Below are 144179 nucleotides of genomic sequence, written 5' to 3' on the forward strand. Positions count from 1 at the left end.
AGCTGAAATAATTAACTTACAATCATCATCTTTAGTGCCAGGTACGGCTCCAACCAGCAGAGGTTTCCCTGATTCTCACTGACTCCAATTTTGCTAGGGCTCCTTGATGCCATACTGTCAAGTGTTGCCTTGATGTCAAAGGCAGTCACTTTCACCTTCCCTATTTAGTTCTTTTGTCCATGTTTGGACCAAGGCTAAATGTCAGATGCAAATGACCCTGGTGGGCCGAAGCTAAGCAGGTTATTGCTAAGTGCTGCTTGATAGGAGTCATCATCAGCGCTATCATTTTACCAATGATCAAGAGTAGACTACTGGGGCAGTAATTGGCCAAGTTGGATTTGTTCTGTGTGGGTTCAAGACATAGCTGGGCAAATTTACACATTGACAAGTAGATGTCAGTGTTGTAGCTGCACTAGAACAGTTTGGTTAGTAGCATGGCAAGTTCTGGAGCCCCAGTCTTCAGTACTATTGTTTAAAATGTGGTCAGGGCCCATAATCTTTACAGTATCCAGTGTCTGCAGATGTAGCTTGATATCAGGTGAAGGTGAATCAAATTGGCTAAAGCCTGACATCCATGATGCTGGCAATATCTGGCAGAGGCCAAGATGGATCATTTTTTGACTGAAGATTGTGCAAATGCTTCCTTCTCTTTTGTGCTGGGCTCCCACTAATTGAGGATGGGGATATGTGTGAAGTCTGCTCCTCCAGTGAGTTGTTTAGCAGTCCACCAGTCAAGGCTAGATGTGCCACTACCGCAGAGTTAAGATCTCATCCGTTGGTTGTGAGATTGTTTAGTTCTGTCTGTTACTTGCTGCTTATGCAATTTGGCACTCAAGTAGTCCTGTTCTGTAGCTTTACCAGATTGACACCTCATTTTCTGGCATGCCTGGAAAATCCTCTGCACTCTACATTGAGCCAGGATTGATCCCCTGGCTTTGTGGTAATGGTAGAGAAGGGAATGTGCTACACCATAAGGTTACACATTGTAGTTGAGTGCAATTCTGCTGCTAGTGGCCCACAGCATCTTATGAATGCCCAGTTTTGAGCTGCCAGATCCATTCGAAGTTTAGCCCATTTAGCATAGCAGTAGGGCCACACAACTCGATGGAGGAACTTTGTCTTTACAAGGGCTGTGCGGTGGTCACTTTTACTGATACTATCATGGATAGATTCATCTGTGACCAGCAGGTTAGTGAAGATGAGGCCAAGTATGTTTTCTCTCTTTTGCATCACCTGCTGTGTGCCCAGTTTACAGCAATGTTCTTTAGGACCTGGCCACTTCAGTCTGTGGTGGCACAACCGAACCAGTCCTGATGATGGACAGAGAAAGCCTCCGCCCAGAGCACATTTTACTCCCTCAGTACTTCCTCCAAGCAGTATTAAACATGGAGTACTGATTCAGCAGCTGAGCGAGGTGAGGGGAAAAAGTAGGTTCTCTTCCTAAGTTTGAGATGGTGCTATGCGATTTCATGGGGCCCAAAGTCATGATCAGGACTCCCAGGGCAATCCCTTCTGACTGTAGCCACTGTGCCACCCACCAATTCTGCAGGGTCCGTCATTATCTTTGAGTAAGGCTTGATTATGTTAAGCTGTTGCTTGACTAGTCTGAGAGACAGCTCTCAATTTGGGCACAAGCCTCCAGGTGCTAAGGAGGCCTTTGCAGGGGCAGAGTTGGGTTTACTATTGTCACTTTTGTGCTTAGGTCAATGTTGGGTGGTCTGTCTAGTTTCTTTCCTTATTGTTCCATTTTTAGTGGTTGAATACAGAGTGGCTTGCTATACCATTCCTGTGGGTCTGGAGTCACATGTATGCCACGGCAGGTTTCCTTGCACCACCCCAAAAAAACCAGACGCTTAAGAAAAGCCCAACTAGTTCACAAGAGAAACGACAATCAACAATAACTGTGTTAGACTAAATTCCACTATCTGTCTTGACAGGATTCAAATCCAGGCCCCCTGAGCATTACCCTGGGCTTTTGAATTACTAGCAATGATACCACTGTGCCACGATCGTCCCGTTGCCAACAAGGAGACCAAGCAATGGTATGACAAAACCTTGGTTCAAACAAAGCACTTGTCATTGAAAATCTCCTGGTCTTCAACAAGCAGCTGGTTATCTTCATTTCCTTTTGGCCAGAGATCCTCCAAAAAGTACACCTGGACATCAAGTGCAGGGCATGGCACGTCATCTGGTGATAATCATTTTCTCAGGCAATTGAGAAAATGATTAACTGTCAGGTGTACAAGTTGGCCAAACAGAACTGAAGGCAGACCCTTATCCCCACAGTTCCCTGCCAGACCCATTAGACATCAATTTATTTAACAAAGCATTCCTCATTTGTGGTGGATCACTTTTCCAGATAGGCTGAAGTGAATCAATTGCACACCAAACAGATGCAGTAGTTAAATGACTGAAAGATGCTCCAGGGTGGATGAGATTGGTAACAGCCCACAATTTCCAAGTGAGTACTTGGCTCAGTTTGCCATTATATTCAGCTTCCACCACCATACCAGCTCCCCAAGATACCTCAGACAGATAGCTAGAGGAAGACACCCTCCAATTCAACAAAGTTCACCTGCAGCAGCACAGCTACTGTTCACTCGCCAACATCAGTGAGAACAAGATCTGGAAGGGCAACAAAACCTTTCAATACCTATGAACTCAACTGGTGGAAGAAGGAGCCATGATGATGCAAATACATGGGGATAACTGGGATTAGTTGCAAGTATTTTAGATAAACAGGGGTCTGGAATAAAGATCTAGCATATTACATGTTAACATGGGACTGAGTACAGTGCTGCCCAGAGTGAAGCAACAGAACACATGACCACACCTTAAGATCAGCGCAGCATTGGAACTACCCAAGACTACTAATCCCGCGAGACCCACTGAACTACACCCAAAAGGAGTTTTTCCCCCATCCCCCATAATTGTTCTGGATTTTTACCCCTCAGGCAATTACATGGCCTTTAGACATGATCGGACACAAATGGGTTTTTGGCTGTTCATCACTATAAATCTTTGTTTATATTATTTGATCTTGGGTAGCTGCATCTTATTTTGAATGTACAATGAAATATTCAATTCCATAAAAGGAGTCTATTTATCCTGTTATGGGATCAAAGAAATTTAACAATTCATGTGCATATTGAATGTCTGGAAACTAACTAACCAGAGTTGCTAGATGTTTTGATGTCTTAGCTTGAGGGTCAGGTAGAAAATTTAGTAGAACTTTCCTTTAAGTGTATCCATGATGATGCCAGTTGCACTTGGGCAGTGAAGAAAGATGAAAATGAAATGAGTATTCGTGGAATTAAGGATTTGGAATGAGGCATGTTGAAAATAGAAAGCTGAACTTCTGAAACAATGGACAGCTTTGAAACTCATCGTGAAAGTACTTCCTGATGAAAAGTGCTTTTGTTAGTATTTTGAAAATTACTTCCAGAAATTAGAGGAAGTGGCAAAATCCGTAAAACGATTTTAAGTACGTCCAATCTGTTTCAGCATTCTCCAGTATTCTTCTCTACCACAATTAAAACATTATAACTCACTGCAGATTGAGAGAGTGGTCATCCTAATACCTTTTCTGTAAGGCCAAGAATTTGCAGCATATTTCATTGACATTAGCTGGAATATTAATTTCAACTCTTGAATTTATCAAAATCAATTCAGTGTTCCAATCATATGGACGAGGCCTTCAGGTAGAAATCTCAGGATCTGGTGATACAGCAGTAACCATTTTCACCAAGACCAAATGTAGAATACAAAAGTTGTACAAAAAGGAAATTATATTCCATTAGTTTAAAATTTTCATTGTACCTGTTGAAAACATGCATCAAGTGAGCTTAATAGGCCACAAAGTATGTTATTCCATATTTGATGGAGGTTTTGGTTCTGCTGGAGTAAGGCAAGCAGAAAAGAGGCATGCCAGAAGTATTTTCGTTTTCCTAAAACTTTCATCTATTTTATAGGAGGCACCTTTTCTTCCGAAGGCAAACCCTAGTCAGTTTCTCGGCCTTACTTCCCTGTCCAAGGCTCGCAGCACCAGGTCACAATCCAATAGGTTTATTTGGAATCATGAGCTTTCGCAGCACTGCTCCTTCACCAGGTGAATCACCAATGAGCAAAAATAATAATGGGCATTAAAGGAGAATCATCAATATTAGATTGTTGGCAACTAGCCAGTCTCTGGCAATTCTTTGTTTGAACAATTTTTCTAACAAATTTCTATGCTAAACAGCCACCTTACATCAACACTTAATTCCAAAATTCATAGCCGTCAAGTTTGATTCCCTGCATAAAAAGAGAAAAAAATGACGCTTGCAATCAAAAAAACAATTTCTAAACATTATGCTCAAACCTGGGAATACTTGTAAAGAAATCTATTCCTTTGCCTTTGAATACTCCGTAACGTACACAGGTTTCTTTTGCAATCTAGAGCTTGCATCGTCTTGGGACAGTCAAATACATACTGGCAAGAAAATTGGTGGTGTTGGCTTGGGAGTAGTTAAAATGGAATACTTGAGTCAGAAGTGTAGGATCTGAATTAGACGATAAAAGAATGAAATCAAAGATTTTGTTCTATGGTACAAGGAACCAAAGCTTTCAAAGTTTAAGATAATTACTGTCAAATTCTTCCATGCAAGTGAACAATATTGCACTGAAGGTCTGGGGCAGATCATAGTTATATAACAGTTCGTACCACTTATATTACCTGAGAGACAAATCTCCAAGAGGAGATGGTATCCATGATTACATCTCAAGTCTTATATTGTTCACATTTCACCCAAATCCTGCACAAAACATCTTCAAAATCAATTCTAAAAACTGATGGCATTTTATTCTTCCAGGCCTTTACAAAAGCAATTAATTCAATGTGCAATGCTGCAAGCAGTCGAAGCAAGCCAGTACAAAATAGATGGATGAAATGATTTTGAATCCAGCGTGTAGGCATAGCCACAACTAAACTGCCTCTTTACCTCCTGAACTGCAGCTTTACCATGTCTTTAGACCAACCCAATATTAAATCTGACATGAAAAATCAGAAAAGGAGGATAATGCATTCTAGAAATAGGATTTTAAAAGTGTACTGCCAAATGTTTGAGGATAAGAAGTTTTCAAAAGTACTTCAGACGGGCTGTAGACTTCTCACCGGGTTGTTAATGTTCACTGTCATCACGACACAATGGCAAGTTCCTTCAACATACAAAAAACCTTATTCCATTAGTGCCTTCAATATAACATTCAGACAGAATAGTGGGAAGTTGGAGTTGTTCCCCAAGAAAGATTGAAAGGGGAGTTCAAAGAGGGAGCGGACAACTGAAGCAGAATAGGGCTATGGATTAGAGGTTTTAGCAAGAGCCAAGGTGGTGTTGGTCTTATGGTCCAAGATGTTATGAAAAATCTCAATTTTGCCCATTTATCCTGTCATGTTACATCGAAGCAGCCTGTCCACTGGTTAAATATGTACAAAACAAATAATGTGAGTTTAGTGTAGCACAATCCCAATTATATTGGAGACAGAATTTTAAGATGTGTCAATTCATCCCTGCCGCAATTAAATTGGAACCCTGCTTACTGGGATATTACCCACTGACAAGATACTCCATTCTCAGTTTCCCCAATCCCACATTCCTGGCAAATAAAAGTTGGGTTCAAAGCCAATAATCAGGTGTACTGAACCTTAAAACAAGTTTTCATTCCCTTCAACTTTTGTTTATTGATGTACTGAACATGAAAAAGTACAAATGATCCAAACACAATATAAGGAAATAAACATGTACAGCCTCTTAAATACTCAAAAGAACATACATTCTATTCAACCAATGTAAATTTAGTCATACTTTACAACTTCAAATAAATACAGACTTACATTTTATTAAGTGCTATGATAAACATCGTAAAGTGAAGACCAATTCACATGCTTTCCCACTAAATTTGCTGCATTTGACTAGGCTACAAATAGGCTATAGGCTAGAACATTCATGTTAACTATCGGCCTTTATACCTAACCGAAAGTCTGTTTTTAAAGCTACACATGGGTTCTTTTGCAACTTTTTTGTGCAAGGCCCGAAAATTAGTTCTAGGTGACAGCAACGAGTGGGTTAGCATGAAAACATGGGTGCACACTTTCACGTGCTTCACAGTATATGTACTTCAACTAGGCTGAGAATTTATAACTACAGTATTCAAAAGCAATAGCAAAGATAAATGTACAACTGTTATGCATAGCACATTGCTTGTTCTAAGGGGAAGAGCACATGAGCATTTCAGTTTACACAAAGCAGGACATTTAACTACAGTTATCAGTGCACCTGGTTGAGGACTGCAATTCCACAACCAATTTGTTCTTAGAAGAATAAGTTAAGCTAGATGCTTCTCTGAAAATAGAGTTTTTCAAATTTATTCCTGTTATGATAAAGAACTGCTATATCTCCCCATAGTGATTTAAGCATTAATTGCAAATTTACTTCAACGTTTCAACAGGATATCTTCCTTTTTAGTATGAAAATGTAAGCATATTTGTTCAAACTGTGGCTTTACCCATTGTACCACAAATGCATATATAACAAAAGCAGTGTCACTATAGTTTTAAAGAGCTGCAACAAGACTATCTACAGACCAACAACAAACAAATCTGATGCACTGCAATTCTGGTCATTAGGACAACAAAACAAGTAAACTTCAAGTAATGTTAATGCAGTCTACAAGAAACAAAAAACATACAAAGCATTCAGGTTCTTTTAACAGCACTTGGCATGTAGTCAAAAACAAAAAGCAGAAAAGGTCCATAACACAAGGACTTATTTACATTACACAATGCTCAGGTGCAGTCTATTATATTTTTGCATTTTCTAAATTTATTCCGACTGCTTTGAAATCCGTATCGCAAAGCAAATCCAATCATTTTTCCACCCAATTCCAGCACAGACAATACAGCAGGAGAGTGTACATCACTAAACACCTTGAGCTTTAACAGAAGGGAATACTTTCAGGAAGAACATATTTCCCCCAATTTTCAATAATTGATATATTTGCATGCACTGTCTCAATGTTAAGCCTCTTTTTAATTCTTGAAATCACAATTAAACGTGAGCCATTTTGCCACAAATAACCAGGATGATCCACTGATTATACAAATGAAACCCACAGTGCCCATTGGTTCTACATCTTGGTAATACAAAGGTCTTCAAGGTAATCTCTACATCACAAGTCTTTCCAATAAATGCCAGCCACTGGAAATTTCCTGGTTTTAATTTTTCAAAAGCTCACTAGATGTCGTATGAAGAGATTCTTAAAGTAACCAAGTCAAAATATTTGTTCCAGGTCCTGTAAAAAGTTTCTCCAAATTTCTTTTATAAAAATAGATGCTTTTTTTTAAACCCACTTCAGCAAAGAGGCTCTCTCTCTTTGGCAAGGTACTGTGTTACGAAAAGAAAGTTTTTTTCCAAGAACCTTACAATAAGGTATAATTGCAGCCCACCCTTTCCCAATCCAAAATCTTATCAAAATAAAACTTCACTTAACATGTAAATAAAGAAAACAAAATGTAAACCAACATCTCTTTGAAACTGATCACTTAAATGCAATGAATTTAAAGGCAAATCAAATACTTGACCAAAATATATTTTCTTCTAAAAAAAAAGAAATAAAGCCTCACAAATTCACTTTATGTACTGTTTCAAGGCAGTTGTGTAAAAATCTAGGAGTCTTTCTTCCTTCAGCTGAAACAGTTTCTTTTTAAAAGGTTCACCTCCTTCAAAAGGAGGTACTAGAATGTTTTGTGACAGGTAAAAAAACCCTGCACCTCTTGTCTATTTTCAAAACATAAAAGCTATGAAAGAAGATTTAATGCAAAGTTACCAGCAATATAAAACCCTCTCAATATTCTTAGGATGCTAAATAGTCATACATCTGTCTTAACACTGACTTACAAAGTCTTTGCACTAGTATATAAAGTTTTGCTTTAACATGTCTTTTTGAATAGCTATATAACAGTTATGTTACATATTAGGCTTTGTGCGTTTTGTTGGTTTTGAAGGAGACCTGCAGTACTCTGTCCCCTAGACGGTATCCATTTAAACTGGCTATTGCCATGGCTGCTTCATCATAGTTGGTCATAGTCACAAATCCAAAGCCTTTACACTTATTTGTGTTAAAGTCACGGATAACTTTCACATTGGTCACTGCACCAAATGGTCCAAACATTTGCCAAAGAATACTCTCATCTGCATCAGGTGCTAAATTGTAAACAAAGATACACCAGCCTGTTCCAGCATGCCCAGGGATATTGATGCCTGCCAGGCTGGTCATTCCATCAATGGTCATTGGCGAAAACCTGCCAAAAATTAAAAAGCTACAATGGATCCTCGTACAAGATTGGAAAGTTGAATTTAAAAATACAAAAAAGTGTGACACTTTACATTGGGACACAAGATCAATAAAATTTAGATTGAATTCACAAGAAAATTTGCACAGAATGAAAAGCATTCATTTAAACAAGTTGTATTCCAAACTGGTAAATCTGATTTTCACACAATGGAATTGAGAAAAGCGAGTTTACGAAATAGCATTCTGACCTTAGCTTCGAATAATTTAACCTGTTTAACCAAAATGGATTTACTCTCAAAACTTGAGGATTACAATTTTTAAATATAGAGAAGACAGGAAAAATTCATCTCAATTTAACAAACAGCACGACTAGAAAATAGACAATTACCTCTTCACACCGTAAGCCATATTTAGAAGATTGTCCAACCTGCAAGAAATATTTTGCAATTCAGATGTGCATAAATCAAAGCCACCCCTCTCCCTGGCACCCACACCCACCATCCCCAAAAAGTTCCACATTCATTGCAGAAGGCAGGGGGCCAGAATTCTCTGGTCTCATGCTCTGCTGCCAGCAAAACACAGATATTGGCACTCAAGTCAAATCTCCATTCATAGTAGCAGGACCAAAGAATCCCAGCTGCAGACAAGGTCAGAGAATCCCAGCTAGAATCTCAACTTAAATACATATGGTAATCAAAACATTTTGGTGCTTTGCATTGTTGAATCAATATTAAAAACTGAAGATATTACAGGTTCTTTTCAAAAAGTTTCCCAACACCCACCTTCAAATAAGGCTCATCATTGTGCTCAACAAAATAGGGTTGGGAGCAAAATGTGAAAATAGGAGAGAAAAGAAAAAGGAGAAACCATGACATATTACAAAATTGGCACTTTTGTATGCCCAGTGATCTCATTCAGTGTTACAAAAAGCCTCCTTTTTAGTTAATTCTTTGATTAGGTTTAGCTCAACTGAATAAGTGACAAGTAAATCTAGTTATTGCTCCAAGCTGATATGGAGTGGAACATATACAAATGGGATTTATCACTATTGCAACAATATTTAGCTGATCAAGATTTACACAGGCCAGCTGGCAAACCAGTAAGAACAAATTTAGTTCACCAACATGGAGATCTAAAAGTGTCAAGATCCGTTGATCTCCAGAGGTCAAAGTTTAAAACCTAGATTGATGTAGATTAGCATAGTCAGTCAGCACTCTTTAAATGGGGACTAGCCAATAATTTCACATTTTGTATTTGTACAGTGTTTAACTAAATTACTGATTACAGATAATTTATTACTATCAGTGGCTACAAACTTGAAATCCCTAAGCATAGCACCAGTCAGTAAATTGCTGATGTTGCAAGTAATATTAAATATTCTTATACCACATCTAGATGGTCATGCCACAGTTGGAGACTTATGCATGTTGGTGAATGATTGGGGGGGGGGGGGGGGGGGGGGGTCGGTCCTCCGGAGGTTGGGTCCCAATTTGTCTGAAGCAGTTTCAGAATCAAATTTTTCAGTTTGCACTTCCAGCAAACTCCAATAACTCGTGCAAATCTAGTCATGATTTGCTCTACTAAATTAAGGCAACTTGTTTGGACTCCAGGACTTGAATGCAATATTGTCGACAAGGCATATTAAAACCAAGTGGGAGAAAATTTCATTTTTAGTTCAGGTGAAGTGCTCAAGACCTACACTAAAATTTTACCCTTCAGGTACGAAACTCTACACATGCACAAAGCTACTTTCTGAAAAGATGTTTGATCTAAATATTTACTCCAAGGAACATGGTTATTTGCACTTCAACCCCAAAATGCATTTTTCCTATTTTAACAAGCTTCAAGGCATCAGGTCCAAAGAATAATTCGCTCAATTTTGTTAGAAGTGAAATTGCCAAGTAAAGAACAGACTTCACGACCAGTGTCCCTCTAACTATTTTATGCACCATTTAACGGAAGACTTATTCTTCACTGGATTTTCTAGTTAAGATCAGCGGTGAGTCACACTGAAGGTGTTAGAAACAAAGACAACAGTGACTTTCGGAACCACAGATTAATCAAAGCTCTCAGCTTGAAAACAAGTATGTTTGCTTCAGGTTACAGCAAGGCAATCCATGCCAAATTGGAGTCAGAATCTGTAGTATTACAGTACAACTGTCTTAAATGATACAAGTCATCCAGCATAGCTTAGAGCAAAACCTTCAGGAAACTCCTTCACTTACAACTACATCTCTTGCAAATGCTTGCTTTGGGTGCTTGCAGGGAACCTGAAATTATACATCCTTGCTTTGTGTAAAAACTTAGGGACTTCAAAACAATTTTGAAATGGCGAAGACTGCGCCATTTACTATTCTTAGATCCAGAGAAACCAGTTTTAAAAACCTGTCTTCCGTTACATCAACATAAGGAGCTCACAAATCACTTACATCTTGATCAACCAAAAAATGTTCCTCTTCCCCCTCAACTACTGACTTGAATTTTTCCCCTTGTGTTTGATTTTCAGCATCCAGAGTTATTGCTGTTGTGTTTCCAAAATCTACTGGTTCACATCAATATGATCCAATAATCCAATCTACAAATAGAAAGGATTAACTGGGCCAATGCAAACTGGATCACGTGTGCGTTTAGACAAATAAGATTGGTGAGCTGCAGACACAAGTCACAACGTGGTACGATGATATGGTGACAGCAGTCCTGGTTCAAAGACAGGCGGATTATAAACCTCATTCCTTGTGAAGATATTCAGGACATTAAAAATAAAAAAGGGTGGCAAAAGCTATTTAGTATTTGCATAGCCAAAGGGTCAAACTATATGGTTAGAATCAACAGAGAAGATATTATACTTCTGAAAGTATAACTTAAGGAGCAGCATTTGCAGGCAGATTGCTAGAGGAGACATTGGGTGGAGACTTCAATTAACCAAAAATACAGCACCAAATTAAAAGATGTGTGGGTTACATTGATTGGCCATGCTAAAGTTGCCCCTTAGTGTCCCAAGATGCTTAGGTTAGAGAGATTAGTGGATAATACGTAGGGAGATAGGGGTAGGGTCTGGGTGGCATTGTGGTCACTGCAGAATTGATGGGCTGAAGGGTCTCTTTCTGCACTGCAGGGTTTTTATGATGCTAAAAGGACAGTGCTATTCTGAGACATGTACAAGAAACTTAATGATTAGTGTTTCCAATTCCACAAGAGAAGCAGCACTGGATCTTGCTCTGGGGAATGAAGTGTGTGTGTCGGGGAGGATATTTCAGGTGGGGAAGCATTTGGGAATAGTGATCTTAACACCTGGTTTTGCAACTGTTCTAGAAAAGGGGGACAATCAGGAGTAAAAACGGAACTGGAGGGTGGTTAATCTCAGTCAATTGAAAAGAACGCAGGTGGATTGAAATCAAAAGTCAGAAAGCAGGAATGGAACAATAAAGTTTAGTTCAGGTAGAGTGGACATTGCCATGAGGGGAAAAAGGGTAGACATGGGCATCTGAAGTGGTAGGTTGTTGGATGACTAGTAAAGTAAAATAAATAAAGGAAGGAAAAAGATGGCACTGACAAGCCCTTAATACGGAATCAAGATGAATAAAGGACAGGCATCTGAAAAAAGGAATAAAAAGTATATACAAAGATATTAGAAGCTATAAAAGATTTTTTGAAATACACAAATAGAGGTAGACCAAAGCTAGAGATAAAAAAAATCAAATCTTAAGGAGGCAAAGGACATGGTTGAACTAGATATAGTGACATTCTAGGGGCAACAGTACAAACATCAATAGTACTGGTACCAAAGGGATGAGGTTAAGTACACATACAAATTCAAGACCACAATGAATGCAGACTGACGAGGTGGTTTGTTGAACCAGACTTGTAACCTCTGGTTTGCAATTCCAGACATTTTCCTTCACAACCCAGTGGGAGTCAAAAATAGCCTCCAAGTGCAAACACAGAGCTACAACTCTATTTTATAGCTGAATCTGCAAAATAATAGGACCAGTAGGAAGCGAAGCGAAGCATAATCATAAATACATGGAATCTCCGATTATCTGATATGTATTTGCATAAAAGTGCTGGATCACAATCACTCATACTTTTACACAATTCAGCCTTACACATTGCTGCACAAATGTATTTGAAAATGAACACTGATGCATTGGCCCTACCAAAGTCATTGCTCACAATCTTCCTACCAGCTGTCACCTTTAGAAATCACCTTTCACAGACACCAAGTTCATGATAGATAGCAAATACAAAAGCACACCTTTGAAGGCATCAAGTTAGAAGAGGAATATGTAGAGAATCAGCTACAAGTTTTTTTTAAAAACATTATTCAAGATACTCATGAGAAATCAGATAAAGCAAGAAATAAAGCTCTAATTTTTAAAAAACAAACTTGTCAGGAAAATAAAAGGTGAAGAAATTAAGCCAAGTCTGAAAGTTCAGGCTCAGATACACCATCAGTCTTGAACATATTGTTTTTGGTCAAACTATTGGCCTGATCTGGCTAAGATTAAGTGTAGTATCTGTTCTACAGGCTATCGCTTCTCAGCCATTTGGCTAAGATCAAGTGTAGTATGGACATGCTGCACTTGGTTGAAGTCATTAGATTACATTCCAGCTTCACTTGAAGCAGTTTTTTAAAGCGGCATCTCAGCCTTTTGGCTAAGATGCAAATTAGATCAAGCCTTGGAGGAGGAGCTACACCTACTCCAATCAGCTTGGATCATGTAGGTCAAGCCCATGACAGAGGTGAGAGCCCTGTCTTGTCAGCTTGGATCAGGAATGTCCCAACTTGTTGGGACTCCGAATTGGACTTTAATTTGACTTGATTGGATTGGAATAAAGTTAAAAAAAATTGGCCTGATGCAAGTACTATGACTATAACTTGTGAATATTAACTCTTACTGTCAAGCACTAAAATTTGATGGCCTAATGAAACTGAATTCAGGCCAAGGAGGCTATTCTTAGATTTGATCCTCTGCTTATGAGTGTAACATTTCTGCAGTAGTAGTCAAATGTAAAAGGGATAGACAGGGCCAGAAACAAGCATTAAGCCATTCAATGGCATCAGTATAAAACTGTCAGCATTACAAAGTACAGTGACACCAGATCATGCCCAGCAGGAACGTAAATTAAAGTCTGGATTGGCAACTAGGACCAACACTATCAACTATTTAGTTTGAGCAAACACTCAATGAATAGTATTACTTAGCTGCAGCAGCAGGAACTCAAATCCTGCCTACGGTTGTTAGTTTCCACCAAGGATCTTGGGGCTGGGCTTAAAGCACTGACAAAAGGTGGAATTACAGTAAAAAGTCTTACAACACCAGGTTAAAGTCCAACAGGTTTATTTGGTAGTAAACACCACTAGCTTTCAGAGCACTGCTCCTTTGTCAGGTGAGTGGGGAGTTCTGATCACAGTGATCAGAACTCCACACTCACCTGATGAAGCACCAGCACTCCGAAAGCTAGTGGCATTTGTTACCAAATAAACCTGTTGGACTTTAACCCGGTGTTGTAAGACTTTTTACTGAGTTTATCCCAATCCAACACCAGCATCTCCACATCAGAAGTGGAATTAACCAGACACCCACTAGTTAACTTAAGAATACTATAAATCAAAAACACTTCAGACTGAAGTTAGACAATGTCTCAACAGCAATCAAGATTTTACAAAAGAAAATTAGTAATACAGGAGGATCAATTGAGTAAAAAACATTTCCTGTTGTGAATTACAGGCAGAAGCTGAAGGTACACTGGGCTTGCTAGGTAAAGACCATGAGTAGTGTCAAATAGATAGCATCAAGTTGCATACTTCTCTGGTGTCTTTTCCTGGGTGATACTTGAAGACTAAACAAAAAGAATGATAGTTAAGAGTTGAGATTATATTCTCTACTCAGAACTGGTAGGAAATAAGGCATTAAAATCGGAGGCAATAGCATTAGAGCACAAAATTGGGCCACATTTAAACTACTGTCAGTAACAAAATGGCTGTAAGCCACCATAAAATTAGTGCACTTCAACATAAGTTAGCAGGGTATCAAGACTACATCTTTATCCATTTTTCACTTTCAACATTTGATACACCTGTATTTGCATTACTGTAGCAACTAACATCCAGGTCACAGTCAATTTTGAACAAGTGTTATTTAGCAGTTTTACTTAATTCTGCCTCTTGGCAAATTCCATGAAGCATTTGCTCTTAATTGGTATTAAACAAGTGCTTTAAATTGCAACAGGGCCTAATGGCAGTATTTACATACCTTAGTCTTTGTGCCTGATGATGAAGGGGCCCTGGGTATCGTCTATTTGGGGATTGGTACAGCTGAGATAGGATTGCCTGGTTGGTTTTCTGACTTGGATTGTTGGCAAACTTAACCGTGATTGGTTCTGTGGCACCTGGAGGCTTTTGCCCATTCAAACCTTTGATTGCTTCCTCAGCTTCCACTCTCTTGTCAAACCGAATGAAGCCAACGCCCCTGGACACCCCTTTTAAAAAAAAAACAGGGCCAATTAATAATCCATCACCCTTTTCCTCAATTATAGTTCAATGATCTGAACAATTAGAATTGGCAAACTATTTGTTAACCATCCAGGTCTTCTGCTGAAATGGCACTGAAAGCAAAACAATTAGAAAAGATACAATTAGGGTTCAGGAAAAACAGTAGAGAGCAGCTGGAATCTATAGATTCCTAACTTCACAAACCAAATTAATATACTTCATTGAGCCCTACCATTGAGATTTCTGCAGTAGCTCAAAATCTAACTTTTTTCCTGTTGCAATCAGTACACAACCACTTTTAAAATGTGCTTGCAAGTAATGTCTCAAACAGATCAAAAGGTGGTCAATTTAGCAGCAGTAAAATATTTTATAACATGATCAATTGTCATTTTAGCTGAACAAATTAATGTTTTTCTTTACTTTGACATATTAAACTTCTACTCACAATATTACTGCATAAAAAAGTTTCTTTAAATCTCTTTCCCCCTTAGTCAGGCAGCCTACACTGAAACCCAATATGTTGCACCAGGTCCTAGTCAAATCTCTCAAATTCATTCATCTGATTTGGACAAAGCAAGCTAGAAAAATGTCACCTTGATTGCGGAGCCAAAAACAGAAAAAAATTCACAGGTGATCATGTTGTACAAAAGAAGCATTATATGAATTCAACATTCAAGTCACAGTCTCTCTCTGGACTGAGCAGTGCAGAATTTCATGGAGCCAAGACTTCAAAAACACATGGAGACTCTGCTGCACATTAAGATTTGAAACAGTTCATCATGCTTCCCCTTTTTCCTACAAGTTGGCTTCCAAACTAACTGCATGGTTAGAAAAGTCCACTGAAAGTGTTGTGATCTACTCCCTTTATCATGGGCTTTGCCCATTCATACAAGAACACAATGCACAGCTAAACCCTAAGGCTGGCAAAATTTACAGTTCAAAAATGGAGTTGAGCCACACAAAGGTGCAACTTTCATACCTGCCAAAACATGTAGAATGTATGTTCTACAGGTCAGAAGCATCTCCAAAGATTCATGCTCTAAACCCAATATTTTGGTGTTCTGCACTGGAATTAAAATTTAGTGTCCTACCTACTCATTTCTGCCACCCATGTACTTTAGTGTGACACAGTCTGACATGTTCACATCAACGTTATGCTTTGACAGATCCCTCATTACAGGAGCAAAGGCAGGGAAGCATGATATATATAATGCCCAAGAGATCAAAACCACCTAGAATGTTTTCAAGCATAGAGTGATCACCTAAAACCATGCAATTGAAGTATGAATAAATATGTGCAAATACAGAAACAAACAGTACTTCAACAGGATTTTGCTTATTTATACCAAAGCATGACAAGTTGGTCAAGTTGTGTGCATGACCAATGAAGTGCTAATATCTGAAGACGGCATGATGGAAAGTTCCCCATTTATCCAAGCAACATTGCAATGGTTCTAGAATGCACTTGAGATTAGTTTTGCAATGTTCACCAGGCATTCTGCAGGTTTTGGAATACCAGGCAAAGAGATTGTGGATATTAGGCTGCAAGTAAAAATTGTTAGAACACAAATGATGAAGGCAAGGAAAAATGTCAGGCGATCAAGAAACAAAATTGCATTTATATAGCATCTTTAATGCAGTAAAACAAAGTGATACAAGGAATACTAGATTACCTTTGGATTTTTAAAAAATCTATTACTCTGCAACTTCAGGCACCAACTCAATGACAACCTAGATTAGTCAGATGAGCTGTATGAAAATTATTGCATGTTAAAAAATTGAAATTCCAAATAAATGTCCATCCATAAAAATACCACAACTGCAGAGGCTGTTAACATTCAGGCATCATTCAATGAGAAGCAGCTACATTCAAACAAGCTCTAAACTGTTGGCTTACAGTACAGATTGTCTATTTACCATGCACAAGGTACCTCAAGGGTTTAACAAATTTTGCCTGTTTAAGAAAGAGCTCATTTAAACTAATGAATGTGCCCTTATAATGGTGAAACCTCGAGGGCTCCAAAAAGCTATAATACTGTAGACATTGATGAACAAAATCACCTGTCTTGAATAAAGCAATCTGAGTTCTGAGCCACATCTGTTCAAGAGGCAGGTGAGAACCAAAACAAGTTTAATCCAAGGTACAAGGGAAATAGTTCATATATGGAAATGTCACGAGTAACAAGTTTCATTTCCCATTTGTTCAGATCCTGTAAACTTCAACTGCCCAGAACAACAAAATCAAGAGATGAGTAACTAGCTCAAAAGTCAGCTGCAAAGCAGGAAATTGAGAATGCATTAATACATATTACTCAATATAGTGACATGCAGACACTGTTGAAACATGGACTGAGTAGACAAAGTGGGGTGGGGTGGCCAGGCCAAAAGATTGTTTGGCAAACAACTGGTCATAAATAGGCCAAGAATTTCTACAAAAACATAGCACTGCAGTCAATACCATAAAGATGATTGGTATGGTATTGTCATTTTAGCCACCTGCCATATTCCTCCACTGTCCACCAAGTCAAATTGCCCCACTTCTTAGCCTTTAACTTCATTTATTTTCTCTCCCTATTGTCCCCCTCCTCTTCCAAAAAGCCACTCACTTCTCACGTTCCTCCCCCATCTGCAAACTCCATGAATGTGCACTTATGACCAAAGCTCTGGAATTTACTTGCTAAACTTCATCATCCCTCTCTCCAAGTTCTTCACCTTTGAGAATGCTGTCATCTGTCCAAATATCCTGTAATCAATCATCTTTGTTAAAATAATGCAAGTTGGTGTTTGTTGGCAACTTTATTTTAATGGAGCTTTGGGGAAACATTAAAATTATAGCCAGGTAGTATACACTTTGGCATGGCAACTTCACTCGATTCACTGGTCATGGCCATATCTTCTCTATTATGCGTTATAAAGATCAATTGTCATTTTTAGCTACAACTTCCCCAAAAATCAATCCACTTTGTAGCAACTTTTCATTTATAAGTGACAATTCTTTTCCTGAAAGCTGAAACAAAATTACTTCAACTTCACCACGATACACAAATCATTCAATTTAGATTCTTTCCCCTGCAATCTCCTGATTTAATCAAACACCCGTATAATACAAAAATTCACTTTGCTGGCTCTACCACTCACGAGTTTTATGGCTTTAAACCCTTCACTTACAAGTTAAAGACTATAGTTGCTACAACTGGTTTCTCAAATGCAACGGATCAGACTGCACCTGGGTTGTATACTTTAGAGATGCAAAGCATGGTGGCATCTATATTGCCAAGACCTCCAGGACAACCAAGTTAAGATGAACTGCAACTTGTTACAGATCTACTCCATCACCTTTGTTGTAACTGGACTTGATATTCACCTGAAACACTGTTTGCCTCTGTACTATCTTCAACTCACTTAAGCTTGCATGACAAAGAAACAAAAACTTTCCAACCCCATCTCTTCCCATGTGATCAAGAATCATCCATTTCAAATTACACAATATCTTCCAGGCTGCTTCTTCATAGTTGCCTGGTCAAAGGCTTTGCATTCTCTATCCAATGGTTGCTGGAACAATCAAAGATCACCAGCAATCTGGGGCAGTGGTACACCTTCTCAAATTAGTAATGGACAATAAATTCAGCCATACTAGCCCAACCCACAGATCAAGGAGACAACCGTGCAAGGGGGTGGTGGGGGGGGAAGGGAATGATGACCTAGTGGTATTATTGCTAGACTATTAATCCAAAAACTCAGCTAATGCTCTGGGGACTCTGGTTCAAATCCCAACACAGATAGTGAAATTTGAATTCAATTAAAAAAAAAAATCTGGAATTAAGAGAGAACTGATGATCATTGTCAGAAAAAACACCTGGTTCACTGATGTCGTTTCAGGAAGGAAATCTGTGCTCCTCACCTGGTCTGGCCTACTTGTGACTCCAGGGCCACAATGTGGTTGACTCTCAACTGCCCAAGGACAACTAGGAATGGGCAATAAATGCTGGCCAGTCAGCCATGCCCATATCCCTCAAATGAAGATTGTTCTGTGGAAAGAATCTAACGTTTAAGATTGCTAAACAGCCAAAATATGAATCAGATGACATAATTTAAAGAGACAGCATTTCAAAAGAGGAACTCCCAGGGTTAATCCCCACAACCAAGTTTTTTTCTGACATTCCTACCTCTGACTTGGGGGTTTCCTATTTTATTCCCAAATGCAGGTGCCACATTTCATACTGAGTTAGCTTTTACCCCCTCATTAGCCATTTCTGTAAAAGTTGTGGAACGTTTGAACTTTGTACTTGGGGATTCTGTATCTGAAGCTTTAATGAAGCATTTCAAAGCCACTGTCTGGTTAGATTCTCACTCTATCATTCACTGACACTATTTTAAGCGACTTGCTACTTTTTGCCCTCAAAAGCTTTTATTTCCTAAGCTTTTAATAAATGCAAAATGAAAACATCTCCACTGCACTCAGTAACATCTAGAAGCCTCCAAAATCTCGAGCACCACCCTCCAACCTTTGCTAGTTTTCAGTTTTTGCAGCTTCATCCTACGTTGAGTCACAAGTAAGGCTTACATTAACACTTCAATGAAGTTATTGTGACTGTTACCTCACTTCTTCCCACAACTGCAATCGTGAGAGCTGATTCACCCCCTCAGTCAGTCAATCTATCATAACAACGGAGAGCAAAGTTGCTTTAAGTCAAAAGATTCCAGAAAGCTTTCTGGAACAATACATTCTAGAACCAAGGTAGTAAACCATACCTGATTTAGAATGTATAAGTTGTCAAATTTGGCAAATAACATAAAAAAGGAACATTTTTAATGATCGCATCATAACCAAATGGCAATGTTTAACCTGATCAAACTTTGAGTTAAGAGTCTAGATTTTAGAAACAAAAACAACAACTAAAGGAATATGAAGGAAATTGCTAAGGATATCAAGCTTATTAGTTCTTAATTATGCAGAGAAAAGGTGGACAAGAACAGTTGGCTTGGTTAGTCTTTTTTGCTACCCAATTCTAACTGCCCTTAAGGTGGTGGTGGTGAGATGTCTTCTTGAACATCTGCAGCCCATATGGTGTAGGTATACCCACAAGAATTCCAGGCTCTTAGAACATAGAACACTACAGCACAAACAGGCCCTTCGGCCCACAAGTTGCGCCGATCACATCACCTACCAACCTACAGACCTATCTATAACCCTCAATCTCATTAAACCCCATATACTCATCCAGAAGTCTTTTAAAAGACCCCAGCGAGTTCGCCTCCACCACCACTGACGGCAGCCGATTCCATTCACTCACCACCCTGAGTGAAAAACTTACCCCTAACATCACTTCTGAACCTCCCTCCCCGCACCTTAAATCTGTGTCCTCTCGTAGCGACCATTTCAAACCGGGGAAATAGCCTCTGAGAGTCCACCCTATCTATTCCTCTCAACATTTTGTAAACTTCTATCAGGTCGCCTCTCAACCTTCGTCTCTCCAGGGAAAAGAGTCCCAGCTCCCTCAACCTTACTTCATAAGGCATGCCTCCCAGTCCAGGCAACATCCTTGTAAATCTCCTCTGCACCCTTTCAATAGCTTCTACATCTTTCCTATAGTGAGGCGACCAGAACTGCGCACAATACTCCAAATGAGGCCTGACAAGGGTCTTATAAAGTTCCAGCATTACCTCCCGACTCCTAAACTCAATCCCTCGATTAATGAAGGCCAGTACACCATACGCCTTCTTGACCACCTCCTCCACCTGAGAGGCCGATTTAAGAGTCCTGTGGACCCGGACCCCAAGATCCTTCTGCTCCTCAACACTACTCAGACTTCTGCCCTTGATAGTGTACTCGTTCATCCCATTGGTTCTGCCAAAATGGACGACTACACATTTATCCGCGTTGAAGTCCATCTGCCACTTCTCCGCCCAGTCCTGCTGCAACTTTTGCCATCCTTCCAGATCATCCACAACACCACCGACCTTCGTGTCATCAGCAAACTTACTTACCCATCCCTCCACTTCCTCATCCAGGTCATTTATGAAAATGACAAACAACAAGGGTCCCAGAACAGATCCTTGAGGCACTCTGCTGGTGACTGACCTCCATTCAGAAAAAGCCCCATCCACAACCATTCTCTGCCTTCTGCAGGCAAGCCAGTTCTGGATCCACAAGGCCAAAGGCCCTTGGATCCCATGCCCTCTCACCTTCTCAAGAAGTCTTGCATGGGGGACCTTATCAAACGCCTTGCTGAAGTCCATGTACACTACGTCCACGGCACTTCCTTCGTCAATGTGTTCAGTCACATTATCGAAGAACTCAACTAGGCTTGTAAGGCACGACCTGCCCTTGACAAATCCATGCTGACTATTCCTGATCATGTCAAACCTCTCCAAATGTTCGTAAATCTTGTCCCTCAGAAGCCTCTCCATCAGCTTACCAACCACTGAGGTCAGACTCACCGGTCGGTAATTTCCCAGGCTATCTCTGTTCCCTTTCTTAAAAATAGGAACTACATCTGCAATCCTCCAATCCTCTGGAACCTCTCCCGTCTCCATTGACGACGCAAAGATCATCGCCAGGGGCTCTGCAATCTCTTCCCTCGCCTCCCACAGTATCCTGGGGTACATCCCATCTGGTCCCGGCGACTTATCTACCTTGATAGAATTCAAAAGTTCCAACACATCCTCCTCCTTAATATTCACGTACTCAATCCTTTCCATCTGCTGCAAATCCATAACAAAATCTCCCAGATCGGCTTCCACCGTGAATACTGAGGCGAAGTACTCGTTAAGCACCTCCGCCATTTCTTCTGGTTCCACACAAACCTTTCCCCCCTCACCTCTTATAGGTCCTATCCCTTCTCTTCTTATCCTTTTACCTTTCACATATTTATAGAAGGCCTTGGGATTCTCCTTAATCTTACCCGCCAAGGTCTTCTCATGACCCCTTCTGGCTCTCCTAATTTCCCTTTTAAGTTCCCTCCTACAGTCCTTATACTCCTCAAGATCTTTAACCCCATAACCCCTTTTGACCCCATAACAGTGAAGGAATGGTGATAGTTCCAGCAATGTATTTCCAAGTCGGGATGGTATATGGCTTGGAGTCAAAGTTCCAGTTGGTGGCACACTCATGGATCTGCTACCCTTGTTTTTGCAAGTGTTATAAAGGTCATAAGTTAGGAAGGTACAATCAAAAGGAGTCCTATTGAGTAGGTGGTACACACAGATGCCACTATACATCAAATGGTAGTGGAACTGCCAATCACGCAGACTGCTTGTCCTAGATGGTGTCAAGTTTGAGGATCATTGCAGCTGCACTCATCCAATTCCATCACACACAATTTCGGCTTTGCGGATGGTGGCCAGGCACTGGGGGATGCATGAGATCAATTACTCTCAGCAGGCTTCCGAGCTTCTGACCTGCTCTTGCAGCCACAGTATCTTCACTTGCTGGAGATAGTCATGTCAAACGAGTGTCAGGCAGTGACCATTACTTGTTAGTTATCAATCCAAGCTGAATATGGACACAGAATATGCTTCCACAATGTGGGTCTTATAGAGAGATTGTAAACAGGTTTGAATAGTTACTTCTGTCAGCTTTCACACAGGAGAGGAAAGGGACAACAGATTTAACATTTCCAAAAAGGAAACAAATAATGGAACAAGGACTGGAGCTCACTAAAAAAGAAACAGTATTAGAGGAGAACATGCAGTGAAGACTGAGGTCCTAGGAACTAAAAAAGCTCCCACCCCAAGAAAATGGTGAGGGAAATGCATGGAGAGATCAAGTTACAAAAGGTGACAAGGAAATGGCTTTATGAACTTTTGAGCATTTGAATGCCTTCTAGAAGGCAAATGCTGACAAAGAGAATCTGGATTATGGTCTATCCAGAAACTAAGTAGTAATTAATGGAGAAATTATGATTTAATTAATGAACTAGAGCACCATATATATAGGTTTGCTAATAAATATTGGTGTAGATATCATAAAATTAAACATGGATAAATTTGATTAAGCAAAATTATGGCAATAGATTTCAAAGCAGCCAAATACGACATCATTGGATGGAAAGATGGACCAGAAGTTTTAAAAATCATGAATACCCAGAACAGGAAAGGGGAGAAATACATCCCGTAGAAGGTACCAACATTCATTGGTACCAACACAGGTAGGAAAAGGGATGAGGTCCTGAAATGTGGAGAGAGTTAGGCAGAAGGCTAAAGTGCAGGACCCTGAAAGTAGTACTTACTGGACTAGTACCAGTGCCATGTGGTAGACAGTAGTAATAGGAGGGAGGATTAGGCAGATGAATGCCTGGCATAAGTGCTGGTGCAGGGGGCAGAGATTTAGATTTTTGGATCATTGGGTTTTTTTTTTGGGGAAGGGGTGACCTGTTCAAGAGGGATGAGTTACATTTGAACTGGAGAGGGACTAACATCCTGGCAGGGAGGAGATTTGCTAGAGCTACTTGGGAGGGTTTAAAACTAGTTTGGTGGCAGGGGGAGGGGAGGGGTGTGTGGTGTGTGTGTGGATGGAAAGGGAAGGGAGGGAGGTATATATCCAAGGGTTCAGCCATGGAGTCTATATGGGTAAAACTGAGAAATAAGGGAAAAAAAAAAATCACTGATAGGGTTGTACTATAAAGCCCTCCATATAGTCAGCAGGAAAATGAAGAGCAAGTAAGGAGATCACAGATAACTCCAAGAAAAATAGGATGGTAATATCGGAGATTTTAACTTTCCCAATGTTGGCTGGGACAGCCATAGTATTAGAGGGCTGGATGGAGAGAAATTTGTTGAGTGTATTCAGGAGGAATTTCTCATTCAGTATGTGGATTGCCCAACTGGAGACAGGGCAAAACTTGACCTCCTCTTGGGAAATAAGGAAGGGTAGGTGACAAAAGTGTTATGAGGGATCACTTGGGGACCAGTGACCATAATTCTATTAGTTTTAAGATAGCTATGGAGAATGATAGGTCTGTCCCAAAAATTAAAATTCTAAATTGGGGCAAGGCCAATTTTGATGGTATCAGGCAGGAACTTTCAAAAGTTAATTGGGGGAGTCTGTGGGAAGGCAGAGGGTTTGTCTGGTAAGCAACATGCTTTCAAGTGTGTTAACCAGGATTCAAGGTAAACATATGCCTCAGTGAAAGGCAAGGCTGGCAGAAGTCAGGAACCCTGGATGACTCAGGATATTAGACCCTCGTCAAGGAGAGAGAGAGGCACATGACATGCATAGGTAGCTGGGATCAAGTGAATCCCTTGAAAGTATGGGGATGTAGCAGTAGAAATCAGGAGGGCAAAAAAAAGGGACATAAAATTGTTTTGGCAGATACTGCAAAGGAGAATCCAAAGAGCTTCTACAAATACATAAAAAAGGGCAAAAAAAAGTAGCGAGGAAACAGGTAGGGCCTCTTAAGGATCAACAAGGTCATCTATGTGCGGATCCACAAGAGTTGAGCGAGATCCTAAATGATTATTTCTCATCAGTCTTTATTGTTGAGAAAAGCATGGATGTTAGGGAAGTTGGGGAAATAAATAGTGATGTCTTGAGGAGTGTACATATTAGAGAGGTGCTGAAAGTCTTAAAGTGCATCAAGGTAGATAAATCCCCAAGACCTGATGAAGTATATCCCAGGACGTTGTGGAAGGCTAAGGAGGAAATTGCGGGTCCCCTTGCAGAGATTTGAATCAACGATAGTAATGGATGAAGCGCCCGAAGATTGGGCAAATGTTGTGCCTTGTTTAAAAATGAGCTACCAGGAAAATCCTGGGAACTACAGGCCAGTGAGCCTCACATCTGTGGTAGGTAAACTGTTGGAAGACAGTTTTGAGAGACAGGATCTACAAGCATTTAGAGACTCAAGGACTGATTACGGACAGTCAGCAGCATGGCTTTGAGTGGAAAATCATGTCTCACAAATTTAATTGAGTTTTTTGAAGAAGTAACCAAGATAGGCAGGCAAGGGCAACGCAGTTGATGTTGTCTGCATGGACTTTAGCAAGGCCTTTGACAAGGTACCACATGGTAGGTTATTGCGTAAAATTAAATCTCACGGGAATCCAGGGTGAGGTATGTAAATAGATACAAAATTAGCTTCTTGACAAACCAGAGGGCTGTTGTAGAATTGTTTTTCAAACTGGAGGCTTGTGACCAGTGGTGTGCCTCAGGGAATCACTGCTGGTACCACTGTTGTGTCATTTATATTAATGATTTGGATGAGAATATAGGAGGCATGATTAGTAAGTTTGCACGTGACACCAAGGTTGGTGGCATAGTGGACAGTGAAGAAAGTTATCTCCAACTGCAACAGGATCTTGATCAATTGGACCAGTGGGCTGACAAATGGCAGATGGCATTAATTAGACAAATGCGAGGTGATGCACTTTGGTAGATTGAACCAGGGCAGGACTTACTCACTTAATGGCAAGGTGCTGGGGACAGTTACGAACAAAAAGATCTATGGATACACGTTCTTAGCTCCTTGAAAGTGGAGTCACAGGTGGAAGGATGAAGGCAGCGGCATTTGGCATGCTTGGTTTCATCGGTCAGAGTATTGAATACAGGAGTTGGAATGGTCTTGAAGTTATACAAGACATTGGTAAGGCCACATTTGGAATACTCTGCAGTTCTGGTCACCCTATTATAAAAGGACATTATTAAACAAGAAAGTGCAGAAAAGATTTACTAGGATGCTACAGGGACTCGATGGATTGAGACATAAGGAGAGGTTGAATAGACTAGGACTTTTTCCTCTGGAGCATAGGAGGCTGAAGGGTGACCTTATAGAAGAAGTCTATAAAATAATGGAGGGGCACAGACAAAAGTAGATAGTCAAAATATTTTCCCTAAAGGCAGGGGAGTCTAAAACTAAAGGGCATATGTTTAAGGTGAGAGGGGAGAGATACAGAAGTGTCCAAAGGGGCGATTTTTTTTCCAGAGGGTGGTGAGTGCATGGAACAAGTGTCAGAGGTAGTAGTCGAGGTAGGTACAATTTTATCTTTTAAAAAGCATTTAGATAGTTACATGAGTATGATGGATCTGGTGGGATATGGGCCAAATGCAGTCAATTGGGATTAGCTTAAGGCATTCAAAAAAAGCAACATGGACAAGATGGACCGAAGGGCCTGTTTCCATGCTGTAAACCTTTATGACTCAAAAGGTGGGAGTGCATAGAACCTTACCAAAAGCAATAGGTACTAGCTCAATTCATATTTAAAATCAGAAATTTGCATCTTTTGCAATGCCAGGACAGAAGAAATATGCAACCAAGGTAGGTAGATGGAGTCACTGAAGGCTCAAGGGGACACAATAGTCTACTCCTGCATACAAAAGCCTTTTAATTGTTCCAAAACAAGCAATACCAAAATTAAAGTGCTTTAATTTTTGTATTTTAAAAAGAACTGGTTTATTAGGACAGAGAACAATCCATTAAAAAACAGCAGTTAAGTGACAAAGGTTAGACAATATTTTCCATTAATCAGAATCCCAGGGCTGGAAACCACACAATCAGACCAGATTACACCCACTGAAGATTGCCTTTTTCTTAATCCATTTGTGGAACATGGGCATCATGGCTGGCCAGGATTTATTGCACACGAGTTGCCTAGCTGCCTTTGTGTAACTGAGTAGTTTGCTAGGTTATTTCAGAGGGTAGTCGAGAGTCACTATGTTGCTGTGGCTCTGGAGTCACACAGGCCAGAGCAAGCAAGGGCAGCAGATTTCCTTCCCTACAGGATCAGATGTGCTTTTTCCAGCAATAGTTTCATGGTCATCAGTAGATTCTTAATTCTGATATATTTATTGAATTCAAACGCCAACTACTGCGGCGAGATTTGAACCCAGGTCTTCAGAACATTAGGAGAGTTTCTGGATTAACAGTAGTGATAGTATCACTAGGCCATCATCTCCCCTTACAGGAGAGGAGAGACACACAAGACCACATTTTCAAAGTTATTTGATGTCAAGCAAGGCCAGTCACGATAAAGTGAATGTGAGTACAACTTGTTCACGTCAATAAAAACACCTGGCCAACAGTATAAAACACACAAAGATTTAGTCTAGAAAATTTATAGCTCAAATCTATCTTTCACCTATAATTAAAGATTGTAGCACCCAAGTGTGACAACTTGAACATTCCTCTCCATTTACACTGCAGCGTAACAAATTTTGTTTGCCAATCATATCCGAGTTCTGGAGACCTCACATAGTGCCTATCTGCACAGTCCAGACAAGCTACTACTGCATAAGCTACCTTGAAAACACATTTGTTGTTAAAGAGTACAAGTCCCATTTCTCAGCTTTAAGTCTTGCTTTACATTTCTGCTAAATTTAAAATAACACATTAGCAACACAATAAGGATTAGAACTCTATCCTCTATAGTAGGTTTGAAATAAAGATTATAACCGCTTTAAATTTATTACTGCACCAGCTGTGAAAGCACAGTTCAAACCTGCACCTTCAGGGTGGGAAATGACTGAAGTCAGTGTGAGCTCTTAAATCTATTTTTGTCCATGCATATTTATGAACAGTTCCAGCAGAAAATTACATTTTCTAGCCCACATATCTCAACCTTTGACAAGTCCTGGAGGCAAGATAGTAGGAACTGAAGAATTTCACAACTGCAAGTCTTAAAGAAAAAACATACAAACAGTGGCCACATACTTACCAGTGACCTGGTCCACAAGAATCCTTGAGGTAATTATGCGTCCATATTGGGTGAAAAGTTGTTCCAGTTCTTTTTGAGACATAGTTTTTGGGAGCCCGCTGACATACAAATTTGCATCTCTGATGGAAGCAGAACTGGGACGGGCATAAGAAACCTGAAGAAAACAATTTTGTTCATAAGCTTAAAAAGAATATCTTTTTGCATGAAAGAGGCGACAGATTTGCACAAGGAAAATTAACATTAAAGTGATCTTGGAAATGAATTATTGCATTCAAAACAACACTAGCATCCCAGGGTGACCTTGTACAAGACTGGTTAGTTCTATTCAGAGCAAATCAAAACCCTGATTTTTTTTTCCCCCCAGTTTATTCAGATTTTAACCAGACTTCAGACGATTGGTGCAAGACCAAAATATTGCAGTCGTTGAAAACACTCAGCAGCATCTATAGAGAGAAACAGACTGTTGTTTTGACCCCTGCTGAAAGTTTGGCTGAAACAAACTATTTCTTTGCACAGATGCAACTAGACCCTTACAGCATTGTTTTCAAACCATTCACACAAATTACCTTCCAAATGATGCAATAAATATTTAAGGCCAACATTTTTACTGATGTGACAGAATATTTGTTCAAGGTCAAGATAGAAAAAAAATCCTACAGGTTCAGACGGCTTTAGGATAGGGATAGTTGGTGCAACAAGAGTTTTCGTCTGAGACAATTTACAAACAAATGCAATATCTAGTTAAATTTGTGCAGATAATACAATGTCTACTTAAAAATAGATCAGTTTGATGTATCACACAACAAATGCAACTTCTGCATTTAGATCCAAGCCAATGCTGTGATTAATGGGCATGGCATATGTTGCGAAGCCATGTATTCCTGTTACATGTCACTGAAATTTACTCATCTAGCCACAATCTGGTTGTGCGAGCTGCCAAAATTTTGTTCATCCCATCAACAGCCTCTCCAATTTTATGCAAGGCTAATACAGATTTTGACTGCTTCCCATCACCAGTTCAGTTCCAAGATACTGAACAGATGTCAGATGACTATTTGAAGTGATATTTAAGACCTGGTAAAAGAAGATTTTGTTCAGTTTTCAACATGTTTGGATTTTTCAACCAAACGCAACTGAGTCAACTATGTAATTGAAAAAAAAAGACAAAGTTTTAACAGTGACATTTTGTGGCAGCACTGAAGATTCCAACTATAATTGCCCTTGAAGAGTTTAACACACCCCAAGTCGTCAGCCATCCCAACGTTTAACAAAGATCTCTGAGCATCTTGCTGCCAGATAAGTGGAATTAAGCACAGTGACACCAAGGGTCAGGCATTTAACAGAACAGCTGAGTAATTTTTTGTACATGTCTAATTTCCAAATTTGGTCCATTCAAATTTACAAAACTGGTCCAAAAATTGGGACAAATGTTGCTCTACACAAAATAAATATTGGTTTTAGATCTTAACAGAACATGTCAATTTAAAAACTGAAGAACAATCCTGGTCACGTATTCCTGCAGGCAACACAAAAATGTTGGTTAGAAAGGGAACAATGTTTGACAGTCGCCATCCCTTATTTGGTTGAGCTGAAAATTGAGATTCTGGATCTCAAATCATAAGCCATCCGTGTGATAATGGTGTCCCTATAATTGAGGCACAGGCAAGTCAGATGGCAAGCTGGTTACTACATAGTGTACAGCCTCTGGTCTTACTGTCACACGTGCATCTAATCCAGTTGAACTCATGATCAAGGATGACTTTGCAGGATGTTAGTGGAAAGTGACAGAAAATTCACAGGGCCTTTGCTGGCAAGCACTTGTGGTACAGTCGTTATCTCCCATGTTTCAGCCCAAGGCTGACCACATGTTGCTTTGTCAGAAAAAAGTGGTTAATGGGGTTTACCCTTCCCTCTCCAAGTAATCAATACATAGTCCAATTCCATACCTTTAAATCATGGTGGCCTATATAGGACAGCTGCATTTTAAATGGGTTTAAGAACTTAAATGAAAAGATTTTAAAAAACTATTTGAACACAATTTAAAAATCAGAGGATGAAGCTACAAGCCTAAACAGGTTAGAAGATTAGACAATGCAACTTGCACTCCACACAAAGCAAAACAGGAGGAGAAAACACAGAACAAATGAGAACTTCTCAAGAGGGTGGAAAAAAAAAGACAAGCCAACTTGCATAACATTTTATAGCATCAGGCCATCCAAGCATTTCACAGCCAACAAATCATTTCTGCAGTTTAGGTAGCGATCTCCATTCAGAAAGTTCTCAAACAGCTGACAGAATGATCAATTGCAGCCTCTCAGTTGAGGGATAAATGTTGACCAAGACACCCAAAAGAACTCCTCAGACTCCTAACAAAAATTGTAAGGTTCTACCAGAATCTTTTGCAACTTCAGCTAGTAGTCAGAAGTGTGCACTGAGCGTTAGCATCCTGTGCAACACAGCTCTTGCAGAGATTTGACTGTGCACCTTTTGAAACAAACCCAACATGCCTAAAGGACTTTTAAAAAGGTAGCAATTTTGGGATTTTTCTACTTGGCCATGGAAGAGCACATTATGCTGACAAAAAAAAACTTAATAGTCACATGCTAGAAAGAACAACCAGAGGTTTTTAAAAAAAAAATCAAACACAGTAAGACCATTTGGCCTAGTCAGCATTTATCCTCCACTTAAGCAACACATTTCTTCCTCTTGTTCCCAAATACCTTCACTCATCTAGCCAATCATAATATTCAGCTTAATATTTCCTTAAATTACTAATAGCAAACTGCATAGCTGACTAAAGGTAACATCTTACAACCAGTTTAAATTTCTAGCATTTTATGTTCAATTACATGGGTCTTTGTAGACCTATGTAATTTCTGTTATCTGCATGGTTTTGTCAACCTCATGTCAGAGAGCATCCTCGTGAATCTGTTTATGTTAATACCATTACTATAGTTTGAATCTTAATGCTGCACTATGCTTAGGTTTTAATATATTCTCATATCGCACCATATTTATTGACAGCTTAGAAAGAGGCCAATATGCCCACACAAGTCCCCTCCAAGCCATCTAATCCCAATAACATCCTCATATTCATTCCTTCCTCGCATTTATCCAGTTTAGCCTTATAAATGCATCTATACTAATTATTATTTGTGGTGGCATGTTCCATATTTTAAAAAAAATCAAATAAGAGTTCCAAATTCCTCATCAAAGGGCTACCATCCCAATATTGTTCCTCTACCTCAACCCTATTGGACTAATGGAATCATCTCAATATCTACCCCAAACCCTTCCACAATCTTAAGCCTCTCTCAAACATTCTCTTTTCAAAATAGAGTTTCCAGCCTTTCAGTTAGCATAAGCCCTCAGTTCTTGTCTCATTCATCTTTTTTGGCTCTGTGGTGCCTCCTATATCATTTTATAGTATGGGAGAAGCAGTCACAAGGCAGAAAGTTTAGTCTAATCAGGAATCTGCAAGTTTAACAAATTCTGCTTCCCATTCTATCCCTAGTGATAAAACAAAATTTCATGGAGATTGCTCTTCAGAAATAAAACTAATTAACCTGCCTTTTGTGTCCTCTGAACCTGGATCCTTGAATGCTTCTGCGCTTCCACAATATAAGCCTGCTTTTCAAACAATTTGAATCAACCATTCAAGCACTTGACAGTGGAATGCTTATTTTGTACAGCCAAAAGGTAAAAGCAAAAGAGCAGGCAGCCAGTTTATTTTGCAACTCAATCCAGAAGAGGTGGAAGGGTTGGCCATCCTCAAAGAGACAGTTGGGAATATTTAGCAATTGAATGATCCAACATGTCCTCAATACAGAGTTGGTCAGGATCAGAAATTGTTAGTGGAAAGTTTACCAGCCTTTTAACAGTGATTGTTTTTAAATTTACTAGGCATGCAGCTGAATTAAATTCACAACTAATAAAACAATTGATGCATGAATGGGTTGTAAACAAGCTAGCCCAATGATTTATATTTGGCCTTCTCATGACAAAAATCAGCCTACCTTTCAGAAGATTGGTAAACTACATAGGGTAGTGCAAGATCACAGTATCCAATTCATTTATCAAAGGATGTCTCCAAATGATTGTATCTCACAGAATGGTGCAGCAATTGAAAAGATAGTAAAAATGTCTGCTTTTGGCTTTAGGTCAGCTGGTCTCCCAAGAGGCTATGGACTACAGTTGTAACTAGGGAAATGTCAACAATTAGAACATTCTAACCACAAAATATAATTTATAAAAGGAAAATAACCTATTACAATTAACTGGACCAGGTACCAGCATCAGCTGCTTGCCATGTCTCAGGTGCAGATTTACATTTCAGTTACTGAGTTCCGTCAACTGGATTCGAGTTCAGATGAGCTGCATATCATGCTGAGATTTCTAGCACACCCCCCTGCCCCCCACAAAGACTGGTAGCAATGAGAAGATAGTTTTTGCAAGCATCTCCTCTTTGGGCAAAAAAAAAACCACATGGTTCACCTCTATTGTAGAATAATTCTCAATTGTGTTGGAAACCAAATGAAGAACAGGCTCATCAAGATTAAGTCAGACTTCTCAACCAAAACGTTTTAAAACAAGAACATGTTTGAGACAGCATGACTTTACAACCTTTGATATACAACTAAAAGTGAAATCTTTAAATCAGAACTGCCTACAGCGGAGAAAAAGTAGGTTCACGTAACCCAGATTAAAAGTACAAACCAAGATTACTAAATGGGTACTTTCTGATAGAGATGTGTCATACAAAATAGGGTGGTCCAAAAAGGTGCTGTACAAAAAGAACCCTAGGAAAGCTTTTGTAGGAACAGTGAAATGAGTAATAGCTCCTCTCTTCCCCATCTAAAAATTGTCTTGGCTATTGACAAGTTTCACAAATACTGACCACCTCTTTCGGCTAGACCCAGTTTGAAAAACTACATCCCAAAAACAATTCTATTCAACCAAGATTGGTTTCCACTAGGACATTTTTGAAATTGTATTTGGAAATACAAAATATAAAATCATTTGTTTTTTTTTGGGGGGGGGGGGCGCGCGGAGAAAGAAATCAGGCTATTGAGCCGATCAGCCACGATCATAAAAAGAATGGCAGAGCAGGTTCAAAAGGACTTAATGGCCTACTCCTGCTCCATTTGCAACATTTCCAAGTTACTAAGGCAAGTTTAGAAAATATTTATGGTGAAAAATGAAGAAGTTGCATTTCTATACTAAAACAGGCAATTTAAGACAATTGAATATTAAGTTTGTTTTTCCTTCAAATTTTACAGAAGCTGAACTAAGCCCCTATTAATTCATCATAGCACCCAGGGACAGCTGAACCTGCTCATGAGTCAATGCAGCAGCTTGCATCCAGGCCTTAACCAGCAATACTCCAACATGGTCACATTTCAGGACATCATTTCATTTGGACCACGACTTGCTGTATGAAAAAGGATAGGACATTTCAATGTCCTACTGGCACTTGGGCAGCACAGTGGTTAGGACTGCTGCCTCAGCATCTTCTTTCCACAGTCTAAAAGATGTGCTGATTAGGAGCATTGACTTGAACAGGCAATGGAGTGTGGTGACTAGGAGAATTTCACAGTAACTTCACTGCAGTGTTAATATAAGTCAGTCCTACTTGTGACTAAATAAACTAACTTAATTCCAATAATACATCCTTCATTTAAGTCAAGATTTTTATGGCACAAGTGCATGGCATGCTGAAAAGGCACCAAAGACAATAAGCCAAGAAGTTGAGAACAGCAAATCAAAAAGTGTTACTACAGCTGGTGTTCCCCATCGTGTACACACAAAAACAAAATCACTAAATCCTCTGGCAATGAGGTTCTTTTTTAAAAACAACATCTGTAAAACAAAGTAGCTGTTTTGCCCAAAGCAAAATTTCACAGGACAGTAACAGGAACAATCTACAACTTCCATCACAGCTATGTCCCACCCCACCTCTGGTGGGAATAAAGGCCAAAATCAGCATTGAACCGATTGTTCAATTAAGCTTTTACTTTAGAAAGTTCATAACAGAAGGCACCATTCAGCCTACTGATCCCACGTGGCTTTCTACAGCAATCTAGTTTATATTCCTCAAGTACCCATCCAATTTCCTTTGCAGATCACTGATCACCTTTGTTGGCAGCAAACTCCAGGTCATTACTATTCCCTGTTTAAGTTCAAATCTGCATCTCACTCAAAACTTTTTAAAACATGTTCCTAGTTCTTCTACAGTCATCTTTCTTCATCTACCTTGTCCAAACTTGCCAACACACCCATTGTATTGCCTCTCAATATCCTTTGCGCTAAGAATGACTTCAGTTTCTCCAACTAAACTGTTACCAAATTACTTAATCCCTTTGAATCATTAACTCACACCTTGCATCCTCTCAAGGGCATTCTTCCTAAAGTGTGGTGCCCAGCACTGGACAAAATCACTGACAGCTTCAGCACAACTTCCTTTTTAATGAAACCCAAAAGCCTATATGCTTTGCCAATTACTTTCAACATGTGATGCCATCTTCACTGGCCCCACATGAGCAGCTCTCCAGGGCAGCGAATCCTTTGTCCCTCCCTCAAGCTAAAAAGGGACAACGCTGCACACGAGAACCCTCCAGATTTCCTCCTCGGTCCCTGCACAAGTGGCTTTCCCAGACCCTATCACCACACACTTTAGAACCGTACTGTAAGTCCATATTGTCCCAAGCCCTTGCACCAAAATGCATCACCTAATACTTGTATTATATTCTGCTACTTTTGTGCATTCTGCTAGCCTGCGCACTTCTAGTCAATTGGTATCATCCTCACTATTTACCACATCATCATCTGCTTGTTATCTAGAACAATTTCCTAATCTCTACCAAGGAGATAATTTGTAATATAATTGGGACATTTTCTCTATGGCATTATTACAATGCTGTTCCATTTGTTACTTAAAATAAGTAATGTGTTTGGTAATTGAAAACATCCAGACACCAGTAAAAATAGAAAAAGAGTACATGCAACTACAAGAATAAGTGATGAAGCAAACAATAGCCCTTTCACAACACATGAATTACTTGTCGGGTGAAACCCGTCTTTTAAAAAGGTGTTGGTGGGGAAGAAATTGAAGTCCTGCTTGGAGGAAAAGCCAGTATTGTGAAATTTGAGGTCTGTAAGACACACTTTGCCAAGCTCCAGTGCTTACTGTTCATAATCATCAGTAGAGGGCGAGAGGAGAAACTTACTCTGAAAAGCTATTGACATGTGCCTGTGCTCAGGTGGAGAGTATCAATGGGAGAACACACTGGGTTTTGCACTGAGGGGCAGATTAGGCCTTCCAAGCACAAAACAATAAGTAAAAAAGGAAGAATTACTTGCAGAGGGGCCATCTGAAAGATCAAGATCAGAGTACTGAATGCCATTATTGTACAGAATACCATGTTAAAAAGCACATCCAGTGAGGGGATAGTCAAGTGCTAACTGCAGGAAGCTTAATCACTGTGGAAAGTGAAATAATACGATTGCTGGAAAAATGGCAGATGACCAACACAACAAATTGAACACACTGGCATTCCCAAGTCTCAGAAATGGTTTCTGGCTACTGGAATGACAGCTGTAGGAGATCAAATGTTAGATATGCATGTACAACATCAAAACAGTGACCCAAAATGAAGCCCAAGGTAAAGTTAAGGCTGTATGATGGAACACTGCTCACCCCCAAGAGGGCAAACAGAACAGGGCTCAGTGGGAAGAATGAAGATAAGCAGTTGCAAATCAAACACTAAGCCAAATCCACTCAATTAAGCTGAAACGAATCCAGACCAAAAACCCCCCATTGTACCAGAGCTTTACACTACTCTGTACGACAAAGCAACTGACCGCTTAACAAATCTTAAATTACAAAGATGTTTTCATTAATCTTGGATGTCTTCCTGGTGATTATCACCTTGAAATAGATGAGAGCATGAAACCAAGTCAGCATCTTGAAGTTTCAGCTGCCTTAGTTCTGCCTGAAAGACAAGGTAAACAAGATGGAGGAATAGGAAAGTGACAACTCCTACAGATTGGATTAGCAGCATGATAAAGTGAAACAATCAGGAAAGCTGAATGTATGCACAGATCCAAAGGGCCTCTATAAAGCTTTGACGAGATCTCCTGATCTTGTGTCACTGAAGGCACTTACTATAAAACTTACCAGAAAAAGGTCCAGTACTCTGACCCTGATCTTTCAGATGGCCCCTCTGCAAGTAATTCTTCCTTTACTTATTGTTTTGTGCTTGGAAGGCCTAACCTGCTTCAGTGCAAAACCTAGATATGAAGGATGGAAACTGGCAAAAATAGTTGGATGAAAGCAGCAGTTTCCAGATTAGGTGCTGATTTTTTTTTTAAACTGCTCCAGAAAACTGCACCAACAACATGGAAATAGTCAATGTTCTCCAGGAGTGGAGGTGACCATGGATAATCTGCTAGACTATGGGTGTGGAGAAACAATTGAAAGTGTTGCAGGCCATGATCAGAATCTAGTGCGACTGCTGGAAAGAGCTCACCTGATTAACCTGAAGTAGAAGAAACTGCAACAGGTCACGTAATGATTGCGAGTGTGGCCTGATCCTGATGAGTGTCGTAGCAGAGATGCAGCAACCAGACTTGAAGGCACTGCAACAATTTGTTGCATCTGTGAACTACCTAGAAAGCTTTTTGTCCACTGGTCAAGGAGTATGAACCTCCATACAAGCTCACAAAGATGTTCAATTGTTTTGAGGAATAGAACAAGCAGCTTTCATTCTCAAACTAATGATATGACGCCAGTGCTGAGGTAGCAGAGTCACTCTGAAGTGAGATGCCAATGAGGGGACTTGGAGCAACCCTTATGCAGCAAGAATAACCAGTTGAATTTGCATCCAGAGTGCAAACTCGTACTGAACAACTGCACACCTGATATTGTCTTTGCCTGTGAACATTTGCATCAGAATTGTTTGGGAAACAAAATGATAAAAAAATTGGACTACGTCCCTTCAAAGCATCTTTTTTTGTATCTATCTGCTCCATAACATCTGAAAAAGGATGTTGCTACATTTGGGGAGAAGATATCATTTGAAATTAAAGCAGGGGAAACAAATGTACATTGCATGGCACTTCCTTTGAAGGAAATGGTACACCTTTTGGAGTGTGAAATCTTCTAGATTCAATAAAAAGCAACACAGCATGCTTGAGGCATCAACGCAGAGACACTGAATCTGACAAGTATTTTGCTCGGATCAAGAAAATTTTGCAAGAGATGCAACTCTAAAAGACAGCCAGAAACCATCAAGGACATATCTAGCGCTGTAGGAATGTGCCCTGAACACAAGTGACTGCCCAAGATGGCATCTTGCACAAAAGGAACTTGAATCATCATCCCAAAGGAGATGAGGGAAGAGATGTTCAAGAGCTATCAAGGAATCAAGTCTAGTCTTGGGAAGGCATGAGAAGTGCTCCATTGGTCAAACAGGAACAGGGAGATAGAGATCCATATTAGTCAATGCAGCACTTGTAGTGAACATCAATGAGCCACTCCTGACTCATGACATCCCAGGCAGATTAAAGACTTGGCTTGGAATAAACCTTTACAGTTTCTCTACAACTATTTCATCACCAATGACTGCTACCCAGACCACTGGGTATTAAATAAGCCAACATTAATGACCAGAGAGATTGTAGAATGCCTACAAGCACACTTCAGTCACAATGGTATTCCTGATATTGTGGCAAGTAACAATGGCCCTCAGTTCAGGAGTGAAGAATTCAGCACATATCGCTACACTATCTAGCCACAGCCAAAAGCAGAGGCTGAGAGAGTGGTGAAGAAAGCTGAAGAGATTTTAAAAAGTCAAGTAGATCCAGCACAGATCTATACAAAGCAACCTTTATGGAGAAGCGAGGACACGGAAAGCAGTCCAGTTCAACAACTGTCATGCTGCACCAAAACTGCTCTTCCACTAGCCAAGACACTGAAGCCAGAAGTAATCACAGACTTAGGTGACAATAATCAAACTGGAATGATAAGAAAACCAAAACTTTGATAAAGCTGCCAAGTTATTGCCAGAGTGCAAACGTTCAATCCACTCAGTGTCAGCCTATTTGGCAATTTGGGACCCCTGTATGAAGCTGTTACCTTGATCATACAACATGCAAGTGAACGACCAGACATATTGCAACAAGAAATATACGTACAACTGGAGAAGCTACTCCTTCACAGCTGAAGGCACAGATGTAAATTCACCAACTACAAAAGGAGCTGAATGATCAGAGGTCAACTATTCCCCAACTCAGCCGATTAGCAACAATTACTATGGCAATATCTCTCTTGGCACAGCAGTGATATTTCCTAGAGAGGCAGCATAACCTCAGGAATGAACAGATACTAAACAGCTCACCCACATACCATTAAAAAGATTAGAGTGCTCAAAAGCAGGTGAAAATGGGTTAGACTAGAATGACCAGTTTCCTGTACATAGGTGATTTTAATTGTAGACCATGCAACCTCAGGCATCATCTTTGATGTATAAAGGATTCAGCAGGAGCCATTTGATCCACCACTTGAGACCTTGTGTCAGGCTTGTACGCCTGAATGTCATACCCTTAATGGCAGTTTAGATTTGACAAGTAGTCAGGGAACAGGAGAATACAATTGAGTCAAGGTCAACCAGGTAAGGAGACTTCCAATGTCACAGCCTTTTGCCCTTGCATGGAATCACAAATAGCTGGAACAATATCCACCTTCATGGCCATCAGTACCCTGAGGTTAAAACAGCTTTGATCTTCATCTTTGTAATGAGGTCCTGAACATATGAATTGCATACATGAATTGCAATCCATTAAGAGTTACAGACGAGTTGATTTCCTCATTATCATACAGCATATGACAAACATGTGATTTACCCATGTCCAGCAGCTACGAAGTACTTGATACAGCAGTGAGAACAAAGGCTCCCCAAGAACGATGGGCAAATTAACATGGTTCAGTGGTGTGAAAAGGCATATGGTAATGTTAAGGATGGGCAACAAATACTGGCCTGATCAATAGCACATTGTATAAATGAATTAGTAGTAAAGCAAATGTACAGATTTCCGCAGCTCCCAAAGGCAGTGCTCCTTGTCCAGTGTCAGAGGTAAGGACATTTCCTCATGGATGAAGAATTTGCAACAGGAACAGAATGATCCAGTGGTCATGGTTCATATAGAACCAATGGCTAGATAAGAATAGGAATGAGATTCTGCTGAGCAAATGTGAAGCTAGGGTCCAAATTCTTTTAAAATCTCAAAGTTAATATCAAAGCCATGTGCCAAATGACTGAAGGGACAAAATGTCTAGTCAAAAACCAGAACGCGAGACAGAAGTTTCAATTCACGGAGGTCTCAGCACCACTAGTAAGGAAAGTGGTTGCGGTTCCATTGGATGGAACTCACTTGAGCATGACCAGCGTGCAGGTGAAATTAAGTAAGTTGGGCGGCTGACAAGACTATAAGGGGAGGAAAGGTTAACACTAAAAAAAAGGTTGTAGAGCAGAGGAACAAGTTTTTTTTTTAAAATCAAGCATTGTCTCAGGCAGAGACAAGCTTCAATAAAAGGTAACAATCATGTCTGAAACAGAATGCAAACATTTCTAATAAAAATAGATCACAGATTAATTAAGTTTGATCTTGGAGGGACACAATTGCAAAATGAAGATCCAAATATTTCAGGGTATTTCACTTTCAAAAAAAGATCAGAATGGAAAAGGTGATAAAAACGAGAAAGGATATAGCCCCTCGAAGGGGCCAAAAATCAGGTTGTAGAAATATTTTTGATGAAGCCAAAAAAAAACAGAAAACATTGGCCTTACCAAGAATTATAGAATACAAAAATTGGCAAATTAGAGGTGCCATTAATGAGGGTTAGATAAAAAGGGGGTTGGTGGGGGTTTTAATCTTCGTACAGACTGGATGAAGAAAACTAGCAGAAGTAACCTGGAGATCAAGTTCATAAAATGTATCTAGAGCTTTCTAGAACAAAAGAACCAACTGGGGAACAAAATGTTTTAAATCTATTATTCAATGTGATGGATATTATAATTAACAATTGTGGTTTACCTATTAATCAAACTTACTATCTCAGCCTCAAAAACAACATTTGTTTTGGACAAACAGATTCTCCCACCCTGCCCCACTTTCCAGTCATTTTACATCAGCCTCAATTTCTCATCCCGCAAATGGATGTTTCACTTACTGGTACCTTAACTGGGTGCAAGGAATCAAATGGATAATCTGAGCTGTGTTTAAGAGATGCTCTTTAAGCCAAGATGACAAATCACTCATTCTGAAGTGGTTCACTTGCTTTTCTATTCCGTGTAGAAGTCAGCCCCCATTTTGGGGGGTTTTGAGGCTTCAAAAGGACAGTCTAGAAGCAGATATCTAGAGTAGTAATCTTTCAGAGGGGTTATCTGGGAAGAGCAATAATGAAGAATTTCCCATCACTGAGCTCGACATCAGAAATTGGTCTTCAATTTAAACAAAAGCTAATTACATGGCAACTTCTCCCTCGTGCCTTAATGGGAAATAAGATTAAAAGATGTGATGCTTATAAGCAATGACAACCTTTCCAGAAATTACTCTTAAATATTCACTTTTGAGGAATTAAAGGAAAAAAGTAGTATTAGTTAAGAACATGAAAGGAAATGGCTTGCAATGTCACCAAAACATAGCAAATATGACTGGGACAGTTTTTTAGAATTAGCAAGTGATCAAGTTAATGGGAGAAAAACAATAAATAAACAAGCAGAAAATATAAAAATGGATCAGAAGCATTTCAAAGTATCAAAAAAAAGGATTGAACGCAAACTGGTCCCTCAAGCAGAGAGAAGAGAAATTATAATAGGGAATTAGGAAATGGCAGACGTGTTATATTTGTATCCATCCTCAAAGTAGGCAGAAGGCATACTGGAAATAGTAAGGGAAAAGGATCTAATGAGAGCAATGATCTTAAAAGAAAAATGAACTAAAAGCCAAGTCATCTGTTCCAGATATCCTACATCTAGTTTTAAAAGGAGATAGCTGTAGAGATAGTACATGCATTGGCTTTGATCTGCAGTTTCTTGAGATTCTAGATTGGTTCCATCGGATTAAAAAGGCAGATACTTCCATCTAGAACAGTGAGGTAGAGAGAAAACAATTGATCAGATAACCCCCAGTTTACCATTGTGCCACTGTGCTGACAGGGACCACGAGTTTTGAAAACAGTAGGAATAAAAGGTAATTTTCAGGTTACAATATGGAACGATGCGGCAAAGATCAGGAGTTTGGGTCTCAGCTATTTATAAAACACATCAATGAAAGGACCATGTGCCTGTTGCCGACAATACAAAACTAGGCTGAAAAGTAGGCAGAAGACAAGAACATAAAGCTACAAATGCTGCTTTGCCCACTCAAATAATGAGGGGAGAAGTATTATTTTGGTAGTAGTTCTTCTAAAAATAGTATTGGCACTCTCAGGGATTTGAGTGCCTTTATATATGAATCAAAATCAATGTAGTGAAGGGTAGCAATATAATGGTCATAGATTAGTCCCAAAGATGATGAAGTTGAGTGTTCCCTGAAGGGGGAGGGAAGAGAGAGAGGGAGAGGAGGAGGCAAGTGAAGCATAGAACATGCTTCACAATGTAGTCACTGTTGTCATTATAGTATTGTAACTGTCAAAAATATACAAAGTCTGAAGAACAAATGTAATTGTAAAAAAAAAAGGCATAGTTGCCAGAAACTACATTGCACTTCCAAGTGAAGGAAGCTGAACCCAAATTTAGTAGTGGATGCAGTAATGTGACTCAAAAATCTATGACTGCAAAAGTAAACAAGTGCTTGAAAATGGAATTCTGGAGATGCAGGAAATAATATTAGAGAGAGCAAAGTATTGATAAGCCTAATTGCATGATAGATCATAAAACAGAACCTAAAAGAACCAAAAATTATTCTTGTAACAAATCAGTGGGGGGGGGTATGGGCAATGAACCTGTCTCAATATCAAGAATTACAAGGTCTGTAATAATAAACTACCAATATGTTGAATAATGGAAACAAGCAGTAGAATAATACACCACCCAAGCAATGTGGAATTTGAATGAAAAAACAAGGGGCATTTTGGTTGCATACAAGATTAAAAGGATAAGGATAGAGAGGCCATAATCTTGAGAAACAAAATGGCACGTAGGCCTTCTACAAAAATTACAAAGCAGTCAATTGGTCAGAGATCTGCACCTGCACAAGTAAAGGTCAAGTTCTCTCTATTGACAGATGCTGACAAAAGCATTCAAAAAGTTGTGATGAAATGCAATGCAGGGCACATGTAACTGGGTGATGCAGGTGTCATTTAGATGGATGGATGTTAGTGATGCAGAGTAATCAAAAGCATGGGTTCAGTTCCCCAACCGGCTGAGGTCATTTACAAAGTCTGTGCTTCTCACCCGAGGTGTGGTGATCCTCAGGTTAAATCACCACCAGTCCACTCTCCCCCTTAAAAAGGGGAGAGCTGCCTACGGTCATCTGGTACTATGGCAACTTGATCTTTACACTTCTGTTCATAAGGCTGACTGGGAAACTGCTTGTACCACTGATCAGTCTCCATTTTAAAACATTAAAATTGGAAAATTGAGCCACTTGAGGTCAGAGCCCACAACAGGAGTGGTAACAAACTGATTAGAAAACTTCACATAATATTTGCCCAATGCAGCTGCAATAAGTCTATAAATCAAACATTGCAGGAAATGGGAAACAAAATTTGATGTCTGAAATAAATGCCTTCCTTTAAAAAATGTACAAATATCTGGTAGTAATACTTGACTAGCAATTTAGCAGGTTATTTCCATGAGCTGTTATGAAAAGTTTGAATCTTCAAATTTACATTTCTGGATTGTCAGTATACTTATGTAGAATGCTTGTTTGTGCACAGGCCTTTTAAATGTTTGGAACTCATTTGGTAAGGGGCAGGCTTATGCACAGCCTGCATAGGAACTATCAACTGAAGAAATAATGGTTGGAATAAAGGTCTGACAAGCAATATTTTACTTCTCATTTTGGTGGTTGTGATTACAGGGGTGATCTTGAGCCTGTGCTTGCCACTCTGATCTCAGTGGAGCTGGGCTTTGCCCCCCACCACATCACAGCATGAAACACAACACTATCATTTTTTGGTCAGATTTCCCCCCCACATTTTTAGTGACTACTATATACAAATAGACATAAAAATTAAAAAACCAGGAAGAACTATACTTAAAAAGGGAGCTTTGGAATTAAAGTTTAGAATATTCATATATTAGGATCCTCACTCCAAATCCATACATTGGCCCAACATCTTGCTCATCTTTGGGCAAGTTTACAGTACTCTGCCTTTTAAGCTTTGAAAAAATATTAAATCCTTAGCACATGGTATTTTGTACCACAAAAATGTGAAGCAAGCCTAGAAGGAATTGTAAATCAGATTACGTGAAAAGGTTGCATCTAAAAACAGAAAAAAAAACTTGGATAAAGCAGGTATCCATAATCTAGTTACTTTTTTTTTTAAATGTTGTGCAAGGGATCGGTTAAATGCAATTTCTGACCTTTAATTTGTGCCAAACTGCTCGTCTGACATCTGGTCTTGGATGAGCTGCAATTTTCTCCATCTAAACAGTAAAAAGTTCAAAGCCATCATTTCCAGCCCTTGGCTGAAACACTGTCCCCTCAGCACCAACTCCATTCCTCCCACTTCACCACATCACCCTTCCCTCCATACATCTCCAACTTAGACTTGTTGGAGCCTCAAGCTGAACTCAGATCCAATATTTTCGCCATCACAGAACGGTCTACTTTCAGCTCAACGATGACACATCTCACCCCATGGACTTCCCTTCCATCAGTCTCCAAGCCTCCTTCAGTAAAGATCAGCTTATGCTAAACTATGCCGGCATGCTATGGAAAAAAAATCCCACCACTGCATTCATACTTCTTGCCGATTTATATCTGTTCCCTGTTCATTACCTCAAATTTATTGTGCATTTCAATCACGGTTTCATATATTCCCATCTCCAACCTCCACTAGTCCAAATTTCTGGCAGACATTCTCCCTTTTCACCCTAATGGCAACTATGCTTTCAGCTGCCTAGCATCACGCTTCATTCTCTCCTTAAATTCCATCTCTGGCCAAGTTTTTGGTCACTTCGTATAATTTTTGGTGGTGTCTTTTTCCACATGCCACGTGGGATGATTATACACATTAAAGAAGCTACAGAAATACAAAACTGCCAAAAAAAGCAAACATTTTCTAATGAATTCACTTATTCAATAATGATGGCTGACTCATACAAAACTACTTCAGTGGCAAATAGGAGGGAGCAAAGCAAAATGATAGAGATTGTAGAATGCAGTTGAGCATTTTGGCTGGATAGTGTTTCATACCAAGTTTTTACATGGCAAGGAGATCAGATCTGCAAATTAACACTGCACTGGGCTGATACTAACTGCAAAGGAGACCCAAATGAAGCAGATAAAACTGTTGTTGGTTTACTGCTATGCCAGGTTTAGAAAGCCTAAGTAATAACTTTAGGAACAAAAAGGCACCAGCAAATTTGAAATTCTAGGAAAGAACACAAGAATACTTGGAACAAAGGGCTATTTGCCCAATCAATACTAACTGATGCTTTCATAATCCACATATATGACCTTGCTATCAAGATATTGAAACTTGACTCATGCCCAGCATAATAATAGTTTGTTGTCCACTTCCTGGGCCAAGATTTAAATGTTTATTAGACATTCCATATATATGCTGCCCTACATACAAAGAAATAGGAGGCTATTCAGCCCTTAAAAGTTCCCCATTCAATGAGATAAATTGCCGATTCTTTACTTCCATTTTCATCTTGACATTATCCCCACATTGGCAAGTTTTGAATTTAGAACTGCGAGACCATGCAACATTGTGATTGAGAAAATTTAGGCAAGGAATAGCTAAAAGCAAAGTCAGAGTTAAACAAATGATGTGAAGCAATACAGTTTAGCCACGCACTGCTATCTTACACCTCCTTGGGAGCCAGTTTGACTACTTCTCAATGAGTTTAAACATTTTTTGCTCTCCTGTAAATTGACAGCAGCAAGCATGCAGTTAAGTTACTTCAAACTTACTTTTTTTTCTATATTTAGATAAATTTGGCCAGTCGTATACACCAGTCAGGCAGAAATTAGAATAAGGAAACAATATAAATAAGTGGTACTAGCATTCTGTTCTGTCATCTCCTAGACATGAATCTTTACAGATGCTTCAAAAGTATTTTGCAATATTATTGTCAAAACACAACTAAAACATAAGCTGGGATAATTGTATGATCAAATAACCATGGATAAACCCGCTTGCTGCAATGTATTGGGTAAACATACAAGAGAAAGGCACAAGGATTGCTGAATCTACTTTTAAAAGTGGGAGCTTCAGTTTTTGTTTGAAGTAATTTAAAAATTCAGCTGTCTACTCCTAAAATACATCTCCCTTTAGGTCACAGGTAGCCAAAGGCAGTGATTTAGCAGTGTTTACCATGACCCAAGTCTGGCTGCAACCCTAATATAACAATCCACCCACCGTTGCAATGGAGAAAAATCAACTACAGGAAAATTACAAGTTATTAGCTAAAGTTGCATTATTTACTAAGGAAGCAGCCCTCAAAAATGTACTGCACTGCTGAATTTATCATTTGTGTTTTCTTCCCCCTCCAGAGCCCCTTTAAAATAGATTTGCTGTACTTGTGAACATAGATTGAGGTACTGCATCCTGCCCTTTGAAAACTTCTGTATGCAATTTCTTTCTCCCCCTTCCCCTCCCCCCATTACTTCAGTGGATTAATGTTATCCTTGCTGAAATTTACTAACCTTCATCCCACCATCTCATTTTTTACTGACCAGCATAAAAGTTTATTCAGCACAACAGTATTGAAGCATTGCAATTTCAATTGCAGCTCATTTTACTGGGAACCACTGTCTCAGTTTTTGCAAACCCCCCAAAAGTCAGTCATGCAGTTTTTTTTTGCAAGTTTTTTCCTGTATCTGTTATAGGTGTATTTTAAAAACAAATGCATCCATCAGTAGCCATTGTGTTGGACTATTTACATATACACAATTTGTTAATTCAGTAATTTTAAGACCTGTAACAAACTCCAGGTAAAACCAGTAGTGGCTGGGCTATCCTGGGAAGAGACAAGGTGATGAGCATGATTTCTATTTAAATATCAAATTATTTCTATATGGCTGTCTCCTCAAAAATAGCATTAGAATTAATTAGATTGAACAACGTGATTGCTTCGTTACAGTGCATGCCATGCTGCGAATTGCATTTTCAACTGGGTGCTGATTGCTTGATTTTCAATTGGTTATTCATTGCTTATTTGTATTTTTAATTAACCTTCAGTCAACTGGATATTTATAAACTTAAAAACACTTATTATATCAGAGGCTACAAACCAGGTGCGATGTGAAGTACTTCATCTCTTCAAGGACTAATAGTTGCTCTCAGCTCAGGAGTCAAATTCCACATCCAATTTAGGAGCACTTGTTTTTGTAGCAAAGAAGCCATTGCTCGCAAGTAAATACTACCTTCACGTTCAAGTGCATAACCAAAGCATCTCAAGGGGCAAAACTGGCATAATGCTGTTGCAGAACCACCCACCCACACAACTCACTGCAAACTCTCCTCACTTTTTCCAGAAAAAAAATTTCCCTTTCTGCAAAAAAGAAGTTCTCCTACAAAGGAAATAGCCAACGGCTGACAGCATTGATGCCTATTTCAATATTGGGACCTTGGTGCCTGATCTTGCTAAGCATTAGCGAGATGGTAGCCATTTAAAACAAAATTTACTTACTACAACAAGCTTTCAATATCTGAAAGTTTAAGATGAATTAGAGGTAGGTGGCAGGACAATCACATTTCACAGGAGTATACTGCCTAGCAGTATAATTCCACTCTGCAGCACTGCTATTGCATTTTAGGACCATGACCCTGCTAACTAGTGTTGAGAGAATGAGGTTAAAAAGGCAAGAAAGTGATTAACTTCGTATCTGGAGCAATGGATTTTGGATGGTCACGTGCACTGAAATACAAAAAAAGGAAGTCAATTTTTCTTCCTGCAAGAGGACCAGCTATTTGTAGGAGGCACAGCATTGGTTAGGACAATTGAGTTCTTCATGGATAAGGGATAGCTGTGTCAGATTTCCTAATGCACCAGAAACAAGCAGAATAAGGTTAGCTTATTGGGCAGACAGAACAAACGGGGAAAAAAAAAGAGAAAATGGAAATGTCCATGCAGACTTTTACAATTCTCAAACATCTAGATGACAGCAACTCGTTTGTTCAGAATGAAAGCTGGAAAAATATTATTAAATGAAGTCAATGCTAGAAAATCTTCTGGATAGTGATCATTGTCAAGACACTGGGATAGTGACAGGCAAGGCCAATTGGGCTTCTGGAAAGTTGAAGTTGTCCAAATGAAAGCATAATGATTTTGACAGGCCAGTAGGTTTCCTGAAGCATTCCTGAATCCCAAGATTTCCGACAAACCAATAGACGCTGCATAGTCAAGTCTTCATATTCTTGCATCCTGGATTTTGCTGTTGAGTTCTCTAATCTGTTCACCCTGTACGCCAAATGATCATGCGTAAAATACACTGTTGTGAACTGCAGCCTAAAAGCAAGGAAGCATCGCCTTAAAACAAACAAGGTGCAGTAAGTTCCAGTACTACACAAGCTATGTGGGATGGTGGCCAGCATGGAAATACCAGTTGAACATCCATAATGTTCAAATAGTGATCAATAGACGTCACTGGTCACGGCCACAGAACAAACTGTGTATTGGAAAGATCCCTTAATTTGCATTTCTAGTCAAGACCACCTAATCATATTGTACTTTTCTGTGGGAATCAGGTTTGAATTGCAAATCACATTGCACTGAACAGTACTTTCCCCAGATCTGCATCTCATCCTAGTTTTAGTTGGTCAATATCAGTCAGCTAAGGAAGTGATTTGAAGCCCTTCTAGTCCTGGTGCCTTGAGAGCTGAAGGTACAAGAGGTCACCTACCTGCTTTAGCCAACAATGCATGGCAGATTCATTGAAGATGAAATATAATGACCTCAAATTCTAACCAAAGATTTTACATTAGATCAAGAGAAATTCAAATTCAGGGTGCAAACAAATGTAGCAGCCAAATCTGTGCAGGTTTACCTTTATTGTTTTGGTTTGAAGTCTGAGACCATTTAATGTGTTGATGGCTTTTTCAGCATCTTTTGGGTCCACATAGTTTACAAACCCATAGCCAAGGCTCTGACCTGCAGTGAAGTAAACAGTATTGAAGTTAGTTGCGCATTTTGTCATTTCTATATTAATAGCATAACTGTCAAGTCACTGTACATCAATCCAATCACTTCTCCAAACTAATGTTAACTTTGTGATAGTAGAAGGCAGTCATTCACTATTAGATCTAATTAACAGGTTTTGAGAATTAGTCTCTCAAACCTAAGACTGTTTAACAATGAATTCTCCAAAGTATGCAAACAAAAAAACTGGCATCATTGAAAATGGCCATGAAGTAGCATTCTAGTGAAGTCCCTTTAAAGGAAAGAGAACTGCTGTCCTTTACCTAACCCTGCCTCATGTGCAATTTTGGACCTGCATCAACGTGAAATGACTTTAAACTGTGCCCAAGCAAATTTGTTATTGCCACCACCTTCAGGGAAACTGGAAATAGTAAATGCTAGCCAGGTCAGTACTGACCACTTCAAATTAAGGACCATACAACTCCAATTAAATCTTGAGCTAGTCTTCTGTAGAATATACTGTTTTCCTTTCTAGTCCTAGAGTAGCCTGGATCAAGGCCAAGGATTTGGCATTTTTATAAAACGATCTTGCATTATCACAACTGTTCCTAAATTACAATTCTAACCAAAAGCTAAGAATCCTGCATTTCATTCTAGAATCTCTAGAATCACTAAAATCACAATTGTATTTGGAGTCAAACTATTAGTCTCAAGTCTGTCATTTCAATTATATTGCACTTAAGTAGAATGTCACAGTCATTATTCAGATCTGTAAACTTACATTAAATGCTGATCAGAATTAAAGCCATGCAATCATAATTCAACCAAGTCAACGTCTCAAGTTAATCCAAAATAGCTCCCTCCCCTCTTGTAATACTTCCCAATTTTAGTGGGAAAGTGAAAACAAGATAATATACTATTGAATTATACAAAAGGTAAACTTGAGTGCACCAATAACCTTTGTTTTTGGTGACTCAAGTTTATTAGGTTCCAAATCCTTGCTTTCAGTAAGCTATTGGATAGAGTTCCACCATTTGACACAAATTCAGTTTTGCTACACAAGGCTCCTGATGACTCTAAGATTTAAGGCTGCATTTTATTCATCCCTAGTTGCTCTGAAATAAGCAATATGTAATTTGATACATACAAGTCAACAATGTTGATATGGGATTAGATTTCCCTGCTTATAAGAACACAATTATGACTGATCAATATCCAAGATTCATTCAATTACTTTGGTTTGTGCTAGTGTGTTACATTTCCACCACCTCGTGTCAATAAATGTTTCTCTGGCCCATCCTAACTCCTCTTTCTCTTCCACTGCCCAAAATCCTATCGCCCCTTAGTTTTCTACATTCTAGGGGATAAAAGCCTAATTTATGCAACTCTTCTTCATAATCTAATCTTAGTGTCTTGGTGAATTTGCATTACATTCCTTCAAATGCCCGTTTAGCCCAGGGTTCAATGAATGAAATTGTATGAAGTAATCTGCCCTGGTTCTACCATCTCTATATATGATTTGGCAAATAGAATTACTTGGAATAATTGCTACATTTTTTGTCACCCTCCAAAAGGCGAGAGAGATGTACAAATACTTTTCTGGCAAGCAAATTATTTGAAAAATGCTACTGCCAGGCTAGGAGCATTACTTTAAAGTTTATAGTACATATCTATTCAACTGAACCCACAGAATCTTGTCCAAGATGTGTTTCTGGAGAAAGGGAAGCAAGAGGAAAAAAAAGTGGGGGTAGGAAAAGTGGTTGGTAGTATCAAGCATGAATTGAAGTGTTCCAATGAAACCGAGATCAGTAAGAACTTCAGCTACATCCCGCAGCTGACATCTATTGATAATTACGTTGATAACTGCACATGAAAACATTAAGAAAATCTTTCCAATTTTAGAATACTGCACTATACTACTTCCCTCACTATTGGAGCAGTACAGAATATTTGTGACACAAAAGTGCAGCCAGTTCAAGTTTGGGAATGGATAGATTCTTGACCAGGAAGTTCAATGGCCAACCCTTCCTAACTATGACTTCAACTTTGTTTCAAGATCCATGCCAACCCATAACTATCTAGCCTACATTTCCCCTCTCACGTGCTTCCTGTAGGGACTTCCCCTGATAGGGCTGCTTTATTCCTCAGCCGAGGATTCCCTCCCCAGCTACTTTTCATGCACTACTACTCAGCTCTTTGCTCCCAGAACCTGGACAGGCTTCTACTTGCCCTCCCCTTCCATCCCACCAGCATCTAACCAACAGATCATCTTCTGCCATTTCCCCTAGTGCAATGTGACCAAACACCTTTCCCCTCCTCTTTCAGCATTATGAACAGAGGGATCATTTAGTTCTATATCCAAGCCATTAATCACTCCCAACATATCATTCCTTGGGTACCTTTCCATTCAGCAGCAGGAGATGCAGTAACTGTCCTAAGCTCCACTTTCCAGTGGAAATTACACTTTACAATTTCATATACTGTATTCCCCGTTCGCAACGTGGTCTCCTCTACATTAGGGAATACATGAAACAGACTGGCGATAGGTATGATACATTTTTATTTGAGTTGGTCTGTTTAGTTTATTTATCCTTTCATGATGGCTTTTATGTAGCTATTCATGCCTCATTTGGACATAAAAGTTATGATGGTAGATTAGAGAAGTTGGGACTGTAGCCATGTTCAAAATCACAAGGGGTCTGGACACAGAAGATAGGAAAAAAAAACTGTTCTTGATAGTGAAAGAGAGCAAGCATGGGTTTAAAAATCACTGATGAAAACAAGGAAACCCCACTTCATGTCATGAGTGGTCATGTCTGGAATGCCCTGCACTTCATGGCAGAACCTGGTTCTATCAAAGCATGCAAAAGGAAATAAACTTATCTGAAAAAGACAGATTCTGCAAGGTTACAGGGAGGCAGCAAGAGAATGGCAAAGTAAATTGCTCATTTGGAGAAACAGTGCAGACAAAAATGGGTGAATCACCTCCCATGTTGAAACAATCCTGTGATTCTGTTATTATGCCCTTTACCACTTTAATGGTGTAAAGCTAATCTCCACTGCCTTCCACTATCTTCCTGGCCTCCTTCCAAAACACTGACTATTCCTATCTTTCTTCAGTTCTAATGAAAAAGGTAACTAACCTGAAGCATCAACTCACCCCACAAATGCTCCTTGACCTGTTTTTTTTCAGTATTTTGCAGTACCTGAAATATTTAGGTTTTGGGAGAGATGAGGCAGAATAGATAGAATCAGTGCTTGGAGTAGCAAAAAGGAATATTTAGATTCAGATGGAGAAGACTCAAGTCAGTGACTGAAATGGAGACTTTTTTGATATTGAAAAATTGCTTAGGTGGCTAGTTGAAGTACAGCTTTAATTTGAGGTAAATAAAGGGTGTCATGTTATCTGTTCTACAGTCTGCAAGAGGTCAAAGGGAAGCTTGTTTTATTGAGAAAAAGTGGAAGGGATTTACACTTAGACAATAGTAGCTATCTTGCATCAAGTTCTTTCTCTACACCCCAACCATAACTAATAGTACATTCTGCACTCACTCGTTTCCTTCTCTGAATGATATGTTTTGTCTGTATAGTGCGCAAGAAACAATACTTTTCACTGCGTGCTAATACATGTGATAATAAATCAAATCAGTGATGTAAGATCACTGATCAAGTTAGAGTTGTTTTTACAAAAGGAGAGCACAAACAATATTAGAAATATTCAGGATTAGGGGGTTTAAGGTGAGGCAGAGGAACTGAGGAAATCAGTATTTCTAGAGAAATGGCATTGGGGAAACTGATGGGATCGAAGGCTGAAAAATCCCCCGGGGCTTGATCATCTACCCGAGTATTTAAGTGACCCTTGAAATATTAGGCACATTGTGGTCATCTTCAAAAATTCTATAGATTTGAACAGTTCCTACAGATTGGAGGGTAGCTAACCTCGCAACTTAAAAAAGGGACAAAGAGGAAATGGAATTATAGACTGGTCAGCCTGACATTGAGGAAAATCAAATCAAAGCAGTGTACTTGTTGCAAACCTAGAGACCAAGTCGCCACAAGTCCCAGTGACGTTGAAGGTAATGCGTTTTAAACCAAAGGAAATTGGAATCAAGGATAGTTAATTAGCATTTCTAGATACATGGTTATGTTATGTTTCACAATGCTATGGGGAACAGGGGGCATAGAAAGCCACAGATATGCATTACTGGCTTCACTCATGTTATAGCTATATAGAACCTTAGGTAGGCCACACTTGGAATATAGTGTTCAATGCTGGTTGTCAGACTACCAGAAGGATGTGGAGGCTTTGAAGGATACAGAAAAGATCTACCAGGATGTTGCCTGGCATGGAGGTAATTAGCTATGGGGGAAGAGATCGATGAGATTTGGTTTGCTCTCATTGGAACGATAGAGGTTGAGGGGCAACCTGAAAAAAGTCTAAGATGAGGGGCAAGGACAGAAGCTTTTTCCCCATGGCATAAGAGTCAATTACTAGAGGGCATAGATTTAAGGTGCGAGGATCAAGGTTCTCGCCCCCCCCCCCCCAAATCATCAGAGGGTAGTGGGTACCTGGAATGTGCTGCTAGGGGAGATAGTGGAAGCAGCTACAATAGTGGCTTTTAAAGGGATGTCTTGACCAGTACACAAATAGCATGAGAATTGAGGGATTATGGTCCCCAGGAGTGTGGGGAATTTTTAGTTCAGGCAGGCAGCATGGTCAATGCAGGCTTGAAGGGCCAAAGGACCTGTCCCTATGCTGTAATTTTTAAATTCTTTGTTCATTACAGAACAGTGAACATCACAGAAAGCAATTCTGTGCAGTCAGAGAGAAAAGGCCTCTTAGGCTGCCAACGTGGGAGGGTGTCTCACTGAAGTTTTAAAAACATGGAACCTTGACAAATCATTCTTTTGCTGTTAACTGAAGCTCAAATGAGGATGGAGATTGTAACAATACTTCTGTTTAGACAATGGATTAGGTAAACAGCATAACGAAAAAAGGAGAAATTTTTACTTGGTTAGGGTGGTCTCAATTTCTAAAAGAAGGCAACTGCTTACAAACATTTTTCTCAAATGGACTGCAGACCTTGAAGACAAAATGGCAGTTTTCAGACACACACAATAACAATTCAAGTATTTGTAAACCAAGTACTTGGAAATTAACACTTCATGATGGACCTTCAATCATTTGGTCATCCAAGGCAGATCACCAAAAAGAATCTTGTTACTGGCTACACAAGTATTTAACGTCAAGGCCAGCACCCGTTTATACTGAACATTATTTTTGCTCACGTGATGTAAAGCAAACCCACCCAAGGACTACGATGCCAAGATATCTCACCAGCACTTGTAGCTGAAAACAGCCAAAATTTAAAAGTGTGCCTTGCTGAAGGGGATCAGTTTCCATATCCAAGAATCCCATCCAACAGAGAGCTCAGCACTTCAAATTATCAGGTTTTACCAACATTGAGTAGCATTCATGGGATGTGGGCATCTTTAGCTCAGCCACTACCTATTGTCCATCCATAATTACTCTTGGCAGTGGTGGTAGAGAGCTACCTCATGAACCGCTGCAGTCTGTGGTGTAGGTAAACTCAAGAGTGCTGTTAGGGAGGGAAGACATTACTTGATACACAATACTTCAAATTCCATATCCACCCTTTAAGGGGAGACCTATTCAGTTAACTCAAAAACAACTTTTGAACACTGAAAAGGCCTGGCAAGCATGTCTGGCAAGATGCTCCAATTACACTACAAGGGGCATTCAGTTATCCAATTCAGAGGATCCTTTTTCCAAATGATGAGAGAAAATCTGTTACAGGTCATTTAAAACTAAATTTCAAATCATGTAGTCAGACTTGAATAACATCAGCACAAAAGTGAAACTAAAAATTCTCATACTGAGCTTATGGCATTCCAATGTTTAAAAGAAATTAGAGACAAGAGATAAAGCCCAAAATGTCATAAAACACAGGTTTTATGTATACTAATGATGTAGATGTTGAGAGATTCTCTACCACTTCATGAGGCTACAACTTTTTGTGGCAACATAGTTTCAAAAATCAGCACCCAGTCTTCTATCCAAAGAAGAAACAAGGTCTGCAGTTAACAGCTCTTCCAAGTTGCAGAAACTGATCCAAATGTTTTTTCACCCAACATGAATTTTTCACTTTAAAAGTAGGTACCGAAAATCAAGTTAAATTTCACCACCTTGTTGCTTGAACTTGCACAGCATGGCTGAATTGACAGCCAAATGACAGCTACAAATTCAAGCACTGCTGTTGGATGCAAGAATATTTAGATCTCGCACTCAATCTCAAAACATTTTAATTTTAGGAATATTTGTGTTTTCCAGGAAATGGAATGAAGCAGTAATGCCATGTAACCTGACACTTTAGAAACACAATATAATCCACTATCAAAACTTTCCTGTGTTAAATTAGGGCACCGTCTCCTGCCTGAGTGACGGAAGAGTACAATAAGATAGTTCTCTTGCTTTGTGAGCAGTTTCCCCTTAAGTCAGTATGCAGCATAATGCCATTAGTTATTTGTGAGGCAGTTTGCACTGCAGTTTAGCTGAACTTCTTTAGTAATTGCACTTCAAAAAGTAAATAGTTGTGAAGTGCAGATATTTCAGTGGACAAAAGGTGTTATACAACTTGCTACGTTGCCCTATGCTCCAAAGTAGCCAACTAAGTGCACTGCCGATTTCAAAAATTTAGTTCAAACCCAAACCTCAGACAACCACTTCCCATTTGTGATTCCAGCAGTCTAAACTGAGCCAGACTTTAAATCATAGAATCCCTACAGTGCAGAAACAGGCCACTTGGCCCATCGGGTCTGCACTGACCATGGTCCCACCCAGGCCCTACCCCCACATCCCTACATATTTTACCTGTTAATCCCTCTAACCTACACATCCCAGGATACTAAATGGGCAGTTTTAGCATGGCCAATCTACCTAACCCACACATCTTTGGACTGTGGGAGGAAACGTGAGTATCTGGAGAAAACCCACACAGACACAAGGAGAACATGCAAACTCCATGCAGACAGACAGTGACCCAAGCTGGGATCAAACCCAGGTCCATGGAGCTGTGAAGCAGCAGTGCTAACCACTGCTACCATGCCAAACTAAACCAACTGCCATTTTGCTCATTTCACTACTCAGCAGCTCTGCGTATGCAAAGTTTGTTTTTCCTTTTGGAAAAATAGAAAAAAAAATCCCTGTTTATGGTGCTAACCATGCAGAGTACACCATCACAACCACTTCCCAGGACCTCAGATTTCATTACTCCTTACATATCCTAGCTTCTCTTTTCACAATTAACAGCATTGTATATCCAAAATGGCAAGGAATAAAGGAAGAGCATGATCATGCATTTATAGTGATCATAACTACAAGGAATCAGGAGGAACCATTCCTCATCCATGAAGTTGGGAGTGCACTTTCCTTCAGAGCATTTAGTAGTTATGCCACTAGACCGCTAATACAAAAAAATAATTGACAAACCTGGGAAATTTGATTTGCAGAAAGATCAATTAAATTGTGTTTCATTATACAAGTTATACACATTTAAAATGAAGTTCACAGCTAGTTTTAGGCACCAGACATTACGCAGTTTTATTATTGCAGCAAACCTAACCAGCTAAATACCATAACTCAGTTCACACTAATGGAATTTGTGGCTTGTGCCAGAACAATTTTAGTCTGCTTTACATTCAAGAAAGTGCAGCTTATGCAGATTGCTTTGGGGGAAAACTGCCCAATCTTTTCACAGTTTAGCACATTAAAATCAATTCATCTACCCATCTCACATTTGCTCAAAAATCAGTACAATTGTTCAAATCAACCACATGATTTGAACATGCTGCACTGCAGAGTTCAAGGCATCTTTGCATACCAAAAACATTCCTGGCACTCACGTGAAATTAAAATTCAGAAATAGTTTATGGACAAACCAATCCAAATGAAACCAATTTTTATGAATCCCTGCACTGTGCAAGTAGCATTAGGAGCTGGATATCTAGGTTCAGATACTTGCTTCATGTCCCAGGGCAACAGCTTCTGGTTTCCTTTTACACAACTTCTGGGAAAAATCTAAGCATCAGTCCATTTGAACAAATAGTGCCCGACAAACTGTCATCTTGTCCCACATTCCCTTTTAGCCAAGGGACAGGTCAGATTCAATAGCCCATTTGTGCTGCACATGATTCAATGCATTCTGTACACAAGCTCTCCTCTAGGATCAGACAAGTCCAGTGTTTAAAAGATGGGTCTATCACTCAAATGAGGAAAACCTAAATAAATTCTCTAATGAAATATTTAAAATCTTACAGAAAATTAAGAAAAGAGTAATGCAAAGTAAATCCCCAGGAACACATGATCCACTTGAAGCAAAGCACCAGAATCTGGAGCAGTCACTGTGCTCTCAGACCAGTACGATGTAGGATTTTGATCAAGGTCTATGGCTATTTGAAACTAGGTTAAAAATTAAACATACTAAGGCTGAACGGTCACCACCTTCTGCATTCTACATCCCTATCAGTATAGATGTGGTCAGGCTTCAATTGGACTAGAAGAATTCATATTAAACAGCATTTCTCTTATGAAAAAGAGGTCACCTGTACTTGTGTTGTATTCGAGAACAAATAGCAAGTTAGCAAGTGCAATTACAAAACAAGATTCAGAAAACTAGTCAACCAAGATCTTAATGTTTAAAAAGATAGCATGAACCATCAGAATTGGTGACAATAAGTTCACGAGACAGATCAGTGATATAGGGAGAGGTGGGGAAAAAGAATGGTGGTGGAGAATGTTAATACTTATGAGTAGTTAACGGAGATAATTCCCTGCATGCACTGTTCCAGACTAGAAAATGCAAAATATGAATCACGCACTGGAAATCTTCCAAACCATGAAATAAAGCCAAAGCCATCAGAACAATGAGAGTATGCAATAACCCAAGACATGAGAAAGGTGAATAAGGGCATGTACTGGATTTAGGCTCAAAAAAGGTACTGAAGGCTCACAATGCAGTTGACAGAGTCAAAACAAAACTTCAAACAAGGACAAACAAAAATTTCAGATGCAATTTAACTGAAGTGTGAAGTGATGTATTTCAGAGGATGAGTTGAGATGGCTATTAAAAAATAATTCTGACTTGCTAAGATAAATAAAGGCCTACAAAAAAAAAGGACATTATGCTAAACTTCATTAGAACATAGAACATCACAGCGCAGTACAGACTCTTCAGCCCTCGACGTTGCGCCAACCAGTGGAACGAATCTAATGACCCTCTAACCTAAACTATTCCAATATTATCCATATGTCTAACCAATGACTATTTGAATGCCCTTAAAGTTGACGAGTCCACAACTGCTGCAGGCAGGGCATTCCAAGCCCTTACTACCCTGAGTAAAGAACCTACCTCTGACATCCGTCCTATAATTATCACCCCTCAATTTAAAGTTATGTCCCCTCGTGTTAGCCATCATCATCCGAGGTGAAAGGCTCCCACTGTCCACCCCATCTAATCCTTTGATCATCTTGTATGCCTCAATCAGGTCACCTCAACCACCTTCTAACAAAAACAACCTCAAGTCCCTCAGCATTTCCTCAAGACCTCGCCATCACACCTGGCAACATCCTAGTAAACCTCCTCTGCACCCTTTCCAATGCTTCCACATCTTTCTGGTAATGCGGCGACCAGAGCTGTACGCGATACTCCAAGTGCGGCCACACCAGAGTTTTGTACAGTTGCAACATGATCTCACGGCTCTGAAATTCAATCCCTCTACCAATGAAAGCTAACACACTGTATGCTTTAACAACCTGGGTGCCAACTTTCAGGGATCTATGCACATGTACAGATTTCTCAGCTCGTCGACACTACCAAGAGTCCTTCCATTAGCCCTATATTCTGTAATCCTGTTACTCTTTCCAAAGTGAATCATCTCACACTTTTCTGCATTAAACTCCATTTGCCACCTTTCAGCCCAGCTCTGCAGCTTATCTATGTCCCTCTGCAAACTAACATCCATCCTCACTGTCTACAACTCCTCCGACTTTAGTGTTGTCCGCAAATTTACTAACCGATCCTTCTACATCTAGGTCATTTATAAAAATGACAAACAGCAGTGGCCCCAAAACAGATTCCTGCAGTATACCACTAGTAACTGAACTCCAGGTTGTATATTTCCCATCAACCACCCTGTCTTTTATCAGCTAGCCAATTCCTGATCCAAACTGCTAAAATCACCCTCAATCTCATGCATCTGTATTTTCTGCAGTAGCCTGCCATGGGGAACCTTATCAAAATGTTTTGTTAAAATCCATATACACCACGTCAACTGCTTTACCATTATCCACCTCTTTGGTCACCTTCTCAAAGAACTTGATAAGGGTGAGGCACGACCTACCCTTCACAAAACCGTGTCGACTATCCCTAATTAATTTATTTCTCTCTAGATGATTATAAATCCTGTCTCTTATAATTCTTCCCAAAACTTTGCCCACAACAGAAGTAAGGCTCACCTGTCTATAATTCCCAGGATGGTCTCTACTGCCCTTCTTGAACAAGGGGACAACATTTGCTATCCTCAGAGTCCAATTCTGGACTCCCCAGGGATGTTAAAGGCCTTGGAAAGCGTGCATGGATTTACTAGAATGGTGCCAGGGATACGAGAGATATGCAGTATGCATACAGAGACTAGAGACTGAGGTTCTGTCCCTTAAATCTCTCTTGATCATCTTGATTCTAAGAGATGCTCAGATTTATGAAGGGTTTAATAGTGAATAGGCAGGTTGGTAATCAGAAGATAGAATTAATTAGCAAAAGAACAAAGATGTCTCAACTTTCAAAAAAAAAAAGTCAATTCAGGGCTGCAGAAAAAGAGCCAATGAAAGGAATTAACCAGATAGTGTCTGCCTGCCTCCTGTGCCTATCATTTCACAATTCTAATTTTTTTTAAACTGTAAACCATTTTATCTTCATATAAAATTAGTTTTGTAAGCGATCTTAGTTATAAATTCCTTCAATATTAGCTTGAAGGAAAATTAAAAATAGCAGCACAAGTGAACGAATATTCAAACGGAACAACTTAGAACTGATAGTCAAATAATGTCAAGAGCTTCACACAAATATGCATCTAAAGTATCTGGGTCAATGTTGTCAACAACTATCTGTACTAGAAATTCTGCAAACGTAGCCATTTAAAAACTATAACACTGAAGCAAACAGAACATACAACTAAAATGCCAAGATACCTGTTATTTTGTCCCGTACTAGTTTGCAGGATTCTATTTCACCAATGCTGCCAAACAGGCTTTTGAGCTCCTCTTGTGTCATGTTTTGAGGCAAGTAGTTGACTATTAAGTTGGTTTTGCTGTCCTCTGGCATGGTGTTACTGTCAACAGGTGATGAACAGTTGTTTGTGCCAGTGTTGGTATTTGAAGGGCCATTTGTGGTGTTATTACAGGTCGGACCATTGGACAGTTGTGTTTCCATGGCAGCAATTACCTGCTATATAAAGATAGATAAGGCAGCATTACCTTTTTGAACTCATTTGAACAACTCATTCAACATAGCCCCAAGACCTTGGTTAAGTTATCTTTCAGAAATGGAAAACATTTAAAATTTGAAAAAAAAACACTAGAATTTAAGCCTGCTTGTGCTTTGACTTAGTTAACGTATATGAAATGCTAATCACAAAGATAAATTTAAAATATTTGTTTTCACTCAACACTGGTCACAAATCCAGCATTTGTATCCAGCTTTTAAAGCCTATAACTATATTCAATCACCACGCACAGGCCAACTGATATGCTTCAGAAGCGTGTTCAGTAGGGATGAAGAGTACATACAGAATATGGAGTAGTAGTATTGTGTGTTGATATTTGAGGCCTTAGTTTTTCCCACTGTTGCGAGTTCAATATTCAAGATAACCAAGTTGGGAAGAACAGTAAGTTATGCAGATGAGAGCAGGGAATTACAAAAGGAACATAAGCAAATTAAGAGAATGGGCTAAAATGTGGTGTGCGTGATCTTATTTCAAAAGGAAGATTAATTTTAACTATAGTGAGAAACAATAAACTGTGGTGCAGCAGAATATGATGTTCAGTTACACAAAATAAAGGCCAGGTACAAAAGATTAACAAAAAGCTAATGCAGTATTTGCCTTTCATCAAGGGGACTAGAATAAATGGGGAGGTAGTTTCACTCTTAGAGCCTGGACTAGACCATATTTGAAGAACGTTTAGTTCTCAACATCACAGGGAAATGATTACTGGCCTTGGAGGATGCAAATCCAATAGCATAAGTTCAATGATTTTGGGGAATCGGAGTTAAGTTGAGGGCGTGTGGTTTGAGTTTAGAACACTGGAATCAAAGTATTTACATTACTGAAGGATTCAAAGATAGACAAACCAATACCTCTGGGGAGAAATCCATAGCAAGGTACATCCCAGGCTATCTACTGCAATGTAGTTATTTAAAAACAAAAATCGCCCTTCAAGTAGTGCACTTGGTACTGGGACTACGATGATAATCTTAGGTCAATTGAAATTTAAGGCCAAGATCAATAGACTTTGTTAAGGATTGCAGCCAAATTGAGTTCTGATCAGCTACTTAAAAAGAATCTTATTCCCATGATATTTGAGAAACTGAAATGTTGGATAACAGCTACATGACATTGCCACAGATATGGTATATCTATAGTTTCCCTGTGAATCAGTCTTATCTTTTAAGAATGTATTTATGACCCAAGTAGCAACAGCCTGTTAATCAATGCAGAATTTCAATATTCTAAAAATTACTTCAATTTTTAAACCCCAAATGCTGAAAAGTAACAAGTCAATGCACAGCTGGAAGAATGCAAAGATTTGAAATTAAGTTACAACTCCATGAAAGAATGCTGTGAATCTGTAATATCGCACAATATCACAAATAGCCTTCCATGGATTTTATTTTAATTTTTTTTTTGCAACTTGAACTTGATATTTTTAGGATCTACCAACTCTATTTTGAATAGCCATAATCTTCAACATTCTGTAACCAGTACTGACAAGAATTAGTAGTTTTACAAAATCAGTTAAGCTTCAAATTCGTAGTTCATTAAAATAAGTTAGCTTGACATCACTCATGCTTCAACTATACTGCAGGATTGCTGGAACTATGCATGAATAGTCGTGCACATTCACAGCTACTAGACCAATGCCATCTGGTGGTGAAACATTGCTGTGTTGTTTTACTGTAGCCTATAAATAGTATTTTGATGACAAACCCCAGCTATAAATAGGGGTTAATAAAACATCTCAAACCAGGTAAAACTAGGACTTGATCAAATACATCACTTGCAGCATCCATTTTAAAAATCAAAAAAGGTTAGTCCCACAGACATCAAGCTAAATTAGAAATGTAGCATTTGCTGCTGGTAATTTGCATTCTGAACTAGCTCAAAAAATTAACTGGTTATTATTAAAAATAAATACATCAAGTATTAGAAAATGTCTAATACGTCAACATGTTTGCATACATAAGAATTCATTTTGGCATCATTTAGATGAAATCTTCATCCACCTTATTTACTGCATGACAGAATGCTAATAGTTCTTCACTGACTAGTGTACAACATTCTCTTACTTGGTCTGGTAAAATCTTTTTCCCCCCCCCCCCTTTCACACCTCCGCCCACCTTCCCAAAGCCTAAAAAAGTTTTAAAAATTTAGTTTCGTTTGAACAGCAATCCTTAAATATACCGTCCTATCACAAGACAAAATGCAGCTTGAAAGCTACTGAATAATTCACATTTAGTACAGATAAGGGAATTTGGTCAAATCTCTCCACAGAGTTTGTTTACGATTCAAAAGGTGTGTTCACCCAGGTGAAAGCTTCGCATCAACTCCTTCTTCAATATTTTAAGATACAGGGATAAGACCCGTCATCAGTACTTGCAGAAGATGAGTTCTGCACACAATGACAGCAAGCATTTGCAATCGTGCAATTGCAAAAACAGAATTATTTGCCTTCTCTGATGAATGCTACAGCAGAAAAATGTCTTTAAAAAAATTCACTTATCATTCATAAACAAAAAATTGTGCATTTCAATATAGGTACACACCATACTGTCCTCCACCCCTCCATTTTATTCAACCCACTGAGAATAAATGAGGTGTATTGCACTGGAATTTGGAACACAATAGGGGAATACAAAAGGTTACCAAGAAAAAAAATGCATCAGTACCTGAACAAAACTATTAGCAACTTTAAGACGTTCTATTAAGACCCTTCGAAACCAAAGCAAAAGAATGGATATTTGGCAGTGACAGTGTGTTGAGCTCAGAATGAAGCTAATGTCCCCAAGCAGTTTAGGCCTGATTAATTTAGAAATGGTCAAGGTACAAGGCTGAGATTAGGGGAAAGCAGCAGAGTAAGATTTTCAATTGTGTAATAAAGTTAAGAATTTCAATTCAAAGTACATCAGTTTATTCAATTTAGGCATTACACAAATGCTAAGTTCAATACAGTATGCCAGACACAGTAGATGCATATGTTGTGTTTTAAATGATCAAATTCTGTTGAACTAGTATTCCCATATTGTACAGAACAGAAAATCTGTATAAACTCACTTCCAGCTTGAAGCTTGTTATCCAAGGAAAGTGGAAAAACAAAACGCCACTAGCTATATTCAGAAACTTTGCTCTCTTAGAATTACAAGAACATAAAAACCAAGGCGGCTGTAAAAACGAATGCAGAGCACTTGCAAGAACGGGGTAACAACCTAGACATTTACTGTAATGATTAAGCACAAAGACATTTGTAATGACAGGTTATAAATCTATTTTGGTTTGTAGGTGGCAGAAATAGCATTAGGCCAGAATTCCAGTGAACGGCTGCATTAACCTATGCACTCTACAGCAGAAATAGCTTTCTATCCAACAGGCCACTTTCTCCAATTTTTTAAAATGATCACTACATTTCACTTAAGGAAATTTACATTTGAATCGCCACATACCCTGATTCAGTGTTGTAAATATGGGGGTGTGGTAAATGATTTTAAACGCAAGATAAAAATTTCACTCAAATGCTATTTGCAACTCAATCTAAAAGGTTAACAGCAGTTAAACATGTGCACCACTACTACAGCAGACATAATACAACAAATCCACTTTCAGCAAACCACTGTTATTATACAAGCTCTAATCAGACCATACCAAAAATAGTTGCATTGGCTTCACTTTACATAGAGCTTTTTTAAAATAGATAAAGTCTCATACTGTTCCAAAAGAACCATAAATGTTTCTGAACCAATTACATTTTTGCAAGACTACAGTACCTATGACAACAAGATGCATAGTAGGTTTTTGGTATGGCCTCAATAAAAGAAAATATATCTTAAGTCACTACTGAATTTAAAGAAAAGTCCCACAGACCCCAGTCCAAGGCTCTGCAGCCCACGAACCACTTCTAAGCAGAGTAGCCACATCACACAGTCTGACTGCCATGTTAGTTTGGAGTTGCCGTCTGCAATATGGACACAAAAGAGTACCGTATGTTAGATTAACAAGATAATGCAACAAATCAGTTTACAATGCCTTATGTATATTCAAAGCATGTCCATGCAGTTTGGGCTCAAGACAATTTGAGGCAATTCCAATCTAATCTCATTCTAAAATAATTACATACAGATGAGAATTCCCCATGCACAAGTTAGTATAATGAATCAGCTATTGATGTAGGGATATTGACAAAATTGCAGCCAGGCTCTGCAATTTTTAAATCAATACATTAAGAAAACTACATACAAAATTGTAAAGCACAATACTGTATTTCCACTAGGACAAATCAACTTGGGGTGATGAACAAGTGGGTTTCAGCAATCTAGATATTTACATATGCTCCTATAATTTTAGTTTTAAGCTTGGCCTAGCAAAATGGATTTTTTTGCATTTATCATACAAGACCATTTGAACATCTAAAAATTTCACATACACTAGGTTCAATTCAGAACCTCGGTCAGTGAATTTCCAGAAAGGGGGCGCCTGACTACGGCAGCAAGTTTTGCCCTTTAAGAAGGACCAACTCAGGCACTACTGGGAAGATGAATTAAGCTCAGGGGTAACAAACTAATTAATAAATGAACTGGTTTGTAATACTGCAACTGATGCTTTTACATTAAACACTAACCAATTACTATATTGCCTTTTCAGGAAGTTCCAACTTGGGTCTGATAGTTTAAAATGAAGTTCAGATTACACCTTGACCTTGCTTCAAAGTTCACAACGAATGGATTCAGGTACTCATAGTACTAACTTTCTAAACATTGGAATTCTCGACTTATAATTAAGTCCCATCAACGCAAGAACACAGCACTAGTTCAAAACAACCCACTAACTTCTCAAAGGATACAAAATAAATACAACTGTGCCAGCTATTCCCATATTTGAACAAGTCACATTGAAGAAAGCTAAAAGGACCATTATGCCAGAGAACTTTAATGTTAATATTCCTCACTGTATGAAGACAAAGTTGGGTTGGTCAAACAAATTACTGTATTTCACAACACCTTTTTGCAATGAGAAATGTATTCAATAATTTAGCATATTGTTCACCTGCCAATGAGTTTGAGTAACAGAAAGAATGTCACTGGGCAGAGCTGCAATTGAAGAACTTCAGACTCAGATCAGACTCAAGCTAGAGATCTGGCAATAGGCAACCTAAAAATGCTCAACAGGACTGCAGTTCACAGAACTATCACAATCTGCCAGTCAGGACACTAACATAAATCCAGTATTACAAGGGAAGAGAAGCTGAAGAAAGTGGTACTAATATGGCAAAAGCTTATTTTGAGCTGAAAAAAAGAGTCGACTTTCAGAAATCAGTTACGTGCTGCATGCAGATTCCCAAAGTTAATACTAAGTCCAGCAAAACATTAATGTAGCATTACCACTAACTCAAGCAGAATAGAATGCACCTTTTTCTCCCCAGAAAGCCTAGTCTGAGTGGATTGCTATACAACTTTAAATACACAAAGAATGGAGAAATGATTTCCAGTCATTTTTGATTCTATTTTATCCCAGGATTTACTCATGAAACCCACCTACTTCATGTGCACTTTCACATTAATATTCCAATCAAATTCAGAAGACAAGACAAACCAAAGTCAAAAGAACATTTCCCAGAACATTTAGGCTACTGCATAGATTAAAAGCTTTGCTTGTGGTGGCAGTGAATTATTACATTTCATGATGCAAACTCAAATAAAACCAAGGTTGACTGTTGAAAAGATAAGTAATTCTAAATTTAGCTCACATTAGGCAAGAGTGACAAGATTGTCAGAGGACAGCTGAGTTACAGAAGAAGTGGGTTAGTACAGTCATGGTCTGAAAACTGGGTACTTTTTGGCAGGCAGTGGTGGGAGGGAGTGAGTGAGCATTAGTCACTGACTCTTGTTTCAATATCTGCAATGTCCTCACACCACTGACTGAAGCAGGAAAATTTATTCAAAGTCCATCTTATCAAGATGCAAAACCATCAACCAGATTCCAGACCAAAAACTCAGGAGATCAATTACAAAGAAAAACTTTGCAAGTCTTAGGAGGCAATTTCAGGTGTTCTGTTAGAAGGTAAACAGAAAAACAAACATTGGATAAATCCCAATATTGATAACATTCATGATATACATGTTCTTCATCTATACAAACTATTTTTCAATTCTTGTGAGAACAGAGGCTGAAGAGGGGGTTTAAAAAGTGACAAAGAGTCACAAGATACAATCTCTATTGACAGTGCATTTACAAAATTCTGGCAGGAAAAAAAAATGCAGAATACTGCAGGTGAGGGATCCAAATTAGCAAGCAGGTATAGCAAGTACAGAGGTCCAAGTTTAACTTTCCCAAAGTTTCAAGATGCCCATAATTCTACTACACTTAAATAAAACATCCACACCAAAAAAGTTAAATTCCAATCCCCTTTTTCTGACAATTTTAAGCAGGTGAAATTGCAGAGGTGAAAACAAGAGCCAGAATAATTTTGAATCTTCAAAATGATTCCACTCATTTCAAGATCAATATCTGCTCAGACTCTAAGAGCAAGGATAATACAAGATATTTTGTGAAAACTTCAATTTAAAATTTCTATCCATGTCCACTTCCTGCAGCATTCCAAAATTACCATTAAACAAAAATACAGCCTTGCTATAAACTGAAACTTGCTTTGCTTCTCTATCACATCTCATCTAGCCAAGACATAGCAAAGAGCTACAGTTCCATAGCCTAACATGACTATTAAGGTTTTATGACAATTGATTTCGAAAACCAGTCAGAGCTGCACCTACACTTACGAGAAACCCCTAAATGAGTTGGTCAAGCTGGAAATAAGAACAGGGAGGTGGTGAGGACAGAAGTACTAAGGTCCTCAATGAAAGCTCCTGGATGTGAAAATTCATCCATAATATTCAAACATCAGGAGAAATTTGGCCATTGACGTAAAACGTGGATACAGGTAAAAAGTGGGTGCTTTAGCTGACCAAACAAAACTTTTCTGACACACCAATAACAGATGAAAATTCTGATTCTAAAAGTCACAAAAGTAAATTTATTACAAAAATTGCAAAGTTTGAGAAGTGGGATGGAGAAAGAAAGCCATCTTAAAAACATTTTTTCCCCTATATAAATTTAATTAAGATCTCCCAAACAGGCATGCAGTAACTTCAATATTAACAACAGTCACAAGCAAAAATGATTATGCAATTCACTCAGTGACAAAGCAGGTTATGTCCTCTAAAGTGATGTCATGGTGAAAGGAGATACACAAACTTGGCTTAACACCTCACTTGAATGCAACACTTCTTTAGATGTTGAATTGAACATCATCTGAACTTGGCAAGCTTGTTCCAAATATCCATCCCGACAAGTGCCAGCAAATGCATTGTAGTTGAAAATTCTAGTGGTGCAGACAACAAATCAGTGGAGATTAATCTTTCAAAATTAAAACTGAAGTGAAAGTTCCAGCAGGAAAGACATCTCCATTAATCTGTGTAGGGTTACTCATTTTCCATTTGTTCCATTAGTCACTAACTTTGGTTGAGGGATTACTTAAGAATGTTACGTTTGTCTGCAGGATTTAATCTTTTTAAGAACTATACAATTCTAAAAAAGGTACAACTCTGTGGCATTGGTTTGGCTGCTAGCTAATCCTGGAACTAAGTAGCTTGGTAAATGTTGCTGTTATTCCCTTTCAACCCAACTCCCCAATAAAACTGGAATTTTAAAAAAGCTGCATTTTCATTTTCTCACTGCTCATGCAACATGTACTCCCTTATCTTCCTGCCTAGAACTGAATGAGAAGTGCATTTATCAAATGGAGCAGGGAAGAGAAAAAGGTCAAAAAAAACTTGCCAATTATAGAACATCTAGAGCAATGTTGGCCAACAGACACGGCTGCCCAGTTTCATATGGTTAGGGTGACACTATTTTGCACGTCTTAGTAGGAAACACTTACACTAGGTAAGCATATTAAAACATCTGCTATTCAGCAACAAAAGTACAAAATTAATCCCAACTTGTTTCTGTCTTACCAAGGGATAGTACAGATGCACACGTACTGCACAACTAAGATCAAACAGCCAAAACATTAATCTTTTATTCACCAATCAGAAATGCAATTACCCACAACCAGCTAGTACATTCAACTTTATTCTGTGGCACTTGAGCTTGCAAGCATCTTGCACAGCACTTGGAGTTACAAATATTAGTTAAAAAGGTATATGGGATATGCACATTAGCCAAAGTAAAATTCTTGCCCCCTTTGTGCTTCTGAGTAAATTTATCTCCCAAATCTAAGTCAAGGCATAATAATAGCAACTGCAAAGATGTGAATCTGGTCATCTCTTGAATCCCAATGCCATGCTCAATTTATGCGCTTCAGGCCCCAGTACTTCACCCATACACTTGTTTGCATGGAATGAGAGAACATATTGCAAAATGCACAAGTGTGTTGTGCCCTGCACTTAAGGTACTCAAGATCGGTTCTATTTTAGATTCAGGTATAATTGCTTTTACTTCTCAACGCAGCTGGTTCAGTTGCAAACATGTCACCTCCATTGCACCTCCCCCACCATTTTCCTGAAAAATCGCATCACATTATACATTTTGAAATGGATGGCTAGTTAAAAACATCGACAAGTATTTCAAATAGTTATTGTGCAAATGCATTCCTTTTAACTAATCTAAAAAAACTGCAAAGAGAAAGTACTTTGTTGTAGGTGTGGGTGCAACATCCATCCCAACTATCCAAAAGAAGTCCAATGCAGATTTAGCAGCAACAGCTCAATTGCAGCTTTCTGGTCCAAAAGGCCCTCACCACTTCTCAATTTTAGTGGTACGTTCATGCTTATATTGAAGAGTTTATAGATTTATAGTCATTCAGTAAATGGAGCATTTTACATGCACCAAGACAGTGGATACTGCCAAGTAATCTGTTAATTGGGACATATTAGGATAAATTGTCAATACCCCAGGCCTGACTCGAAGTCATTATGTAGAGATGCTGGCATTGGACTGGGTTAAACACAGCAAGAAGTCTCGCCTGGTGTTGAGACTTCTTACGTGTAAAAGTCACTATACCAGAACATGCAGAATTGAGTAGTGCCACAATGTGAAGAGAACCAGCTTTACCAATAACCCACCCTTAGGCAGTGACCCATTTCAGCCACTATGCAGGATGTAATAAAATTGGCAGAGGCACATTGGTTTGTACCGTTGCCTCATAGCACCAGGGACCCAGTTCAATTATAGCCTCAGGTCAGTGTGGAGTTTGCACAGTTTTCCTCCCACAGTCCAAAGGTGTGAAGGTTAGGTTGATTGACCGTGCTAAATTGACCCTGGTGTCAGGGGGATTAGCGGGATAAATGAATGAGGCTACAGGATTAGGGCCTGGGTGGGATTGCGGTTGGTGCAAATGCAATAAGCTGAATGGTCTCCTTCTGCACTGTAGGGGTTCTAGGAATTTATGCAGCAACTTCATCCATATATAGATGGCAAGTAGAAAAAGTTCAATTAATGCTGATACATGCCTCAGATGAGGTTTTAGGTTATAATTTTAACCAACTGGTTATTTTGCCACCCAATTTTACACAAGTTTCATTGAAAGCAAAGGCAACTTCTAAGGATTGCCGTAAGAAAACGTTTTCCAAATTATTTGCCTACAATGCTTCCAAAGGCACTCTGACAAGTTAACCCAGTTCATTGAGGAGTGATGGTGTTGGGTCTTGACAGACAAAATCCTCACCATCCATCCCCACAATAGTTGATTGCACCACCTAGATTAAGATGCAAAAAAGTCTCAACACAAGCAAAGTTAAATGGCACTTGATTAATCAGTCTTTGCCTGTCAATATGAAGGTATCTGTTTAATTAGGCAATTTAAATAGGACAAGGTTCCTATTTGCACAAATTTAACTTATAATTCAGAAGCAAGCAGCTTAACGTCAAGAACAGACTATCTGGCTCACATTCAGGCTATTTACAATTGCTGCCAATGTTTAATTCACTATGCATACAACCATAAAAATCAAATCATGGAAAATGGTATGGATTGGTTTACTAAACATCAATTGCCTGAGAAATTATAACTAGTTATAATACCTATTATGCAATGCTATTTTAACAAACCTCCCCAAGTAATTTCACATCCATCTTTCAGTACCTTGGACTTTTCTTATGCAGCAATTTTTGACTAAGAATACAGAACTAGCAGGTAGACTTAAGTACTTTATTTGCAAATAAATTTCAAATTCAAATGTACAAGACTAACCACAAGAACAGTAGGCAATTAATAACAGTGAACTGAGTCAGGCAACAGAAGACAAAATACACCACTCAGCAATGCATGCTGGCATGTCAGATTTCTGATTTTGATTTGAGTTTAGTTGAAGTCAACACCAGAATTTCAAACTAGCAGCAAGTTCTGTAATACTACTTCCAAAGAGCATCAGTCTTGCGCAATGAGAGAATATGTAAGATGAGAATACACACATGCTTTACTGTACCAAAGGAGGACATAAAGATTATACTGAAAGCAAAAATTCCAAAAATCAAGCTGTGCTAAGTTGTTGGAAAAGGGTTGAATAATACTGCAACATTAGAAATCACAATATTAAAGTGCAGTATATTCTGTAATTGAACATTTATACAATTACACAACATCCCAAATTAAACAGATTTAATATTTTACAATATCAATGCAAGTGTTGCATTTCAGCAATTATAGCAATTTGTCACAACTTGCTGATGGACAATAAATGCTGGCCTAGCCAGTGAAGCCTACATCCCACAAAAATGGGAAACAAATTTAAAAATCTGCTCTAAATCAAAAGAACGTAGTGTGAAATGACAGGCATGAGAAACAAGAATGAGCAAGATTAAACCCAACATCTAACATTGAGAACAAACCTGAATTTTTGGCCTCTGCCATATTTATGACATTTCTAGAGTTGTAACTGCAAAAGCCACATTAGAATAATTGAAACATCACTTACAGAGCTGTGCCACTTCAAAAAAAATAAGATTGTGGTTGTGGCACATTGATCTTTAAGCTTTGATGTTCATTTCAGCAATTTTATTTCTATTGATCTGTTCAAATAGTAGACAGAAAATTTTGAATCAAGACAGTAGCTATGGATTTAACATGCCACAGCATTGAGGTTGATGAAAATACAATAGTTCTGCAAGGCTAAAATTAAATGCATACCTTATACACTAGTGATCTCCAGTATTTTTCCACAATGGAAGCCCAATGCAAAAGGATCGATTCCCTCATTTAAAGGGCTTGGAAAACTTGCTGCAGATATTTGATGGCACCATAGTCTTTCATCTATGGGACCCAGCTTTAAATGCAGACAGCTAAGGAGTCACAGTTTATCTTGCCTTAGAAGGTAGCACATTAATCTGTGTGTTGGGTCAGAACATTGCAAATCTGAGCTCAATCTATTTCAAGTGCAATAACAAGCAAATAGTGCACCGCTGAAATGCTGTATCTTAGATGCAACTTTGAGGAATACCTTGAAATCCTCAATGTATCATGCACTGGATAGAGCAAGTGTCCCAATAAGATGCCAGCTGTAGCACTAAAGACCTGTGCCACTCCAGAATAGCTGTGCCTTTAATCAACCGTTCAAGTAAAGCTGCAGCTGGTATCTAAATGACAATGTGGAAAATTGCCCAGTACGTCCTGGCCACAAAAGCAGAACAAATCCAATCTGGTGAATTACCAGTCTATCAGCCTACTCCACAGTAGCAAAGTGATGAAAGGAATTATGAGTAATGGTCTTAAGTGCCACTTACACCAATGACAGCATTACTATTGCTCAGTTCGAGTACTGAAGGGCAACTCGATTCTATACTTTTATAGCTTTGGCCCAAACACAGGAGATACTTCTCTTTTTCATTAATACAGCATTTAATTGGTTTGACATCAAGGATCCCAAGTAAAGCTGGAGTAAATAGGAATCTGGAAAAAGCTCTCAAGTGCCAGGAGTCAAACTAGCACAAAAGATGGTCATTCTTGCGAGGTCAATCACCTTAACTCTGACCTGTTTCAGGAGTTCTTCAAAGGTAGCATCCTAGATTCAACCATTTAAACTGCTTCAACCAACATTAGAGTTGTTGGCATCTTGTTAAGCACAAATCATAATTCCCCAGATATAGTATGTGGACATGGACTACAAGACCTCCACATCATTCACGTTTGGATTAAGTGGTAAATAACATTCTCACCAGGAAATGTGGCCAGAGAGTGTACTAATTGCAGCAATTTGATAAATCGTCCAGACCTGCAACTTCTACCGTCTAGGACAAGGATGACAGGCACATGAACGCAAAGCCCCCAAATCACAACTTGTGTAGTTGCACGCATCATGATGAAAATCCTGGAACTTTGTACCCAGAATCTTATGGGAGTAGATTCACATGGCTAGTAATGGTTCAAGGGGAACCAGGGACAGGCAATAAATGCTGGCTTTGCCAGGGACACCCATGAACCGAAAGGTGTGCTGAATATTCCTTAACCAATTCCACCTAGAGATCTGCTGTACGCACAATTTCACTAATGCTAAATGATTAAAACATACCTACCTGGCACTCCGGCTCAAAGGCAATATATGAGCCTACTGAGACCTTCCAGGATCAAGATTTTCAAATGAATGAGAAAAATTGAAACTCAAAATTTTGGGGGGGGGGGGTCAATTTAAAACCAGTGTCAAGGCAAACAACTAAATGGTCAAACCGATCAGCAGCCAGTACAATAGCTGCATTCTAATGTTTTAATATAAAAGTAAAAATAGAAAAAGGAAGCCAACCACTTGTGTAATGGACCTACAAGAAAATTGATGAATCAATAAAATACAAGTTGTTTGATCTAATAGCCACTGCAAAGATGTGGTTTCATTGACCAAGGTTGAGAATTAAATATCCCAAGATTCTTCACTGAGAGAAAACGTAGAAAAAAAAAGCAGAAAGGGCAGAGGGATTAGTTTTGATAACACAGCATGGGACAAAGACACGAGGCTTACCGTTCATCTGGATCTAAAAACAACAAGGGGCAGAAAACAACAAAGACAGTAGTGTCTGGGGGCCAAACAGTAAGTGTGTTAATTAGGCAGAACGCAAATCAGGAAATTCAATCTTCAGATTTGGCTTACCATGTCTACATGAAGAAGTGATGTAGAGGAAAAGTGTATGGATTGATTTCAAGATGTTTCCTAAATTAGTAAAAACCAACTAGGAAACAGGCTATTTTGGATCTACTGTTATGCAATAACAGGGTTAATTAATAAACTTGTAATAAAAATGTCTGGAGAAATGTGATCTGAATGTGATTATTAGTGGTACTGCCACTGGACTAGTAATCCAGTGAGTCAAGATAATGCTCTAGGGACTTGGATTCAAATCTTATGGCAGACGACTGAATTAACACCATAAAACGATTGTTAATCGTCATAATAACCCATCAGATACATTAGTGTCCTTTTAGGGAAGGAAATTTGCTGCCCCTACCTGCTCTAGCTCTCTACTGCCCTCTTGGCTTAGCAAGCTACTTACTGTATTCAACACCTACCGATAAAACAAAAAGAAATGACCATCCGGCATCCACTTAAGCACCAAAAACAACTGTAGAAAGCCATCCTTAACATCTGGGGGGTTTGTGCCAAAATCAGAAGCGCTCTCTCAGATTGGTCACTAACAGTCATGTCTTACAGATAATGTCCCAGATGCCACCACCACAACTCTTGGTTATGTCCTTTCCCAAAATCATATACCAAGTCTGAGGTATGTAAATCTAAAACAAGGGCCTTATCTGAAGAAAGCAAATTACATAGATACGGAGAGGTAAGTTGGCCAAGGTAGATTTGGAAATTAAAGGCCAAACCTTCATTATACACTCCTATAAATAACCTCAAAAACCATGGCCTAACCATGACTAACAAAAAAGTTAGACCAAAGGAAGAGGCTTACAAGTATTATTTCCAATAGGAAGGATTTTAAAATTCCGAAAAACGATGAGATGAACAGATTGCTCTTGAAGAGAGTGTAGACTAGGCCAACATTTCCTCTAATTTAGAGGTGATCTCAATTTTTTTTTTAAATTACAGGTAGATGCTAGTGGGATGCTTAGAACCATGTGTCATAAATTTTACTAGACAGTGACGAGAACCAACTTCACTCAAGGATTGAGAATGTTCAGAAATCTCTTACCAGACCATCCCAGAGACGTGGATCCTTACTTGTAGAGTATGGTCAAGAGCTCCACAAATGTTTAGATGCAAAGGAAAATGGAAAAACATGGGGGGGGGGGGGGGGCAATAAGCTGGAATTGGGGCAAAGGATTGGCCACAACTTTATAGAAAGGTGGTGCAGGCTCCAGGAGCTGTACGCTTACTTCTATTTCCTTTTTTTTTTAAATAAATGGTTGGGAGTGCAAGCACAAGTGCACACATCGTCCAAAGTCAAACTTTTCACTTAGAATTTAATTTATTTTACAATACCAAGATCAACAGTACTACATTGAAATATAATTCCTGCAAAACTCAATAGTTCAAGTGATAGACAAAATAGCAAGCATAAAACAAGGCAACAAGCATTTGCTCGTGCTTCTGCACTCAGCTCAACAACTCCACATTTGAAGTGTCAGCCGTGCCTGGGTATAAGAGGCTGAACTTTTTGACTTTGAGGACAACTATAGAAGCAAAACAGCAAGTTTCATCGACTAAGCTGCACCAAAAAGAACTGAATACAGTAGTCCACACAATCTTCCAGCAGATGCAATAAGCCACTAAAGCCAAAGTCTATTTTTTAAAGCGATAAAAGATTAATAAAGTAATTTCCAAAATTGAATTCCTGTACTGTCGAGATCACAACATGCAGTCGTGCATCAAATAAAGTTGGGAATGGTATCCTGGGGGACAGGAGGGTTATTAGGCAGACATCTTTACACTTGTCTGCAATTGGTCAGCTGTGACTAGGTTTACTTTGTTCAATTTGATCTGCTTCTTAATAGTTCAAATAAGCAGTTTCTTCCACATTTTTTATATCAACTTGTCATATTGTTTGCTTATGATATCCTAAGAGTCTTAATCATGAAAGATGCACGCAAATTCACCTCACTTATGTGATTAAACTTTATTAGGAGAAACGGAGTTGGCAAGACTAAAGTTTTTTTCCTAAGTGCCAACTAAGTCTCAAGGCAAATGAGAAGTCTACTTAGTAACGTTTAATGCTTATTAAATAGCATAATACCTCAACAGCTCAAATTCCAAATCCACATCCTTGTTTTCATAATTTTTCTGTAGTCTCATTCCTCCCCATCTTGGTAACCTCCCATAGTCTTACAGGCCTTTTATCTAAATTTCTTCACTGGTCTCCTGCACATCTTTAAGTCATTTACCATTGGCAGCAGAGCTTTCAGCTGCCAAGACCCTAACTTTGGTACTCCCTCCCTAAACCTCTCCATATCTCTCCTAAAAACCCATCTCTGAATTTTGCTCACCCTCAGTATTAAAAGTATTTATATAAAAAAATCTAGTAAAATTTCCCAAGGGTCATCTCTCCATGTTAATATTCATGGGAAACCACCAGTATCAAATACTAGATCAAGTGATAAGTACTTTTCTAATTTCAAGCAGTATGTTACAGTTCATAAGCAACACTGCTAAACTGACCACGGTTCGCACTTTATTCCTTTATTGACAGAACATTTATTCCAGCTTGATTTCTATCTACCTGCTAAATGTTAGTAATGCCTAGCAGTTTAAACTCAAATTAATTTGTTTGCTTTCCTTTCCACCAATTCCCCTCAAAAGAAAACATGAGCATCTGGCCTTAAGGGCCTGTAATGCCAAAATGTCAGTGGTCAACTCAAATTACCATTGTAATCTTGTGTTACTTATGAGCAAACTACTTGCTATCAAACAATCCTCCATGCACATACAAGCACAGATGCTGCACAAATCTTAAATATCTCAAATTCCTACAGTGCATCATCCAGAGATTATTCTGTGTTTTCTCCAAAGCCAAAGTCAGAGACTGTTAGTTCTTAAAGGAACATTCTGGAGTTTTTCTTACACAAAAACAAACAGGACATTTACAAATTGTCCTGTTTCTCCCCTTATTTCACATTCATAGCAAACAGTATTTGAATATTTGCTTACAAGATTTCAAGATCTCATCTGGATGGATAATTCTTGAATTAGATATCATCCCAGTGGCATCCATTTTTACTAGCACCAGCTGAACAAGCTTTAAATAGAAAATGTAGTCGCTGGGAGTGAAAACTTCATCCCTCTGTGGCCAATGGCTACATTCAGACTCGAGTCAAGCTTCCAAACCCACATACTTGCCAATTTTAACCTCCAACATTGCTCTTAGCCTCAGCTGATCTACTAATGAAGACATTAACATTTTTGACTACTGTAATGCTCACCTGGTTATCAACTCACCCAGAAACTTTCAATTCATATCTTACTCTGTAGCAAGTCCTGTACAACAGATTCCAGTCCTTCCTGACAGACAATTTCCTCCACAGTCTCACCCCCTCTCTGCTTAAACCAGTAATGGGCAACCTAGCTAGCGAGTGGACTCTCATCTCAGTAGACCACAAGATTTAGATCAGGGTTGTTCACTAACCATGACCTCATGATTAAGCTTAAATACATACTGACTATTTGAGTTATAGAAAATGTTTATTTATATAGTAATAGAATCAAATGGAAGGAATTTTTACACTAAAAGGGAGCATACAATCAGCAGGCAACCCATTTCACATTCCCTTTCTTTATGCATACAACACTTGTCATATCAGTAGGAACAAAACTACATGGATGGAAATCAGCAGAATGTGACAAACCTGCATGTGGGGAACAAATCAACAAGATGTCTTGTGGGCCACACAGAACCCAAATGGGCTGCAGGCCACCCACCACTGATCCAAACTCTGATGTCAACAGTCCAATGTTCTCCAATTTTGGCTTTTTGCATGATTAGTATTTATTATTTCACCAGCCTTCAGGCTTAGGCCTGAAGCCCTGAATTTTCTCCCTAAATTATTCTCTACCTTGAAAATATTCAAACCCTCACTTTTGACTAAGTCTCTGCTCACCTTTCTACTGTACAGCCTCAAGATAAAGGGGGGGCGGTTCAGAACGGAGTTGAGGAGGAACTTCTTCACTCAAAGGGTGGTGAATCTCTGGAATTCTCTGCCCGTTGAAGTGGTGGAGGCTGCCTCGCTAAATATTTTTAAGAAGCGGGTTGATGGGTTTTTGATAAGAGAGGGGATTAAGGGTTATGGGGAGAGGGCGGGAAAGTGGAATGAGCCACGACAGATCAGCCATGATCTTATTGAATGGCGGGGCAGGCTCGAAGGGCCAGATGGCCTACTCCTGCTCCTATTTCTTATGTTCTTATGTTCTTATGTATTATGTGGTTGAGTCAAATTTTGTTAGATTGACTGCCTGTTAAGTGCCTTGGAATCTTTAGACACTTTACAAGTTGTCTGTGATATTAAAATTCCACAAATGCTAAGCCGTTTCCAATCTTTTAACACTATACACATTCCTCCCCCTGCCAACTGTTATTCCACTCCCCCCCCCCCCCATAAAGAAAGTGCTGTTATTTCTATCTTTAGTTTGTGCTCAAAATAGATTTTAAAACAGGACTTTGCATAAATGTTGTCAGCACACCTGCACAATCTTAAATAGACAAGCACTCTGATCTGTAGACTGATTGCAAGACTGAGTAGGTCTAATCAACTCAGACATGTGCCTTCCACCCATCTCCGCAAGGACTGGCCTAAAAAAAAATGGAAAGTACCGCCTTCCTACCATAAGCACTACATAAAATATATTATTTTGCGGTGGAATGATGCTAGGATTGGTTCAGTTTTCTCTTCCCTTTAAGTAGGAGCAAATCACAAATAAAGACAGTAAACTAAAATCAACCTACTCCTCCGTATCCATTTTTCCTTCCATGGAATTCTGCCATTGTTGGCCAATTTTAAATTATTTCAAAAACAGTATAAATTCAAATATCAGAATTCAGACCAATCAAGTTAAAACTAGTACATATATTTTCCTGGAATAGTTCCAAATACAAAGGCTTATAATTACATGAATAGACTAGATAAACTAGGGAAGGTCAAGAGAACATTTCTTGAAACATTAAAATCATGGAGGGTTTGGATAGAGCAAATAAAATTGGGGCACAGATTTAAGGTGCAATGTGATAATTAGAACTTAGAATTTACTGTTGAGGATATAGGGCAGACGCAGATGCAATAGCTTTGTGGGGAATTGGAAGAGAAAAATCCAAACTGGGTAGTTCCAAGAGTAGCACAGACTCTAGAAGCCTAACAATTCTATATCCTATAATGCCACACCAACATTCCACAATCCAGAAGTTCTCTTATTGTAGGATTCATTCCAAAGTTTCTCATTCACATAAACTGGGGGCACAGCAACAGAATGAGATATGAGCAAGACATGGGCAAGAAGAGAGGCACAACTGAATCAGCCAACAGCCTAAGATTAAATTACCCACACTGCTGATTAAAATTTCTGAAGCAGAAGTACTGGGTACACAGTTCATTTTTTCCAATGAAATTTATTAATTATGAGGACATTAGTGCACTACATATTAAAGCATCCAAATGCTCCAGTGAAACAGAGAAAAGAACGACCTATATGGCTTAAGTCACAAGTGTAGAAAACAAAAAGTAATGGAACTGCTTGGGTCAGACTACACCTCGAATATTGACAATTCTGATCACAAGTATCTGACAGTGCTCAAAAAAAGTTCTGCTTTTGAATAAAACTTGGTCTAAGTTTAAAATTAAATTATTCTTGCATTTTAATTGTAAACATTTGATGATAAAAAGAGTTTAAATTCACTTAAATTAAGTTATTCTAATTGGTATTGCAAGAAAATGTTTCAGCTTCATTACAAAATCAATATAGGTCAGCAGATTTCATTCAAAAGCTCATTTGTGCTATGTACCTGAAGCAAAAGTGTCAAGTATTTTGGTTAGGCCTATAATTTTCAGGTCACAATGCAACTGAATAGCGCAAACTGCCATACAGAGGAATAGAATAAGAACATAGGTGATGAGCCTCAGTTCTAACAGTAAATCTGGATGTGAACAGTAAGCATTAAGACTTTAAAAAGTAATCAAATACTCTACAAATTTAGACTTGCCACACTAATTATCAAGTTTAAATCTAGAACTTTATATACCTAACCCTTCCCCATATAGGGCAACACTAAAACACACTTCACAATTTTGATCATGTCCAGACAGTTGTTGGAAACCTTCAGGAAATCCATGAATTTCAAAGTCCTGAGATATTCATCATAGGATCCTCAATCATTTATGGAAAACATTTTCCAAAATCTTTAGCTACTCTGCAAATACTACACAATTGAAAATGGCACCTTTCAAGATGTTAATATCACATTTCTGTACCCAGTATGGAGTCTTCTAATGAAGATTTTTAACGTGAATCAGTAAGCTATATAAAACAACTTTTATTCCCAATGGAAGCAGGAAAATTGAAGCTATTGTGAATGGCTGCGAAAGCTTCATTCTATCTTCGTATAGTTCGATCCACTATAGATGCCTCACTTCACAACTCCTTCCATGGGAACAGTTGAATTATTGGTCAACTAACAACCAACTGCAAGTGCCAGAATTGTGACCACCAACTCCATACAAGTCAAAATTCAGTTTCTGCTTTACAACATGCTATTAAAGGTTCAGTAAAGATCAATCCCCTCTCCAAAAAAAAGGAATTTATAGACAGCAAGTTCTATTATGAATAAGATATTTAGCATCGCATTACTATTTTATTAACAGCACATTTTCTTTTGCATTCCACAAGCCAAAAAAAAGTGATCAATCAGACATGGCACAGCTGACTGCGAGGCCATTTATTTCAGAGCGTATAGTGTACCAATTCCAATGCAAAATGTCATTCAAGTCTCAGCCTTACTGTCATCCCCATTAGTAAACTAGTTACCTACAATTAATTATGTCCAAGTGTCAACATTCACTACACATGTGAAAGCCGCAAGCCAATTAATGAAAATTTGTTCCACGTGACTATCATGATAGTTCTTTTGCAGTGGGGCCAGTTATAGTTCTGCCAGATAAGGAGTTACATTGGATTCAAGTCTGCAAGATCAGCTTCTAAAAGAGGTTTCCAGCTTTGGTACATTTTAAGGTCTCAACTTCATGGAAATGCTTTAAATTGCTCATCGCTGTACAACTGCATTCATCATGCCTATATTTGGAGTAATAATTGTGCACTGCTGGATAAAGAGAAAATGCTGTAACCACAAACTATAGTCATCCATAGTTTTATTAATTATCTGAAGAGGGGCTCTATCAGAACCAATGATGTGTTTTCCAAGGGTTCAGCTACCTGTCTGGGATCAAAATTAATCTTTAAGGCACGAGATCCTGAGAAATTACAGTCTGAGAATACTTTAGGAAAAACGTACTCAAAAGGAGACAGCAGAATACAAAGCTTTAAATAAAAGTTGGTTTTGGTTCTGAGTGCCACTCGTACCCTACACAGGGGTGAGAGAAATTCCAACCTCCGCATCATATTGTTTTAGGCCACTATTCAATGCACTGCTCTCAGGTGTGAAAATGGAATCGTGTACACTGAAACAAAATCTGTGTTTATAAGGTCAAGATCGTATCCTCGATTGGAGGCGACGCATTTTGCCTTTTTTCAATTAAATTGGATTAAGCCCAAAACAACTCAATAAACAGTCGAGATGGTGTTTGAGAGAACAAGGTGTGCAGGCCGTGCTTTTCGGTTAACTGACAAAGAAGGAAGCATATCTCTTTCCGCGCCCCCCCCCCCCCCCCACCAAACCTCAGAAAAAAAAACCCCGATGCACCTTAAAGTCAGCCGCACTGTTACAATCAATTTTAACTCCATAGCACTGACTGCTCTGGCGCCAGAGGAGCAAAGTAGCACATCGGCGGCCAATGCTGCGGGGCTGCAACCCAACCCTGGATAGATTGGGGAGCAGGAAGGCAAGGCAAAGCAAAGGGGAGAGGTAAACAGCCCCTTCGCTAGTGTGCCACGCCAATCTCAGTACTACACGCTGCAACATCAACCCATTTTCCCTCCCTCGTTTCGTTACCAACTGGCAACCCACCCTGCGGTTTGGCGGGAAACACATCTCCATGCTGGTGTCTGACAGCGACCGCGCTGCAAACGGGAGGCTGGCGCTCCTTCAGGTCCCCGATACAAACTGAGCCAGGAATCCCTCTCCTCCACCCACTCACCCCAAAATAGACAACACTGGCGGGAGGTAAAGGTGGGGGGGGGGGGGGGGGAAGAAATCAAAGACAGCACCTCCCCCGATGAAGGTTGAATCGATTGCGGGATTTAAAAAAAGTGACCCCTGAATATCGAGTTGAAAGGACAAATCAAATACCGCCCTGTTAATATTGCTACTATTTCTGCGTCAATGCAAAAAACGTGCACATCAACGCAAGAAAAAATGGCTGTGCTGTTTTAGGACCACCTGGTGTGAGTAAGGTGCCAGACCCTCGTCCCCACCCTGCCTAGAGTTGGATCTCACTGCATTGGAGTTTCCAAAGCGGTTGTGGTGGGGGTGGAAGGAAGCTCTGATCAAACCATGGACATTGATTTAGTATTTTAGCGCTTGCTTTCATTAAATCTGTGGCAAAGTGCGACCCCCTTCTATTCCCAAGTGATTGCCCAAGATTCACGGTGCGCTTTTCTGCAAAGCCAGAGGGTGGGGGGGAAAAACACTGATGGATCCTCAACTGACTGAGACATGTGGCTGAGAGGTGGGAAAACGTTCAGGAGCAGACGTTCAATCTCCCCGGGTAATTAAAGCAGCAGTTTCACCACCCACCACCACCTCCTTCTCCCCTCCGGATTTCAAGGGAGGGGCTTTTATAAATCAGCCTGGGGTAAACATTAGAAAACCCGACTCCCGCACGTGTCGACTTCAGCCGAATTGGCCAAGTCAATGCAAGGTCGACGGCTCCAAAAAGGTAGGCGATTTAAGTTCCATTTGCCCTGCAAAAAAAATGCACCGGTCGGTGTAAAAGTTACCCGAGTCGATCCCTTTATCTGTGTACATACGTTCAGAATTTGCCAACGTGGTCTTACCGCATTTTCCTTGCATTACCCACTTTCTTCTATCAGCGATCCATTTATCTTTGGTACTACCGAACCATCGGTTTCCCCGACGTTACATTGCGCGTTTTATTTTTAAGCGCGATTTAAATTGGAAATTTCAAACCGTACCCCCCCCAAAAAAAATACTCGGTGTGCAAAAACGATCCCCCCCTGCATTTAGATACGCAGAGAAACGGGAGCTCTCACCTATCTTTGGGCAACAGCATCACAGCTTTGCCATAGATATTCCACAGCCTCCAAGTGGAAGATTGGACAAATACACCCAAGAAAAATTAAACATTATAAAAAAATGCACTTTGAAAATACTGCTGTTCTTGATGCTATTGCATGCAAGAATAACGTGCATTCAACACCCAGATTTTAATTGCATTTAAGATGGGTTCATCTTTCCCTTATTTTAAATTAGGTAGCTCTGGAAGCCTTAACTAGTCAGTTCAATAACCACTATTGGATTTAAGATGTGGGACACGAGAGAAAGCCAACAGTGTTCATATTTACTGGCTATAATAATACATTTAAAGAAAACGTTTTCCCACATTACAAATAAGACATCTCATCACAATTGCTGAAATTTCACTTTACCACTGGATTGGCTACTCATTTCATTCCGCTCTCAACTGTTAGGAGGAAAACCAGTTAAATGCAAACCAAAGCATAAGTAGAGCTATCACTTACCTTTTAGCTTGCTTTTTTTCAAATAAAAGGGAGTAGAAAAGTTTAAGTCCTTCTACCAAAAAAAGGAAGATGTGACGCAAAGGGTATTTAACAGTTTCAAAACCCTGAAGTGAAGACAGCCTACAGAAGTAATATTGGATAAAGGGGAAAAAAAATGTACCAAAGAGGAAAAAAAACAAAAAGCAAAAAATGCACAAAATAAACTTTAAAAAATGGGGGAGTCTTGATTAATTGAATTGGCGGGTGGTGTTAAAAGAAAAATAAAGGGGAGAAAAACTTAAAGAAACAATTTCTTTAAAAAAAAGAAACAAAAGAATTAAAGGACGGTCAAAACCGGCTTCCAAATCTTCTTTCCCCCCTACAACAGAAAGAGCAGCTGCATCACGCTGTAAAGGAGGTCTGACGCAGATGGGAAATAAGAAGGCGCTTTTTCTGTCACTGGGAGGTGTGTTCGCGCACTCCTTTATACAGCCGAACAACACTCGCACCTCTTGGCCACTTCCGCGCTCACGCGAGCGCCTCAGCACCGCGTGTGGGCACGCGCTCCTGAGGGGACGCCGGCAGATTAGAGAGAGAGCGAGCGAGCGCGGCGGAGGGATACGGTGCCGCCGCCCCCGCGCGCGCGCGCAGCCTGCCCGGGGAGGGCGCTGCGGATTGGTTGCTTTGACACGCACGCGCATCACCCGTCCTCCTCTCCCCCTCCCCCCAATCGATCCATCGATTGTCGATGGGCTCTTTGGCCCGTGTCCTTGTCAATCATCAGGGGCGCCGGGTTCCGAGCGCGTGTCGGTGCTGCTGCGGGCCTGTCAATCAGAGGGAGCAGGGATGGGCTGATCTGGGGATAGATGGTGGGGGGAAATCCATCCGCCCGGCTTCTCTCTGCATCTGCTTGGGGCTGAGCTGAAATCTGCTCCTGTCTATTGCATGCTTTAAAAAAAAACTGGCATCCGACTGATTGAAGTAGTAGTGATTTTTGTGATTACAATCGCCCCCATCATATACACGAGAAAAAAATGTGGATTAACATTGCTCTAAATATTCTGATTTATTATTTTATTTATCTCAAGTTGAACCACTCATTTTCAAATTTTGGTGCAAAGTATTTAGCTCCACTTCAGCTAATTCTTTTGTCTTGTAATGGAACATGCCTCACTGTAGGTAAGTTACTGCTGTTTTCTTTTCTCTTTCCTGGGTCACTTGTGCTGTCCGTTGTTGACTTTATGATCGTTATATAAAGCCACAGAGTGCACAGCATTTTTGTGTGTTTCATCATAGTGAACAAATCAGGACCGCTAAGTCAAGACAGCGCCCGTTTTCCTAATCGAACAATAGGGAACGAGTATGAAGGGATCGTTTCTCAAAGCACCACACTCTCTCTCTCTACTCCCCACCCACCCGGTCATCTCAACACCGTAATCCCTTTCCCTGCCAGATAACACTCGTTTTAGTTGCCTTTTCACCGAGGGATGAAGAAATCGCATTTTAAAACCGTTCATGCCGCTAAAGTAACATTGGAAAGGCACATCTAAATTCGCCCTAATGTGTCCTCGCTGTGGTCGTTTTGTAAACGACAAAACAAAAAAGTTGTCGGCACAGAACACCAAAGTGTCCAGGTAACTGGTTATTTTTTTTTCCATGCACCCCGAATCCACAAACAAAAGCAGCAGTTTATGCGAACATTGATGTTAAGAAGGCCGTTAAAGCAGCCCCGCGCCAATGCACAATTCCATTTCTTAATTGATGGTGCACAGCAACGTTCTCCTGCTGCTTTTACGGTACGTTAGATCATCTCAAAGAAATCCCATCAAATCATGACAGGTATGAAAGGGGCTTCTGGTTAACTGCTGGTGATATCACAGCGGGGGTATGACTATTCCTGTAATATTAGGACGGAATAACCTCGTACCGTAATGAGGAAACGAACAAACTTGGCATTGAACAAAACACTACAGTGTGTTACATCTGGTCTGAGAAACCAGTTCTAAAAACCTTCTCGTTTAACAACAATCAAGATTAATGCAGACAAAAATACGTAACACTGATAGACAACAGCTTGCACTAAACAATACAACGTAATGAGATGGACAATGTTTGTTTTTAATCTCGGGTACAACCAAAGCACAAGTTATCTATTCAACCGGATGTTCATTTATACAAGCACAGGAGCTGGGGAAAATCAAGCCTGGCTATTTGTTCAAGACTAGCCATGAACTTAATGAATTTTAACTACATTCAGTAGTTTTGTTTTTGGTAAAAAAAAGCGTTACTGTTTACTACACATTTTGACTATTGACTCATCAACCTGGTAAGGACCATTTGCTCATCCTTAGTGGCTTTTCTACTTGGAAAAAACTTAAACAATATTCCTGTTTTTGAAAGCGTTTGACTTACAAATTTCTCCAAAACAAAACCAGCCGCTTCTTAGCTTAAAGGGCCCAAGCAAGGCAAATGGCCAGTATTACCCCAAGTACTCAATTCTCTTGTGTTCAAGATACCAGTAACCTCAGGTGACGATCAAGGGTTTCTTAAAATGCTAAAGTTTCTATTTGAATAATGGGCAATTTCTAATGAATTTAATGCAAGCCTTCAAATCTAGTTGCATAGACCCATTTCACGTATTCCCTTTACGTCAGGAGTAAGCGTGTCGTTCATACCTTTGATGAACTTTTACTCAGTCTCCCCTTACCAAACCTCTGTCCTACTAGCCCCTTCACGGGGCTTTATCACGGCGTGTCTGGGCTCTAAGTTATTCTACATGGTTTTAAAACACACGTATTTAAGTTCACACTTGAGTTTTAAGTTTAAGTTAGTGGAATATCTCATTGGAGAATATTGACCACATTTTCAAATTTAACTTCTACACATACAGCAGCCTGACTTAGTATTTGTATGGGAAAATTAATTTTCTTTCCATATTTGCGATCAAGACCAGTTCCCTAAAAACCCTATTGGTTCGAAAAATACGATTTACGCAGGCATTCAAGTATATAGTATGAGAAATTTAGGAACGTTTGTGCTATCTTGTATCGGAGTCGAGTATAGTCTTTCTTTTTAAAAACAAAAGTTACAAACCTTGGAACCCTTCAAACGTTGTTCACTTCGGCGCCACATTCATTTTCGCCTGTGGCGGCTAGTTTTCCTATTCCACTTTGGATAGCGAATAGAAAATTGGCCTCTTAAAATGCATAGGGAAAAGGCGTGGAACTATATGCACATATCCGCAAAACTTGCAACTTTATTGAATGTCTTGCACAGTCGTGCGCGTCCCAGTGATTTAACGTGCGGATTAGGGTAACAAGTATATTAACCACAACACAACTTGAAATCGCATTCACTTTACGATTAATGAGCACCAGGTGGACCTCCTGCTGATTGAACATTATCAATTGATTTCGATTTAATTCCGTATTCATTAGAACATTGACAAATTATTCGTGCCTCACTTGAAAGAAACATGTGGAGAAGTTTGTACTTACAATTCCGCAAACAGATCCTTCTATGGATGACTCCATCCTTATTTACTAACATTTCCGCATTCAGAAATGTTTTAGTCCCCCAATTTATTGCGCTTGTAATCGTGAGGAAAGGACCCGAAGGGCGAGATTGTACATTTTGTCAAGGATCGAATGGGTATTTAGAATACCAGTTTCCAGGAAGATGTTAAAAAGTTACAGGAGCTAAAGTGAATTTCTTTGTGGTGGGGATATCGCAGTAAGAACATGTATCAAAACAAATATCCATTTTTTAAAAAATATACTTTTCTCGCACCTTGCGAAGTAATACGGTTTAACTACATAAATCGTTGCGAGCGAAAAATATGTTCACCACCTGCACTCAACACGATCAAGCTAATAGCTGAAACTGGGAACTAAATGTATAACGAATTGTCAAGGTCAATAGCTTTCAATTGGTTGGTTGTGTGCAGCTTTTGTGATCTCCTTTCAAGTCACTTAGAGCTGAAGTACAAAATGGCGGCAGCATAGACAGGCAGGCTATTTCATTTTGGATAGATAGGCTAGTCTGGCCCTGTGCATTGCAGTCATAACAATGATTGTTATCTAAACAAAAGCAGCAGTGTAGCCAAGCTTTAGCAACGTTAAATGTGATCCATTGGCGATACGTTATCTGAATGACAGCCAAAACAGAATACTCAATAGACATGTTCCTGCAGTTATTCTCATATGTTTATATTGCTGTTTCTTCGCAAGGAGCCTAAAGCATTTTGCCACAAGTAAATTACGTATTTTCATCCGGCACATGAAGGTGCACGTATCTATTACCATACATTCAAGCCAACACCTCTGAACTGAACCTGTTTTCTAAAAAACAGAGGGGTTCGGCGACATAAATCACACATACAGGACGTGCACAGTGAAGAATTTGTAGGTTTGCAAATGTGATTAGTATTCAAGGCCACGATCAACAGCTAAGAAGCCTTGCATTGGACATTTAGTATATGCACTTTACCACTTGTACTTGCGGATCAGTAGGATTTTATGCCTCTGCTGCTTAACCCTGGCTATAACATCCAGATGTTTGAGAATGTAATTCCCTGCACTTCCAGCTTTGCTACAAAATAAGGAATCTTGTAATGAATATGATGTTTACAATTTTGTCTTCGTGACAAATTACAAGCCCGAGGAATCACATTTAGACTGTCACTTTGACTTTGTTACCCGTATAGACATTTAAGATGTATTGATTACCAATTGTGACCTTTAGCCTGACTGTTAAACGCTTATTTTAAGTAATTAGCAACTGTTTGGCTTGTGGAAAAGCGTCCTGCGTTGAGTCAATGCGAAATGTTCTGCTGTTAGTCGATGGCTTATTCCTGGAGCTGGGTAAATATGCATCGTGTAGTACAGATGAAACTAACGTTTTAGTTTAGGACTATATTATTGTGTGTTGCACAGATCCTATAAACACACCTACTTTTAGGGACATTTGGCACAGAAATGCAGCTTGACTGTCAGATAATCTGACACTTCACTGTTGGACAAAATGTGTGCATGTCGCATGGAAAGTTCGAGCACTGTGAGACAGAGTCTGTTACCTGAATTTTATTTAGAGAAGCAATTGTCCAAAGTTTCCCTCTGTGACGGGCACATTTTAATTACAATTAATATTCGATTTTTAAAAAAATAATTAGGAGTGTTGCGACAAACGGATAACATTTTGAGAATGCCTTAGTCCTTATGACTTTGCAGTGATTGTTATCGACAAAGGTTTAATTAATTTTCCGATTTTGCATTTAGATTAGTGCAATTCCGCGGAAGATATGCGCAGCCGTTGTAGTGAGGTATTTAGTCACATCAATCAATCAATCATTCTATCAGCCCTTTTGTCTTCAGATCAAATGCTTTCAGAAGAGAGCAAGTGATAGCACCGGGGCGTAATAACAAAGCTACACTATATCAAAAGCCGACTAGGGTCCAGCGAGAGGCAGCAGCCACAGGAACAGCTGTCTTATCAGCAGACTGCAGCGATGGAGATGACTCAAGAGGTCCTCCACAGATAATCACTTAAATAGGTTTGCAATGCACCAAACTTCACGCTTGATAAGACCTGCCCATGGTAACAGCAGCACCGATCCAGCTCCTGCTACTTTATCTCCACTGTAAATTAAGAAATTGAAATTCAGGTGGCAAAGAGGGAAGGTTTTCCTGGATAAAATAAACGTAAAAGCGATATAAAGCAAACGGATTCGGTTCGTGTAGCCACGTCGTTCAAAAGGGGAGTGGACAGGATAAAAGGATTGACATAAATGATTTATTTCCACAGCTGAATCCTTTTCGGTGTGAAATCCAGACAGTTCACTGTGTTTAAACTAATTAAATTCCCTTTTACCTGCCCTATTTCAATAGCTGAATATAGGTTATCAGTACAAAAAATAGTCGAGACCCTTCTGTTGTTAGGCTGCAATGTTGTTGTATTGCCCCCTCCCCCTTCTCTTTCGGTGAATGTTATATATACGGGGATTGAAGTTTTACAGGACGATTTTTGTCATAATTTAAATCAATTTTCTCTTTCAGACCATCTATACCTAGCTATTTTCAAAATCAGTCTTGTCTGTATTATGATCCTCCACGAAGCGACCGTGTACATTAACGTTTGCGCATGTTTGTACTTTTTTTTAAAAAAACTTTTCATGTTGTGCGGGCATAAATTTCAAAGTATATAAAATAGAATGTATCTCAAAGTACAATGCATTCGGAAGATAATTTCGCTCAAGCGGGACAACCGCAGAATTAATCTAGATTTAAAGTTTACCTTCCTTCAATAAAAGATCGTGCAGATGTCACCATGAATAGGTGGCATTTATGTAGGGGGCGCGAGGCACTATCAAATTCCCAGTCAGATTTAAAAAATATGCCAGCTACCGTATTTACTTTGGACAAAGTAGATTCTCAAGGTCAGGTATAACTTTACCACCCTACTAACCATTGAGATTAAGCGTCTGGTTCAACTGATACCGACACACGTAGCCTTTCTCACTGAATTCAGTCCACATTATTAGCGTTCTGTTTGCTAGTGTATGTTTCTCCATCGAAAGGAAATAATGTTATATGCGTATACTGAAATATCTTTATGCCATGAAATCGTTCAAAACATAATCTCCAACTTTGAGATAGATTATCTGATGTGAAAAAGTATTTTACGTGTTAAATATTTTAGAGCTTTCAGAAGACAAACGAGGCAATGATTTATTAGTAAATTAGATTACTCCTCGAAGTGACTGGTTAACCACTAATAGTTGTCATCAGTTGATATTTTTTACGTATTTGGAGGAACTCCCTTGCAATGGAAGCACATTTCCTTTTGCCACCGCAACCCCTCTGTCCTGTGCTGAGGGCGGAAAACAATATTGCGGCACTGTTGGATTTGAAGAATACAACCTTTTCTTTGCACAGCTCTGATAGATACGACGCCACATAGCACCTTCTCCTCCAAAGAGACCACCGCTTCCAAGCTACAGCCTGTGCTTAACAGTGTGCCTCTCTGCTGAATACGGAGATAATGAAGAAGCAAATAAGCTGCTTCATCTAGTGTCTTTGTGGTGTTCTACAAAGCTGCAATCAGCATCTATTTGGGCCTCTTAGATGCAATAATTACAATCATTCGAGTACCTGTTGAGTTAAGAAAAAGTGAAAAGGCATATACCTTACATTTATTTGTAGACTGTGTTGATTACCACAACACATTTGAGTATCTGCACTAAGAACGCGGCTTTTAATAGCAAAATAAAATTGTTCCACCAGTAGCTGTCAGAATGGTAGGAAGGGAAAGGAACTCCCCCCTCCACCCCCCATGAAATTTAATCTCAATCACTATGCTTAAAAAGTGCAAATCGCCCGAGAGCAATTCAGAAAATCCATTAAGGAACATTGTCACAGAAATTGAGTTCAAAAAGTCAACAGTGGTTGTTTTCAGGTATTAGCATGTTCTTGTTTTTGTTTAAGTTTCACGTTTCAATCACAAAATTGCATCTGAGCAATTGGAGCAGTGTTTCGGAGCAATGCGTAACATGGTTCGGAAATATCTCCCAAAGAGACTGTGATTGAAGACTGGCGGATGGGAGATAATGGGAATAATTGTTGTAAAATGCCTCTCAACAGCCCCAAGTGCTCAGCCTACTCAGTTACTTGGTTACCACAGCTTTCGATGTTAAACCAACAAAGTTAACCCCCCCCCAAAAAAAAACAAACAATCAGCGGAATGAAACGCGACTTAGTTGTTATAATCATTTCACTTGGTCAAAGGCATTAACTTTTGGGTTACCTAACTGGTGAAGCGAAATGTAATTGTTAGTGAGCGAGAGGACGCCAGTTCCAGTAAGAAATGATTCCAAGAGCTGTCCATAGTTCTGAAAGAGCAAGTGAATACCAGTAACTTCCAATATCGCCTTTATATTTCCTGGCACGTATGTTTCTGACAATTAACTGTTCCGGAGTGTCAACGACCCCAGTAGTCACAGAACTGATAGCGAAGAAACAGCATCTGATGTCGATTGCAATCTTCGACTTTAAAAAATGCATATTTATTACGAACATAACATATTTTATCGTAACTCAAGTTTAGTTCAACCGAGCTAATGAATAATTGTTTCACTTTGTTAGAGATAATATCGAAAAGACAGTATCCACACATTCGTTCAACTTCTTGGTGCGTCCGATTTCTTATACAAAACTACTATAAAGTACTTGAATGCCCCCTTAATCGTTGTCTAGTTATCACTGCACGATGATTATCGTCAAATGTCAAAAAACACTTCTTTAAAAATTAGAAACAAAGTGAAACTCGGAGTTGAGGACAAGAACTGAACTGATTCACCACGTCAGTTCAAAGAACACAAAGTTAAAATCGCATTGCATTCATGCTTTCCGCAAGGTTGATAAGACAGTGCTGCGGGGGACTAGAATCGTATTGAGGAACCACCACAACCCCCAATTAAAAAAAAAAGCTATCTAGATGAGTTTGCTGGTATTAGAAATGAAAATGTCTAAGAATTCGAAGAAACTTGTTTTCAGACAAATCCGAGAACTTTATTTTGTACCTATCGACTGTAACCGCATTCATATAATGTAACAACTCACGATTTTACTCGATTTTCTAATTTGCTTTTTCAAAGGAACTCTCGTGTTTTCAAATGCATCATCAAAATAAGTTAAACACAGTTGGTTAATTGTATGCGAGTATGACCAAGTTGGGGTTTAAACAAACGTTTAATCATTCTGATCAGTTCATCCAGCGATTGATAGAGATATGAAATGCGGTGTGTACCAATTTTTGTTTTTGGGGGGGGGGGGTGATTTGAATGCAAATCATAAGTATCTTTCTAAATATATTTTGGCGGAAATGACTCATTAAAATGAGTACTGAACATATAGTTTTTACTATAAGCAACTGAAAAACTTAATGAGGATACTAATGCGGTTCTGGTGTGAAGTTAATTCGCGTATGCTAAAGGCTAGTGTGACACAGGAAACAAAACCCATGCAATTGTATATTCATTGTGGGCTGGTTTCACCGTACAATTGTTTTTTAATGTTAGTCTAAACTTTTGAGACAAAGCTCCGCAGATTGCTACTTGACAATCAATTCAAGATAGCCAATGCCAACGATTCACTTTTATAATGAGACGCAATCTGAAGTTCAGGCGTGAAACAAAGTTTGTTCCTGCATTATTTACAGTATAATCCAACACTGCGATTATAAACATGTCAAAGGGAGTGTTGTTCTGACCTCAACGTATGCAAAACTATATCAATGAAACATTCAAACGGAGACTAAGTCAAAATTGGAAACCACACTTTAAGCAAATTTAGCATACAAGTGTGTTCCTTTCCTCCTCTGTCACAAGAGAAAGAAAGCGGCAACAATTAAACGGATTAGAATTAGATGATCCAGTCGTCAAACTCCAGGAGAAAACTGTGAACTCTCACTTTAAGTGATGTAATCACAAGTCTTTCATTAATACAATTCAGGAGAGTCTTTACTGTTGTTGACAGGGATACTTATCTTTTTCGGTTACAGTTTAATTTCACAATGCTCTTATCGCCAAACTTTTCACGTCGGAACCAGTAGACCAGTTTGCATGGCTAGAATGGGTCTAGTCAACACCTGGGTCCGAATTAAACCCCAAAGTATCATTATTTCTTTATCGCATTTTAGCCAGATGTATCAGTCATACATTAATTGAATTAAGGCGACCCCCTCAAATGAAGCCAACTTGTTCAACTCATCGCTAAATAGATGCAAATAAGGGGCTTCCACTTAAAAGCTCTGCTCATACATACTCAGCACCTTAATTAAACTGTTCTACAAGAAAGGTACATTTTAGCCATCTACAATTGAAGGCCTTTTAGAATTAATTAACTGATTGTCGGACGCATTTCATGTGTGAGGACAACTTTAGAATAATAAAAATGTTTTTTTTAGAAAAAGTACCTACTAAATGTTAAAGTTAAAAATAATACATATTACCTCAAGTAACAGAATGCCTATCCTCGAATATTCTACAGGTTCGTGGTAATCAGATGTAGCCATTTTGACGACCTGTGCTGGGAGATATTGATCTAGTCAGTGGGTCCTTGGGGAAGTCTTGATACAATAAGCGAGTGGGTAAAACAGTTGGTTGTACTGGAGAAAAGGGCACGGAATCTCAGTTAAATGTGCCATGTTTGTGAAATTTATTAGCTTTTTTTTCCCTCAGACGGCAAACGGCACTCGCGGTTTCATTTTCCTTTGTAATAGCTTGGTTTAAATGGTCTGATTAGAAGGGAGTTGGATGGCACCATTATTTGTGCAAAAAGCGAGGGAGCAGGTGCAGCAGCGCTGTGGATCGATTTAGCCGTGCACAGATAAAATAAGAAATCAAGGATTTACACATCCTTCTTGGCACCTCTTCACAGCAGGAGAAGATTAGAAGGAGACTTTCATGACAACAAAAAGGGCATAGTTGAATTGTAGACTGGCTTACCTGTTTCTCTGTTAAAGTGCAATAAAAATGATTTACACGGTAATTTTTAGTGTTTATGTTGACACCTAGCTAACACAAACTAGGATGAAATACAATTACGCAATGAAAATGTTAAAATGCTCCAATGTCTTTTTTTAAAACTATATGTTCTTGAATACAAACAATCGAAGACATGGCTTTGAATTTATTGCCAAGGATTGCATAGATTATACAAAAATAAAATACTAGGGTTGCTGGACATCTGAAATAAAGCAGGAAGGAAGTGCTGGAAATGTTCAGCTGGTCTATCAGCGTCAGTGGGGAATGAAGCGATCTGTCTCAGGTGGGAGACGTTTAATCAGAGCTACATGGTCACAATTTGTCACTTGAGGCTGTGTCAAAAATTGGTTTAATAACATTACGTAACTGGTGCTGTAAGTAAGGCGACTTGCACTCTTTTTGCATTAGCTTGATGTACATCTCGGTACAGTTTTCGTAACACGCCTCCAGCTATGCACGCGAGATTTTTATTAAGATCAATCGCTATGCTACTTAGCCAATGCTAAAGGTTGTGATCCGAGCGTGCAAAAAAAATGCAATCGTTGGTATGGCATGTTGGAGCTTTGAGAATAGTCACACTGCACTTCCATTTCGAAGGTGACGGTGTGACAAATATTCTGGGATCATTTACACACTAAAGTAATAAAATCAGCCAATGCTCTTTGTTATAACTAAGCATGTCTTCAGAACTACAACATTCTTTGGTATGTCTGGTACAAAACAAAATCAAATAAAGCCCATGCTAATTTAATATGTGTAAAATAGAAGTTAGATAGCAATAGCCTTGATTGTTCTTTCTTATATATATTCAAATATCATGGTATTGGATTAGGAAATTAGAAATGATTAACTACTTCATAGATTACTTATTTTACATCCAACCTGAAGTTCCTTCCAATTGTTAGCCAAAGCTGGCACCCATCAGCTGATTAGATTTTTGTTAGAAGGGAACCCATGGAGTTACAATATCACTCAAAGTGTTAGTATAGTAAAAAACTACAAATACGCCATGCCCATGATATTAATTTATGTTTGGGATAATCTTGATTAGAATAATTGCAGGAATTTATGCAATGAAAGGCATTGAAGGATGCAGACAATTGAAACACTGCCATCCTGAAGCAAGTAAGCAAGCTATGCCTGACCTAAGTGGGGAATTTTCATTTGCTGATTCTTTAGCTCACAAATGGAAGCCTATTCCCCAATGGTGAGTAGCATAGTCCTTGTGTCGAGAAACCTATTGCTTCATTGGGCAAAATTCATTACCTCCCTTAATCGTGAAGAGCATTGCTATTGACATTCCCGTATCACAAAATGTGATGATGGGAGAGAGATTTTCTCACTTTGCTACCTGATCTCACGTTTCTGGTATTGGTATGACATTAAATATTGCCCATCTCCTGAAGTGAAACCAGTTTATGAAACCTCCACAACATATGCGAACAGAGTCTTAATCTACTCAAAGCTACATTATTAACTGACTTGAGAGTTATGCTGGGAATAGTGGTTGCAAAAAGTGAACAAAATTTCCTAAATGAACATCGAAGGCATCTAAATTTTCAAACAAAAACATACATTTCAATGCCTGTGAAAAATAGAGTGGGCAGATTTCCATCATTCTTAAGAGTGCTGTTAATGTTGTGCTTGATTTTTTCATTAAACTATAGCTGGTAGCAGTGAGAAGGGATACTCTTACCAATCTCATTCTCTAATTCTTTACCTCAAAAATGGAAGCCCATATGCCAACAATCAGTGACATAATCCAAATATGCATCAATGTAATCCTTCACTCAGCATTTGTTTTACCCTTCTTTTAAATGTGAAAATTATTGTTAGGTAGTGAGTCCCAAAGTGAAATAGTGAATGAGGACTTACACTGTTTGACCTTAGTAGCATTATTCATATAAGTGTTGAAAGTTTTGTGTGAAATAGTCAACAGAGAAAATGTTGCTTTTAAATATTACCTGGTAATCCAAGACTTCACTTTAATACATATTTCATAAACTCCTTTGACATCAAGAATTTATTAACATTGGGGTAGAATTTGAAAATTAAAGATAGTTTAGAGAGTGGTGAGATACCAAGTCTATTGACCTACTATCCACACACAAATAGGTGCTGCAGATTGTTGCACACTATATTCCTTCAAATCTGATTAAACTTACTGCAATACAGCTATGTCGCCAATGTTAATGAATTTATCTAAGAGCAACAAAGGATACTATGTTGACAACAGATCTGTTCTATTTCATATGTATGATCTCTATTATTTTTTATTTCTATAAAACTTAGGATAAATCAATATTTCATTAGTTTAAATGTGTCCACTATTTTTTTAAACAAATTCTTGTAGACATTGTGATGGGACAAATACTGTACTGAAGTAATTACTCATTTCAAATGCAGCCAGTAACAGAACTGCCTGATCAAAGTATGATCAGAACCAGCTTGATGGGGCTGCTATCCCAGGTCTTTGAAATGCTACATGTACATGAAACTTGAAGGTGCCTGTCACACTTTCTCAATTGTTTCTGAACTGCAAACTAATGCAGTCATTGATCCTTTGAAGCAAAATAAATATGTTTTTTGTAGACTCCAATTAGACAGGCCCGAGTTGCTAGGCACTAAGCAGCACAGGTGATCCAATTTGTAAACCCACAACAATTCTTTCAGCAGTTTGAAAGCCATTCTTGGATTGTTCTCCATATTTGTACTCCTGCCACTCATATTTTTATTCTTTTGGTGAATGACATTTTCATGATATTTGTGTTAAATTTATTTACAAGTAGGCTTACACGAACACTGCAATGAAGCTATTGTGAAAATCGCCTAGTCACCACACTCAGGCACCTGTTTGGATACACCGTGGAAGAATTTAGCATAGCCAATGCACCTAACTAGCACGTCTTTCAGACTGTGGGAGGAAACTGGAGCACCCAGAGGAAACCCACACAGATGGGGAAAACATGCAGACTCCACACAGACAGCGTCGCAAGCAGGGAATCAAACCTGGGTCCCAAGAGCTGTGAGGAAGCAGTACTAACCACTGTGCCACCGTGCCATCCTATTATTCTCTGAAGCTCAATTATAATCAACAATGCAGCACTGTGGGGGACCAGAATTCTGGCGTTGTACATTCTCTCTGTGTCTGCACGAGTTTCCTCCAGGTGCTGCGTTTTTTTTTCCCACAGTCCAAAAAAGTGCAAGTTACTTCAATTGGACATGTTAAATTGCCCCTTTGAGTCAGGGGGTTACAGGGATAGGGCCTCCGTGGGATTATTGTTGATGGGCCGAATGCCTTCTGCACTGGAAGGATTCTGTGACACTATGGATGGAAATTTGCTTGCTTGAGACACTCCTTGATTGGGTGCCAGGCAGTTCAGGATGCGTGACAAGTTCTCTGTGCCCACACACCACCAATAGCCACCCTTCTGCATCAATGGGCAGATGAGATTGGAGCTAATGTTTGTGAATAATGAGTGTATCCCAAGACTCCAACTCACAATGTAGTAATGACAGCAGTCCCAATGACTCAGATAAGTTGAAAGAGCAGGCTAAACAATAGCTGTCCGGTTTTACACTAAAAACAAAAATGCAACATGATAGATTAACTTGGTAATGCAGGAAATCAAAGTAATTTGCATTATCATATCTTTAATGTTGATAAATGTGTCAAGGTTCTTCACAAGAATGTTATCAAAGCAAATTTGACACCCACCCACGTAAGGAGACATTGGGGAAGCTGGGCAACTGTTTGGTCAAAGAAGTAGGTTGCAAGGAGTGTCTTGAAGAATAAGGGAGATGTCGAAAAATGGAAAAAAAAACCTGCAGGGGAAGGAAATACAGAACTTAGGGTCATGGTTGCTCTAGATGGATACTTGAGGTAAAATTGAAAGAGTACCAATATCTAAGAGGGTGGTATCATAGAATCCCTAAAGTACCGAAGGAGGCCATTTGGCCCATTGAGTTTGCACAGACCACAATCCCACCCAGGCCCTATTCCCGCAACCCCACATATTTACCCTGCTAATCCCTGTAGGGCTGGATGAGATTACTGTAATGGGGAGCAGTAGAGTGATGGGAAGTATTTGAAAATAAGGATGAGAATTTTAAAATTGAAACATTACTTAATTGGGAGCCAGCATGAGTCAGTGAGCACAAGTGATGGCTGTATGGGACTTGGTGTGTTGGACACGCACAGCAGAGTTTTGAATGATCTTAAGTTTACAAAGGGTAGAAATTAGGAGGCTGTCCAAGATTGCGTTGGAATGATCACGTCTTGAGATAGCAAGTGCATGCTTGAGGTCTTCAGCACATCAGGTAGGCATTAGTTGGTAAAGCTGTACCTATCAAGATGCTACCAACCAAATTTGTAGACATTGTCACACCTTGTCAAAATTTCTAGGGGAAGGCTCTTAGTAGGCTGCAGACCAACATGGAGATAGATGTGGTTGCAGAATTGTTTTACCTGTTATAAGGATAACTTTTGTCAGGAAGTGTCATGGGCTGGGATTAACAGTGACAAAACCAGTCAGGTGTAGCGACCAAACTGCAACTGAAACTTATTCTCCCTAAATGTTTGGCTGCCACTTCTTAATATCCTGATACTTTAACCTTAAAGATATACTGCTAATGACTTCTAATGTTTTTCAAAAGGCTCACAGAACTTTTGTCCCCTGACCCAGTTGAGAAATTCCTTTTTAATTCCTTCCAGCTATTCAAACTTTATTTCCATGCAATATTGTTATTCCACAATTACTATACTGCTTTTGTTTGTCACAGTTGGTGCTTTGATCTGTAAATAAAATGTACATCAGAAAATAAAATAAATCAGAAAATGTAAGTCATTTGCACTTTCCCCTTCAGGTAGAATTAACATTAGTGTTTAACCTGTAAGACATAACATGCACCAATAAAGGTAAACAGGCCTTGGATAATCTATATATGGCCCATCAAAGATTGTCTTGAATGGAAGATGGGCAAGGAGTAGATTTCCTTTTCCACTCTAGTGGGGATCCTCGCTCATAACTGTATATATTATTCACAGATTGCTCTGCTCTGTTTATTCACATCCTTCAGCCTTTCCCATTAAGTGTACCAGAAATGAAAAAAAACTATTGTCCTTCCCCACCCCGGAAAAGAGTTGCAAAAATAGACCTTTTTTAATGTTTTATAACCGACAATTAAAACAAATTCACAGATTGCAATAATCTGTTGAGTATGCATTAATGACAAACAATGGCAATGTTACATGGAATGATTGCTAACAAAAGAATCACTATTTCATTAAAGGGGATTCCAATTAATATTAATCGCACAGGAAAATTGACTGCCCTCTCCAGATTTTTAAATGTATTTGTTTATAGATGTGGGCTTTGCTGACTAGGTCAGCGTTTATTGCCCATTCCAATTGCCCTTAGGAAGATGGTGGTGAGCTGTCTTGAACTGCTGCTGTCCATATAGTTTAGGTGCACCCACAGTGTTGTTATAGAGGCAGTTCCAGGTTTTAACCCAGTGACAGTGAAGGAACAGCGACATCAGAATTGTGTGTGGCTTAGAGGGGAATTTTCAGATGGGGGTGTTCCCACATATCTGCTATCCATGTTCTTCTAGGTGGTAGAGGTCGTGGGTTTGGGTTACACTGCCAAGAGAGCCTTGGTGAGTTGCTGTAGTGCATTTTGTAGATGGTACACATTGTTGCCATTGTGCGTCAGTGGTGGAAATAGTGAGTGTTTAAAATGGATGGGGTATCAATCAAGAATATTGAAATATCCTGGATGATGAATTGTGAGTATTCCATTACACTCCTGACTTGTGCTTTGTAGAAGGTGAACTGGCTTTGAGGAGTCAGAAGGTCTGTTATCCTGCAGAATTTTCAGCCTCTGACCTGGTCTTATAACAGCAGTATGAATATGGCTGATCCAGTTCAGTTTCAGGTTAAAGCCAGGACATCCAGGATGTTGATGGTGGTGAATTCAGCAACAGTAATGCCAGTGAGTTTCAAGGATAGATTCTTTCTTGTTGAAGACGGTCATTGCCTAGCACTGGTGTGGCACAAATATTACTTTTGAGTTTTGTTTGGTCTGAACTTAGTTTCAAGGGAGAGGGCACAATATCAGCTGTCCTGGTTAATCTTTGGAAAATAGAGTTCAAGAGCTAAGCCTCAATTCCTGTGGAGTCAGGAGTAAACACAGAATCAGCTGACAATCAAGTTTGAGAAAGAGAAAGCTATTAGCTTTTTGGAGCTAGTGGATAGAAATTCTGAATGATTGAGGATTTTTTGTTTTAAGATCACAGAAGCATAATATGTTTTCCAATACAAGTAAGATTCTCAAACTGCATATTGGAACACTCGATGCTTCTGAATCTAAGAAGATATTTGTCTTAATCTGAAATTAATTCTCCCTTTAAGTATTGTATTTTTCCTCATGGTTGGTCAAACTCTATATTTATGAGTCAGCGACAATTTCAATTATTAAGCTCCCTAAATCCAAATCTATATCATTTATAAACAGAAGAAGGTCTACAGCACATCATGCAAACTAAAGTCAACGATAGTGCTGTTTAGCTGAATAAATTATTATTTGCCTTTTCAATGTCTGTATCAATCCTTTTGCATTTCCAGCAAATACCTATTTAAAAGTCATTAAGGAAATATGGTCCTTCATGCATTAACAGGTGAGTTGTCTTCATTTATTTCTGCTTTATTCAGTGTTGAGCCTGTAACAATGTTGGAATAGGACGTTCATTCTCTTGGTGATGGAGAATGATGACAACTGAAAATCACATAATTTAGCTACTAAATCTCAAAGCGTACAAACAAACAGATGGAAAGAGCTTTAACCTGTTTGTGAGTCCTCCACAGGGTTTTCTCTGAAGAACATTATCACAGTTAATTGTCTGCAATAGCACACCAAGGATTGCGATAAATGCTGACCGATCAACAAGTTCTCCATCCCTGGCTCCACCATCTCATACTTTGATGCAGTAAACTAGTGACCTATTGCATCAGGACACATAAATATGTCATTAAATTATCTTGTTATATTGCATAATATGATGTAGTTGAACTGGTGACAAATGATGGAACAAATTGGTTTGATCTTCACACCGTTTTGAAATTAATAGCTTTATTTTGTTGTATTTTAGAAGTTTCTTCAGGACTTTGGTTCTTCTATAATTGACATTCTCTAGCCCACAACATTTTCTAATCTTGGATTCTTCATAGATTGAACAGACTCTGTATAACTGTAAATTGAAGAAATGCTACATCTTAAGACCACAGAATGAGTTAAAATTGTACACTTCAACAGTTTCATCAGTTTCAACCAATCAGATTGTATCCTTATATTTTAATCAGCCTTTTATAATCATAAATATTATTGTCCACGTATGGCTTTTCAGTTGTTGAGAAATGTGCAAACTTTCTTGCAATATTATTGCCTTTTATTGAGTTATACTGACTGTGGGTAACCATGTTTATAACTATTGCTTTGCAACAGAAAGAAATATTTACATGTAGTGGGTAATCATATTTATAACTATATTGCTTTTGCAACAGAAAGAAACATTTACGTGTAATATTTTAATCTACTTCAAATAAAATATATATTCTCTTATATACCTTCCAATTTCATCTGTTTCCTTTCTTGCCACTTTTCGACTCCATTTCTCATCTGAATGTAATGCTTACTTATTTGCCTCTCTTATTGTCTTTATTCATTCGTGGGATGTGGATGTCACTGGGTAGGCCACATTTATTGTTCATCCCTAACAGCTCTTGAAACATTCACATGTTGCACTTGTGATTTGTGAATTTTTAAATAATCTAAACTGAATGGCATAACATAGAAACTACTACATAAAAAGCAAGCCATTCAACTCAACCAGTCTGTCTGTTTGGTGTTTATCCTCCACAACTCTAATCCCATTGATCTCACCTCCGTATTCCTTTATTGTATTTTTCATCAACCATATATCCAATCTATTCTTGTTGCCACAATCTCTGTTTAAATGACTCATGTCTGTCATGTATTACATAATCTCACAACTTTGTTTGAATTAAAACAATATTCTGCTCTCTTTCCCAAATCTCTCATTTAATGTTATTTCTATATCAGCTGGTTCTAGATCCCTCAACCATTGGAAACAGTTTGCTTTGATCTACTCTGCCCCATTCCCTTCAGGACTCACCCCATAATCTGTTGGAATGAAAATAGTCTCAACTTTTCAAGTATATTGTTTCAAATCAGAGAACAAGAAGAATGCCTTAACCTTTCTTAGCATAATTCACATCTTCTTTAAACACAGGCCTTAAAACAAAACACCACTACTGTAATCTTATGTTGGTATTTTTATACCAACATTGGCTATTATCAGTTTCAACCAATCAGATTATTTGGAAGGTACCGTTTGAAGCCTATATAAGCAGATAGATTGGACTGAAACAGACCAGATGTTAATTTAATTTATTAAGCCATAAAACACAGTAAAGAATTTTCTTGAGAGAGAACAGTTTTGTTTGTGTGGAAATATTACTTTCTCTAAAACTGGTTGCAGCTGTTTCTTTGAGATAAGGTGGATATTCCCTGGTATGAATGTATTTACTGGCTTTATTTCTGTTACTATCCTCGTGGAATTGTAAGGTTTGGAAATAAAGGAGTGGGATTCGAGTGTTGATGTATTTTACTTAATTGGGAACATATACAGAGAAACACTCTCAGAATAACGTCTAGACTTCAAAAAGTAAAGTCATTCAGAACATCAGGTATGAGAGAGCAACATCTTTCGTACTCTCATAAAACATACTTTGGCTTCAGTAAAAATAAAAATCACTTCTTGCAATTATGAGATTTATATTTTTGGATGTGTTTGTAATTTAGGATAAAATAAAGGGATTGTGTGACCTGTTCTGAAGTCTGACTGAGAACAGGTTGATTGCAGGGGCCTCTGAAGATTAAAGGAAGGCCCAGATTGTTTAGGAGGGAAGAAGGCATAAATTATTCACACATCAAGGCAAGGGCAGAAGCATCTCTGTTTACAGTAGTTAGATTGGTAATCTCCAAAGTGTCAGGAAAATACTGAGAATATCAGGTTGCAAACGGTTACATCAATCATGTCATCCTTTCATCTATTAATTGAAAGTTAAAATTTCTTTTTAAAAAAGTTAACGATCTCTCTGGGAATTGTAACACGTGAGAACAGGGACCCACCATGGGAGATTTGGTGGACCAGCCAGCAACCCATTGACTTTCAGTAGGACTGAAGAATCCCATCAGCAGATGGGACTGGAAAATCCCACTATATTATAGCAGCACTATAGCTGACTACTTTTGTGTAATTCAATAAAGGTGATGTAATAAACAGTAAAATGTTTGAATATCAAAATGCTGGGAATGTACAGATTAGTCAACATCTCTGAGGAGGAACAAAGAATTTATTATGTTTTGGGTATATACATGTAATCATTGGTTGAATGCTTAGTATACCTGTGGTATACTTCTGCTGAACACAAACACAATTGTTCTCTGTATTACTTTGTTTCATGTCCTGTATTTCCATAAGTCCGTCACAGAAATTATGGTGAAAGTTTCCTTCTGCCCAACTGAAACCTGACTACAAAGGCGGCACCATAACACAATGGTTAGCCCTGCTACATCACACACCAGGGACCTGGGTTCAGTTCCGGTCTTGGGTGACAGTCTGCGTGGGTTTCCTCCCGTTTTTTCCCACGTCCAAAGATGTATAATTTAGGTGGATTGGCTGTGATAAATTGCCCCTTAATGTCCAAAAATATGTAGGTTAGGTGGATTGGTCATGCTAAATTGTCCCTAGTGTCCCAGACTAGATAGATTAGTCATTGTAAGTGTATGGGGTAATGGGGAGAGGGCCTGAGTAAGATACTCTCTCTCAGAGAGCAGGTGCAAACTAGAGAGGCCAAATGGCCTTTTTTCTGCACTGTAGCAATTCTATAATTAAATTTTCCTGGAAGGGGATTGATTTAACATTGAGGCGAGCAATGGGCTATGAGCAGAAACCCAGGAGGGAAATCTGGTTTGGCTGCAGTAGTATAAAGGGCTGGAGGTACAACGGTTGTATTATAATGTGTGGTGTGCGTGTGTGTGAAGATCTGAAGTAATAAAGGTCTAAGATTTTCGGAGGCTATGGCAGAGGCAACACCTTGATTTGCTTCAATGCCATAACTTTAACAGAATTCTGACAGAAACTTGCTCCTCTTCTAGCAAAATTATGGTGGCAGATTGGGAGCAGCTCTGCGGAAATTTGGGCACTAAATTGTTGGCACCCAGGAGAAAAGGCATAGAAATGGGCTGTGGAACTTTGGAGGAAGGAGGTTTACACAAAACCATCTCAAGCACTCCGTGAATGGCTATTCTGTATATATTAATTGAAAATATATTTTCAATTAATAGATGAAATATAGAAAGATTTTGCCAGGTAGCCAAGGTAAGTGAAAGCAGTAATGTCTCTTCAGGTGCTGAAATAATCCTAGAATTGTGACTCATCACCAAACATTCCAGAATTACACAGTATGAAACAACAAGATGAGTTAATTATTAAACACTGGAAATCCTATCAAGCACTACTGCTCAACACTCCGGAGCTGCATATAGAAACATATAAGATGGTTAGAGGTTTAGATAGGGTGGATGGTGATAGCCTGTTTCCTCGGATGGAGAAATCTAGCACGAGGGGGCATGGCTTTAAATTAAGGGGGGTTAGTTATAGGACGGATGTCAGGGGCAGGTTCTTTACCCAGAGGGTGGTGAGGGACTGGAATGCCCTGCCTGCTGCAGTTGTAAATGCGCCTAGTTTGGGGGCGTTTAAGGGATTGGTGGATAGGTTTATGGACGAAAAGAGATTGGTTTAGATTAGTGGGTCAATGTTTTTTTTTAAAAATAAGACTGGTCGGCGCAACATTGTGGGCCGAAGGGCCTGTTCCGCGCTGTTATGTTCTATGTTCTATTCTTGCCCAGCCATTGCCGTAGTCCCATGTAAGATTTTCTACAATGTAAAAAGCACCAGAAGAACATGACCATTGTGATCAGTCCACACAACCACCTAAGCAAAATGAAAATGTGATAAAAGTAAAATACTACAGATGCTGGAATCTGAAACAAAAACAGGAAATACTGGAAATTGTCAGCAGGTCTGGCAGCATATGTGGGAAGAAAATCAAGCCAACATTTTTAGTATGGATGACACTTCAGTTTCCAGCCAATATCATTCTTTCTGTACCTTGCAAAGGGGGAAAGCATGCACACAGCCAAAAGCAAAGCGGAATCCATCAGATGCTTAGGTAGACGTAAAATGGAACCTTCCAAAAGGATTGGAGAATCACTGAACAAAGGAAGTGTTGAAGTTCAGGAATTAGAGTGCAATTTGTTGTCTTCACACCATTACTTGTAAGACTGATTATTGCTTGGTAACAACTTCCAATTTATAAACTGTTGTCTACTCCCTGAAAATGATTGTTCTTTGTGTTCGCTCTCAGGTGTTGGACCTTAGGAAAAAGGAAGATCCGATGAGAAGTTTTATGGCTTCATAGGGCCTATTCCTGCAACTAACATGCAGGGCAAAGCCAAAGCGACAAATAAAAATGGCCTACTGGAACTCTAACCATTGTTTAAAATGGGAGAATTCCTAGCTGGGAAAAAAGAAATGGAAGACTTGATTTGGGCTGCAAGATTGAATTTTGAGGCCATGTTGTTTTTTGGGTTTCAATAAAGGCTTTAAGAATGGCCAGATTTAATGTACTCAATGGTCCTTTCTTATTCCTATATTGACCTACTGGAACCCTAATGCACTGGTGAATCAGATTTGCTTTCCCAATTTCCAAATCATATGCTGCATTTGCTTGGTGTGTGACAGACAATGATTGGTTTAATAATGAATCATTTAAAACATTATTGAAGTAACTTCTTATTTCAAGAGGATAAGCAGTTACCAATTCTTTACAATTAGCTAAAACTAACAGAAAATAAAACACTAATATGAATATAATTATGCAAAATCCATAGAATACATATACATAAATGACAAGTTAGAATAGCATAAAATAAACAATTAATTGGCTTTATACTGAAAATAGTAATAGCATTAAACAACATAGGAATAAGAAACCACTGAGAACATTAAATTTGATCATTATTTAAGCCCTTATTCAAACTATGAAAACAACGTGGCCCCAAAACTTAATGTTGCTGCCCAAATCAAGTCTTCTATTTCTTTATTCCCTGTTATCAGTCCCCCATTTTTATCAATGGTTTCATGGTTGTCATTAAACTTCTAATTCCAGGTTTTTATTGAATTCAAATTTCTTCCTCTTGTTGTGTTAGGATTAGAACCTGAGTCACTGGCACTTTACCCTGGATCTCTAGCCCAATGACAATGCCACTCTCCCATTGCCTTTTTTTTAAAAAATGACAGATGCCCTGTTCTGGAACTATGGTGCTGAATTTTATATTCCTCCCCCAAAGGTGAAAAACATCTTCTCAGCACCTATCCTGTCAAGCCCCCTCAAAGTGGAAATAAACCACTATCAGATCAGCCATGATCTTAATGAATGACAGAGCAGGCTCAAGGGGCTAGATGGCCTACTCCTGCTCCTATTTCTTATGTTCTTACGTCTTATAGGTTTGAAGAAATTCACCTTTTCTTTGAAATTCCATAGAATCTTTACGTTGCAGAAGGCCACTCAGTGCATCAAGTCTACACTGACTCTCCGAAAGGGGTTTCTACCCAGACCCTATCTCCATAACTGCATGTATTGAATCCATCTAAACTACACATCTTGGGACACTAAGGGGTAATTTAGCATAGTCAACCTAAATTGCACATCTTTGGACTGTGGGAGGAAACCGGAGCACCCAAAGGAAACCTACATAGACAAGGAGAGAATGTGCAAACTCCACACAGACAATCATCCAAGGCCAGAATTGAACCTGGGTCCCTGGTGCTGTGAGGCAGCAATTGTAATTATGCCACCGCCATGTCCCAAATCAAGTCTTCCATCTATCTTGAAGTCTCAATGCTGACACTGACATAAATCGCTATCCATGTAAAAACATAGAGGTGCTGAAATACATCCTATCACACTGATATCCTAGAGGCGGTTGGACAGCAAACTTTAAAGAAGGTGGTTTTAAGTTCCAAGTGATCCAAATATTACTGGGGCTTCCAGGAATTAGGAGAACATGGGCCAGAAACATACCTGAATGCAGAGGTGGACTTGCACTTTTGGGGGCTCTATGCTTTGCCTCCATGTCAGGAGCCTCCCCATTGACATCAGTCCCCCTCCTCCCAGGGACGTGGCACTCCATTCCCAGTGGCATCCAGACCCGCCCACCAGCGACAACAAGCTCTGCCCAAAATGACACTAAACCCCACCCCAAATGATATAATTGTCCTCCTGACCACACCCACTCTCAGGCCACACAATGCAAGGCATAAAGAAGTACATAAATCACCGCTTCAATGCTTTTTAACTTATGAAATCAAGCCTGTAATTGATGACTTTGCAAATCACCAGTGCAACATGTAGATTGTACAGACTGCACCAGGTTCACAAGTGGTGGCCGGTGTCAATCTTTAAGATGGTGGATGGAGTATCAAACAAGTGTGCTGTTTTGTCCTCGTAAGTAGAGAGTATTCCATCACACTCCTGAAGCAGTCTGGGAAGTCAGGAGGTGAGTTAGTTACTTTAATTACCCAGCCTCTGCCCTGCTCTACTCATCCCAGTATTTTTGATTGATCCAGTTAAGTTTCTAATATTGGAGACCTCCAGGTAGTTTATTGTGAGGAATTCAGAAATAGTAATGTTAGTGAGTGTCAAGGGAAGATGGTTAGATTCTGTCTTCCTAAAAATCCTTATTGTCTGGCACTCGTCAACTCAAACCAAAATGTTGTCCAAGTCTAACTGTAAGTGGGGTTAGACTACTTCATTATTTGGAGATTTTAGAATGATACTGAACACTGCAATCATCATTGACATCCCCATTTCTGACTTTATGCAAGGTCATTGATGAAATACAGAAGGTATTTGGAAGTAAGGCACTGTTCTGAGGAACAATGGCGATATCCTGACACTGAGGTGATTGGTTTCTTGTGCTACACTCAGTCAAATACTACAATGACATCAAAGATGGTCACTGTCACCTCACCTCTTAGGTTCAGTCAGGTTGGGTGGAAATATTCCATCCTGCCAGTGGCGGGGTCTCATGATGGGTGGGAATGGAGAATCTATTGGTGGGCAAAAAGACAGCAACACAAAAACAGTTTGCTATTCTCCCAATGATGGGTTAATGGCAAGTTGGTGATTCTGCAGTAGCGTGAATGCTCTACCTTCATATCATGAGGTTTGAGGAGTATATCAGGTACATGGACAGTGAGAGCATGAGTTGGATTCTATTTGGAAATAAACGCGAGAGACCACCATCTTGCTGTACCACAGTAATGGTGCTGATTCTAAACAAAAGTAGCAGTGAATTTGATCAGGAGGTCAAGATCACCTACAACTTGATGGTTCCCATTGAGGCTAAGCCTAAGTCTGGCAACACCCTGGTGGGCCAAGTCTTCATGTGTTTGCCAACCTTCCCATGGTGACCCCACGGTGCTTGCATGTCAAAGCCATGACTGTAGACGAAACGTGGACAGACCTCTTTGTCGTTCACTCTAGTCTGCTGCACGACAGTCAAATCCCTATCTGATGTTCTGCCGCCTGTTGTTGTATCTCTAGCATTGAGTTGGCAGTTGCTTCCAGAGACTTATTATCTGACTCAGACTGGCTGGCTGGTCTCCTGCAACGCTTCGAGTCCTAGAGACCAGCATGTCCCTGACTGCTGCAGGAATGTGGCCAAGGTTTTCTCCAGAAAGTGAGCCTGATCCGACTCCAGTGCCGTGCCCTGCCAATGTGTGTGTCTCTACACCAATGGAGGATCGGGTGAGCGCTGTGAGTTCTTTCACAGCTTCCTCTTTGAACACTGTTCTGGGAGCTTGACTGCTGCTCGGCAGCCTTGTGGACCTTAAGCTGCTGGTGTCAAGAAAATAGAGACAGAATTCAGTTGACACATCTGAGTAATATAAGACTACATGTGACCCACTATGAATGTCAGGATTTGATGAAGTGATGGAGCTTTGATCCATAGGTTGCTGGAAGAGGTTGATCTCTCCTTCCCCACAAGAATGATTCCTCTCCTCTCCAGCTAGCTGGGCTGCAGCCTGCTTGATCTCAGTGAAGGCAATGATACCGACCATCTTTCCCCCGAGCTGAGATTTTTCATGCCTGTTGTGTGCCAGCTTGGCCTGAATGAAGACAAAAGGAAGGTATGTGATGAAAAGGGATGGAGCAGAAGTTGGGTGAAGTGATGTCCCAGGTATATAGCGAGTCTCCCTTAGAAGTGCCAGAGGATGAAGTGTGAGCAATATGATAGATGGGTTATGTGAAAGTCTCCATCAGAGAAAATGTATCGATCCATGTCCCTCACTAACGATTGTGTGAGCTCCCAGAAGAGAATAGCCATTTGAGTACATAATGAGAGTTTGATATTGAAGGGAGTTGATGAGATTATTCATCTTCTGCCGACACTGGATGGTGTTTTGTGCACTGTTACCAGCTATACTGACCTATTCTGCAACAACCTCCCAGGCCAGAGATATGAGGCTGATGTGTTGGCTGGAGCCATCCTTGTGATAAAGGACATCTTGTACATCCATACTCCTCTGATCAAGGCCTTGGGAGTCTAGTGGATGAAATGAGGCGGTCTCTGCTTCTTCAGGTTGCAAGCGTTGTTCTGGTTGTTAGACATCTGTGACAGTCTCCAAAAGAAAGGTGGGCTAGAGAGAGTGAGATTTATCTGTTGGACTAGTGTTTAAAAACAGCACTGAATCTTTGAACCCGCTAGCTGATGGCAGGCGGACAAATCTGATCCGTGGTGATTCTGCCCAATATTCACCTGTGCATAATGAATGAGCTGCCAAGATCAGAATCTGGCACAAGTTCCTGCTGTTCCAGCCAGTGAGTTGGGCACCACCAAGACTGCCCATTACTGCACATTGTATCACTAATGAAAAACTCCACTCATTGTTGCTGTTTGGACCAAGACTGTGAAGAGATCTTGCAATTAGTGGTCTAGTGAAACACAAACTGAATGTAAATGAGCAGGGTATGGGTAATTAAATGTTGCTTGACAGCATTGTCAGTAACACCTTCCATCACTTTGCTGATGATTGACAGTAAAAAGGGCTGTAATTGACCAGATTGGATTTGCCCTGCTTTTTGGAGACAGGACATACCTGGACAATTTTCCACATTATTGGATTGATGGTCACGTTGTAGCTATTCTGGAACAGCTTGGCTAGACACATGGCTAGATTTGGATCACAAGTGTTCAGTACCACAGCAAGGATATTGTAGAGATCATAGAATTTGCTGTTGTCCAGCACTTTCAACCATCTCTTGATATTATGAGTGAATCAATTTGGCTGCAGGCTGGTATCTGTGAAGTTGAAAACTTTATGAAGGCTGAAATGGATCATCCACTTCTGGTTGGAAATTGTTATGAATGCTTCATCCTTGCTGTGCTGGGCACTGCTATCTTTAACGATGGAAATGTTCACATAGTATCTTCCTCATGGTACTTGTTCACAAACATCACAACAGAATGTGACAGGAGTTCAGAACTTAAACTGAACAATTGGTTGTGTGATTACTTAGCTGTCAGATGCATACTGCTTCTGCTGTTTAGCACACATGCAGTCCTGCATCATGTCTACTTGATACCTAGTCTTTACATACACCTAAGTCACCATTGATGGCTGCTCTTCAATTCGAGGATGATGGGAAGGTCACAAATTTCTCTATTGGATCTTCATGTGTGACTGAACAGGCTGATTCTCAGCATGCTGATCTCTGGACATGTGGAGCAGGATATCCCATCAGGCAATGGGATCCAGGATTTGCTGCCTCTTCTTTCTTGTCATCGTTCTGCCTCACCATTAAGACATTTTGATTCAAAGCATGTTGCAGCTTCATGGCCATATTTTCAGCGTTTTGAACGATTGAGAGCAAGCTTCTCCCACTCATTAGTGTCAAGGCTTCTGGGAGAGATTTGTAGTGTTTTCTTTCTCTTCCACTGGAATGCTGGTCTTTTGAGAGTTTGAGGAAACATGAATTGGGGGGGCTGGGTGTTGGGGCAGGGGATTTTTTTGGCCATCCAGACACAGTGTCAAGTCCATCATAGTTGCATTTGTAGGACTTCTGCCTGAATGCTTGTGGACCTGGCTTTAAGAAGGATGCTAGAGTTTGTTCAACAGTTGTCCCAATGTGGCTGAGTCATTTCTGATGGAATTTCTTTTATGTGTCGCTGAAACACAGTCCTCATCTCACTGAAGAGCACGAGCATGGTGAAGACAACTGCTGTGCACACCATGACTGTTTTTGACTTGTCAAAGTCTTTGTTGTCAAATATTAACAGTTTTAGTTTACAGAGCTGGCATAGCTGATCTGGTGTTGAATCTCATCACTGGTGGTTTCTTTTTGGAGAAGCTGCTACTGAGATATGGGAGCATATTCCAGAGTCCCTCCATCTTTATATGTTATATATTTATATGGGGGATGGAATAGTTGGAAGTTCAGGTCCGGGTTGATGCATGAACTTATTCTGTTAATATTTAAGGACAGGCCAAGTCTCTTGTATGCAGAACTGAAGGGATTGAGTCTGATGCAGAGTGGGCAATTACATTTCAGTCATCTTTAAACGATAGATCATGTACGTCTAAAATGATCAGTTTAGATTTGACATGAATGAGACTGAGGTAAAAGGGTTTTCACTTGGCATGGTTCGATACTCACATCAGAGGGCTTTGATGAGATAAATAGCCGCTGTTAGGTAGATTGTAAATAGTATAGGGCTATCATACAGCCTTGCTTGACATCAACTAGATTTTGACGAGGTCTCTTTCAGATCCCCCACTCTAGCCAGTTGCAGGCTATTACCATGGCACAGTTTAGGGATATGATGAAGTTTCCTGAATGTCCAAATCTCTGAAGGAAATTTTCTACAGCATCTTACAATTTACTGAGTAGAATGGAATGACAAGTTCCTGGTATTGTTGTCAATGCCCAGTTCCGTGTTTTATATTGAAAATGGCTTTTCTAAATTATTGGGATGAAACCTCTGGTCTATATTTATGAGACAGAAACAGCATTCCAATGACTTGAAACTTAAGATGATTGAATGTTTGCATGACTGTACCTTACACATTCCAACACCATTAAAAATGGAGTCATCCTAACTATAAAATTCCAGAGACAATAATTCTGAACAGGTGTGAATGAACCAACTCCTTACCCATTCATGAAGCTTCATAGAATCTGCTATATACTCAACTGCGTGTATTAAACATTAGATATTATCACTTCAGTCAATGAACTTTGGCTGAAAAAGGAACCGCCCATAATCTAATCATGTGTAAGACAAGGGCCTGGAATCAAATTGCTATGACCATGTTTGGGTAACTGGTCAGATGGTGACAGGAGATCATATGATGAGTCAACCAACTCTCTTTTGTGTTTAAGAAACTGCTTTCCTCCCGACCACAAGGCTGAAACTGAAGGGATGATTAATAAGTAAGACTACTGGGGCTATTTCTCTCTCGCTTGATCTACCCTGCAAGCTGGTCAGTGTCTGACCATCCATACACTGCAGGCAGTGTTCTCTAAGAATTGACCGGTAGTTGCTGTCTTCTTGAGAAAAGATAAATTGTCTGTCAACATATTTAAATAATCTCGGCACTATATCCAGAGGGACCATTGAGCTCAGCCTGAAACTGTCCGAATCATCAATCTACAGCAACCATTTAGTATTGGTCTTTAAAATGCTGCTTAATTGACCATCCTACTGGTAACTTATTTGTGTGTGAAAGTTGGAATATTATGATTTTATTCAGATCTGGTATTAAATGCAGATTCTTTTTAAAAAAAAGTTACGAGGAAACTTCTGAATGTGGGTGGCTTTTACAGTCACAGCTCTGAAGCAGTTAAACACTCACTGAATTGGCAAGCATATCCTTTTTTAAACTCAACCTGTTGTGATCAAACAAGAGGTGGGAAAACAGGGGAGCCATTCCACCTCTCCTGAACTGATGATAACAGTTACTTTTATCTGTTCTCTCTTTAAAGAGTTCAGTAGGGTTTGTCAAGCCCTTTGGAAATCCATGCTGAATGCTCTTTACAATACTTTAGTTTTCTAGATGTTTCTCCATTACATCGATAAGTGAGGATCCCATTATCTTTCCTACCACCAACGTTAAGCAAACTAGTCATAATTTCCAGGACGACTTCTAGCTCCTTTTTAAAATTTAGGAACAACATTAGCTGTCTAGTTCTTGGACACCTTTATCATGAATACATATGAAAGAATGACTGCGCTATTTCTTCCCTTCATTCTTTTAATATGTGTAAATGCAATCCACCTGGACCAGGAGTTTTATCCTCTCTACTCCGAATTAATTTGTTAAGTATCTCCTTCCCCTCACCACCTTCCCCCCTTTCTATGTAAACCAGCTTGAGATTTGTCTTAATATTTATTATTTGTGTTTAGGATTGAATACTTCTCCTTCTTGTATTCCCTTTATGGTGGAATTATCATTTTTTGAATAAAAATAGTGCATTTGGAGACTGTTGTCAGGACTATTCTTTATTTTTTTGAATTTGCATGAGACTCTTTCAGTTATTATTGAGAATAGAGAATAAACATTATAGCACAGAACAAAAGTTATGACGCCACAGAACACAAAATCATACTTCAAATGATGACAAGTTCATCTTTTATAAAACAATGATAAGAAATATATCCTTGTCAAGCAACCTTTTTTAAATGTAGTGCTGGCAGATATAAGACCAAATCTTAGCAAAATGATTAAATATTGCTGTTCCATAGATTTATTCTTAATTTTGAAAGCTTGGTTTGTTATCTTGTCTTATCTAAACCGAACTGTAACACTACAAAAAGCTGTAAACAAAATATCTTGTACATGGTGTAACACATAAATCCGCAGAAGGCATCACCATAATTTAAAACCAATAGAAATCTTGTAATTCTCACAAAGGAAGACAGTAACAGACACCCAATGTGAAATAGGTTGTATTGAAGAATGTACAAATAATGTTAACAGATGACTTTGAATAAATCTAACAAATACCATATGTAGCAATCAATTACAAGTAAAATACAGTAAATGCTGGAAATATTCATCTGGTCAAGCAACATCTGCGGGACGGGAAAGAAAGTTAACCTTTTAGGTTGATAACCTTTCAACGGAACACAAAGGTAGAAACGTAAAAGATTGCAGGGAATGGGAGAGGGAAGGGATAAAAACAAAATAAAATTTAAGTTTAAGTTTATTTATTATTGTCGTAAGTTGGCTTATGTTAACACTGCAATGAGGTTACTGTGAAAATCTCCTCGGGAAAGAGAAGGTTTGTGATAAGATGGAAGATTGGTTGGCATGGTAGCACAGTGGTTAGCACTGCTGCCTCATAGTGCCAGGGACGCAGATTCAATTACAGCCTTGGATCACTGCCTGGGTGGAGTTTGCACATTCTCCTCGTGTTTCCTTAAGGTGTTCCAGTTTCCTCCCAAACTCCAAAGATGTGTGGTTAGGTGCTTAGTCAGGTTAAATTGCCCCTTTATGTTGAGGGATTATCGGGGTAAATATGTTGAGTTACGAGGTAGAGCCTGGGTGGGATTGTTGTCAGCGCAGGCCTGATGGGCTGAGTGGCCTCCTTCTGCACCGTAGGGATTCTAAGTGCTATTTACAAGAATAAAAATGTTAATAAGGAAGGAAAATTAGAGCACCACAGACCGCTAGCCAGAGCTATAAAGACAGATGGTAAGAATCTCTGTAGATTCTTCAAAAAGAATAGTGTTGACTATGTGAATATTAGTCCTGTAGAAAGCAAGTCTGCAGAATTATTAATGGGAAATAAGGAGATTGCAAATGAATTGAACTGATATTTTGCATCAGTCTTCACTATAGAGGGTATAAGTTACATTCCAGAAATCTGTAAAACAGGATATGGAACTCAAGAAAATTACAATCACCAGGGAAGTGGCACTCAACAAACCATTTGAATTGCAGTTTGACAAGTCTATGCACCCTGATGGATTTCATCCCAGTGTCTTAAAAGAAGTGGCAAAAAGACAGTTGTAGCATTTTTTTTTGTTTCCAAAGTTCACTAGATTCGGGGGAAGCTTCCAATAGATCGGAACATAGCTAATTGGATTTCTTTATTCAAAAAAGGAGAGAGGCAGAAGACAGGAAACTATAGGCCAATTAGCTTAATCTCTATCGGGGGAAAATGTTAAAAGCTATTATTAAAGATGTTATAACAATGTTGTAACAATATTGATTAGTAATATAGTTATAGGGCTACATTAATATATGGCTATTAATTATGAATAATTACCATTCACAGCAGCAGGGCTGGAGAATTCCAGATCGGAATTTGAGATCGGAAAATCCCGGCCATGATCTTACTAAATGAAGGAGAAGGCTTGAAGAGCTGATTAGCTGACTCTTGCACTTAAAACATCATCATAAGTTTGTACGTTCATATGTATGTTTGTAAACTAGAATTAGTCTGCCCAAGCCCATTTCACTTAGCATATTTAACAATTGCTAAAATTGAAGATGATTGTTCAATTAATTTTACAGAATTCAAATTAAATTCAAGTGAAAAGGCTCATCACTGAGTCCCCCAAATGTTTTAAATGTTTTACCATCAAAAATACCATTTGAGGTGGTGCATGGTACTTTCAAACCTGACATTAAAAATACCCTTCGCAGGGAACTGCCTCATGAATTGGTATGACTGTTCACTGTCAAATATCTTGCACTAACAGACTTGGCAGATTTGTTTAAAAACTCAAAAACCTGAAGAGATGAAGCAATGTTATTTTGTTACTACATATTTTTGTAAACCTGCTAACCAAGGACAGAAAAAACAGATAAAACACAGTCCGCAGAGTTCCCTTCCATTGATTCATAATAATTTTCTGAGTCACTATATAATTTTCTTTCATTAATGGTTTCATTTTAGACAGAATCATGATTAGGGATTGACTCACCTGGCTCTTTAATTGGTGCAGAGTCACATCTCCAGGAATGTGAAAACATTACCAAGGAACAATGTCACCCTGAAATTAAAAGCTAGTGAAAATCTGTGCATAACAGACATATATTATGGGCTGGATTTTTACTGAGTCAGAAGTGACTCCAGAGACCATTAGAAATTGGGGTCTGAACCTGATTCCAGATTCTTGACCCCATTCCTTGGTGTTTGATTTTTAACTGTGTCTTTTAAGGATGTGTGCTGGACTGGGAGTGGACTGCTACGGATTGAAATCACTGCAAAAAGTTTAAAAGTTTATTTATTATTGTCATAAGTAGGCTTACGTTAACACTGCAATTAAGTTACTGTGAAAATTCTCTAGTCATTGCATGCCGATGTTTGTTCGGATATACTGAGGGAGAATTTAGCATGGCCAATGCACCTAGCGACTATATCTTTTGGACTGTGGGAGGGAACCAGAGCATCCGAAGGAAACCCACGCAGACACAGTAGAACATGCAGAATCAACACAGGAATAGAACCTGGTTTTCTGGCACTGTGCTAACCACTGTGCTACCATGCTGGCCTCTAGTTTGATGCAAAGGAAGTTTGGTGAGGAAGGGAGGGAGGTGCTCTTTTGTTTTTCTTTCTCTATTTTCTTTAGACCATAAGAGGTCAGAAGTGGAAAAACTGTCTAAGACAGGTGACTTTTGAAACCATCCATAAGTGATATCACAGGGCAAACATAAGTTCATCAAGTGATGGGGTCAGGAGACAATGTGAGAGGAGCAATGGCATTGGCGAGTATTTCTACTGTCCAGAATTTAAAGTAAAAAATAGTCATTAGTGAGATTATATGATGTTTAAAGTATGAGTAAAGTAAGGGTCTTATAAATATTTAATACTCTTTAAACCAGATGAAGCAAAAATAAAATGCATGATTGAAGGGTAGGAGATGGCAGGGCATTTTGGCCACACAAAAGGCTCCTCCTGTGCAATGTGGGAAGTTAGGGGCACTTCCTGTGTCCAGGGGGTACCACATGTGCAAGACATCTCTCGAGCTGTATTTCAGATCTGCAGCTTCAGCTGGGGTCACTGTAGAGCATCTGCAGACAGAGTAAAAACATTAGGCAAGGAGTTCCCTGGGTCCATCTTTCTCTCTAACATATTACATTTTAGATATTGCTTGGGGAGATGGTTTTTCAGAGGAACGTAGCAAGAGACAAGTCCATAGAGCATGAGTGGTTCAAGTGGTTCAATTGCATAGGTTGTGGGGAGGAGGGGGTAGTTGGCAGGGGTGGGGGAGGAGAAAAATAGTGATAGCAGATTAGATTGTAAAGGAATAGATGGATGTTTCTGTGGCTGCAGATATGGCACAGGATGGTACGTTGCCTACCAGGTACCATGGTCAAGGGTGTCACTTAGTAGCTGCAGGACATACTGAAGGGGAAGGATAAACAGCTAGACGTTGTGGCCCATAATGGTATTGATGACATAGGTAAAAAGAGGGATGAGGTGTGGCAAGCAGAACATAAGGAACTAGGAAATAAATTAAGAAGCAGGACCCCAAAGGTATCAATCTTAGGATTGCTCCCTGTGCCATGTGTTAGCCAGATCAGAAATAGGAGAATAAACCAGATGGGGAATGTAGGGGAGCTGAATGGGAGTGAGGGCTGGAGGGCCTTTCATTTTTTATTTAAGGGAGCAAATTCCCACAGAACTAAGAGTGTCTTAACACCCAGTGATCGCTGTGCCTGCCTCTGAGCATTCCCCTAGGTCTGCTGGTCCAACTGCAGCCTGCACCTGTCTCTAACAATGAAAATCCTGTCTTTTTAATGACGTTATACCTGAGATGGGTGGGCAAGCTGGGAATTTTCCTATCACCCACCTTGAGGATGAAACCCAGCCTGTAGTAGGTTTTAATTTCAATGATTCAGAGTATTTCCCTGAATCCATTAACAAAATAAAGACACAATCAAATTCACAAACAAAAACAACGTACTGATAAAGGCAACATCAGGTTGTTCAATAAGACAACAAATGAAGATCAATAAATGTGAATTAAATTTAAATGCTTTTCTAACGTAAAACATTCTATAATATGAAATTTCATTGAATATGATGGGGATGATTTTGAGCTGACGCTATCCATCCGTCTGACTGTGCGCCAATGTGACTCACACTGGTGAGTTTCTGGATTCTGATCTTACCGGCCCATCGCCGGTAGAGTGGCGTGAAACACACTGTGGGACAGGAGAAAGTTCATTTTAATACATTATCATATCATTAGCAAGTCTTCCCCTCTCACCGGATATTCAGTGGGTGCCGGTGTGCCATCACGCTTGTGCATTTACAACAGGTTCATCTCGACATGAACAGCAATGCCACTGATGTTTACTCAGGTTTAAAGATGGCACCCCGATCTCTGTGCAGCCGGATTTACCAACATGTTTTGACCCCGTCCTTCAACATGTCAGCATGAAACATGCCCCTTTGTGCTTTTTTGGCAGTGTATCATGTTGTGGTTCGGATAAGAAATTCCAAAGTGTTCTATGGAGCACACCTGGATCATAAATTTTGCATCTTGAATTTATCTAGGATAAACATATGTTTCATTTCAGATATGATTCAAATAACCCAATAGGGAGCTTTTACCAAAGTTTACTATTAAGTTTACTATTGCTAATAGTCTTACAAAGTAAGACTATTAGCAATAATTTCTATCAATTACAAATAATACCGAAACAACCACAACGATGTATAGTCTTTAACGAATATAGGAAATGTCCTAACTAAACTAATCCCATAAACAAGACCCTTCAAACAGGTTTAACACAGTATAGACTAATGCTCTTGTGATACTGGAATTGAGTCCTTTGGATGAAATCTGCAGTACTCTGGATAGAATCAGAACAGTTTGAAGTCAGAATAGCTTCCCAAAACATGAGGGACTCTATGCTGTCCCCAGCCTGCGGGTTTGAAGATCCTGGTGTCATGTGTAAACACCACTCAATCTATTCCCTCCAGCCCACCAGACCATCCAGGATGTCAGCAACCCAGAAGAGAAAGGCAGGGAGCCTCATGAAGAAGGTAGCACCTGCTTTCACCACAAATGCCCTTTCACGCCAGTTCACCCTCTGGCAGGGCCTCACCTCTTGTAAAGGGAACAGAAAACTGTGATCATGTGGCAAACTCTCTATGGTGTAAATTGCAGAAAGCCAGTTGAGCAATCCAGGTGTGAATCACATCTTCAGCAGTCCTTTGGTCTGCTCTGAGGGAGTGTGAGGTAGTGTGTGCAATGTTATACCTTTCCTTAGCTGGAGTCTGAGGGCGATGCATCCAGAGGCATGAGTTACTGTTCAAGTGGATAGACCTTATCCTACTGTAATCATCCCCGCATGATGTTCTGAAGAACCAAGGCACCTGGGACCAACTGAGGATGTAGGAGTCATTGCAACTTGCAGGGAACTATGCCAGATATGCCTTCAATAGTCACACACCAACTACACATTGATGGAATGACTGATGAAAATTAAGGGCTGCTGCCAGGGAGCCTGTATGACTGCAGTCTATTGCCACATGACTGCAGTCTATTGCACCCTGCACTCTTGGGAACCCAAAGACAGATGTGAATGCCGTGAATCTCTGAGCATGGCTATCCTCATTCAGGGAAAAGTTTACATAATGATGGGCCCTCCTGTGAAGGGCAATGTTCACATTCTGAATGCAGCAATGTGTTGCTGGATGTGAGGTGCTCACTAGAAAGACTCAGAGGCAAAGAAAGGTTGTCATCTTCAGGGTCATAGGGAGGGGGAAGCCTCCAAACCCAAGTCTTCTCAAAGCATGTGGCACATGTGCTGGACCAAATCTCTGGACAATTGTAGTCTTGCTCTGCACTGCCTTTCACTCATTTGTAGAAAGGTAACTTGGTGTTGTGAGTCATCTATGCACTCCTCCCCCTGATGGTATCTCCACTCAAGCCCCCAAACAGGCATCACCGGCGTTAGAGCCCTTCCGCCAAACCCCACCACCCCCCCCCCCATCCCCCACCCACCCAACCCCTTAAATAGTCAATGCCAGCATTGGACCCCTTCCCATCGGAGATAGACTCACCTTTACACCTGAGGGCATCCCCACAACAGGTTCATGTCTGGGTCTGGACTGGGGGGGAGTCAATATTTGGTAGGGGAGGGGGCTGTTAACGATATTTAAATTTATTAATATACATTCTCTAGGCTATCCTAATACTGCATTCTGTTGTCGTGGTGGTGGATATTGACACACTCGTTCCTGAGTCGATCACGTGCCTCAACTAGACTTGTACTCATTCCACATACACTGTCACTTACGTCCATGAGTTTGCCTGTATTATGTATTCCCTATATATAGGCTGGAGATGCCTCTGTGACCATCACCATGTCACTGCAACCCAACACAGTGCATGTCATGCCCAAGAACTTCAACTGTAGGACAGCTCTGCACACAAAACTGTGTTTTTTTTTCCCTGTGGAGCACACAGCACTTGTCCTTTCTTACTTACAATGATTGCTCCTGCTGCATGCCCATTGCTCTTCTGCACTGTCTCCTAGCTCTGATTTCAGAATGTGAGATCCACAATGTCCTTGGGCTGCCTATCATCTATGACTCCTTTCCATTCTGCAGTAAGAATGTCTGCACTCTCTGACTCTCATCTGCCGGCCCCTGAACTTGAATAAGAGCCTGAGGTAGTTCTCATTTCCAAAGAGCAGCGATCTTCACCAAGCACTGCAGCCCCAACCTGTCAACCATCCCCAATGCTCCAGGCCAATAGACAGCCATCCCATAATCTGCAACCTGCATCCATCTACTTCCAATAAAACATGTGCTACTCATTGTACGCCCTTGTTCATCTGAGTGCCATTCAGCCTTGATGGGCTCAGGCTTTCCTCCCCCTCGGTCCTCCCTCTTTCCATTGTTCATCCTCTTTGTGCTCCTCCTTGTCTCTCCACATGCATCAGGAGCCGTCGCCTTTCCACAGCCCTTCTTCTACATTACCCTTGAATATTTTCCCTTCTTTCATCCCTTGCATAGCCCTTGTTCCATGTTTCCTCCTAATCTTTGCTTGTCATCGTCAGGCCGTACAACCAACTTTCCTCCATCCCCGGCCTCACTTGGCAATTGAACTTTGAGCCTATGATGTGGTGGTTGCATGAATCTCTCAGCACAGTGCTGTCTAGATAGGTTCTGGTGTGTGTGACCTCTATTGTCCCTAACCCCAGCGACAGTACTGATCTGAGACAATGACACATGAGCGCCCATGGGTCCTGCTGTACGGGGCTATCCATTAAGACTGGTTTGGCAATGGAGTGGAGGATAGTAACTGATCTGCCCTGGCAGAGTGGTGAATAGTACATCAGAAGCAGGGCAGCACTATGGCAGAAAGCTTTGTTGCACTCACCTCAAAGTCTCTGGTGCACTGAAGGTTTCTTTGTGCGCACTGTGCTATCAATCAGATTTGAAGTTGATGTAATTTTCTGCTTGCATGAGACATGATTGGAAAGTCTGATGGGATTTCAGTGGACAGCTGTTTTAATGAGCATTCGTAGGTTACAGATGAATGCAGAAGGCGTTCACGCCACCAGCCAGTGGATAGACTGACCCTCTATTACCCCACCACTGGGAGAATTGCAACGTAATTTTACACCGATAGGTTTCTGAATTTTAGGCTCTCGCTAGATTCCCCATTCCTGCCCACCACCAAACCCACTGTGGGTGGAATGGGAGAATGCCGTCCATGCTCTCTTGTTCTACTCTTTCTCAGTTAGAATGACCTGACTTAGGACGCAGATCTATTTTTTGTTTCACATCAGAAGGAGGCATCTAGGGAGTTGTGTGTCTTGTAATTTTCAAGGTGGAATATAGGGATGATTGACTTGGCTGAGTGTGGCAGAGATCGAAATCCATTAACACTGCATTCCACCCAGAAAATTTTGAGACACACAACACCCGAAATGTCACCTCGTGTGGAAAAAAAGTTCACTACCAGTGTTGGAGTGACCCTGACCTCTCCCTAAGTTACCAGCACCACCTTCGAAAGACTGCCAAAAATATCAAGGCATGAATAAACATCATCCACAAGATTGCTGGCACAAGCTGAGATGCAAAAACTGCTGTCCTTCATATGTCTGCTGTAGTCCTTCTCTTCTCGACAGGTGAGTACTGTGTACCCTTATGGGCCTTGAGTTATCACACCAAACCCATTGACACACAAATTCACTTCTAATGGAGATAATCTCTGGAACTCAGGGATCAACTCCAATTCAGCGGTTACTAGTCCTCTCAAATATCACCCGTCTTTCCATTTTGCGGCATGCAGCAACATGTGGAGAAATAAGTTGTCTTAACAACAACTTGGACCACCCATCCATAAAGACCTTCAAGGTTCCCTAACTTGCCACATGGCTGAATGAAACTCCTTTGGGACACAAACCAAATATCTCCAACTCCATAACGCTGATGGAACCTGGAGGAAAGCTTGGGCAGAAAATACCCCCCACCCTCCCAAATCAACACATTGTTCACTGACCTAACATCTCAACAACCAGCCTTCAAGCTCCCCAGAGCTTGTGGACAACCCTCAACAGAATATGACTGGACATAACCAATGCAACCATCTGATGTACAAGTGGCATCTCAGAACTTCGCAAGGTTGATACTACAGAAACCTTGATAAAACCCTGGAGTGCATAATAACAAGTTATTAGTTTGCCAGCAACATTCTTGAGTAACACTTGCTCTCTAGCAGGGCATGAGTCTAGTTAGGGAACTTGATGTTAAAACTGTGACAACAGTTTCTTCTCCTAAAGTCATATGAAAGAAGATGATAGGTTAAGTTAGAATAGGAAATAAAAATGTTTGTAGCGATGGCTCAGCAGAATATCAATTAATTGTACTCTGGAATGATGGGTTCCAGGTTATGATCTAACTATGCTGCCAACTCATCAGCACTGCATCTCTTACCATTAATTGAGCAGTTAATTGAGCAATGGTGCAAGGGTCAACTGGTCACCAACTCCTTGCCTGCCCCTGTAAAATATCTGAAATGTTGGGGGTTGATGAATGGTTACAACTGCTAGGATTTACATGACCCCTGACTTCAAACCCATCAGTAGGGGAGCATAAAATCCAACTCATGGAAACCAAAATTGCATGCAGTATTTTAGATGTGGTCTCACCAAAGCCCTGGACAAAGGATCCAAGACTTCTTCATTCTTGTACTCTAATTCCCTTGCACTAAACACCTCCCTAATTGCTTGCTGTACCTGCATACTAACTTTTGTGTTCCTTATACAAATATATCCAAGTCTGTCTGTGCATCAATATTTGCAAGCTTCACTCTGTATAAGAAGTATTGTGCTTTTATATTCTTATAACCTATCTCACACTTCCCCACAGTATACATATTATACACCATCTGTCACCTTGTTGCCCACTGACTTAATCTGTTTGCACCCCCTTTGCATCTTCCTCAATCCGTGACTTGTGAGGAGAGATTGAGGAAACTGGACCTGATGATCCCTAATAGAACCTGGATTTTCTTCTCACCATCCCCCCTCCCTCATGGTGTGTTTTCCCAAGTTGGAGCACGTGGAGGAAACCCACACAGACGCAGGGAGAACGTGCAAAGTCCACACATACAGTAACCCAAGCCGGGAATTGAACCGGGGTCCCTAGCACTATGAGGCAGCAATGTTAATCACTGTGCCACCGTGCCACCCTAATTCATCTTCAAACCTAATACAATCTTCATCTTTCAATTGATATTATTCACTCATTTAATGCTCACTAGAGTTTCAAAGAATGAGAGGTGATCTCATTGAAACTTATAATATTCTTACAGGGCTTGATGGGGAATATTTATCTAGAATGTTTCCTCTGGCCAATGAATCTAGAACCTAAGGACACAGTCTTAGAATAAGGGGCAGGCCATTCAAGACTCAGATGAGAAGGAATTTATTTATTCAGAGCGCGGCGAAACTTTGGAATTCTCTAATCTTGGTGCCCATGGAAATTCATTTATTCAGCATGTTCAAGATAGAATTTGATAGATTTCTGACTGCTAATGACATCAATGGCTAAAGGAATAACAAAAGAAAGTGGCATTCATGTTGATGGTTAATCATGATCTAATTGAGTGGCAGAGCAAGCTCAAATGGTCAAATGGCCTACCCCTGTCCCGATGCTGCTTTATTCACAAAATTGTTACAATGCAGAAGAAAGCCACTTGGCCCATTTTGTCTGCACCAGCTGTCCAAACAAGACTTATTGCCATTCCCCTGCCTTTTCTCTGTACCCCATGCACATTGTTTCCCTTCAAATAATCATCTAATGCCACCTTAAAAATCTCGATTGAACATCCCTCCACCACACTCCAGGGCAGTGAAGGCCAGACCTAAACCACTCATTGTATAAGAACATAAGAACATAAGAAATAGGAGCAGGAGTAGGCCATCTAGCCCTTCGAGCCTGCCCCGCCATTCAATAAGATCATGGCTGATCTGTTGTGGCTCAGTTCCACTTTCCCACCCTCTCCCCATAACCCTTAATCCCCTCTCTTATCAAGAACCCATCAACCCGCTTCTTAAAAATATTTAGCGAGGCAGCCTCCACCACTTCAACGGGCAATACCTTTTCTCACTTCACATTTGCTTCTTTTGCAAATCACTTTAAATCTGTGCCCTCTCATTCTTGATTCTTTTGCAAACAGCAAGTTTCTCCCTATCTACTCTGTCCAGCCCCCTCGTGATTTTGGCGAACTGTATCAAATCTCCTCTTAGCATTCTTCTCTCCACAGAGCAACTTTACAGCTTGCATTGCTACCTTGCTTTGTACCATTGGCAATCCTTAGCTACATTACTCTCTGTCTGTTTGCCTAAGTCATCAACACAGCTTGTCGTTAACATAGACTGATCTTTATGGCTGTCCACTAGTCACAACCTGCCAACATGAAAATGCCCTGTTTTTCCCTACTCTTTGCATCCTGGCCACTAACCAAACCTCCATCCATGCCAATATATCACCCCAGCACCACATGCAAACTAACTGCGTTGTCAAAAATACCCTAATAAATTTCTCATACACAATTCCCCTTTTATAAAACCACGTTGGCTTTATCAAATCATAAGTTCTCTAAGTGTATTGTTGAGGCTTCCTTAATAATTGATTTCTGCACTTTCTTAATGACTGATATCAAGCTTACTGAACTGTAGTTCCCTGTTTTCTCCTTTTTTTTGAATAATGGTGTTACATTTGCTAATTGCCAATCCAATCTTCCACTCTTAATTTAGCTGTAAAAGCCATTATGTCATCACATTCAATGAGATGTGAGGAGGTATCTGATCTTTCAATAGTATAATAACTTCAGAACGGCTGCTGTAGAATCTTGCTGCTCTGAGTTTGAGTCCTTCTGTTGACTTTAGAACTGCGATTTTCTTCTCACTGCCCGCCCCCCCCCCCCCCCCATGGTGTTTTCCCAAGTTGGAGCACATGGAAGAAACCCATGCAGACACAGGGAGAATATGCAACCTCCTCACAGACAGTGACTCAAGCCGGGAATTGAACCTGGGTTCCTAGCGCTATGAGGTAACAGTGTTAACCACTGTGCCACCGTGCTGCCCTAATTCATTCTTCAAACCATGTACAATCTTCATCTTTCAATTGACATTATTCATTCATTTAATCTTCTGAGGAATGATTCTGCAAATATTCACTCTATCCTTGCCCTCCTAGCAAAGTAAATCAAGTGAACTTCTGCAATTTGTCTGTAAATTTGGATCCTACACTCTTCATCCAATGACCATTCCCTACATTCCAGAGCATTTTCATAGTCCCAGAATCTGAGGAACACTAGCTCACAGATTTTTGGGGCAATGTTCTGGTTCCAGTCCTCCAAATGCTGCTTGATCTTTTTAGGGTAGCTCACATTTCCTGCATGAGACAGGCTTCCCACCTGGAGTATTCCTTTTGCACCAGGAGAGTGTCAAAGAGGGAACTGAATTTTGAAAGCTACAGTATGAACTGAAAGTGAACACCTTTTTTTTCACCAGCCAGAACTATGATGAAGGGTCATTGAGACTTGAAACATTGGCTCTATTCTCTCTCCACAAACGCTGTCAGACTTGCTGAGTATTTGCTGATTTAGTTGCTGTGTTGATGAAAGTTTTTAAATCAGGGCATTGTGTAATAGGTAGACAAGGTAGCTCGGTGAGCACAGGGTGATGGATGAGATTGACCTGAGTGTAAGTTAGAACATGGGAATCATACATAAAGTTTAAAAGTTTATTTATTAGTCACAAGTAGACTTATATTCACACTGTAATGAAGTTACTGTGAAAATCTCCTAGTTGCCACACTCCAGTGCCTCTTCAGGTACATTGAGGGAGAATTCAGCATGGCCAATATTTTGAATGACTTCCCAGTTTGCAGAGGGTTGAACTAGGGATGCGTAGAGTGCATTTGAATAGTTGAGTCTAGAGGTACCAAAGGCATAAATCAAGATTTCAGTACTAGGTTAGTTGAGACAAGCACAAATTCGGGCAATATTATGGAGGTGAAAATAGATGAGCTGAGGGATGGTGCAGATATGTGATAGGAAGCTCTTCGCATAGTCAACTATAATGACAAAGTTATGAATAATTTATTTTAGGCTCAGACCATTGCCAGGGAGAAGGATTGAAGTGATGTGGTAAATGAAGTGCCACAAGCTTTGCGGTAGATAGCAAGCATGACAACACTCTGTTTAATAATGGTGAGATCTGGAAGCATATGCAGAAGGTGACAGCAAAGCTCAGGAGAACTCTCAACGTAATGGCAACTAACAATACCATCTTACCAGTGAGGTTGGCTAAGTATGCGTGTCGGAAAGAATCATTTATCAATAATGGTGGCTGATGCCAAATCCTAAAATTCTACAAACCTGCCACCATTTTGGGAATTAAGAGTAATGTGATGCTGCTACTGTTATTCAATGAGTAAGATGCTGACATTATTGGCCAGTCTACACAGTGCATCGGTCACCTATTTGATAAATTGAGTGACATATTGGCTGATCTTTCAGATAATCCTCAGACGAGCTGGGAAGATAACAGAGGCAGAAACACTGAGGGCTGCAGTGACCTTAACTGCCATTGGTATTGCTAGCTTTATGGTTCAGGCTGTTTGCAGGTATGCTTGCAGCAGATGGCATAGCTCTGCAGCTGGTGCTATGTTGATCTAGAGCTTATGGAGATATTTGTCTCCTTTCATTGCCAGATGGATGTGCCAGGGCCAGCAACTGTGATTGGTGGCATAATAGCAGGTGCAGTCAGATTGGCTCCGATGCCTGTTCATTTCCATTGCATGCCTTCTTTCATCTCATATCAATTCAGCCATGAAAATTGTATATGGAACATGTTGAAAACAATCCCTATCATTAATTTTAACTTGGCACGATGACCAGCACAGGATTCTGAAGCCAATAGTGCCACACAGTGAAAGTTTGAATGGGAGATTTTTTTATAAATGCTGTTTCTGTTCTCGGTAACTCTTTTAAAAGTTTCAGTTGGATTCCTTGTAGTGGTGATTTATTTTTGGATTGTTTTTTGTTTTTAACATTTTTTTTGTTTTTGTTTCACGCTGTGGGACCAAGAAAATAAAAAAAATTCAGAATTTTAAAAAAGTCAAGATGAACTTCAAATATAATGCAAAAAAATAGTCAGCCCTTTTAAGATGTTAGTGGGACTTGAAGTTTTCCCTTTTGTTTGCTCCGATAAACAGACTCCACAGCACAATCAAATGCTAGGATCTTTAACAGAAATGTTTGCATATTAAATGAAATATTCATTTGGAATCAGGTGAAACAAACCTACTGAATTTCACAGCCTTGCACAAACAGGACAATGCCACTGACCAAAGAATGTGTCCTAATCTGAAACTAACACTCCAGATTATTTTTATTCTGATATTCCTCCAGCTCTTTGTTTCAAAGGCTTCAAACAGCACCACTGCAATTTCTTTAGGTGGAGGTCTGTTCCAAATTGGTGTAATTTTTTTGTTTTCTAGCCAAGCTCCCTTGGTTCTGAACTCACAATAAACTGAGAATTATTGGAGGATTTTAGGGAGATTTAGAAACAGGAAGAATTAGGTGTTCAGATACTAAATTTCAAATCGTATAAAACCCTTCCAAATTGTACTTTGCTGGATGTGTCGGGGACATCTTTATACTGAAAGTTTGAACTTCTGGCTGCAGCACAGAGCAATCGATGAGGGGATTCGCAGGTCCTAGCTGTGAGACACAGATATAGTGAAGCCTCTTTGATGTCACTAAGGTCCAGCAGTGTAACAGTGTCCTGGAAGGTGTTTTGAAGGGCTTTGAAGTGCATTCTAGTTTTTACAAGCGTTTACCTAAGTGCTTTCAAGGCATTTCCAGTGTTTACAGCTGTTTACAAGTGTTTTGAAGTGCCTTCAATGTTTCCTTTATTCAAATTTAAATCCTAACCCCCTCCACACCCTCAGTTCTGCACACAGACTACCCAACTGTGCACACACCCTCTCTCTCCCCTTCCTTGGTACCCCTGGCTCTGCCCTGTATCATTGAAATGTTCACTGATATTAGCACTGGAAAAAGTGGACTGATGTGCAGTTCCCTGAAGCAGATATTCAGGATTGTCCAGACAAGAGTGCACATTAGTTAGTTCATCAAGAGTGGATAGACAGCTCATTGCCACGAACAATAGGATTTCAAAGTTTGAATTTACTGCATATGACAAAAGTGACATTTTGGCCCTGTCTCAAATGAAATGAAAATTTATGGCCTGGATTTTAACTGCTGGTGGGTTACTTTCCGATCCGCTCATTGTAAAATGGGAGATGGCTTCATTTAAATTCTGTCAGCCAAGTTCCCACCTCTTCCTGATGGGAAGTTGGTGACAAGTAGTGTGAAATTATACAACCTGAAGGCTACCCACTAACTGTAAATAAATAGTGGGATTGGCTACTGTGAGTCTCTCCAAATCTCCCTGACTGCTTTCCTCAGAGGAGGTGGAAGAACACTCCTCATTCTGGCTCCACAAAGGAAGTAAAAATAAAATTTTAACTTACCTTTTTGAGTATCTTTTAGTTTCAGTTTAGATTCGCTGTTTTGAATCAGAGATCTGAAACACATCCCATCAAAACCTAGATCAGTGTCAATTAAACAGTGCTGTGTGAAAGCACCTATAGTATTTACCTATCACTGGCTATTCATCTCACTAACTATCAACTGATCTCTGATGTGAGTGTTAAATACTGCCTAGATGGAAACCTCTTTAACTTCTGTTACTTCCATACCAAAACTAAATTAACTGGGATAAACATACATGATCTACAGTTTGCAGATGACTATGGTGTGTGGCCCATGCCACATTAAATTTGCAATCCACTCTCGGTCTCTTCAATTCTGCACACAAGAAAATCGTTTCGTCCTTGAATGTTGCCTAAACATACTTCATTTTTCCACCTGGTCAGTAAAATACTCCACATATATATTGAAGGGGAGACTCTGGAATATGTTGAGCACTTCTAATGCCATGGCAGCTACTTCACTGAAAATGATGAGGAGATCCAGCACTGGATCAGCTGTCCCAAATCAGTCTTGTACAAACTGAAGTAGCGAGTGTTTTACAACCAAGACCTCTGGAAGTCAGCAAGGATCCACAGCAGTTGGTGTCACTGTACCCATGTGCTGCTGTGTATCAGTGACATGTAAGAGCACGAGAGAAATTGCATCAGTAATGCCCTTTGGATCAATGGGAGGACCATTGAACAATTTCTATCGTCCTTCTTGAAGCCAGCTCCATAAATATTCAGGCAAAACTGCTGCAAAATCAGACATGGACTTGACACTGTCTGCATGGCCAAAAAGCATCCTCCCTGCCAGGTCCTGTTTTTTCAACTCCCAAGTGTCCAGCATTTTGAATGAGGACAAAGAAAATGCTACAAAGATACTCTGAAGCTCTCCTTGATGTGTGGCAGTATTGATATTAATGATTGGGAGGAGCTTGCTACCAATAGTTCAAAATGGTGACAACTTGTCCATGAAGCTGCATCAGGCTCTGAGTTCAAATCCTTTAACGATGATGTGGGGTCATTGCAGCAAAGGAAAGAAAAGGGAGAAAATCCTAATCCCACTCCCGTGTGGCATGCTCTGCCCCATGTATCCAAAGATCTGCGGGTCAAGAATTGGCTTCTTCACTCACATGACAATCCATGACAGAAACTTGTGACCTAAGTAGATGTCATCTCCGCATTGAGTGGTATTCAATGATGGTAGGAGTACAAACGTTGGCTGGGGTGGGCGTCCTTTCTACTTCTATAGAACAGCATCTGAGAGTTGGAACGTGGTTACAGGGTGCTAAGTTGGGAAAATTGTACAGTCCACCCATCTGTTTTTTGCAAGGTGGCCAGAGTGAGAACAACCCCTCATACTTTATACAATGTATGTAGCTAACTAGAATTGAGATGGAAGTTGACTTCATCTGGACCAAATTCAAAATAGAAGCTGAGCTCAAGTGTCTACAAGATGCGAACAGATTACATGCTGTACTGGTGAGCCAGGCTGCAAAATCTTGTTTCTCGGTGCTCATCAAATTATTGTTTTCCTGAGAAACAGTGGATACTGATATGTAGAGTGTCACTCGTGATCTTCAGACTTTAGGAACGCTTGCAGCTGCTGGAAAGTGGTAACACATACAAGCATTCAGATAAATACATTGTACAATAAATTGCTGAATTTCTAAAGGTAGCATTGTTCGAAGAAGAGACCAGTTCAGAATGTTTCAAAGGCCTAAGAGGCATGCAGGAACTGCACAAGATTTAATTTCAATAAAAATGGATTATGAGAGGGCTTGTCTCTCATCAAAGAGGGCTCATCAAAGGAAGAAAAGCTAATATAATGTCAACTGCCAGATGGTTTACAGTTCCCTCTTTGCATTGCTTGTGCCATATGAAGTGGTTAAATGAGGCCTCTTCAATGTTGTGTTATTGTAGCTGCTACAATACAAGAAGAGGCCATTAGGCCTGCCGTGTCCTGAAGCTCTTGGCAAAAGCTCGGCTAGTGTTATTCCTCTGCTTTTTTTTTGATAGTTCTGCTATTTCCTTTCTCTTCAGATCATTATTCAGCTCTCTTTCGAAGGCCTCGATTGAATCTGACTCTACCATGCTCCCAGGTAGTGCATTCCCAATCTTAATCACTCACTTTGCAAAAAAGGATTTTTCTCATGATGCTTTTTCTTCTTTTGCCAACACCTTAAATTGATGTTCATTGTTTCTTGATTTTTTTTTCTATTTGTTCATGGGATGTGGGCATTGCTGACTGGGCTACCATTTATTGTCCATCCCTGAGGAGATTTAAGAGTCAACCATACTGCTGACTGTTAAATGACTCTTAAAGGCCAGATCAGGTAAGGGTAGTTGATTTTCTTCCCTAAAGGACATTAGTGAACCAGACAGGTTTTTGCAACAATTGACAATGGTTTCATGATCAACAATAGACTTCTAATTCCAGATTTTTTAGTGAATTCAAATTTCACCATCAGCCATGGTGGGATTCAAACCTGGGTCTCCAGAGCATTACCCTGGATCTCTGGATTACTAGGCCGGTGACAATATTACCACGCCACTGCCACCCCACCATTTGTCAGCCAGTGGGAACAGTTTTTCCCTATCTACTCAATTCTGACCACTCATGATTTTGAACACCTCTCTCAAATCACTTCAAAGTTCTCTTCTCCAAGGATAACAGCGCAGGTTCTCCAATCCATCCACGTAATTGAAGTTCGTCATTCCCGGAACTATTCTCATGAATCTTTTCTGCACCTTCTCCGTTGCCTTCACATCCGCCTTAAAGTGTTGTGTCTGGAACTGAACTTGATACTCCAGTTGAGGACAAACCAGCGTTTTACACAGGTTTATCATAACTTCCTTCCTTTTGTACTCCTTGACCCTTTTTATTAAGACTCCCTGAAAAGAACTAAAACAATTTCAGGCTTAATTATTAAGTAATTGAAGTTTTGCTGTAATGCATTTATTTCCATCTGTATATCATGTTACGTGGGAATAAAATTTACCAGTAATTTTAATCTTATGCATGATATTGTAATATTTATTCGTGTTTGGAATGCACACGAAAATGTTCCAGGCATCCTGCATGGTCTCCAGTGTGGTGAACCACAGTTAAGTGGTAATTATTTGTCAAGGTGACATGATTCATTTCATGGCGTGCGGTTTATATGAAACTCTTTTGGAACCTAATTCTCTTCCATAAGTCAACAAGGTTGGAAGAAAGCTGAACTGTAATTCCTGTTTTAACAAATCAGTAACAACTTACTAAAAGCTGCAGATGTATAACCACGCATTAGAAAAATAAGACTAATTAATACATTTGGAATTTTAATATCAAAATTAGTTTTCGTATTGAATCCTGACTTGTTTGATTGAGCAATGTATGTCTCCGCAACTCTCATGCTCCTACTGTTCCATTTCGTTCCTATTTTAAAGAGGATTATTCTTTTATTTGTGTTACTTCTGTACAAGAATTGAGGCCCAATGTTTATCAAAGAGGCAAAGGTGTTGAATTATCTTTGTTACAATTTTGTTGATAATTTCTGCAGTGCTAATTGTATCTGCATCAAAATTCCTCCAGGCTCATTTATATTACTGCCTTGTTCAAGTACAAGAAGATTTCCTTGGTTCACAACTCCCCTGCAACTCAAACTTCCTGGACTATTTTTGAATCGAGGAAAGTGTAGTCCGATATCTCCCACAGCATGTCAGACAAGTGTAAATGAGGAGTTGACGAGCTGAATAGGGAATCAACTTTACTTGCTGGCTGTAGGACATGTGGAACGTTGTTAAATATTTTTATTCACATTATTTAATCACTGACATGTGCAATTTTATTGCTGTGGTTTCTGCTTTTTCTCAGAATTATTTCTGAGACACCAACATTACTGTTGGTATCTGGCGTCCTGAAGGGGAGACCAAAGAGTGTGAAACTCTTGTTATATACCTTTTGTTTGAATATTTGTAGGTTTTAATTAAGGTAATGGTGTATCTGCTGCTTGCTACTCTGCCATGGTGCCCAGTGAACAGAGCTGCCACATAAGTAAGTATTATTTTGGGCAGCATGGTGGCCCAGTGGTTAGCACTGTTGCCTCACAGCTCCTGAGACCGAGGTTCAATTCCACCTTTGGGTGACTGTCAGTGTGCAGTTTGCACGTTCTCCCTGTGTCTGCGTGGGTTTCCTCCCAGATTTTAAAGAAATGTAGGTTAGGCGGATTAGCTATGCTGAATTGTTTCCTTAATGTCCCAATATGTGTAGGTTGGGGAGATTAGTTGTGGTTTTACCGGGTTGGGGTGGGGAGAAAGCCTGGATAAGATATTCTGGAGTGAATATTCTTCTTCCATCCACCATGGGAATCGTAATGGGTGAGAGGTGGATCGTGGAGAGATCAGTTAACCTCGGGCAGGATTTTCCCATTTCAAGGTGAGCGCAGCCAGGAAATTCCGCCCTCTGTCAGAGAGTCAGTGCAGAATCGATGGGCTGAATGGCCTCTTCTGCACTACAGGGATTCTATGATTCTACGATGACATAACCAATCTTGTCATACACATACTTGTGTAGATTTCTCAACTAATGTAGAGATTCTAGTCCTTTTAGTTCTATATACATAGAATCAAACCATGAGCCAGCATCCTGTCCATTACATCTGAGAATTTTGGCAACAACTGCTGTTTGATCAGATGTTTGAATCGAATCTTTGTCCATATGCCATAGGCACAGATGGAAAGGTTTCACAAAAAGTCAAACCTGGTGACTGAGTACAAAACAGGCAGATTATTGTCTCAGTGATTTGCTCCACTGAGAAATTAGGTAAATATTTTGGGCTCGAATGCGAGTAATGAGTCCGTCTGGCTTATGGGGCAGGCTGGATAGAAGCAAATTATTTCTAGAGGCGAAGGGTTCAGAACAAGCAGTTATAGATGTAAGTTTTATAAACCAGAAGATGGGAGATCTTTTCGAACAGAGTTATGAGGCTGCGGAATTCATTTCCTTGATTGGTGTTTTAGAACGATATATCAATGTACAAGATAGAGTGAACGTGTAGATGAAGGAAAACAGATTGAAGGGTTACTGGAATAGGGCAGTTAATTGGTATTAGAAATATTGATTCTGTAGAGTAAACACTGATATGGACTAGTTGCATTGAATGACTGTTTTGTACTGTAACTGCCATGTTTCTAACGTGGAGGAGACTTTTATCCTTACTGTTTGGTCAGGGAAAACAAAGGGAATCTGTCTGGCTGAATTGATTGGCAATACCAGAACATGTCTGATCTTTCTTCTGATTAAACAAATGGAAAGAATATCTAATGGTTTCCCTAAGGGATATGGCATCCTTTCCACTAGATTTCAGCCTCTGGCGAGGTAATGTTTAACATTAGGTTATAGTGGGGAAAATCTATTCCAATGTGTTTCCTGCCAAAGACACAGAAGTGCTCTTCATAACATTTCCCTCAACTTGTACGCACTGGGAATGCTCTTGAAATCATCCTGCTTTGCAATAAATGCATTAATCTGCCTATTGGACACAGAAGCCCTGCTGTAACCTTTATACAGGGTATCAAATATTAATGTTGCTGCAATTTTTACTGACTACTTTTGGTTCTTCTGCTGGTGTTGCTGCTTCTTTTGTTGTTCTGTCCATATGTGAACTGTAATTGCCCACACTATCATCTGCTGCAGGAAAAGTTCTTCAAGACGTCCCTTTGTTGCATTAAAAACTTATATACATAAAGTATGATCATCACTCATCTGTGCAGTCCGTCTTCACTTTTCTGGGCATAACATGCAAGATGGGTGTTTACTCCTTGGGGAAGGGAGTGTGGTTGGGGGGAAGTTGGTGTCATCAAATGTCAAATTGAAAGTATTCCAGCTCTCACAATTTCTGCTAGCTTTGCTGCCTCACTAATTTTGTTAGCCCATTTTAAACCTGTGCTTTGTGTACGGTGAATTGTGTAGGGTCAGTTCCAGATGATCCTTCAGCAACCGATTTATTTTGCTAGTATATTGTAGAAGGAAGCAGAAATCCCCAGTGAGAAGGAAGCTATCTCTTGACTGCAAAGTTACGTAGGCTGTAAGGGATAACAATGGGATTTTTTTGTCTTGATACAAACACAGTGCCTTCTGTAAGTTGTCTGGCAGACTTTTGTGTGTCAGGTTGATTCACACTTTGCAGACATTTACAAAAACATTTCCCTATCCATGCAGGCAGCTATTAATGTGACTGTCAGCATACTGTCACTTCCAAATATTATCATGAAATCTGAAAGGCGCTGTGTCATTACTTTTTTTTTTCTCCAGCCTAATTTCGGTATGACTTTCTGAGCTGAATATTAACTGCCAGGGGGTGGAGTTGGGAAATGTGCAGGGTGTTAAATCTAAAGAACCGCTGGCATCCTAAAAATCTGTCGTGATCCCGCTAGCTTCTGCCTTTTACCCAAGTGCTCACTGAGGCATGAGGAAAGACCTTATGGAGCGTTCGGGCTCAATCATTCAAATATTTAAATGTTCAATTAATTTTGCCTTTAACCCAGGGTTCTGACTTTAACGGCAGTGCATGGCTTTCCTGAACTATGTGGAATTTACTAGGGTCAACAAAGCAAGACCACAGTCAGTGGTCAATAATAGGTTGGAAAACCTTGAAAGACTGAAACTGCCTAGCTGTTGCCTTGCTAAAATGAAGAGCCTGTTGTCACAGGACATCTTTTGAGAGTATGCTTTTACTGTTTTACAAATAAGGTTTGGAAGTGATTTCATTTATCTTGGACTTTGTCTACTTTGATCTTCGTTTCCCTGCTGTCAGCCGTCACTGCAGCATTGCAGCAGCAAGTGCAGTTAAACCATGGACCTCTGATGACAAACAAAAGGAGCAGCCATAATAACACTAACAGCACCAGTAACAGCAGGAGGAACTTTCTCCACAGCCAAGTGCTGCTCCACAAGTCAGATCCCTACTCAGAGGAGGCAATACCCCCAGTACAGGGTATATAGACAGAGGCTCAACCTCCTTAACATGATGGAGTAACATTGTCTCAAGAAGCTCATGCTTCTATGGCAATTCAGTGCTGATATCTGAAGCCTCTTGGAACAAGATCTCCTTCCAGGAGGGACAAGTAGCCACACATCACCAACAGACAACATGGCCACCACAGCTCTCAATTTCTACATCTCTGGCTCCCTCTAGGAATCTGTAGCTCACATTAGTTACTCACAAGTGTATCTCCCAGGTAACCATTGCCAGTATTTTTTTTATCTGTCTTGCCAATACTCCTTTTTTAACCTGATGACCAATGACTTGACTGTTTATCAAACAACCCTAGCTGTCTCCCTTCCTTTCAAGTATGCCAGATACTGCCTGGAATCTCACTCTTGCCTGATCAAAAAATAAAACCCCCTTTCAAAACCACACAGAGAGCTTTTTCCTTTTTGATTATTCCTTGCACTTTAATCTTTAATCTAGCCTCCCCAGCCTTCTAATACTCAAAGTCTGAGGGCCCACAATGATTATTTCTTCCACTTAGGATATTTTCTGAATGTTCACATTGGAACAAGATCCTGCTTGTCACCAATTTTCTTTCTGTAATGTCCTGACTATATTAGAGGTTGTAGGTTCTAACAGAAAAAGAAAAAGACGTGGGCCAGAATTCTCCCCCAAAAATTCTAAGTGTCGAATTTGCATGAAAACTGGAGTAATTCACATTGTTCTCTGTACTCCCACTGATAAAAACAATCTCCCACACTCTATGCAATGAAAATCATTTTAAAAAATTGGTGGAAAAGCTGGCAGCATAGTGCTGAGTGTGCCACTGCAGCACCAAGATCGGCGCATGCGCAGCAGCCCTGCACTGCTAGCCTCCCAATTGCTGGCCAGCTTTATCACTGTCCATCCCCATGATTCCCTCAACACCAGCCCTCTACCCCCATAGCCCAGTTACTGGCCCCCTGACCATTCCTGGGCCAACCCCGAATGCTCCCTCCCAGCTCGCCCTGGTCTCCAGCTCCTCCAATTCCCCATCCCTGCAGTTCCTAATCCCTCACAATCCAGACCTCCCCCCACCCACAGCAGGCGGACCCCCCCTCCACCACCCCTCCCCGATCACTTGTCCCCCTACTTCTTCTACTGACCCTATGACAGTTGGACCACCCCCCCACCCACACGCACTGATTGCCCCACCAGGCCCTGCCCCCTCAAACTCTTCCCCACAGGCCCTGCCCCCTTAGCACTGCCCAACGTTCAATGGGCAGTGCCAGGATACCCCCTGGATATTGACACTTTGCCCCTTGGGCAGTGTCAGGGGGCTCAGGCTGACACTGTCAAGATGCCAATGCCTAGGGGACCCCCACCACTCGCTGCCCAAACTCTAGAGGGCCCCGATTGCCTCTCCTGGCAGCGTTAGCTGCCAGTTCTCCAGTTGTGGGGAGCTACTGTAAACCCCGCTGGAGTGAACCATTCTGGCAGGGGCGGAGGAGATGCTAGTGGGCCCAGAGACTTCAGTCTCAGATCTGCTAATTGTATTTAAATTATATTATAATGACCATTTAAATGGTTTTTGCGCTTCCCCGCCTATTTCCAGCATGGAGCTGACATCGCTGGAAATTGTCCGTGGGAGGTGCAATGGGAATGGGACTGCATGTGCGAACCCCGCAAATTGGCTGATGTGAGACTCTCCTGGCCCATTGCACTAAAAAATGATCACAGTGGGGTAGGAGAATCACCCCCGTAGTTTGCACATGTGGATTCAAAGTCACAACAACAGATTTAGACAGTAACTCGAACTAATGCATCAGCTCCGCAAACACCCAATCGGCAGCACTATCAAATCATGTGATCAGCTCTTAAAGCAACCTGCAACCCTTTTAAATATATATCAGTAGGGTTTTTCTAGCCCTACTGCTACACCTTGGTGCATCCCTGAGATCTGCAGCAGGGGTGGAGGCAGCCTGTTGACTGATACATTCTGTTGTATTTAGAAGGTGCTCACCAAAGTCATCCGAAAGCCAAGACTTGGAGGACGCCAGCTTGCTTTGGATCCCTTGTTGCGAAGCAGGTGAACCGTCCATAGCCTCTGCAGCTCGAGGTGGTTGCGTTACATGCAGAGTGGATTGGGGTTAGTTGGATGGACCCAGGATCTCTCGCTGCTGATCCTCCCCTCATGAGTGTCCGAGGGCCCCGCTTGACTCCCTAAGGAGGAGGGACTCCTGGATAAAAGTCAAAATACTCCACTACCTCACCAATGGATCCCACCAATGCTGGGAGTACATCATCGGCAAAGGTCTCAGTAGATTCCTGGGCTCTGGCATCCCTCCAAGTACCTGTTCCGTGGGATGTCTTTGACTCCACCTGTTATAGATCTTCAGTGAGTGACCCAGAATTCGATTTCCTTAATGAACCCACCAAGGTGTGAGTATCTGCACTGGTGCCGGGTGCAGGTGAAAACTGTGACACCTCTTCAATGGCGGATTGGAGACGTCTCCCTCTGAGATGTTGAATTCTGGTGAATCCCAGGAGGCACAACAATGGTTTGGCCTGTTCCTCTGGCCAGCCTGCAAGAGAATGGTCATGGCATCAATGCATTGCAGGGGATAGGGAGCGAACGTTGATTATTCTCTTGAGATTTGAGGAATGACAGCATATGCGTTGAGGATTCTTACATTTCTCTGCTGCCCCCACTTCACCAACAGCACAGACATTCTCTTCCTCCTTCCCAGCCAGCTCAGGGGCCCAACCCTCAAAACGTGTGATAGTTTTCAGCTCGGGTATGACCCCAGCTGGCCATGCCTGCTAACGCCTGTTATGGTTGAGTTTGTCTTGCAATGACAAAGAGAGGGAGAGTTAAAATTTAAAATGCTGATGAGGTATGGCAGATGTGGGACTTGGGTGAGAGCTGAGGTATGAGGAACATAGCATCGATTGGGGGAGCATGGTTATTGTGGGAGGGAGGGGAGAACCTGGTGCCTGATGTTGGCAAAGGCCAAGGTGGCTGAGTGAGACAAAGATAGTGCGAGAGGGAGACTGGGGGTGGTTCACTTACCCTGGCTGAACGAAGAAGATCATTCATCTTCTTCCAATACTTGTTGTCCCATCTTCTTCTGGAGTTCACTTACACTGACCAGGGGGTGGTGACATTGCTGGAAGGCTGTCTCCTGGAGTGGGTATAAAGTGTGTCCTGCCTCTGTTCCACTCCAACCAGCATCCTTTTGAGAGCCCCTCTGAAAAGCTACCTTCTTGCCTGCCATCACCTGCAGATATTGTACAAGGGTAGGGGAGTGCTAACGGGTATACGGAGCTCTCTAGTGCTTCCAGCAGTTAAGTTGTTGCGGGCAGTTGAATCAAAGGCAACAGAAACTCATGGGCATAAAAATTATCACTACTGAGGCCTAAGATTCGGCCTAATAACAGGCCATCACCAAGAAATATTGTTTTCGTGCCAAAACTAACAGTGCCAGATTTTGTCCATTGTTCAAACACGTGGAATCTTGTGGCTTTATTCACTGAGCAAGTGCCTTGAATCTCAAATTTTATCTATTTTTAACAAGGTGTCTTGGTCCCAAACCATACCAAAAACGTGGAGGTTTGGTTCAGGATCATAACATCCCCTGCACAGTGATCACCCTCTGAAGTTGCTAGCTGTTGTCCTTCACACTGCATGTTGTTCAGGGGCTCATTGGCTTGTAGCATTTAAGAGCTGTTGTCAACTCTTCCAACTGGAAATTATTTCCGACATATACTTAAAATGCTTTGTTAACAGGTTGATAACAGCTGTCTGATGCCATCTGGGGAGATATCCCTTACCTGCTAGCTTAATCTTTTTACAGGACGCACTTATCTACTATGTCTCTGAAAGGCAGAAGAGCAGAAAAGCTATATCAGAGGTTAACAGGTTGTCTTCCTAAAAGGCCAGACAATACAAGCAGTGGGTAGGCATTCAACATGAGCTGTCAAATATGAAGAGATTAGTGAGATAGTGCACGCTATGTGTTAGCGAATACAGACTGAGATTTGGCATGGCATCGATGTAAAGAAGCAGTTAGTAAGAAGCTGCCTCAGCTTTCACTGTCATTTCTACCTCAGAGGATGTTGTGCTCCATCCTTAGGTTACTGCCTCCTTCCCTCACGTGGGGAAGGGCAAGAAAAGGTGATCAGGAAGGAGAAGATACTGAGGACGAGGACACGGGGTGCAACTTCTTCCTATTTAATGTGAATGATGATTTTGGAGAAGGTGAAAAGTGATGTAAAGTAGGATGACAGCATCACTAGAGCAAGATTTTATCCATTCCCTTCCCCCCTTGGTAGCACCCCCTATTTGCTTTCTCACTTCCAAATACTAACTCAGATAAAGCCAGCAGGGTAAAAGAGAAGAGCAGGATGAAGATATGACATAGGTAATTCATAGAACATTAAGGAGCTGCAGGAGTGCCTGGAGATATGCCATCTTTCCAATAATTTAGCAGCGAAAACTGTCCCTACCTTTGTTGTCCAGAGAACTGATCTGATAGATCCTTGCTTGAAAAGGAGAATGTTTGAGGTGCATCTCATCCATGTGGAGACACTGATGATGCTGTAGGGATGTGACAAGAATTTACATCCCCCATAGGTATGATCAGGTGGCCTATGACCTGCAGGATTATAACAGAAATATTGATTTTTTTTCATGAGCATGCATAAAAACTCGAAATGTAGAAGCCAAGTTTAAACCTAGCTGGACTTCACAATTTGCAAACTTTTCAGACAGTATTCATATAGCCAGGCTTTGGATAATCAACTTCCCATCAAAACTAGACAGGCCTGGAACTGCCTGGCCAGGTGCTAATTGTTTCAGAACAAACTGTTGTTTGAACCAGCTTGATTTGAAGAATGTTACGCAGACTTGGTGGCACCCAGCTCAGTAGAAAGCCAGAGGCATAATGTGACAAGGACTGCACTTGACAGTTGAAAGTTCAAAAACATGTTCTGCAACCTCCAAATATGTAAAGTAGTCACCTCATTGGATCTTTTTGCCCCTGCCCAATTCTAGTATTGGACACAGGCCATTAAATCTTTGAGAAGGGCGTGAAGACGGGATAAAAGGAGCAACTTGGAGCCCCGGCTTGCTCTGCTTTTTTCATCTTCTTCAACGGTATCTCCTGAAAGCATCTTCAATTGGCAGCCAAGCAGCACAGCATCCCCAGCTCTTTGTACCTTGTGAGCATCATCAGACTGACTAGACCCAGAAGACCACCACAATGAGATGGCCCGAAGTCCTGAACCAGCCCTAGATGAGAGGGGAAGCCCAAAATGATGACTGCAGATTCTGAAACATCAGGCAATGCTCAAAGACTGAGAAACAGCCTGTCCCAGCATTATTGATAAACAGTTTGAGTATAATGATAGGGACCTGGCGATAAGGTTTGGCAATCCTCAGAAATGCATGCCAGAAGTAGAAAATTAGTGTAGATTTCACACTGTTTACTGAAGAGTCCTGTGAAAAGATTGAATATCATTTTTCCTTGATAAAATCTTCAATAAAGTTGTGTCGAGCCTTCACCTGCCTCTTGTCCCCTTTGTCTACCTCACTGCATTAAAAAGGGTTACTGCAACCTGGTCCAATTTAGTCAGGGTACATTTACCCATCTTACACTTTACATCATCAGAGCATCCTGGAAACTAGTTTTCCATTTTGTCATCTGTGTCAGCCATTGGTTGGTTGGAAACACATTGGTCTTTGAAGCAGATGGTTGTGAGTTTACGCCCTATTCTAAGAATTAAGCGCAGCAATCAAGGCTGAGTAATGAGGGAGTGGGGCACTATTTGGGTTGCTACCTTTTAAAAGAAATGTTAAACCAAAGGCCATCTGCCTCTCAGGTGGAAGTAAAAGATTCCACTGCATATTTTGAAGAAAAACAGGGAATTCTTTTGTGGGACTGGATTTTATGTTTTTTGTTGGCATGTTTGGAGATGGGCGTGCTTGTTAAATGCAGCATCTAGCCTGCCTACTGTCTATTAGCCTGCATCCAAACTTTCTCTCACTTTAAAGATATTGGTGGAAGCATCAGGCCCTGGGCTTGGTGCATCTCATTGTGCCATACTGCTGTTAGGAGATAGTAGGAGGAGGCCCATGCCAAACAGGGCAATTTTTGCTGGCAGGCGCAAGACCAGCCATGATCATGTTGACTGACCGAGCAGACTTGATGGACCTTATGGTGTACTCCTGCTCCTATTTCCAGTGTTCTCATGTCCTTACAAGCCTGGGGAACAAGTTCAAGTAGTGGCGGCGTTTCCTTCAAACAGCAAAGGACAAAGCAACTAAAAACAAAAGGCAAGTTAGAAAGATGGGGCAGTCCCAAGTCATCACACCAGCGAGGTTTACAATTGCTACATAAAAGTGTAAACCAGTTGAAGAGAACATGGAGGGATGCACATATAAGTACATCCCCTGTGCTGAGATGGTTATGTCTGGATAGTACCCTGGCATTGTCCCTTGGGGAGGGGATGGGTGCACTGGGGACTTTCATTGTGGGTGTTAATCTTATTGGATGGAGGGGGTGGTTTCCCTATGTTGCCTATTGGAGAGGCGTCCCAGTCTCGGGATTACCAATTGACTTTTCAAGGCCCCACCAGCATGGCTGCGTGGGCCATGCCTCTGGACTTGATTTGCACAGCATGCTGGGTTGTCTGGACAGAAAAGTCAATTGTGCAGCCTACAGGCTGCCCACCAGTTTTCTCACCTAAGCCAGCACTCTGTGAACAGAGAATGGACAATTCTGCCCCTTATATTGATCGAATGAAAAGGATGTAAGTTTGTATTCAATGAGTTCCAAGATTCTCTTAAAAAATTACTTTCCATGAATGCCAAGTATAAAACTTTAAAACATAAACCTTCATATTTTGCTACTGTTATACCCAAAAACTGAAAGACAATTGCTGTCAATGAGTTAATGAGGTTCAAGAGGAGTATATTCTTAAAGAGACTGAATTATAAATGCTAGCAACTGGTTGCTCTTGTTAAGAAAGCAGGTGTGTGCATGAAAATCCACTGCCTTTTGGGTAAATCAGAAATTTCTCAATTTCAGTTTAGCCTTTTTGCACAAAATTTGTATTTTTCACAGCTGGATCAACAAACTTTCCAGTGTTTATTCTGGTTAAGTGGCTCATTTGCTCTTTGAGAAGCGTTAAAAGATCATTATCATGGATAGGATCATCGAGATTAGTGGACGTTTTTCTTTTTGATTCTGCTAATGAAATTGTGTTTTCAATAGGTATACATTTCAATGCAACAATGTTCACGTGATCATATGAGTAGGTTGAAATTTATGAAGAAAATAGCATTTTTTCTCCGTTTCAGCTGAATGGTGGAATATTGTAGGTGCATTATATCTATATGCAGTGATTTGGAGTGCTTCTGGAGTACTGTGTGCAGTTTTGGGCGCCGCACCTGCGCAAGGATATTTTGGCCTTGGAGGGAGTGCAGAGGAGGTTTACTAGGCTGATACCGGAGTTGAGGGGGTTGAGCTATGAGGAGAGGCTGAATAAACTAGGCTTGTACTCGTTAGAGTTTAGAAGAATGAGGGGAGATCTCATTGAGACGTATAAGATGATGAATGGGATGGATAGGATAGAGGTGGAAAGACTCTTCCCGCTCAAAAAAGACAGTAGGACTAGGGGGCACAGCCTCAAGATAAAGGGGGGGCGGTTCAGAACGGAGTTGAGGAGGAACTTCTTCACTCAAAGGGTGGTGAATCTCTGGAATTCTCTGCCCGTTGAAGTGGTGGAGGCTGCCTCGCTAAATATTTTTAAGAAGCGGGTTGATGGGTTTTTGATAAGAGAAGGGATTAAGGGTTATGGGGAGAGGGCGGGAAAGTGGAACTGAGCCACGACAGATCAGCCATGATCTTATTGAATGGCGGGGCAGGCTCGAAGGGCCAGATGGCCTACTTCTGCTCCTATTTCTTATGTTCTTATGTTCTTATGTTCTTATTTTAATCTCTGTAACTGGAGCACCGTGTTCATGAAAAATTATTTTTGGATTATAAATTCATAGAATCCTTGAAGTGCAAGAGGAGGCCATTCAGCCCATCGAATCTGCACGGACTCTCTGACAGAGCATCTGACCCAGGTCACCCCTTTGCCCTATTGCCATAACCCCACTTATTTACCCCGCTAATCCCCCTAATCTTTACATCTTGGGACATAACAGATTATTTAGCACGGGCAATCCACCTAACAAGCACATCTTTGGAGTATGTAAGGCAACAGGAGCACCCGGAGGAAACCTACACAGACACGGAGAGAATGTGCGGATTCTGTACAGAAAGTCACCGGAATTGAACCTGGGTCTCTGGCGCTGTGAGGCAGCAGTGCTATCCATTGTGGTACCATGTCGCCCTGAAGTTGGTGATTCAATTTTTTTTTAAAGTAATTTTTTAGAATTATTGCAATCACAATAGTCCTGAGGATTTCCTCAGAAATGCCAATTACCTGCAGTTATGGAATTGAATCAGTAATCCGTGATTCCAGTATGGAAAGCATGTTTCAGGGGAATGTGGGCAGAGATGGGGGTGATCACTGTATAGCCCCAATTCTCTGACTTACACTCCCTGAGAGCATAATTAGCTCATCCACTTCTGTTCATTTCATGCTGACCGGCTGTAATACGGAACAAAACGATAAAAGCAAATTAGAAAACTCCTAGTCTTTTTCCAGCAGTCCTTCAGAAGGTCACACCAGCTATCAGATTGAAAACAACAATAGCATTACAGGTGAAACCTAAGTCACAAAATTTACTACAAGACATGTAATTTAGTCATTTTCTCCAAGTTTTTTTTGAGCGCATTGAACATTCAACAAAGAAAGCTGTATCATCAGTTATTGCCAATTTTATAGCATGCTGATCTCTTGAACATGAAAGGCTTCACCTAAACAATTGTCCAAAGCTCTCTGTAGGAAGTTATAGATGAATACATGTCCAAAAAAATGTGTCCCTCTTGTTCCATAACAAAACGAAAAGACACTGTTGGATTTACCACCCAAAAATTCATTTCAAGGGTTCTGCACAAAGGGCCCAACTTACTTATATTAGTCCCAATATGAGTGTTCAGCATCTATTAGACTGTGTGATTCCAGTGCACTGACTCAGAACAAACACGTGTTCTATTTGGGACATCACACTCTCAGGGATTGGGGAAGGAAAAAATTGCTGGTAGATGCAAAATGCATCTAGTCAGAAA

The 144179-nt window shown here is 40.0% G+C and overlaps 1 protein-coding gene and 1 non-coding gene across 4 annotated transcripts; one reads left to right on the forward strand and one right to left on the reverse strand.

Annotated features, from left to right (window-relative positions):
* Window positions 1-5712: 5712 nt before the first annotated feature.
* On the reverse strand, window positions 5713-82284 carry elavl2 (ELAV like neuron-specific RNA binding protein 2). 3 transcript variants are annotated; one of them, XM_080188688.1, is made up of 9 exons: window positions 82209-82284; window positions 63229-63319; window positions 59066-59321; window positions 47708-47811; window positions 43069-43131; window positions 27479-27632; window positions 14589-14814; window positions 8720-8758; window positions 5713-8338 (listed from the first exon to the last, which is right to left on the reverse strand). In XM_080188688.1, the coding sequence occupies exons 2-9, from the start codon at window positions 63298-63300 to the stop codon at window positions 8011-8013; spliced, it is 1242 nt and encodes a 413-aa protein (XP_080044814.1). In that variant the 5' UTR covers window positions 63301-63319; window positions 82209-82284; the 3' UTR covers window positions 5713-8010. The 3 variants fall into 3 exon arrangements, with proteins under 3 accessions (XP_080044814.1, XP_080044816.1, XP_080044817.1); XM_080188690.1 differs by lacking the exon at window positions 43069-43131; XM_080188691.1 differs by lacking the exons at window positions 63229-63319; window positions 82209-82284 and adding an exon at window positions 81504-81534.
* LOC145343585 (U2 spliceosomal RNA) lies at window positions 12863-13054 on the forward strand. Its single transcript, XR_013886741.1, has one exon. It is a non-coding gene; the product is annotated as a U2 spliceosomal RNA (small nuclear RNA).
* Window positions 82285-144179: the final 61895 nt, after the last annotated feature.

The sequence above is a fragment of the Carcharhinus amblyrhynchos genome, chromosome 5 (assembly GCF_965287045.1).
Source record: "Carcharhinus amblyrhynchos chromosome 5, sCarAmb.v2.hapA, whole genome shotgun sequence".
NCBI classification, from domain to species: Eukaryota; Metazoa; Chordata; class Chondrichthyes; order Carcharhiniformes; family Carcharhinidae; genus Carcharhinus; species Carcharhinus amblyrhynchos.

Bases quoted from the DNA above. Each gene is read 5' to 3' on its own strand.
- elavl2 (XM_080188688.1), bottom strand. From the start codon at position 63,300: ATGGCAGTCAGACTGTGTGATGTGGCTACTCTGCTTAGAAGTGGTTCG. The intron at 27,633-43,068 runs GTCAGAAATTGC...TGTTTTCTTCAG, and splicing joins CAGTTTGGCACAAATTAAAG to GTTTCTTATGCCCGTCCCAG. The intron at 8,759-14,588 runs GTATGTAAATAC...TATTTCTTGCAG, and splicing joins CATCAGGCACAAAGACTAAG to GTTGGACAATCTTCTAAATA.